At 43.1% G+C, this 144,179-nt stretch overlaps 1 protein-coding gene across 1 annotated transcript; it reads right to left on the reverse strand.

Annotated features, from left to right (window-relative positions):
- Positions 1-7,976: 7,976 nt before the first annotated feature.
- On the reverse strand, positions 7,977-84,100 carry LOC139416469 (multiple epidermal growth factor-like domains protein 6). The gene is made up of 34 exons (XM_071165096.1): positions 83,932-84,100; positions 62,820-62,942; positions 59,946-60,071; positions 56,856-56,978; positions 56,607-56,729; positions 56,081-56,218; positions 55,813-55,935; positions 55,225-55,347; positions 54,773-54,946; positions 48,786-48,917; positions 48,203-48,331; positions 47,882-48,010; positions 46,077-46,211; positions 45,554-45,688; positions 38,510-38,635; positions 37,045-37,176; positions 36,821-36,949; positions 36,148-36,279; positions 35,834-35,962; positions 35,512-35,640; positions 33,710-33,838; positions 31,984-32,112; positions 24,352-24,480; positions 15,633-15,761; positions 15,251-15,379; positions 13,065-13,196; positions 12,674-12,802; positions 12,328-12,456; positions 12,067-12,195; positions 11,584-11,712; positions 11,351-11,479; positions 11,032-11,160; positions 10,671-10,799; positions 7,977-8,053 (listed from the first exon to the last, which is right to left on the reverse strand). Exons 1-34 carry the CDS (start codon positions 84,098-84,100, stop codon positions 7,977-7,979), a joined length of 4,416 nt encoding a protein of 1,471 aa, XP_071021197.1.
- Positions 84,101-144,179: the final 60,079 nt, after the last annotated feature.

The raw sequence follows: 144,179 nt of genomic DNA on the forward strand, positions 1-144,179 counted from the left end.
GTCTCTCCAGTAAGCCACGTTTCCGTGAAGCAAAGAACGTTACAGTCTCTGATGTCCCTCTGGAATGCTACCCTTGCTCGGATTTCATCAACCTTGTTGTCAAGAGACTGGACATTGGCAAGAAGAATGCTAGGGAGTGGTGCGCGCTGTGCCCGTCTCCGGAGTCTGACCAGTAGACCGCCTCGTTTCCCTCTCTTTCGGAGTCGTTTTTTTGGGTCGCTGCATAGGATCCACTCCGTTGTCCTGTTTGTAAGGCAGAACACAGGATCCGCGTCGCGAAAAACATATTCTTGGTCGTACTGATGGTGAGTTGATGCTGATCTTATATTCAGTAGTTCTTCTCGACTGTATGTAATGAAACCTAAGATGACCTGGGGTACTAATGTAAGAAATAACACGTAAAAAAACAAAAAACTGCATAGTTTCCTAGGAACGCGAAGCGAGGCGGCCATCTCTGTCGGCGCCGGAAGTCACATCAAATAACCTGGCACACGTTAGCCCTATGGTCCCATCAAATAACCTGGCACACGTTAGCCCTATGGTCCCATCAACTAACCTGGCACACATTAGCCCTATGGTCCCATCAAATAACCTGGCACACGTTAGCCCTGTGGTCCCATCAGATAACCTGGCACACGTTTACCCTATGGTCCCATCAAATAACCTGGCACACGTTAGCCTTATGGTCCCATCAAATACGTTAGTAACCCTATGCTAACTTCACCAGCTGACAGTGACTAGTTCCTGTACCAAATTCTGTATCATCTTATTTACAAAGATCTTAGACTTTGTAGCCACCAATCAATGGTATTTCTTAAAACAGGTCAACTTTGCCACCAGAAGGATATTTTAAACCTCCAAATTCAAGGTTTACTTTTGTTCCACTAGATCTGTAAAGTGTAGTGTCCCACTCAATATTGCATGATGCATCCTTGACAAGGCAGGCTACTAGCTACTAAATTTAAAAAAGCACGTTTTCGCATATGACAAAATCCCATGTTTTAGCCTATCACACACGTTCATGTGTTTTCACAGCAATAAAGATGTAGGAGGATTATATAACATGTAAATGTTAAAGGGCAGAGCTACCGCTTTCCAGACATCCCGCTATGCCCTCCGACAAACCATCAAACAGGCAAAGCGTCAATACAGGACTAAGATTGCATCCTACTACACCGGGTCCGACGCTGGATAGAAGAGGCAGGGCTTGCAAACTACTACAGACTACAAAGGGAAGCACAGCCGCGAGCTGCCCAGTGACACGAGCCTACCTGACAAGCTAAATCACTTCTATGCTTGCATCGAAGCAAGCAACACAGAAGCATGCATGAAAGCATCAGATTTTCTGAACAACTGTGTGACCACTCCCTCCTTAGCCAATGTGAGTAAGGCCTTCAAACAGGTCAACATTTGCAAGGCTGCAGGGCCAGATGGATTACCAGGATGTGTACTCCAAGCATGCGCTGACCAACTGGCAAGTGTCTTCACTGACATTTTCAACCTGCCGTGACAGAGTCTGTAATACCAACATGTTTCAAGCAGACCACCATAGCCCCTGTGCCCAAGAACACCAAGGTAACCTGCTTAAATGACTACTGACCCGTAGCACTCACGTCTGTAGCAATGAAGTGCTTTGAAAGGCTGGTTATGGCTCACATCAAAACCATTATCCCAGAAACCCTAGACCCACTCCAATTTGCATACTGCCCTAACAGATCCACAGATGATGCAATCTCTATTGCACTCCACACTGCCCTTTCCCACCTGGACAAAAGAAACACCTACATGAGAATGCTATTCATTGACTACAGCCCCTTAAACCACACGAGTGGTGCTTTATTAGTATGCTTAGGGTCATTGTCCTGCTGGAAGGTGAATCTCCATCCTAGTATCAAATCTCTGGAAGGTTGAAACAGGTTTCCTTCAAGAATTTCCCTGTATTTATCGGCATTCATCATTCTTTCAATTCTGAGCAGTTTCCCAGTCCCTGCCGATGAAACACATTCCCACAGCATGATGCTGCCACCACATGGCTTCACTGTAGGGATGGTGTTCTCAGGGTGATGAGAGGTGTTGGGTTTAGGCCAGACATAGCGTTTTCCTTGATGGCCATAAAGCTCAATCTGACCAGAGTACCTTCTTCCATATGTTTGGGGAGTCTCCCACATGCCTTTTGGCGAACAACAAACATGTTTGCTTTTTTTTCTTTCAGTCACTCTTCCGTAAAGCCCAGCTCTGTTGGGTGTATGGCTTAAAGTGGTCCTATGGACAGAAACTTCAATCTCCGCTGTGGAGCTTTGCAGCTCCTTCAGGGTTATCTTTGGTCTATTTGTTGCCTCTTGGATTAAAGCCCTCCTTGCCTGGTGTGTGAGTTTAGGTGGGCGGCCCTTTCTTTGCAGGTTTGTTGTGGTGCCACATACTTCTCATTTTTTAATAATGGATTTAATGGTGCTCTGTAGGATGTTCAAAGTTTCGGATATTTTTTTTATAACCCAACACTGATCTGTACTTCCCCACAACTTTGTCCCTGACCTGTTTGGAGAGCTCCTTGGTCTTCATGGTGCAGCTTGCTTGGTGGTGCCCCTTGCTTAGTGGTGTTTCAGACTCTGGGGCCTTTCAGAACAAGTGTATATATAATGAGATCATGTGACAGATCATGTGACACTTAGATTGCACACAGGTGGACTTAGTTTAACTAATGATGTGACCTCTGAAGGTAATTGGTTGCACCAGATCTTATTTAGGGGCTTCATAGCAAAGGGGGTGAATACACATGCAAGCACCACTTTTCACAGTAATTTTTTTCCACTTCACTTCACCAATTTGGACTATTTTGTGTATGTCCATTACATGACATCCAAATAAAAATCTATTTAAATTATGGGTTGTCGTGCAACAAAATAGGAAAAACGCCAAGGGGGTTGAATACTTTAAGGCACTGTACACAGCGGTTGGAACTATACATCTCAAATTTGGACTCATCAGACCAAAGGACAGATTTCTACTGGTCTAATGTCCATTGCTCGTGGTTCTTGGCCCAAGCAAGTCTCTTATTTGTATTGGTGTCCTTTAGTAGTGGTGTCTTTGCAGCAATTAGATCATGAAGGCCTGATTAACGCAGTCACCTCTAAACAGTTGATGTTGAGATGTGTCTTTTACTTTTATTTGGGTTATTTGATTTTTTGAGGCTGATAAATCGAATGAACTTATCCTCTGCAGCAGAGGTAACTCTGGGTCTTCCTTTCCTGTGGCGGTCTTCATGAGAGCCGGTTTCATTATAGCTCTTGATGGTTTTTCGACTGCACTTGATTAAACTTTCAAAGTTCTTGAAATTTTCCGGTTGCCTGACCTTCATGTCTTAAAGTAATGACGGACTGTCTCTTTGCTTATTTGAGCTGTTCTTGCCATAATATGGACTTGGTCATTTACCAAATAGGGCTATCTTCTGTATACCAACCCTACCTTTTTACAACACAACTTATTGGTTCAAATGCATTAAGAAGGAAAGAAATTCCACAAATGACCTTTTAAGAAGGCACACCTGTTAATTAAAATTCATTCCAGGTGACTAACTTATGAAGCTGGTTGAGAGAATGTGCAAAGCTGTCATCAAGGCAATCGGTGGCTACTTTGAAGAATCTCACATTTAAAATACATTTTGATTTGTTTAACACTATTTTGGTTACTACATGATTCCATTTGTGTTATTTCATAGTTTTGATGTCTTCACTATTATTCTACAATGTAGAAAATAGTAAAAATGAAGAAAAACTCTTAAATGAGTAGGTGTTCTAAAGCTTTTGGTATGGATATGTTATTTTGTATATTTCAAGGGGTCTTAAAATTCTAAATTAAATAGATAAATGATTATTGGTAATACTTTCTTAAAACAATCCCATATAGCTTTGTAGAACCCCACCCCCTCCCCCATCTTAGACTATTAAGGATTAACACCCCCTCGCAGGATTGGACCTCTAAGTAGTGGACATGTTTAAACTATTATATTAATATATTAAGTATTCACAATAATCATTATTACGCGCATGTAAACCATTGACAGGTGACACCATTGTTTTATGGCATCAATCTGTCTTAAAATAGATATTATTTTTGAAATATCTTTCAAATAATTAGCATTCAAGGGAGAGATCAGGTAATCTGGTCACAATGCGGACACAGTAAAAGTATAAGAGACACATTTTAATACCATGTGTAGATGCAACAAACCATGTTCATGCAAGGTGTAAAATATGCTTAAATGGCTACCTGGGCTGCGTTTAGAAAGGCAGCCAAATCAGATATTTTTAAATGTGTATTTTATGTAGCTCTGAAAAAGATCTGATGTGAAAAGTTACATGTAAACGCAGCCCTGGTGAGTAAAAACATCTTTCTATTCTGGTTAGTGCCAGTTTGCTCTGTTCTGTGAAGGGAGTAGTAGTACACAGCATTGTACGAGATCTTCAGTTTCTTGGCAATTTCTCGCATGGAAAAGCCTTCATTTCTAAGAACAAAAATAGACTGCCGAGTTTCAGAAGAAAGCACTTTGTTTCTGGCCATTTTGAGCCTGCAATCGAACCCACAAATGCTGATGCTCCAAATACTCAACTTATCTAAAGAAGGCTAGTTTTATTGCTTCTTTAATCAGAACAACAGTTTTCAGCAATGCTAACATAATTGCAAAATGGTTTTCTAATGATCAATTAGCCTTTTAAAATGATAAACTTGGATTAGCTAACACAACGTGTCATTGGAACACAGGAGTGATGGTTGCTGATAATGGGCCTCTGTACGCCTATGTAGATATTCCATTTAAAATCTGCCGTTTCCAGTTACAATAGTCATTTACAACGTTAACAATGTCTACATTGTATTACTGAATACTTTGAAGTTATTTTAAAGGAGAAAAAAATGTTGAACGGTAGTGTGTGTGTGTGTGTGTGTGTGTGTGTGTGTGTGTGTGTGTGTGTGTGTGTGTGTGTGTATATATATATATATATATATATATATATATATATATATATATATATATATAACGCTAGGAATGTAGGCTAAAATATATTTAGCCCTTTCCAGTGTAGGCTGGCAGTCAATTCTAAGAATTCATGTTGACTTGTTGTCACAATATGTAATGTGGAGAGCCACCAGAAGATGGTGACAGAGGCTTCTGGGGGATGTAGAACACCTTGACTTCATATTGCACTCGATGATGCAGTTTGATCACACTGGCTGGCAATGACCAAGATTATCATTTTTATCCTTGTCCCATACCTGTATGTGCTTTAGCAAACTCTTGTGATTATTGCTCCCATACATACAGTCAGAGGGGTTTGCTAATGTACATACAGATCTGGGATCAGGCTAAGTAAATGTATAGCATCTGTAGAATAGTTGTACATGACTTCCCTCTGCTATCCCTGGCTCTATATAGGGCAGATGCAGCCTAAGGGTATTTGCTCTTAGACTGCATGAGATGATGAATATGAGCTTGAAAAGCAGTGGGATTCCAATTTAAATGCAGTCTAAAGCTTTACTTCTGGTTTGAGTTATATTTTAAAGTATACATAATACAATCCGAAAATTGCTTTATTGAAAACCGCAGCACTTTTCCCTCCATTTCGCTGAGGATGTCACGCCCTGACCTTAGTATTCTTTGTTTTCTTTATTGTTTTGGTTAGGTCAGGGTGTGACATGGGTGATGTATGTGTTTTTGTACTCTCTAGGGGTTTTGTAGGTTAATGGGGTCGTTTACTATCTAGGTGTTTATGTATGTCAATGGTTGCCTAGATTTGTTCTCAATTGGAGGCAGCTGTTTATCGTTGTCTCTAATTGGGAACCATATTTAGGCAGCAGTCTTCTTTGGGTATTTCGTGGGTTATTGTCTATGTCTAGTTGCATGTGTAGGCACAGTTATATTATAGTGTCACGGTCGGTTTGTTATTTTGTATAGTTTGTTAAGTGTTCTTTGTCTCCTCCGTACAACAAACGTGACAGAGGAGCTGTAGCTTACTTGGGGTGGCAGGTAGCCTAGTGGTTAGAGTGTTGGACTAGTAACCAAAAGGTTGCAAGATTGAATCCCCTAGCTGACAAAGTAAATCTGTCGTTCTAACCCTGAACAAGGCAGTTAACTCACTATATCTAGGCCGTCATTGAAAATAAGAATTTGTTCTTGAATGACTTGCCTGGTAAAATAGAGTATAAGGGGTATGGACTAAAGCCTATTGACCAGTGTGTATGACTGTGCACATCATCAATACTGGGTGCAGACTTTCTAAATACTGGAGAACATTTCATTCAGATTAACTTTATCCTGAATTGTTTCTTATCGTTAAATCAACTGTGTCATAGGAGTCTGTCAGCAAAGAGAACAAATGGATCATGTGTGTTAACTATTGTTTTTGGAGAAGCCAATGAGCAGGACTATAACTTCAATGATATTACTCCGAAGTACAACATATTTTATAAACAAAAAGCAAATCTCAATGTGAAAACCTCCTTCCAAAGAGGTACTATCATATCGTGAGAGTATAAGTACAACATTATTTTATTGTAGACGTGAACACATTTACATACATGCAATGTACAGACAAATACACACAACAGTTAAGCATGGTACGTGATTTTCAACAACTTAACTGAATTTTACAGTAAATAATGCCGCAAACCTCTGCATAACTTTGTCCTTTTTGGAATTTGACCCAGAAATGTCCTCTTATACAGGGCAAACTAGAAAATGTGTACCAGTGTCTGGTAACTCTTGAGTACCTTTTGAGAGTCGACCACATAACATGAAGTATAGCAGAGTCAACCCCATAACAAAAAGTATAGAAGAGTCAACCCAGTCACATAAAGTGTAGCAGCGTCAACCCCGTAGCGTGAAGTGTAGCAGAGTCAACCCCGTAGCGTGAAGTGTAGCAGTGTCAACCCCGTAGTGTGAAGTGCAGCAGAGTTAACCCCGTAGCGGGAAGTGTAGCAGCGGCAACCCCGTAGCGTGAAGTGTAGCAGTGTCAACCCTGTAGCGTGAAGTGTAGCAGCGTCAACCCCGTAGTGTGAAGTGTAGCAGAGTCAACCCGGTAGCGTGAAGTGTAGCAGAGTTAACCCCGTAGCGTGAAGTGCAGCAGCGTCAACCCCGTAGCGTGAAGTGTAGCAGAGTTAACCCCGTAGCGCGAAGTGTAGCAGCGTCGACCCGGTAGCGTGAAGTGTAGCAGAGTTAACCCCGTAGCGTGAAGTGTAGCAGAGTTAACCCCGTAGCGTGAAGTGCAGCAGCGTCAACCCCGTAGCATGAAGTGTAGCAGCGTCAACCACGTAGCGTGAAGTGTAGCAGAGTCAACCCGGTAGCGTGAAGTTTAGCAGAGTTAACCCCGTAGCGTGAAGTGCAGCAGAGTCAACCCTGTAATGTGAAGGGTAGCACATTCAACCCTGTAACGTGAAGAGTAGGATAGTCCACCCCGTTAAGCAAAATGTAGCAGATTCAACCCCGTAGCGTGAAATGTAGCAGAGTCAACCCTGTTAACGTGAAGAGTAGGATAGTCCACCCCATCAAGCAAAATGTAGCAGAGTCAACCCCGTAGCGTGAAGTGTAGCAGAGTCAACCCTGTTAACGTGAAGAGTAGGATAGTCAACCCCGTCAAGCAAAATGTAGCAGAGTCAACCCCGTAGCGTGAAGTGTAGAATAATCAATCCTATGACGTCAAGTGTAGTGTGTTATGTGAACTCCATTGTTTCATCAATGTCTGCGATTAGACAACTCCATAAATGGCATCTACCAGTTCATAGGTCCCGGCGCTGACATCAATAGAATGTCTCGGTACAAATGATCTGTTGACACCTACTGGTATTTAGTTCATCAAGTCCATGCCATTGCACTCCCATCTCTGTATGAACAGTCTATTGTTTTGAGTGTGTCAGTTCAATTTCGAACTCGGTGGCCTCTAGAGGTGACCAGTAAGCCCCAGCTGGGGGTCAGTCAGTAGGGGGTGCTATACTGGAACAGGAGTGTGTGAGTGCTTATTTTCATGGTTTCTGTTGGGACTGCTGTGGAGACGTGAGGACCCTCCTGCAGACGAGAAGACAAAAAGAGAAGAAAGAGCGTTCTTTTCTTTAGACTGAATTCTTATGAAACAGCTTTCACTATCATTTTAAAAATGTAATCTTTTATGTTCTTTTATTCATTTACAGTAGTGGAAAAAGTACCCAATTGTCATACTTGAGTAAAAGTAAAGATACCTAAGGATCGTACCTTTTTTTCCAATTTTTGCCTAAAATGACATACCCAAATCTAACTCCCTGTAGCTCAGGACTTGAAGCAAGGATATTCAAATTATTGATACCATTTGAAAGGAAACACTTTAAAGTTAGTTGAAATGTGAAATTAATGTAGGAGAATATAACACATTAGATCTGGTAAAAGATAATACAATGAAATAAACATGCATTTTTTTTCATAATCTTTGATATGCAAGAGAAAGGCCATAATGTATTATTGCAGTTTAGGCACAATTTAGATTTTGGCCAATAGATGGCAGCAGTGGGTGTTCAAAGTTTCAGATTGAGCCAGTGAAGCATGGCAATACTGGACAATATTTTGTATCAAGTCTGCCCAAATGTGCTGAATTGGTCAATTGATACATTTTCAAGTACATAACTATAGAGAACATACAAAAATGATATGGTAATACAAAATGTAAGTTTACACACTCTCAGAAATGTCATACAAATCAAATCAAATTTTATTGGTTACAAACACATGGTTGCAGATGTTATTGCGAGTGTAGCGAAATGCTTGTGCTTCTAGATCTGATAGTGCAGCAGAATCTAACAATAAATAATATATCAGAAAACTAAATACTGCATAGTTTCCTAAGGACTAGAAGCGAGGTGACCCTCTCTTGCTTAGACTCCATGATGGATCATTAGCTTATACACTAACTGTCACACATCTAGATGACCGGGCGGGGTGGGGTGGGTGTAGAGCCAGAGACAGCAGGGACTCAAACTGTAGAACCCAGTTCCTACATTTGAATACAAAAATGTATTTTATCAATCAAAGCTATGCTACATTTTATCTCTGGGACCTTCAGTGTCACGGTTGTCGTTGAAGGAAGACCAAAGTGCAGCGTGGTAAGCGTACATTTTCCTTTTATTTAAAATGTCGCCAACAAAACAACAAACAAAGAAACAACCATGAAGCTTACAGGGCTATAGTGCCACTAACAAAAGTCAATTACCCACACTGAAAGGAGGGAAACAAGGGCTACATAAGTATGATTCCCAATCAGAGACAACGATCGACAGCTGTCCCTGATTGAGAACCATACCCGGCCAAAACATAGAAATAAAGAAACATAGAAAACAAAACATAGAATGCCCACCCCACATCACATCACACCCTGACCTAACCAAATAGAGAAATAAAACGGCTCACTAAGGTCAGGGCGTGACACTCAGGATGACAAATCAGAGCAAGATTACTGAATGTAAGTACATTATTTACCTTCAGAGGTGAATGTATCAAACCAGTTGCCGTGATAAATGTTTTTTGTTGTTGTGCAGTCTCCTCAAACAATAGCATGATATTTTTTTCACAGTAATAGCTACTGTAAATTGGACAGTGCAGTTAGATTAACAATAATTAAAGTTTTCTGCCCATATAAGACATGTCTATGTCCTGGAAAGTTTGCTGTTTCTTACAACTGTCATGCTAATCACATTAGTACACGTTAGCTTAACCGTCCTGGTATAGGGACACCTATCCTGTCGAGGTTATTAATAGAAAATGACTCAAGTAATAGTGAAAGTCACCCAGTAAAATACTACTTGAGTAAAAGTCTAAAACTATTTTGTTTTAAATATACTTAAGTATCGAAAGTAAATGAATTTGCTAAAATATACTTAAGTATCAAAAGTAAAAGTATAAATTATTTAAAATGTCTTATATTGAGCAAACCACATTTTTTTTGCGGATGGCCAAGGGCTCAGACATAATCTACAAACGAAGCATGTGTTTAGTGAGTCTACCAGATCAGAGGCAATAGGGATGACCACAGATATTCTCTTGATAAGTGTGTGAATTAGACAATTTTCCTGTACTGCTAAGCATTTAAAATGTAATGAGTACTTTTGGGTGTCAGGGAAAATGTGTGGAGTAAAAAGTATATAATTTTCTTTAGGAATGTAGTGAAGTAAATGTTGTCAAAAATACAGATACCCCCAAGAAGTACTTTCAAATATTTTTACTTAAGTACTTTACACTATCAAAATAAAGAAAGTCACACACTCCATGTGTAATCTCCCAGCAATTTAGTGGGTATTTACCAATTAAATTGCTGGGAGATTACACATGGAGTGTGCGACTTTATTTTGATAGTTTATAGTTTATTTGCCGATAGTCAGCACCTCCACACAAACTATTATTCTGGGTGTTCGCCAGCTAATGTTTTTTATCTACTTAAAAGTCCTTTACACCACTGTTCATATATTGTATTGCCATCTGCTTGATTTTTATCTGAAATGTCTCTGTGTGTTTTTGTATAGCGTGTGTTTTTGTATAGCGCCTTAATCAGTGGGATATTTATCCTAGTCATGCAGTTCTTAGTGTAGCACGTACTACAGTACCCATAATGCTCTGTCACATCCGTGCCTGCTCTGTCCTGTCACCTTATTAATACACGTACCTTCCTGACAGGTAGGTCCTATCCAGCCCTGTAGACAGGTGCAGCGGCCGTTCCGTGGATCACACCGTGCCCCGTTCCTACACTCACAGCTCTCAGAACAGTCCGGGCCGTATTGGTTCACTGGACAATCTGGACACAACCCAGACAGGGAAACAAAAAGTGCGACAACACTTTTACATTGTAGTGTTGTTTGGCATGTTTGAATCCTTACATTGACTTTTAGTCAAACTGCATTGATGTTAAATGGGAGACTCAGTGAACATTTTACTTAAGTGGAAGTTAGGAGCCACCCCATAGTCATTTGAAAAATGTTGATAAATCACACTACTTCAATATTAGATAAAAAGAAACAAAGAACTACTTGTGTCACAGCGCGTTCCCATCTTTCCTGTGGGGCACAGACAGTGGCCGGTTATGGGGTCACATGGGGTGTCCCCCTCGCAGTCACATGACTGGTTGCAGCCCACCCCGAAACGACTCTGCTCACACTCTGTAACCGGGAATGAGAGGGAGGGGGAGCATTCATGGCACACATGGATATGAGAATGAAAAGTAATCCCCATCCTTCAGCATTGCAGGTAAAAGACTATGCCTGGGGCATGTAACAGTCATTTTATCAGCAATTGTATCTACTAAATCTCAGCCTAATCCTTATTTCTGACTGTTAAACTGCTTTTCACCTTTCTCACAGTGGTATCCATGGTAACCAGTAGGGCAGAGACAGTGCCCTGTGCTTGGGTCACAGGGGGCGAGGCCTCGGCACTTACACTGGCGTTGACAGCGGTGGCCATGGAAACCAGCAGGGCAGGCTAGACAGAACATTAGAACATCAGACAGAATATTAGAACTTCAGACCATCAAACAGGACATAGGAACAACAGAACATAAGACAGACTGAATGGCCCTGCCTCACCATGTTCACACAGGTGACCATAGTATCCCGGGTCACACTGGCACTCTCCCGTCACTCTGTCACATGTCCCGTTGTTATGACAATCACACTGCAGTTTGCAGTTGGCTCCGTAACTCCCTGATGGGCACTCTGAATGACCAAGCAACAGAAAACACATACAACACCTTGTCATGGGTAAACGATGGAATGGTGTCACGGGCTCATGATATCAGGGGCACTCAAATGGAGTCTTCACATCAAATTCACAAAACAACACAATGAGGAAAATGTGAAATGTGAGCTGTTGACATGGTTGTCACGACAGGGGTTTAAATACTATTTGAAATAAATGAAACACTGTGTATGTGCTTGATTGAGCTTGTCTGATGCAATTGAACCAATATAAGTGTCTCTGCAAACATCACCTACCTGGCTCTCCAGGTTGGATTAAGCAAATAAGCAAAGACATTGAAAGATTTAAAATAGTATGTATAGTGAGGTCACCTGTATCACAACTGGGTCCGGTCCAGCCTAGTCCGCAGGTACAGCCTCCAGAGACCAGTTCACACACACCACCGTTACTGCAGTTACAGTGCTGGCCACAGTCTTCCCCATACCAGCCCTGGGCACAATCTGACAGACACACACACACACACACACACACACACACACTATAGAATGTCAATAAAACTTGACGGGGTGGTTTATTACATTGATTACACTCATTGTGGAGCAAGAATAAACAGAAATATGTGTGCGTGTTACCCTGTCTGCAGTCTTCTCCCCGCTGGCCCGCCTTGCACACACACCTGCCCGTCTCTGGGTCACTTCGTGCCCCCTCGCCACACAGGGCCACCCTGGCACAGTCCTGCCCATAGCGCCCTGATGGGCATGCTGGTAGAACCATAGGAACAGATAGGGGAAAGAGAGGAGACCATACCAAATGTTATATGGTACTGCTTGTGTTATAGGATCAAAAATACATGCAATTACCATTTTACTTTCCAATGTTGAACTAAATACTATGTAAATATCATTGTATTATATGTGAATGTCCACTCCTCCCCACCCTATGGATATGCCCATTCCCCTGGCACACGTTGGCACTCACTGGTGTTGCAGTCTGCTCCGATGTACCCCGATGGGCACTGACAGGTGCCCGTGGTGGTCTGGCACACACCGGCATTCAGACACTGGCACGGGCGTTCACAGTTTGGGCCATACCGTCCCATGTCACACTCTGTCAAGGCAAACACACACAGGACCTCGTTGTGGTAGTTATTATGGTGAACACATTTCCTACTGGTAAGAGCAACGTTTTGTTCTGATCAGCTGATGTCATAACTAGGGCCAAGAGTTTTTCCTGATCAGGTCACATTGTGGAAAAACCCCTGAACCTAACTATGACTATTGTAAGCTAACAAACTTTCAACAGTGGAATTCCTTCGTGACATTGGTTAAGGAAGTGTGTGGCGGTCTGTGCATGTGTGTGGGGTGGTTGCCTTGATCACAGTTGTTGCCATGGTAACCCGGGGCGCAGAAGCAGAAGCCGGTGACAGGGTGGCACAGCTGGTTGGTGCCAGAGCACTGGCACACCTGGTTACAGTTCAGCCCATATGTGCCAGGTTGGCATGCTGGCAGAGAAACCCACAACACACACATCAAGTCCCATACAACACAGGCACAGTGCATTCAGAAAGTATTCAGATCCCTAGACGTTTTCCACATTTTGTTACGTCACAGCCTTATTCTAAATAGATTCAATTGTTTTTTCTTCTCATCAATCTACCCCACAAATGACAATACAAAATCATGATTTAAAAAATGTTAGTGATTGTATTAAAAATGAAGCACCTTCGGGAGTGATTACGACATCGAGTCTTCTTGGGTTTGACGCTACAAGTTTGTTTGGCACATCTGTATTTTGGGAGTTTCTGCAATTCTTCTCTGAAGATCCTCTCAAGCGCTGTCAGGTTGGACGGGGAGCGTTGTTCCACAGCTATTTTCAGGTCTCTCCAGAAATGTTCGATAGGGTTCAAGTCCGGGCTCTGGTGGGCCACTCAAGGACATTCAGAGACTTGTCCCCAAGCCACTCCTGCGTTGTCTTAGCTGTGTGCTTAGGGTCGTTGACCTGTTGGAAGGTGAACCTTCGCCGTAGTCTGAGGTCCTGAGCGCTCTGGAGCAGGTTATCAAGGATCTCTCTGTACTTTGCTCCATTCATCTTTGCCTCAATCCTGACTAGTCTCCCAGTCCCTGCTGCTGAAAAACATCCTCACAGCATGATGCTGCCAACACAGTGCTTTACCGTAGAGATGGTGCCAGGTTTCCTCCAGATGTGACTCTTGGCATTCAGTCCAAAGAGTTCCGTCTTGGTTTCATCAGACCAGAGAATCTTATTTCTCTTGGTCTGAGAGTCCTTTAGGTGCATTTTTGCAAATTCCAAGTGGGCTGTGCCTTTTACTGAGGAGTGGCTTCTGTATGGCCAGTCTACCATAAATAACTGATTGTTGGAGTACTGCAGAGATGGTTGTCCTTCTGGAAGGTTCTCCCATCTCCACAGAGGGACTCTGGAGCTCTGTCAGAGTGACCATCGGGTTCTTGGTCACCTCCCTGACCAAGGCCCTCTCCCCGATTGCTCAGTTTGTCCGGGCGGCCAGTACTAGGAAGAGTCTTCGTGGTTCTAAACTTCTTCCATTTAAGAATGGAGGCCACTGTGTTCTTGGGGACCTTCAATGCTTCAGAAATGTATTACCCTTCCCCAGATATTTGCCTCGACACAATCCTTTCTCGGATCTCTACGGACAAGTCCTTCGACCTCATGGCTAGGTTTTTGCTCTCACATGAACTGTCAACTGTGAGACCTTATATAGACAGGTGTGTGCCTTTCCAAATCATGTCAAGTCAATTGAATTTACCACAGGTAGACTCCAATCAAGTTGTAGAAACATCTCAAGGATGATCCATGGAAACAGGTTGCACCTGAGCTCAATTTCATGGCACAGGGTCTGAATATTTCTGTTTTTTTATTTTTAATAAATGTGCAAACGTTTCTAAAAACCTGTTTTTGCTTTGTCATTTTGGGGTATTGTGTGTAGACTGATGAAGAAAAATTTCAATTTAGTTAATTTTAGAATAATGCTGTAACGTGACAAAATGTGGAAAAGGTCAAGGGGTCTGAGTACTTTCCAAATGTTCTTTATGCCTGCTGTAGCGGTAATAAGAAAACATGTATATTTACCGTCATTTCATGCAGAACCACCATTACATACAATGCATATCTACCTCATGGGCCCTGTTTGAATACTTCAGAAATGCATCCTTCCTTCCTAATTTCCTTGAGGTTATCATGGATCTGCAATGGTTGGATTGTTGATGGTGAAAGCATACTAGATCTGTGCTTACCTCAAGGAACCAAGGATACATTTCTGAACTATTCAAACATGGCCATAGCATTCAGTTCTCGATTACTCTATTCTCCTATCCCTCTGGCTCTAGCTTCTAGGCTAGACCAGAGCTCTCTCTACAGGCACTTACAGTATGACACACCACAATCTATCACCAAACGAATGCTAACTTGTTAGGTTGCATGTGTCATTGCAGAGTCTGTTATTTTGCTCAATGCAACACAAAACAAAGGGAAACAGTACAATACATCTTCACTCTCCTTCAGCTTCCCCAAGTCACTCACTTTGCTCACAGCCATTGCCAGTGAATCCAGGGGGACAGCCACATTTGCCAGACACATGGTTACAGGAAGTACCGTGGGGACAGTTACAGTCGCTCAGACAGTCATTCCCATAGGAGCCAGGTAAACAGGCTGTGGTGAACGGGGAAATTACACATGTTCAATGAAGTCAATAAATACAGTCTGTTGTGATTTACAGTATATACAGGTCCTTGTAATAAATAGTTACTATACATTCATATTTGACTATATGTCAGGACCTGTATTCATAAAGCGCCTCTGAGTAGGTTTGCTGATGTATGATCAGGTGTCCCCTTGTCCATGTAATCTTATTCATTATGATCTAAAAGGCAAGACTGATCCCAGATCAGCACTCTGGCCTTACCTCTGTCACACTTGGGTCCCCTCCAGCCAGGAGGACACACACACACACCGCTGACTTGGTCACACATATCCCCATGGTTACATCGACACCGCTCCTCACACCCTGGGCCAAACAGGCCAGCCTCACACGCTGTTTAGGACACAAGTGCACATAAAACAAAAACACTTTGAACTGCTGTCAAAGTGCTTATGCTCCTCTGCACTGCTGCTTCTCATATTGAACTGCTGGGCGTAGCTCTTACCCTTGGCTTGGAGACAAAAGCTTTCTATAGGCTACTACCACCATCACCATTATCAAAGACGATCTATTACGCTGTTGTTGCTGTTGGGATTAAGCATACACAAACACATTCACTGTTTAAAAATGTGAATTGTATTGATTGAAAAAAAAAAGCACCAGAAAGCAATGTACAGATAGCACACATCGATCTGCACAACATAGGCACAATATATTTTTAAATCTCGGTGTCACAGCGCACTGTCAAGGGTGGCGGAGTTAAGCTTAGAGGGCCCATTTCCTTTTTAAGAAGATCCTCTAGATTCCTCATTTTAGCTGGGGGAGGTGCACAGCCATCCCCATCCGTCATGGCAGCGGCACTACTAGCACCGACTCTAAGTGCTGCCCCCAGTTCCAAGTAGGCCTAGGGTTTCTTTCGTGTCCCCCATGCAATCTCTCCTGCAGCTTTTGTACCGGGGATCGAGAAGGGAGGCCTTTGACGAAAGTCCCTGTAGTTCCAGTGCTCTGTACTTGTCCTGCAATTACACTGCCCATCTTAATTTTTATATTTCTTGTGAGCTTGGAGTCGTGGGGGTTTGGAGAGAGAATTTTTCCCATTTAAAGTTGTAGAATGGGCTTAACTGTCACATAAGTCTTCCCAGGGGGACTTGAGAAGCCAATCACTGGCAATGTAATGAGCAGTCAGGCTCATGTACGGGTTCGTGGTTGCACTAGACCACATATCTGTTGTGAGAGAGAAATTGGGTATGTCCTTGAGTGCTTGGAGAATTTCTTCCATCACTTTCTCATACACATTGGGAACAGCTGTTTGTAAAAAGTATCTTCTCGATGGTAACTGTTTGTCAAGTTCCTGCAGCATTTCTTTAAATGCTGGCTTTTCAACTGTACCAAAAAGCGCCATCTCCATGACCAGTGTCGATTGTAGCATGCCAATCTTGGTGGGGAAAGCTCAACATTATTTGTGGGGTTGCATGCCAGCAAAGGCCCTAGACAACACAACTCATTTACTGCCTTTTAAAAAAACATAACTGATATTCTTAAAACAAATGTGGTTTCTACTGCCAATTGAGACTTACAAACTATGGCACAAGGGAACGATGAGCGGATACGAGCCTATCTGTAATTTTGATTAAGACATTAATGAGCGAGCTACGACGAACGTAGTCAATTTAACTATTTGTTTGGCACTTTTTAAATGTACTGCGACATAATTCAGAACGTGGGCCGTTCTTACAGTATTTTCCCTGTTCACCAACTCAGAACCGTAGGATAAATAAAGGAGCAGACAATAAAAGCTCTAAAATATTAAATTATGACATTTTTCTAAAACAGGCTATAGGCTAGATTTGCACCACCAAGTCAGAACAGAAGGCTAAGTTCTGAGAAGGAAAGAGACCAAATTATTAGGGTGAGGCACATGGGCTACTAATATCTTACTACACAACATACACTTAGTATTACTTTCTTAGCTATAGTATACGTATCCCCCTGGCATCTTGCATCACTTATGCAGCAGCATACAATACATTTTTGGACTCACAGTTGTGGCTCGGCGGTCCTTCATGTGGGCATGTTTTATCATCAAAGTCTGTCACTCTTTAGATTGATGGTGCTTTCAAGACAACTGGGAAGTCAGAAAAAAACAAGGTTGAACTATGACTTCAGTGATCTTCAGGTTGGAGCTCTAGAAAGAGGCCAGAGTTCCCGACATGGACTTCCAAGTTGGAAGACCGTTCAAAATGTATTTTCCCAGTCGGAGCTTGTTTTTTTCCGAGTTCCCTGTTGTTTTGAACTCACGGAAGTCTGAGATTTCCCAGTTCCGAGTTTTCAGTTGTTTTGAACGTGACAGAAGTCATTCTGGCTTGACAGCATGGCCGATGTATTCAACCTTGTCTGACCCATGGTGTTGCATGTGAATGTTTATATTTTTAAGCTTGGAAAAGATACCATTAAACCCAGACTTGGACCACACACACTCTCCACCGAATAGCAGGCAGGGGAAACCAAATAGGGATTGCTTTGCAACGGAGGTTCCGAGGTTCCGGACCGTGGACCGTCGCTGGAGGTTCCTGACCGTGGACCGTCGCTGGAGGTTCCGGACCTTGGACCGGCGCAGGAGGTTCCGGACCGTGGACCGTCGCAGGAGGTTCCGGAACGTGGACCATCGCAGGAGGTTCCGTAGCGTGAACCGTCGCCGGAAGCTCTGGACTGGGGATCGTCGCTGGAAGCTCTGGACTGTGAATGCACACTGGAGGCTGAGTGGGTGGAGCCGGTACAGGTGGCACAGGACTGGTGACACGCACTTCAGGCCTGGTGCGGGGAGCAGGCACAGGACGCACCAGACTGGTGACACACACTTCAGGGTGAGTGCGAGGAGGAGACACAGGACGTACCAGGCTGGGAAGGCGCACTGGAGGCCTGATGCGTGGGGCCGGTACAGGTTGCACTGTACTGGTGACACGAATTTCAGGGCGAGTGCGAGGAGGCGGCACAGGACGTACCGGACTGGGAAGGCGCACTGGAGGCCTGATGCGTGGAGCCGGTACAGGTTGCACTGGACTGGTGACACACACTTCAGGGCGAGTGCGAGGAGGAGGCACAGGACGTACCGGACTGGGAAGGTGCACTGGAGGCCAGATGTGTGAAACCAGTGCAGATGGCACCGGACTGGTGTCACGCTCTTCAGCACGCCTGTATGGCAGCATTCTCATCGCTACCACCTCTCTCCGGAATCTTTCATCAAATTCCTCATCCGACTCCCAAACAGGCTCTGGCACTCTCCGCTGCTCGACCGCCAGCTCCATGTGTCCCCTCCCCCCCAAAAAATCTTGGGGTTTCTTTGGCCGTGGTCCCCGGTGTTGTCGCTGTCCTTCCATGCTTCTTGGCGACTCCCGCCAAGGAAGGCTATCCTGTCCAGGATCTCTTCCCATCCAAGATCTCCTCCTAAGTCCAGGATACCTTCTTCTCCTGGGCACGCTGCTTGGTCCTGTTGTGGTGAGATATTCTGTCACGATCTTGGAAATGAGCGGGCCAAGGTGCAGTGTGAGTATAGTTCCACATATTTATTTAACCAGTTGAGTGTATGGGGGCGCTATTTCATTATTGGATAAAAAAACGTGCCCGTTTTAAGCGCAATATTTTGTCACGAAAAGATGCTCGACTATGCATATAATTGACAGCTTTGGAAAGAAAACAGTCTAACGTTTCCAAAACTGCAAATATATTATCTGTGAGTGCCACAGAACTCATGCTACAGGCGAAACCAAGATGATACTTCAAACAGGAAATGAGCAGAATTTCTGAAGCTCTGTTTTCCAATGTCTCCTTATATGGCTGTGAATGCACCAGGAACGAGCCTGCGCTTTCTGTCGTTTCTTCAAGATGTCTGCAGCATTGTGACGTATTTGTAGGCATATCATTGGAAGATTGGCCATAAGAGACTACATTTTCCAGGGGTCCGCCCAGTGTCCTTTGTCTAAATTGGTGCGTAATCTTCAGTTGCGGGCATTTTCTCCTGGGATTCAGGACAGAAAGCACACTTCCACGAACGATATATCATCGAAGAGATATGTGAAAAACACCTTGAGGATTGGTTCTAAACAACGTTTGCCATGTTTCAGTCGATATTATGGAGTTAATTTGGAAAAAAGTTCGGCGTTTTGATAACTGAGTTTTTTTGGTAACCAAACGTGACGCACCAAACGGAGCGATTTCTCCTAAACAAATAATCTTTCAGGAAAAACTGAACATTTGCTATCTAACAGAGTCTCCTCATTGAAAACATCTGAAGTTCTTCAAAGGTAAATGATTTTATTTGAATGCTTTTCTGGTTTTTGTGAAAATGTTGCCTGCTGAATGCTAACGCTAATGCTAACGCTAAATGCTACGCTAGCTAGCTACTGTTACACAAATGATTGTTTTCCTATGGTTGAGAAGCACATTTTGAAAATCTGAGATGACAGTGTTGTTAACAAAAGGCTAAGCTTGAGAGCTAGCATATTTATTTCATTTCATTTGCGATTTTCATGAATAGTTAACGTTGCGTTATGGTAATAAGCTTGAGGCTGTATTCACGATCCCGGATCCGGGATGGCTAAGTGCTAGAGGTTAAGTGAAACTAACAAAACAACAAAACTTACAAGGACCGTGAGGACGTAGTGCCCAAACACACTAACCAACAATTAATATCCCACAAAACACAGGTGGGGAAATAGCTACCTAAATATGATCCCCAATCAGAGGCAAAGATAAACAGCTGCCTCTAATTGGGAACCATATTAGCACCAACATAGAAATATATATACTAGATCACCCCCTAGTCACGCCCTGACCTACTACACCATAGAGAACTAAGGGCTCTCTATGGTAAGGGCGTGATGTTGACATGTCCAATCAAAGCTATGATATAACTTAGGATATAACGTGATTTGACGTCACGTTATCTGTGCCCAATTAACTTGAGCCTTCGTGGATGGGCACTTCTAATGTAAATATATGGCAGCACCCAAGGGGGCTTGAACGTTCAATCAATCAATCAATCAATCAATCAATCAATCAATAACATTTAGTTATAAAGCCCTTTTTACTTCAGCCAATGTCACAAAGTGCTATACAGAAATCCAGCCTAAAACCCCAAACAGCAAGCAATGCAGGTGTAGAAGCATGGTGGCTAGGAAAAACTGCCTAGAAAGGCAGGAACAAGGAAGAAACCTAGAGAGGAACCAGGCTCTGAGGGGTAGCCAATCCTCTTCTGGCTGTGCCGGGTGGAGATTATAATAGTACATGGCCAAGATGTTCAAACGTTCATAGATGATCAGCAGGGTCAAGCTCGCCCTGTAGATTTTGAGGTGACGTAGTGTCTCCATGAGTGACAGAACACTGAGCAAATCACGGGGCAACTAGAGAAGATTGCCAACCCCTACGCTCTGTATTTTCCATTGGCTGCCCCTCCACCAAAGAAAGCACTGAGCTAGGCTGAAACACCTGCATTTTCTAGCTGCCTTTCTCAAGAAAGCAGAAAACAAAATGAGAGACCATGTTTGTTTTTACATTGTTTGCAAACTGATATGTGACATGTATTAATTCCCCCCAAAACTTGCGAAACAGGCAACCAGACAAACAGGCAACTCCCCAAAGGGCTCGGGAGAGGCGAAGGTCGGTTCATGTGTCCTCCGAAACATGACCCACCTGAACAAAACGCAGCGCAAATTAGCTCTAACCAGAGGCGACTCTGGGATGCTGGCCTTCTAGGCAGAGCTGCAAAGTTCTAGGCAGAGTTTCAAAGAAAAAGCCATATCTCAGACTGGCCAATAAAAATAAAAAATGAATATGGGGAAAAGAACACAGACACTATAAAGAGGACCTCTGCCTAGAAGGCCAGCATCCCGGAGTCGCCTCTTCACTGTTGACATTGAGACCGGTGATTTGCGGGTACTATTTCATCGTAAGAAGCATTTCAAGGTCCTGGAGTGGCCTAGCCAGTCTCCAGATCTCAACCCCATAGAAAATCTTTGGAGGGAGTTGAAAGTCCGTGTTGCCCAGCAACAGCCCCAAAACATCACTGCTCTAGAGGAGATCTGCATGGAGGAATGGGCCAAAATACCAGCAACAGTGTGTGAAAACATTGTGAAGACTAACAGAAAACGTTTGACCTCTGTCATTGCCAACAAAGTCTGGAAGGAGAGTTTCCAGTCTAGCCAGACACCTAGGTATTTGTAGTTGTCCAAATATAATAAGTTAGAACCGTCCAGAGTAGTGATGCTAGGCGGGCGGGTGCGGGCAGTGATCGGTTGAAGAGCATGCATTTAGTTTTTAAGATCAGTTGGAGGCCACGGAAGAAGTGTTGTATGGCATTGAAGCTCGTCTGGAGGTTTGTTAACACAGTGTCCAAAGAAGGGCCAGATGTATACAGAATGGTGTCGTCTGCGTAGAGGTGGATCAAAGAATCCCCCGCAGCAAGAGCGACATCATTGATATATACAGAGAAAAGAGTCGGCCCGAGAACTGAACCCTCTGAACACTGCTGCGAGGGGTGCAGAGCTGTTGGCTGGTGTTGGGATAGCCAGGTGGAAAACGTGGCCAGCCGTAGAGAAATGCTTATTGAAATTCTTGATTATCCTGGATTTTTTGGTGGCGACAGTGTTTCCTAGCCTCAGTGCAGTGGGCAGCTAAGAGGAGGTGTTATTATTCTCCATTGACTTGACAGTGTCCCAAAACGTTGCTTCAGGATGTACATTTCTGTTTGAAAAAGTTAGCATTTGCTTTCCTAACTGACTGTGTATATTGGTTCCTAACTTCCCTGCAAAGTTGCATATCGTGGGGAATATTCGAAGCTAGTGCAGTGTTCCCCAGGATGTTTTTGTGCTGGTCAAGGGCAGTCAAGTCTGGAGTTAACCAAGGGCCATATCTGTTCTTATTTTTTGAATGGGGCATGCTTATTTAAGATGATGAGGAAGGCACTTTTGAAGAACAACCGGGCATCCTCTACTGACGGGATGAGGTCAATATCCTCCCAGGATACCCGGGCCAGGTCGTTTAGAAAGGCCTGCTCGCAGAAGTGTTTTAGGGAGCATTTGACAGTGATGAGGGTTGGTCGTTTGACCGTGGACCCATAATGGATGCAGGCAATGAGGCAGTGATCACTGAGATCCTGGTTGAAAACAGCATAGGTATTTAGAGGGCACGTTGGTCTGGATGATATCTATGAGGGTGCCCATGTTTACGGATTTGGGGTTGTACCTGGTAGATTCGTTGATAATTTGTGTGAGATTGAGGGCACCTAGCTTAGATTGTAGGACGGCTGGGGTGTTAAGCATTTCCCAGTTTAGGTTACCTAACAGTACAAACTCTGACGATAGATGGGGGACAATCAATTCATATATGGTGTCCAGGGCACAGCTGGGAGCTGAGTGGGGTCTGTAACAAGCTGATTATTTCTGGAGAGATGGATTTTTAAAAGTAGTAGCTCAAACTATTTGGGCATAGACCTGGATAGTAGGACATAACTCTGCAGGTTATCTCTAAAGCAGATTGCAACTCCGCCCCCTTTAGCAGTTCTATCTTGACGGAAAATGTTGTAATTGGGGATGGAAATTTCAGAATTCTTGGTGGCCTTCCTAAGCCAGGATTTTGACACAGCTAGGCCATCAGGGTTGATGGAGTGTGCTAAAGCAGTGAATAAAGCAAATTTAGGGAGGAGGCTTCTAATGTTAACATGCATGAACCCAAGGCTTTTCCGGTTACAGAAGTCAACAAAAGAGAGCGCCTGGGGACACACAGGGCCTGGGTTAACCTCTACATCACCAGAGGAACAGAGGAGGAGTATGATAAGGGTACGGCTAGTGCGTTCGGAACAGAGAGTAAAAGGAGCAGACTTCTGGACGTAGTAGGATAAATTCAGGGCATGGTAGGATGCGAGTACAGTGGAGGTAAACCTAGGCATTGAGTGACGATGAGAGAGGCTGCATCTCTGGAGGCATCAGTTATGCTAGGTGCGGTCTCCGCATGTGTGGGGGGTGGGGCAAGGGAGCTGACCCGAGGCATGTAGAGGGGGACTAGGGGTTCTGCAGTAAAACAAAACAATGAGAGCTACCCTAAACAACAGTATACAAGGCATATTGACATTAGAGGGAGGCATAAAGCAATTACAGGTGTTCATTGGGAGGGCTAAGACAACAACGGGTAAATAGCGATGAATGGGCAGAGAAGGTCAGTTAACTATACACAGGGCCTGAGTTCGAGGCTGGGGCCGACAGATAAACAAAATGAACAGTCCAGTATGCATCAACTGTGTAGCTGAGTGATCACAGTGTCCAATAAGCAGCAATGGACAAAACAGCGGGAGACACGACGCTCAGAGAGTTAGCAGGCCAGGGCTAGTAGCTGGGTCCTCACTGACATCAACGACGCAGAGGCCGGTTGAGAGCACATCGGCCGAAATATGTCAGCAGACCAGTTGTGATGGATCGGTGGGGCTCCGTGTCGAAAAAGGGTCCAGGCCAATTGGAAAGAGAGGTATTGTAGTTGGTGTACTTCGTTTGCTAGCTGGGAGAATGGGCCTAGCTCCAGGCTAACTAGTGCCTGCTTCTGGACAAGGGTGTTAGCCACGATAGCCACTCGGTAGCAGCTGGCTAGCTGTGATGATCCGGTGTAATGGTCCAGAGCTTGCGGCAGGAATCCGGTGATGTAGTGGGGGGAAAAAAGCAGTCCGATATGCTCAGGGCAGATATTATCCGGGTTATCCGGGCTAAAGCGGCTGGTGTCTGTGCTAAAGGTAAAGACTGCTAGCAGTGGCTAACAATGACTAAATAGCTAGTAGCTAATTAGCTAGCTAGATTCTGAAGGCTAGCTTCTGATGGAGGTTCCAGTTAGGTCTAAAAAAAATAGCTGAATATTTACACGGGACAAAAACAAACATCTTGCTGCTACGCCATCTTGGAGAATGTCATTTTACAGTAACATGGTTAGGATTCTTATTCCTTACCTGTCTGACAGTGCTGTCCTACCCAGCCTGGGCCACAACTGCATTCTCCAATGCGATGGTCACACACACCACCATTCAAACACTCACAGGGCTGAGCACAGTCCGCCCCAAACCAGCCATGGGCACACTCTGGGGACAGAGAGAGAGAGAGAGACAGGAAGAGAGACAAGAATAATTCCTCATTAATAAAGTTTTGTCACGAGAATGTTAACTTAGTTACCATGGAAACTTATTGTGACATTGAATCACATGGCTGCAGGAGACAGTTGTTCCAGAAGTGAAGTCCAGAAGTTGAAGAAAAATCTAGGTAAATATTACTATTTTTATTGTCAGTCATTTCCAAACAGGCTATAAATGTATTTAATTTGTGGTAGAATTTTGATTTTTTAAAATATGTTTTATGTATTTAGTGTAACCTACCTGTATATGCTAGCTGTAATACTTGCCAAAGCATGCTAAGCAGTCTGTCATTTTTCTCCAAAAACAGTAGAAGCATAATTTCCATCACAAACTTAAAACCTCTTACTTCTACCCCCTCCTTTTTCGAACATTCTGTTAAAAATCGCGCAACTTTTCAGCGTCCTGCTACTCATGCCAGGAATATAGTATATGCATATTATTAGTATGTGTGGATAGAAAACACTCTGAAGTTTCTAAAACTGGTTAAATCACGGCTGTGACTATAACAGATCGTGTGTTTCATTGAAAAACGCAAGAAAAACTGCTCTCTGAAAGCTAAAAATAATTTCCATAAGTCTCTTCCATGGGTTGTTAAAAGAGGACAAAATTTAATATCGACCTGCATGCAATTCATACAAATTCCACACGATGTCGCCATTGTCGTCATTTTCAATTGAATTTATTGTTGGAAAATCCATCTATCTGGCTTCCGTTTCTTCCAGTCTCCACCCGGATGTTGTTAATGTGGACATTGGCAGCCATTGATTTGCAAACGAGGAGCTATTGAATATACATCGCCCTGTAATCATTTTGATAGATTATAAACGTTTACTAATACCTAAAGTTGGATTACAAAAGGATTTCGAAGTGTTTTGTGAAAGTTTATCGTCGACTTTTTTAATTTTAAAAAATTACGCAGCGTTTAAAAACGATGTTTTTTTCTGAATGACACAGCTTCCATAGAAAGCTATTTTGGGTATATATGGACCGATTTAAACGAAAAAAATACCCAATAGTGATGTTTATGGGGCATATAGGAGTGCCAAGAAAGAAGCTCGTCAAAGGTAATGAATGTTTTATATTTTATTTCTGCGTTTTGTGCTGCGTCGGATAGGCAGAGTCTTTGTTTACGTCGCATTCAGGCATTTTCAGGTGGTGCATGCTATCAGATAATACCTTCTCATGCTTTCGCCGAAAAGCATTTTAAAAATCTGACTTGTTGGCTAGGTTCACAACGAGTGTAGCTTTAATTCAATACCCTGCTTGTGAATTTTGATCAAGGTTTGAGTTTTAACGAGTACATTTAGCATTTAGCGTAGCGCATTTGCATTTCCAGGTGCCTACTTGAGACATATGCGTCTCAAGTAGAGTCAAGAAGTTAACTGTGGTGGAAATGACAAAAATCCATTATGTTATTACTTTTTAATTTTTATTTTTTTTTTACTTTAGGCTTATCTAATCATGTTTTAAATTCCTTTAATCTAGAAAATGCTCCAAGGTGTGGACAATTGGAAAACTTAAGTATTTTTCTTTGTTTTTAGAAGATTCCACATAAAACAGCACAGAGGTTACAGACATAGAAACAAAATAAAAACCGATCCTTTACGAACATCCTGAGAAAGTATGGCCTGGTCAAAGACGCAAACAGAGAATTTGGATTTTCAGCAAAACAAATGAGGGCAAATGGAAACAGGACAACAAGTCTTCAATACTACAGGAAAGAGCAGTGTAACATGATTAGCACAGCCACAGAAGAGAAAATCACTAGATTCTATGAAAGGGATGTCAACAGTAGAGCAACAACAGGGAAAAAGAACACACAAGAAAGAAAAGCAGAAGCGCTTCTTGAATGGCACAATTCAGAACCTTTTTCAGAATTTTAAGAGGGAATATTCAGATTAAAATGTCTTCTATGAATTCCGCAAAATACGTATTTTTTAGGTTGTCAATCCAACAGTCCGGGATAGGGATACATGCCTCTGCAAAACCCACGCCAACCTCCAGTTCATGGCGGACAAACTACAGCATCACAAAGTGATCAGCTGCGGAAACAATGAGAACCTAATTGAGACTTTGTGCTGTGAGAACCTGAAGAAAGAGTGAAGAGTGAAAGAGTGCCCTGCACATGGAGACAAATGTCAATCCTGTGAAAAAAACAATCACTTCTCTACAGTTTGCAAGAGAGATCAGAGATCAGAAATCAGAGATCAGCAAGAGAAACAGAGTCCTGGCAATGGAAAATGCATCAGCTGACTCAGAGAGCGGTGAGGATGTTCTCTGCGTCACACTAGGGCCAAAGTCAGAGAGCATCAACATGGTACAGAAGAAAACCACAGACCCCAATGCAGCTCTCTTTGCAACCATGCTGGTCAACAAAAAGTTGGTTAGATTTCAGCTAGATTGTGGTGCTAGTTGTAACGTCATCCCTGCAAACCTCACAAAAGCCAGTCACCTAGAGCTCTGCAGTCAGGTATTGGTGATGTTTAACAAGAGAACTCTGACGCCACTGGGGAAATGTACACTTAAAGTGATCAATCCACGCAATAAGAAATCCTACCGAGTTGAGTTCATCGTAGTCAACAAGAATGTGCACAGGCCCATTCTAGGCAGTAAGGCTATCCAGGCAATGGAGTTTATTACTGTGCAGCATCACAACATCCTGCCCATCAAGAAAACAACAGGATCCTGGACAAAAGAGCAAATGTAACAGGAGTACTCTGATGTATTCCAGGGAGATGGATGCTTACCCGGCAAACTGAAGCTGGAAGTGAAATATTTGTCTAAACTCTCATCTGGGCCCGTCCAGCTGCCAAAGAGAAGAGTGCCAGTAGCACTATATAAACCACTCAAAGAGGAGCTCGGTGGTCTAGAGAAGATGATAAAAGCAGCTGAAAAAAAGCACAGATTGGATTAGCAGCCTGATCGTAGTGAAGAAACCGTCTGGAAAACTAAAAGTGTATTGATCCAAAATCTCTCAACAAGGTGCTCAAGAGGAGCCATTACCCACTTCCCACTGCCAGATCTGAACAGAGCACACGTGTTCTCTGTTTGCGATGTAAAAACAGATTTTGGCATGTGGAACTGGAGGAGGAATCCAGCTCTCTCACCATGTTCTCTACTCCCATGGGACACTATAGGTGGCTGTGCATGCCAATGGGAATCAGTCCAGCCCCAGAGATCTTTCAGAGGAAGTTGAACCAGGCAATGGAAGTTCTTCCAGTAGTCAAAATCATTGCAGATGACATCCTGATTGTGGGAGAAGGAGACAACGATGAAGCGGAGACTCTGGACCATGACAAAAACCTGAGAATGCTCCTGGACAGATGCAAGAGGCTCAATATCAAGCTGAATCCAGAGAAGCTGCAGCTCAGGCTGAAGGACGTGCCTTACGTTGGCCACATGCTAACATCAGAGGAGTTGAAAGTGGACCCAGGAAAAGGGACAGCCATCAGACAGATGCCTAGGCCTACAGATGTGCAGGGGGTGCAGCGCTTCCTGGGCAGGGTAAACTACCTAGCCAAGTTCTGCAGCCACGCCACGGGGCTCTGCGAGCCACTGCGACAGCTAACACACAAGGACTCACTGTGGGAGTGGTCAGAGAGACATGAACAAGCTTTCAATAAAATCAGGGATACCAGTGCACAGACCCCTGTGCTGAAATACTACAACCCAACAGAGCAGTTTGTACTACAATGTGATGCTTCAGAGAGTGGGTTAGGAGCAGCCTTGATGCATGGAGGACAACCAATAGCATACGCCAGCAGAGCCCTGACAGAGACTGAAAAAGGGTATGCACAGATAGAGAAGGGGCTGCTAGCAGAACCCTGACAGAGATTGATAAAGGGTATGCACAGATAGAGAAGGGGCTGCTAGCAGAACCCTGACAGAGATTGATAAAGGGTATGCATAGATAGAGAAGGGGCTGCTAGCAGAACCCTAACAGAGATTGATAAAGGGTATGCACAGATAGAGAAGGGGCTGCTAGCAGAACCCTGACAGAGATTGATAAAGGGTATGCACAGATAGAGAAGGGGCTGCTAGCAGAACCCTGACAGAGATTGATAAAGGGTATGTACAGATAGAGAAGGAGCTGCTTGCAGTGGTGTTTGGCATGGAGAGGTTCCACCAATTCACACATGGATGAACTGTGGAAGTGCAGTCAGATCACAAGCCTCTAGAGAGCATCATGACAAAGCCTCTCCTCAGCGCACCAAAAAGACTACAATGCATGCTCATGAGACTCCAAAACTACGAGGTCAGTCTCCGATACGTTCTGGGAAAACATATGGTGCTGGCCGACTGCCTGAGCAGGCGTACCTCACAGAACAAGACAACAGAGGCCATGTGGAGGTCGAAGTGGAATCAATCAATATGATACACTACCTCCCTGTGTCAAGCGAGAGACTAAAGCACATCCAGAGAGCCACTGAGCTGGACCGGGAGATCCAGACACTGAAAAATGTGATCCTGCAGGGGTGGCCTGAAGTGAAAGAACATGTACCCTTGGAAGAAGCCATGTATTTTCACAACAGAGATGAGCTGAGTGTGCAAAGTGGAGTTATCTTCAGAGGTGAGCGAGTCGTTGTGCCTAATGCCCCCAGGTCAGTGATAATGCAGAGAATCCATTCCTCACACATAGGAATCGAGGGATGTCTGAGAAGGGCTCGCGAGCGTGTTTACTGGCTGGGCATGAAGACATGCTGAGCAGCTGAGAAGATATATATATATATGGCACGATGTAGCACCTGCACTGCATGGGGTGTGAAGCAGCAGAAAGAGACGCTGAGGTCACACAAAGCACCAAAGCATCCCTGGGAAAAAATAGGGACTGACCTGTTCCAGTTCAACGACAGAGACTACATGGTCACAGTTGATTATCTCTCCAACTTCTGGGAAGTAGACCATTTGGAGAACACATAGTCAAAAACAGTCATTTGAAAACTGAAGACACACTTTGCACCCTACGGGATACCTGACATCCTTTACTCAGACAATAGTCCCCAGTACTCTTCAGACGAGTTCCGAAGTTTCAGCAAGGCTTGGGAATTTACACGTAAAACATAATCTCCAGGATACCCACACAGAAATAGAAAAGTGGAATATGCAGTGAAAACCAGCCAAAAGACTGATGGCAAAAGCAAAGAGAGCAGGTGCTGACCCGTACCTGGCCCTGCTGGATCACAGAAATACCCTTCACAAGGAACAGACAGCAGCCTTGCAATGGCGCTCATGGGAAGACGTAAAAAGACACTACTTATAATGAGTGAAAATCTTCTGGGACCTGTGATGGCAAACTGTCAACTGGAGAAGTTGAAAGAAAAACAGCAGAGACAGGCAAAGTAGTACGACACCTCTGCTAAGGACCTCACAGAGCTGCAGCGAGGTGACAGGGTGAGAGTTCAGCTACTCACAGGACAGAAACAGTGGTGGCAGAGGGCCACAGTAGTCAGACCTGTTGAGCGAGAGTCCTACGAGGTGAAGACAGAACAGGGACAAGTCTTCAGGAGGAACGGGAGACACCTGAGGAAGAGCAGAGCAATGGAGGAGGATTTCCCTACTGTTGAGGAGCCTGGCACAGAGCCAGTAAACAGAGCAGTAGTTGACGCCCAACGCAACCTAGAGGTGAACGCTGCACCTCAACAAGAAGATTCAAACATCTCAGGTCAAGCACCTCCTGATGTAATCAACACTCCCCACACAAAGCTTGGTAGGGCCATCCGAAGACCTATACACCTGAAAGACTTTGTGTGAAGGTAAAAATAATAATAATGTAATGGACAGTCAGAGACATTAAACAAACATTCAAATGATACAGTTTCACTTTGCTCCTTGAGCTCTTCTATGCGGAAGACCCCTCTGCAATCTGGGCTCATGAAGAAGTGAACAAGTCCCCATGTAACAAAAGAACTCCAGGAGGACAAGGTTGTTGATTCAGCTGCCTTGAGGAGGAAGATGTTCGATGTATTACATTTTTTTATTCTGTATAACTGCATAATCTGATCTTTGTGACCAATCTGGCCATAATGTAGCTTCTCTCTCGAAAACAGTGAGTTTTGAAAGAAGACGTCACACACAAGAGGCCATGATGAGAGAGCTATACTGGTACACATCCAAGCAACAGACTGTAAGCAACGTCTATGGTCAAAGACTGGGGTTGAATGCCAACATTAAAGATGAAGAGGAGAATGAGAAGATTAGATCCTGGTAATAGCATGTTTAATCTGGAGCAGTTTGCTCCTCTCAAGTTATCACCCTTCAGTGTGTGAGGTGTTAGACTATTTCATGTCACAGATCTGCATGGTTTGGCATCAACATTCTCAATGCCAATACTTGTTTTATTCTGTTTAAGGCAGTCGGTAGTTGACGTTTTTTTCCCCACAGCCCGTTGGTAAGAAATGACCCAACAAATGATATGGTTTCTCTCTTTTGCTTCCTCCATAACCCACTTCCCTTGTCATGTAAAGCCTACTTACAGTAAATGTATTTGTATAACACACCAACTGACTTGCTATTCGGATGCCATTCAATACATCGTAAAAAAGGTTGACATGCTGAATGCACCGAGGTGTCTGTTGTATACTACTAGCACACAACTCGTACACCTATGCATACCATTTTTTAAATGTATTAAACATTTAAAAAAAGGAAATATCACGTAACAAATTGTGGAGAAAGGGAAGGAGTCTGAATACTTTCCGAATGCACTGTAAGTGCTCAGTTAAGAACTGTGAATTCACCTTTGATGGCTCACATCTACACCACCACAACCGTTTGTGAGTGGAAAAACCACTTATTGCAGCCATTGTTCGAAAATATGCTGAGATACAGTACAATGGGAGGGGGAGGGGCACATACAGGAGGTTGAAGTCAGACTTCTATGAAGGACTTATTATATGGTGTCTGTATGGCATACATAGCTGTAACTCGGTCTAGCCAGCACATATAGCGGACAGATCAGCGAATCACCAGGAAAATAAATGATGTAAATCTTAACGACAGTGATTTTGGAATATCACATGATCCGTTTGAAGTGAATTACTCATCCAAAAGGTTGTTAATAACGTAATTTACCACAGGATAACACACCAACTTACTACAGCGGAAAAAAGATCACATTATCTGTTCGACATGTCTATTAGCCTACATTACCTGACAACTTATTACATTACCCTGTTAAAAGGTTATTGCATTATGACAAGTTACAACGTTATCTGCTACTGTATTATAGGGATACTGCAAGATTCTGGCAAACCGCTAACTTCCTTCATACAGAAGGCTGAGACAATCAAATGGTATCCACGAGTTCATCTGACTTTAGGTAAGTAGAACAAAGGACTTAAATGCCAGAATCTCGCAATATCCCTTTAACTATTGTAGAGGGCCTAAGTACATTGGAACTCTCCCAACCCCCCTTCTTCCCTATTTGGTCTTGGAAGTTGATCCACCACTTACCCAGTTCGCAGGCTGCCCCAGTCCACCCGTTGGAGCACGAGCAGCGCCCAGAGAACTGATCACACACCCCTCCGTTGTGACACAGGCAGTGATGCTGGCAGTCTTGTCCATAAAAGCCTTCGACACATTCTGAAAGAAAGATACACATCGCTGTAAACACAAGCTAGATTCCCACCATATTTCAAACGTACACAAGTCCATTCCATTTTGATCCAGGAAGTGGAGTGAAAAAGTTGACTGCACACATTAGGGCGAAGGGTAGAGAATCAGGGTACAGCCACTGTATTCCATGTATAATCTGTTCTATTGAATGACTGCACACATTAGGGAGAAGGGTAGAGAACCAGGGTGCAGCCACTGTATTCCATGTATAGTCTGTTCTATTGAATGACTGCACACATTAGGGAGAAGGGTAGAGAACCAGGGTGCAGCCACTGTATTCCATGTATAGTCTGTTCTATTGAATGACTGCACACATTAGGGAGAAGGGTAGAGAACCAGGGTGCAGCCACTGTATTCCATGTATAGTCTGTTCTATTGAATGACTGCACACATTAGGGAGAAGGGTAGAGAATCAGGGTGCAGCCACTGTATTCCATGTATAGTCTGTTCTATTGAATGACTGCACACATTAGGGAGAAGGGTAGAGAATCAGGGTGCAGCCACTGTCCTGTATGTATAGTCTTTGGAAAGGGAGGGAATGCTACCATTACTTAGCATCAACGATGTTCATTACTTCTTCAAGGAAATGAACAGATGTGGAGGCTTGAATAGCAGCTAAATATAGTATGCTGTTCAAATGTACTTTGCAATTTTGTAGGCAAAATAATACATTCTCTGTTACGCAGGCACACATGCATTGATATTTTAAGTAGAAATTGTCCACCAAAATGGAATTTTAACAAACACCACATGGAAAATCCAATATATCAGATTTTGAATATGAATCAAGACTTGCCAAAGTGCCAAAATTCTGTATTTTCACAACTTCGAGGAAGACTAACTCACTTAACCCCAAACTTTTGCCAAGTTTTCCCCATCATTGTAAAGCCGTAGTTATTTTTGTTGCTTTGAAAAAGTCATTTCTGAAGAATATAATTTATTTTCATGTGACAAGTGATTAATTTCCATCTCATTTTAAGACCAACCCTTTTATAAAAACTGAACTCTCGTTTTAATATGGTGAAACTATTCCTATTTTTTTTTTTTTTTTTTTTTTTTTTTAAAGAAACATTGAAAACATAACAGTAAAATCATAGTGTAAAAGCAGGTGAGCTAGTTCTGCTTTTTTGGCAATTTTCTGGGATTTTCTGGTGGAAAACAGCGCATCAAGCATAACACGTCAAGCATAACACATCAACCCTGTTGCCCATAGATAGACACAGGATAGAACATACAAAATAATACAAATGTTAAGCTTGCATGTCCCTTCCTGTAGCACACAACATGTTTCCATCCCCTTTGTCACAGGGGGATTTATGGCTGATTTAAGATGCAAGGTCAATCCTATTACGGTCAACTCTGTTACTTGAAATGGGACTTAACTGGCATTCAATATTATTTTATTTTTATACCACACACACACACGCACGCACGCACGCACGCACGCACGCACGCACGCACGCACACACACACACACACACACACACACACACACACACACACACACACACACACACACACACACACACACACACACACACACACACGCACACACTGACAGTACCTTTCTCACAGCTGGGGCCGATCCACCCTGGCGTACACTGGCACTGCCCACTCACAGGGTCACAGGTGGCATTATTACGGCATTCACAGGTGTGTTCACACCCACGGCCAAACCACCCTGCCTGGCATGCTACCACAGGAACAGGGCACAGAAAGTTAGGAGGAAAGAAAACAGCCATAACATACTGTAACTGTATACAGATACAAAGGGTGTTGTGACAGTTGTGTGCCATGCTCGGCTCTCCACACAACACAACACAGGCACATGCACAAACACAGGCACACGCACACACAGGAACACAAACAGGCGCACACACAGGCGCACACACACAGGCACAGGCCCTCCTCTTACCATTAGACAACCAAATCTTACTAAGGTCCTCCAAAAGGCTAGAGGAGGCTCTAGGCAGGGGCCTCAGACTGGCCTATACCTGGGGCCTCCAATTCACTAAGTATGGCCCTCCTGGTGGCACCCTATTACCAGTCAGAACTGAAAAATGACTATGTTGATCCAGGGGATTATGCAATGCCACATGTATGTATTTTTATTCAACCTTTATTTAACTAGGCAAGTCAGTTAAGAACAAATTATTATTTTACAACGATAGCCTACCCCGGCAAAACTCTTCCCTAACCCAGATGACGCTGGGTCAATTGTGTGCCACCCTATGGGACTCCGGTTGTGATAAGGCCTGGGATCAAACCAGCGTTTGTAGTGTCACCTCTATCACTGAGATGCAGTGCCTTAGACCGCTGTGCCACTCGGGAGCCCACACACATGCAAGCGGGGAACATGAGGGGTATTCACCAGACACGTCATTACCACTTTCTTAAATCTACTGCCACCAGTTTTTCTGTTTCTCTTTTCTTTCATCTAGTGGCTAAAGAAATCCCACGGATATTGGTTTGATGCATGTTTGGTTCTATTCAAACTGTTAAAGACCTGCTCCGGAACTTTGTCGACTACTAAGTATTTTTTAAACCTCCCACTTGGGGCTGAATGTGTCAATGTGTGGTTCATACATGCATAATCTATGAAATTATTGTCTTACCTCAATTAGCCACAACATCCCTAGTCTGAAAGCGACTGTTTTTCTATAAGCTGTGATGCGTCATTCACCCCCACGTGGGCCAGCCCCCTAGAGATTTGAGTTCTAGCCAATGAGCTTCAGCCACTTGCCATTTGAGTGACAGATAGCAAGATCCACACACAGCAGAGCGAAATAAGAGCAATTACAGTGAACATATCTGCACATATGTGACGTAGTAATACATTGTTGGGGACCACTTTTGTCTCGCGAGCATTACTTTCAGAACTACTGGCTAAAAAGTATACAAAAGTACCAGAGAATCTCTTTTAAAGGGGTGTTCCATAACATTTTCTCACACAAACAACTCTTAATGTGATGTTAGTGGAACATTTCATTATTGGAGAAATTAAAACAATCTGATTACGGTGCTGAGTCGAACTATTGAAAGTAGCTTAAATAAACTATAATGCAATAGAACAGATCTCATATGGTTCCTAACATAATTCATTTGTGTGCTTTTGTCTAGTGTGTTAAACATTTACATTTGAGTCATTTAGCAGAGCTCTCCTCCAGAGCAACTTACAGGAGCAATTCGGGTGAAGTGCCTTGCTCAAGGGCACCTAGTCGGCTCAGGGATTTGAACCAGTGACCTTTTGGTTACAGGCCCAAAGCTCTTAACTGCTAGGCTACCTGCCGTGTGTTCTGTATGTGTATGGATGGATGGTTGGGCAGGATGGAATTTGCATAGAGGACCAAGGCCAATGGGACTCACTGATGTTGCATTGTGGTCCGACCCAGCCGTCTGGACAGTGGCAGGCACCCGTCAGGTGGTCACATCGGCCCCCGTTAGAACACTGACACTGCTGCTGACACTCTAGCCCATGGAAGCCGTCAGGACATGCTTCACACACACACACACACACACACACACACACACACACACACACACACACACACATACACATTTTTTAAAATGTCACCTTTATTTATATAGGTAAGTCAATTAATTACGACCTTACACAGCTCAACATATCATGTGAGCATGCTCAGATACTCAAATTAGTTATCCAACACACACGCAAACACACACTTACATTTTTCACAGTATGTGCCGGTCCAACCAGTGAGGCAGGTGCAGGCTCCACTAACATGCTCACAGGCCGCCTCATTGGCACATTGGCACATGTGTCTGCAGCCTATGCCAAACGAGCCTTCTGGGCACTCTGTGGCAGTGCCAGGGCAGAGAGAGAGAGAGCTCAGAGAGAAACTAAAACACTTTCCCCTGCTAATGACTTTGTTAAGGCATTGTCTCCAATCCAGCTAGTGTATGTACAGTTACACACAAATTGACACACACACACATGAACGTGCACAAGCATACACAAGGATATATACTGTAAGTGTTTACTCTGTTGGCAGCGGGGTCCCGTGTAGCCCGCCTCACAGCGACATTGCCCCGTGATGAGGTCACAGCTGCCATCGCTGCCCGGGCACTCACACATGTTAGCACAGTCCGCCCCCCAGCGCCCAGCATCACATGCTGCCATGGAGACAAAGGTCAGAGGTCAACACAAGGCAGCATAGCCTAGTGGTTAGAGCGTTGGACTAGTAACCGGAAGGTTGCAAGTTCAAACTCCGAGCTGACAAGGTACAAATATGTCGTTCTGCTCCCGAACTGGCAGTTAACCCACTGTTCCTAGGCCGTCATTGAAAATAAGATTTTTTTCTTAACTGACTTGCCTAGTTAAATAAAAGTAAAATAAGTCATACATCTCATATTTTTTCCACACCTTTTCACCTAAACAGTCATGATCAAAGAAGGAACCAACTAATGAACTACAATGTTATTATAACTATTATTACAAGCTGTGGTGGGAGCAGACCTGGGTTCAACTACTTCAGCCTGCCTGGAGCGCAAGATGGGCAAGGTTTTGCAATTTTGCGACTCTTCTATTGGTTCCGTTGAGCCAAGGAATTAAGCCAAGATTTCAAATAGTATTGTATTTGAACCCAGGTCTAGTACGGACCATAAGGTACTCCAGTGAGGATTGTGGGTCACACAATCAATCATCCTTACTTACCTCTGCTGCAGCTGGGTCCAGTCCATCCTACAGGACAGGCACAGTTGCCCGTACTCGGGTGGCAGAGCCCACCGTTATCACACAAACAACGTAGCCGACAACCCAGGCCAAATCTACCCACCGGGCAGGCTACGAAAGAGAGAATGTGTGGTCAATTATACTTAGTCTGAGGAGTGGTGACTAGTGTGTGTGTGTGTGTGTGTGTGCGCGGGTGTCTCTCTCACCGCTCTGACACAAGGTGCCCATGTATCCAGGTTGACAGAAACACACTCCATTGTGTTTGTCACACACGCCCCTGTTCTGACAGTGGGGACATGAGCCTGAGCAGCCCACACCCCAACGACCCTCCTCACACTCTAACAGACATGAGGGGAGAGAGAGGGACAGAGAGAAAGAAAGTTAGAGAAAAAAAGCCTCCAAAGCTGTCCTTGTGAATGAAATGTTCTATTCTTCAAATGGGGCTAGTACTACTCAGCATTATTATTCTAACCAGTGTTCCATGAATAAAGAATGAACAGAGTACTGATTCTCATATGGCTTATTTGAAAATCTAAATCAAATCATAAAGTGCTGTGTCCCAAATAGGAAAAAACAATTTTTCAATCAAGAATTTTGCTAGGACTGTCTAGGAGTGGTTTGAGTGGGGAGAGAAAAACAGTAAATTAGCTGTAATTGGCAGAGGTTTGGAACTCTTTCTTATTGGCCTATCAACACATTTACCGCAGGGTGATGTTACCATGGAAAGCCAAAACTCCCTCCCACCAAAACGAATTGAAATTGAAGGCAGTCTTTTCAAACAGCTCTTACACTAAAACGGTATTATCATTTTCAAGATGTCACAGTGTTATTCCAACTTCATAGCGTGGAAATATATATAAAACACAGGAAAATCACGTTTCTGACTACACTGGGCCTTTAAGTACTCTCTCTTCTCTAAAACTGCCAGGCTCAATTCCATCACCTCTTCCAAGGAGCTCGTATTCCCAACAATGTCCAGGAGAATTTCAAACGGACCAGAATGGAAAAACATTAAAGATGCAATCACAGCATGTTTTCTTGGTTGTTTTACTATGGTTAGCAGTTGGAGAGAGATATGTGCCATCACAATGTTGAATAGAACACACGTCCTGCTCTTTCGTGCCCAGCCCATGTTGAATTGAAGAGAGCTTTTAAAGAGGACAGACCGTGGCCGATACTGCGGCACAGGGATTTTTCCATGCCAGTATGCCAGGAGGATATTCCTATGGGATTTGTCATTATGCCCGGCCAGCCAGAAGAGGATGGGAGGACTGGTTCTAGGAGGACTGGTTCCTCTACCTACAGTTTTCCTTGTTTTTCAAACGCCTTGGGAGGTTGAGTTTTTTTATTCAGTGACAGATTTATTTTTTGTACAGCTAATATTCTACCTACCTAGTGCCAGACAAATGTCTTTGGATAGCGTCTGCTGAAGGCCACGGCATTGACTGACGAAACGTCATGATTTGAATTTGAAGTAGATAATACAATCTCATGTTTTTATGATAGAGCACTCGCCTTTTCCTTCCTGATGTTCGTGCAGTACACGTAAAGAAAAAAGAGAAAATACTTTTTGATTCGTTGATTGGAACCCCTTGCACCCTCCGCCCAAGTTCCTCTTCCCCCATGGCCCTACACGACACGCCCAATTAGCATGTCGCCTCCCATCCTTACCAGTTTCACAGTGCTGTCCCTTCATCCCGGCAAGACAGTGACACTGTCCTGTCATGTTGTCACATGGGGAGCCAGAACAGTGGCACGATTGGTTACATCCAGCCCCGTAGTAACCCTCTGGACAGTCTTTGAAAGAAGACACACACATTTATGATTTACTGACAGATAGTAGGATGATATACAGACGGAAAACACACTATACTATTTTATGTTTACACAACTGTTTGGCTACCCTCAATTGAACTGAATTTGGATGAATATGTTTGATTAGATTAAAATGTAGGAAATATATGTGGATGGGTGTTGGATAGCATATGCGTTTCCTTTGTCAAGTTTGTCTGATATCCCCCTTTGCTTGTGAATGGTGGATCTTGAGTGGCTTGCGAAAGTATTCACCCTAGTTGGCATTTTTCCTATTTTGTTGCCTTACAACCTGAAATTAAAATAGATTTTGGGGGGGTTTGTATCATTTGATTTACACAACATGCCTACCACTTTATTTTGTATTGTGAAACAAACAAGAAATATGACAAAAAAACAGAGAACTTGAGCATGCATAACTATTCACCCCCCAAAGTCAATACTTTGTAGAGCCACCTTTTGCAGCAATTACAGCTGCAAGTCACTTGGGGTATGTCTCTATAAACTTGGCACATCTAGCCACTGGGATTTTTGCCCATTCTTCAAGGCAAAACTGCTCCAGCTCCTTCAAGAAGGATGGGTTCCACTGGTGTACAGCAATCTTTAAGTCATACCACAGATTCTCAATTGGATTGAGGTCTGGGCTTTGACTAGGCCATTCCAAGACATTTAAAAGTTTCCCCTTAAACCATTTGAGCGTTGCTTTAGCAGTATGCTTAGGGTCATTGCCCTGCTGGAAGACGAATCTCCGTCCCACTCTCAAATCTCTGGAAGACTGAAACAGGTTTCCCTCCAGAATTTCCCTGTATTTAGCACCATCCATCATTTCTTCAATTCTGACCAGTTTCCCAGTCCCTGCTGATGAAAAACATCCCCACAGCATGATGCTGCCACCACCATGCTTCACTGTGGGGATGTTGTTCTCGGGGAGATGAGAGGTGTTGCGTTTGCGCCAGACATAACGTTTTCCTTGATGGCCAAAAAGCTCAATTTGCGTCTCATCTGACCAGAGTGCCTTTTTCCATATGTTTGGGGAGTCTCCCACATGCCTTTTGGCAAACACCAAACATGTTTGCTTATTTTTTTCTGGCCACTCTTCCGTAAAGCTCAGCTCTGTGGAGTGTACAGCTTAAAGTGGTCCTATGGACAGAAACTCCAATCTCCGCTGTGGAGCTTTGCAGCTCCTTTAGGGTTATCTTTGGTCTCTTTGTTGCCTCTCTGATTAATGCCCTCCTTGTCTGGTCTGTGAGTTTTGGTGGGGGCCCTCTCTTGGTATGTTTGTTGTGGTGCCATTCTTTCAATTTTTTAATAATGGATTTAAGGGTGCTCCGTGCGATGTTCAAAGATTCAGATATTTTTTTATAACCTTAAATATAACCTAAAACCTTAAATATAACCTATAACCTAAAACTTTGTCCCTGACCTGATTGGAGAGCTCCTTTGTCTTCGTAGTGTCGCTTGCTTGGTGGTGCCCCTTGCTTTGTGGGTTTGCAGATTCTGGGGCCTTTCAGAACAGGTATATACTGAGATCATGTGACAGATCATGTGACACTTAGATTCCACATGTGGACTTTATTCAACTAATTATGTGACTTCTAAAGGTAATTGGTTGCACCAGATCTTATTTAGTGGCTTCATAGCAAAGGGGGTGAATACACATTCAAGCACCACTTTTCCGTTTTAATATAAAAATGCTGCAAAACATGTTTTGATACCCTTCCCCAGATCTGTCCCTCGACACAATCCTGTCTTGGAGCTCTACAGACAATTTCTTTGTTTTTGCTCTGATATGCACCAGCAACTGTGGGACCTTATATTGACAGGTGTGTACCTTTCCAAATCATGTTTAATCATTTGAATTTAACACAGGTGGACTCCATTGAAGTTGTAGAAACATCTCAAGGCTGATCAATGGGAAAAGGATGCACCTGAACACAATTTTGAGTCTCATAGCAAAGGGTATGAATAGTTATGTAGATAACGTATTTCTGTTTTTTAGTTTTAATACATTTGCAAAAAATATAAATATAAATAATGTACAATACATGGAGTATTGTGTGTGTAGATTTCTGAGAAAATGTTTAATTTAATCCATTGTAGAATAAGGCTGTAACATAACAAAAAGGAAGGGAAGGGGTCTGAATACATTCCAAAGGCACTGTACACAGTGGCTTCATAAAGTATCCACACTCATTACAGCAGAGAGAGAGAGAGAGAGAGACAAAGAGACAAAGAGACTGAAAGAGAGACATTTTATTTCTCACAGGCTCAGAATACAACCTTACCATGAAATGTTTACTTACAAGCCCTTAAAACCAACAATGCAGAGGTTTTTTTTTAAGAAAAAAAAAAAATATATAAAATTTACAAAATGATATATAACAAATAATAACAACAAGGCTATTTACAGGGGATACCGGTACCGAGTCACTGTGCGGAGGTACAGGTTAGTCGAGGTAATTTAGGTAATATGTACATGTAGGTAGGGTTACATCTGCATTGCTTGCTGTTTGGGGTTTTAGGCTGGGTTTCTGTAAAGCACTTTGTGACATCGGCTGGTGTTAAAAATACATTTGATTGAAATACATTTGATTGATTAAAGTGACTATTCATAGATAATAAAAAGGGAGTAACGGCACTGTAAAAAAGGTGGTGAATGCATATGGTCGGGTAGCCATTTGGCTTGGGGGTAGACGCTGTTAGGGAGCCTTTTGGACCTAGACTTGGCGCTCCGGTACCACTTCTCGTGCGATAGCAGAGAGAACAGTCTATGACTTGGTTAGCTGGAGTCTTTAATTTTAGGGCCTTCCTCTGACATCGCCTGGTATAGAGGTACTGGATGGCAGCAAGCTTGGCCCCAGTGATGTACTGGGCTGTACACATTACCCTTTGTAGTGCCTTATGGTTGGATGCCGAGCAGTTGCCATACCAAGTGGTGATACAACCAGCTCCTTTGTCTTGCTCACGTTGAGGAATATGTTGTTGTCCTGGCACCACACTGCCAGGTCTCTGACCTCCTCCCTATAGGCTGTCTCATCGTTGTCGGTGATCAGGCCTACCGCCATTGTGTCGCCTTCAAACTTAATGATGGTGTTGGTGTTGTGCATGGCCACGCAGTCGTGGGTGAACAGGGAGTACAGGAGGGGACAAAGCACGTACCCCTGAAAGGCCCCCATGTTGAGAATCAGCATGGCAGATGTGCTGTTACCTACCCTTACCACCTGGGGGCAGCCCATCAGGAAGACCAGGATCAAGTTGCAGAGGGAGGTGTATAGTCTCAGGTTCCTTAGCTTAGTGATGAGCTTTAGGACACTATGGTGTTGAACGCTGAGCTGTAGTCAACGAACAGTATTCTCAAGTTGGTGTTCCTTTTGTCTAGGTGTGAAAATGCAGTGTGGAGTGCAATAAAGATTGCGTCATCTGTGGCTCTTTTGGGGCGGTATGTAATTTGATGTGGATCTAGGGTTTCTGGGATGATGGTGTTGATGTGAGCCATGACCAGCCTTTTAAAGCACTTCATGGCTACAGACATGAATTCTACAGGTCGGTAGTCATTTTGGGAGGTTACCGTGGTGTTCTTGGGCACAGGGACTATAGTGGTCTGCTTTACACATGTAGGTATTACAGACTCAGTCAGGCAGAGGTTGAAAAGGTCAGTGAAGACAGTTGTATGCTCTGAGTACGCATCCTGATCATTTGTCTGGCCTTGTGAATGTTGACCTGTTTAAAGGTCTTACATCGGCTACGGAGAGACGTGATCACAAAGTCGTACAGAACAGCTGGTGATCGCATGCATGGTTCAGTGTTGCTCGAAGCGAGCATAGAAGTCATTTAGCTCGTCTGGTAGGCTTGCGTCACTGGGCAGCTCGAGGCTGGGTTTACCTTTATAATCCGTAATAGTTTGCAAGCCCTGCCATTTCCGACAATCGTAGACACATTCAATCTTAGTCCTGTATTGACACTTTGCCTGTTTGATGGTTTGACGAAGGGCATAGCGGGATTTCTTATAACAGTGTCCCGCTCTTTGAAAGCGGCAGCTGTAGACTTTAGCTCATTGCGGATGTTGCCTGTAATCTACAGCATCTGGTTGGGATATGTACGTTGGGTCACTGTGGGGATGACGTCATCAATGCACTTATTGATTAAGCCGGTGACTGAAGTGGTTTACAGTACTCCTTAATGCCATCGGATGAATCCCGGAAGATATTACTGTTTTTAATGTCCCTTTGGTAGGATAGTCTCGAACGGAGCTCATCCAGTTTATTCTCCAGTGATTGCATGTTTGCCAGTAGGACGGATGGTAAAGGCAGATTATCCACTCGCCGACAAATTCTCATTAAGCTCCCGGATCTGCGAATCCTGTATCGGTGTCTCCTCTTCATGGGAATGACGGGGAATTGGACCTGGTCCGAGAGGAGCCGTAAATCTTTTGCCTCCGAGTCAAAAATATTTGTCCAGCCTGAGGTGAGTAATCGCTGTTCTGATGTCCAGAAGCTCTTTTTGGTTATAAGAGACAATGGACAAAAAAATACACAGAATAGCACAATTGGTTAGGAGCCCGTAAAACAGTGGCCATCCCCTCTGGCAACTTTCTCTGAGACCCTGTACTAATTTACAGATTGAGGGTATCCTTCCCCTCCAGAGTGCCCAGAGTATCCAAATTAAATTAGAGGGGAAAGGTTGAAAAACATACCATTAAGAGAGATGCAGAAAAACAGAGCGAAATTAGAGGAGGTAGGCCAGCACGATTACCCTCGCTCCCCGATATTTCTAATTGACTGGAGATGCAAGGGTCTGATCGCTTAATGGCTTCCAGATGACAAGAAACTCACCGCCAGCTTGGTGTTTCAATTCAACTATTCTGGTTGTTTCTGTCTGTTATTGACCTACACACATAAACGGACACACATAGACACACACCCGCATGCATAGCTACATACACACACAGACACAAAACACCAATATAGGAACTCACTTATGCAGTAAGTGCATCTCCTCAAACACACACATTTTCATGGATGCAAGCATGCATGTATGTAAACACACACACACACACACGTCACCTTATTCTCCCACAGAGTTTGAGTACATTCATTACACAATGACCATCCTATTAGCCAGACACCATTGTGGGAAAGACAGAGGGATAAGTTAAAAGATGGAAGGATGGATGGAGGAAGCAGACTCAACGGACAGCCCCGGTTCCCAGACCATCCCCCTTGGAGGTATCCAAGGTCAAGTACCATAGCCCCACACATTCACATAGCTGCTTGCAAGTGTAGCCACCCACCCACAACCCAGTAGGGGAGACCGGGGTTGAGGCTCACAGGTTGGATCATAACTAGGGTGCTGTACGTCAGTTGGTGTGGGGGTGCTGTGAGCTCTGCTTTTTTCCATTGTCAAAATGTCACCCCATAATGAGCACATCTGCTCAGACCTAATGACTCCAATACAGGGGTCTCCAACTCCTGTCCTTGGGGAGCTACAGGGTGTATAGGCTTTTGTTCCACTCCAGCACTAACACATGTTTCAAATAATCAAGGTTCTGACGTGCAGCTAGTACTGCTAGTACTGGTAATTCTTCAGTCTGGACCTTGATTAGGTGAATAGTACCCTATACATTTAAAACAATTGTTTGCCTGATTCCGTTTTGTGTTTATTCCAATTCTTTCAGGTATTCACTCTCAAAATCACACTTTAATTTATAGAAAAACTAAAAAATGATGTCCACAAAAGTCCACAAAAATGTTTAACGGCCGAGTGCAGTCAAAAATGTGATATACCTGCGTTTTATATTTTATTTTATAGAGCTGTTTGAAAAGACTGCCTGAAATTTCAACTTGTTTTGGTGGGATGGAGTTTTGGCTTTCCATGGTGACATCACCATGCAGTAAATTAGTTAAATAGACCAATAAGAAAGAGTTCCAAACCTCTACTAATAACAGCACATTTTCAGATGACTCCCAGGCAGTCTTAGCAAAAGTCTTACTTGAGAAATTGCCCTTCGCTATGAAGCTTTTTGTGTTTCTTTTTGACAATGTTAATTGAAAACAATTCACAACAAGGTACTTAACTGTTACCCAAAAATGATTTGATATGGAGATAAAAACGACTGCATTGGAGCTTTAAACCACATCAGGAGACCACTTTTGAGGTCTTAGAAAAATAGAATATATGCAAGTAAGCACCAGCAAGATACCTTTGTTTGGTTAGCAATGTCTCTGTAGAGCTCATATGATCGCAAAATCCATGCATTTTCGAATAAGTTCAATACATTTAGTTGATTTTCTACTAGTTGTTTTGAATACATTTTTTTATATTGTTGAATTTAGTTTTATTTTCTGGATTCCGTGATTCTGTCCGGAACACAGATTTTATAGGGCCCTAGGTGAAGCAGGTCTGTTGGAATTGGGTTAGAACCAAACCCTGCACACCCAGGCCAGTAGCTCTCCAGGACCAGAGTTGGAGACACCCCATCCGTCTCTTGTTGATTATTGTGTAACTGCTCAGCACAAACCTCAAGAGAGGGGAAAACAGAAGACCAGTGTTGAGTACCACATCTAAAAGAAGACAAACTCATAAACAGCTGCAACTACTGTGTGTATGAAAGACTGAGTCCATGAGAAACACCATGAGAAAACTAGCAAAAACAAACATGAAACCAGTCGCTTTGGAATCTAGCCATGACAGAGAATGAGTGCAATAGACTTAGATGCCATACTGTGTATGTGTGCAAGTGTGAGTGAGTGTGTGTGTGTCTGTGTGCATGTCTGCAAGCTTTTTATGTTGTCTCGCCTGAGGGAGTTAGAAGAAACAAGAAATACACATTTCTGTTCCCAATACATGGACAAGAAAGTACTATTCTGCATTGGTCTGCGTTGGCATGCCATGCACTATACCCACCTAGGTCACAGTTGTCCCCATGGAAGCCAGGTGGGCACTGGCTCAGACACTCCCCTGTCACATGATCACAGGGTACCCCAGATGGACACTGACATGTCCTCTTGCAGGCCAGGCCATAGTATCCTCTATTACACTCTAGAGGAGAGGAGCAAAAGTGGGTTAAAGGTACTGGTTACACATTTAGGGCCCGTTTCCTGGACCGAGATCAAGCCAGATAGAACCATTCCATTGATGTATGCGTGTTGTGTTTGTTTGTGTGTCTGTGTGTGTGTGCGTGCATGTACATAGGTATATGTATATGTGAATGCGTGTGTGTGTTTATGTGTGCATGTGTGTGTATGCTTGTGTCTGGGTACGCTCATGTGTGTGTATGCTTGTGTCTGGGTACGCTCATGTGTGTGTATGCTTGTGTCTGGGTACGCTCATGCGTGTGTATGCTTGTGTCTGGGTACGCTCATGTGTGTGTATGCTTGTGTCTGGGTACGCTCATGCGTGTGTGCAGAACATCTTCTGGACCACTGACCCTCCTGGCAGTTCTTTCCCTGGTAGCCTGGTTTGCAGACACAGAGGCCATGGTTGCGGTGGCACTCTAGGGTGTTCTGTTGGACACACTGGCACTCCTCCGAGCAGCCAGGGCCGAACGCCCACTTAGGACACGCTGGGGAGAGACGGCACACCGAGCGTTAAACAGGACTGCAGGCCTGATAGGGTACACACTGCCCAACTGTTTACATGGTAGTGCAGGGGAAGAGAGGTCCGAGGCCCTTATTCATAAATATGGGTTTCATCTTATCTTGATTATTGTCCAGTCATATGGACAATATGAGCATGTCTTGCTCTTCATTGTAATCAGAAGGCTAATAGTAATACTATGCATGCCAGTCTCTCTTGGCTAAGAGTTGAGGAAAGACTGACAATCACTTCTTGTATTCATAAGAAACATTAATGTTTGTCCAAATTGCTTGCATAGTCAACTTACACACATTATTAACACACACACTTACCCCACCAGACATGCCACCAAGGGGTCTTTTTACCGTCCCCAGGTCCAGAACAAATTCGAGGAAACTAACAGTATTATACAGGTTCATGAGTGCACGGAACTCCATCTAATACAGCGCAAGTGGACAGCAAACCTGGTTTAAAAAAACAGATAAAGCAACACCTCACGGCACAACGCCTCTCCCCCATGTGACCTACTTGTTGTGTGTATGTACTGACATGTATGTGTAACTGATAGATGCGCACGCACACACACACACACACACACACACACACACACGTTAATGTTTTTAAACGTATGTAAATTGTAAAGTCTTTTGTCTGTAATGTATTTTCCGTTGTGTGTTGGACCCCAGTAAGATGAGCTCTCACCATTGACGTCGGATGACAGGGATCCTAATAACTCAAATCAAATAAAGCATCTTAGAGTTGGTGTTCTGATTTAGGATCAGTTTAGCCTTTTAGATCACATTGATCACAACAGAGGGGACCTGATCCTAGATCAGCAATCCTAGTGGCCGAACAGCCCCAGTTCACAGTAAGATCCAGATGTACCAGGAATGAGTCCTTCCTTGAGGTAATCACTGGTCCTGGCAATCAGAGAAATAGCTACAGGGAGTGAAAGGATTACATAAAGCAGTGGTTCCCAAACTGTGGAGCATGCTGGGTTTTTAAGGAACTCAGTCTGACTTTCAACTTACTCTTGAAAGTTGTAATAGTAGAATGCACAAGGTGCAATTTCTAAACTGGGTAGCGCATCATCAGTTGTCCTTTTGTCACGACAGTCATTGCAGACCTTAGAGAGCTATTTATAACTTGTCAGAAATGTCCAGATCAACTAGCCGAGGTCAGATAACGTTTTATAGCTAGGTGTTTTTGCCCATTGGTTTTGACATTCAGGGAGAAAATGTTCTAATGTTTGAGCCACTCAGATACAGTGTCACATGAACACATATAAGACATGGCAAAATGCAGAGAAATGTAGGAAATTAGCTTTAAAACCACAAAATGTTCTCTCCACCCCATATCAAAATGCATATAATTGCAGGACATTTTCTTTAAAATGGCAACAAACAAAAGCTATCCACACCATGGCAAAACATATAGAATTGCAGGAAATAAGATATAAACCTGCAAAATGTTCTCTCCTCCAACAAGAGGGGTGAGAACAGTCATGGACAGTGCTTATGCCCATAGATATAGTGTGGGATGTTCCCCTATGACAGAAGGGGGTGAATCGTTTTGGGGAACCACTGACATAAAGGAAATAGAGCGAAAGAAACTACAGGTAGAGTTAGAGAGGCAACGAGACATCATTCCACTCACTTAGATGACAGAAGCGCCCGTAGAGCCCGGGATCACACAGGCAAGCTCCATAGGTACGATGGCAGCGCCCGTTATTGGCACAGTTACACTTCTTATTGCAAAGTCTCCCATACAGGCCCTTAGGACAGCCTACAGAGCACAGAGACACAGAGGCAAGAGTAGAAAGTACAACATATTATAATGTGCACCAATATTAAGAGTTGCACTTTTAGGACAATTCCATTGGTTCAATTGTGAGCTAAATAAATTGTACATTTTTGAGAGAAAGCAATGCCATTTTGATCCAGTGCTGCATGATAACATGAATCTGTGCCAACTCACCATCCTGGCACATGTCCCCGCTGATGCCAGGCGGGCAGCGGCAGTGCCCGTTTACAGGGTCACAGGTGGCACCATTCTTACACTTACAGCTGAAGGAGCAGTTCCTGCCAAAGGTGCCCTCTGGACAAGCTGGGCAAACGGAAGGAGAGAGAGCGAGAGAGGGTGAGAGAAGCAGAGACAGAGGTAGGGCGTTATTTCTCTCAACAAAGCTATACACAGTAGATACATCATCAAAATACGAAATTTTCTGTAGGATGATTATGTCTGACAGAATGTGAACTCCATTTAAACATAAGGTAGGCCACTTTTATAGCTTCACCCAGCAATAGATAGAGAAACATTTGGTTCGACATTAGATGACTAGTAACACAACAGGGGTGTATTCATGAGTGTACACCATAGCAAACTGTTGCAAAACTTTTTGCAAAGGAAATGTTTTGCAGTCCCCTCCATGTTTACATTGGTTTCCTTTGTTTAGTTCCTAGTAAATACATTCTCAGGTGATCAGCATCACCTGTGACTTTGAGGGTTTAAACCCTGTTGATGTTTTGATGTTTTGTTTTCTCTGCATGGCTTCACTCACTCTGGTTGCAGACAACGCCTGTCCACCCATCAGGACAGTCACAGTGGCCCTCCTCCATGTCACACACGCCACCGTTGGAACAGTCGTCACACGTCAGGCTGCAGTCGTAACCAAACGTGTTGTTTAGGCACACTGGGGAGGTGGAAGAAGAGGAGTAGAAGGAAGAGGAAGAAGAAGTAAAAGAATATACAGTAGCAGTCAAAAGTGTGGACACACCTACTCATTCCATTACTTTTCTTTAGATTTACTATGTTCTACATTGTGGAATAATAGTGAAGACATCAAAACTATGAAATAATACATATGGAATCAAGTAGTAACCAAAAAAGTGTAAAACAGATCAAAATATATTTTAAATTGGAGATTCTTCAAAGTAGCCACCCTTTGCCTTGATGACACCCTTCCCCACTCTTGGCATTCTCTCAATCAACTTCATGAGGTAGTCACCTAGAATGCGTTTCAGTTAACAGGTGTGCCTTGTTATAAGTGAATTTGTGGAATATCGTTCCTTCTTAATGTGTTTGAGCCAATCAGTTGTGTTAGGGGTGGAATACAGAAGATAGCCCTATTTGGTAAAATACCAAGTCCATATTATGGCAAGAATAGCTGAAATAAGCAAAGAGAAGCCACAGTCCATCATTACTTTACAACATGAAGGTCAGTCAATCAAGGAAAACATCAATAATTTTTAATGCGCGATAGCCCCCCTTTTTTCAATTTTCGCCTAAATGTCATACCCAAATCTAACTGGATGTAGCTCAGGCCCTGAAGCAATGATATGTATATTCTTGTTACAATTTGAAAGGAAACACTTTGACGTTTGTGGAAATGTGAATTGAATGTAGGAGAATATAACACAATAGATCTGGTTGAAGAAAATACTCATGAAGCTGGCTGAGAGAATGCCTGAGTTGGTGCCTCTCCTTGTTCGGGCGGCGTTCGGCGGTCGGCGTCGCCGGTCTTCTATCCATCATTGATCCATTTTTCATTTGTTTTGTCTTGTCTTCCCCCACACCTGGTTTCAATTCCATCATTACATGTTGTGTATTTAACCCTCTGTTCCCCCCATGTCCTAGTCCGGAATTGTTTATTGTAAGTGCTAGTGCACGTTATTTCTGGTGTGCGACAGGTTTTGTACACATTGTATTGATTGTTCTAATTACGGTGATTTGTATTATTAACCTCTTGAACCTCTGGGGGCAGTATTTCATTTTTGGATGAAAAACGTTCCTGTTTTAAACAAGATATTTTGTCACGAAAAGATGCTCGACTATGCATATAATTGACAGCTTTGGAAAGAAAACACTCTGACGTTTCCAAAACTGCAAATATATTGTCTGTGAGTGCCACAGAACTAATGCTACAGGCGAAACCAAGATGACATTTCATACAGGAAGTGAGCCAGATTTTGAATGCGCTGTGTTCCAATGTCTCCTTATATGGCTGTGAATGCGCAAGGAATGAGCCTACACTTTCTGTCGTTTCCCCAAGGTGTTTGCAGCATTGTGACGTATTTGTAGGCATATCATTGGAAATTGAACATAAGAGACTACATTTACCAGGTGTCTGCTCGGTGTCCTCCGTCGAAACTATTGCGTAATCTCCAGGTGCGTGCATTTTTCCATTTTGAACAGAGGAGAAACCAAACTGCCACGAGTGATTTATCATCGAATAGATATGTGAAAACACCTTGAGGATTGATTCTAAACAACGTTTGCCATGTTTCTGTCGATATTATGGAGTTAATTTGGAAAAAAGTTTGCCGTTGTAATGACTGAATTTTCGTTTTTTTTTTCTTAGCCAAACGTGATGAACAAAACGGAGCGATTTCTCCTACACAAATAATATTTTTGGAAAAACTGAACATTTGCTATCTAACTGAGAGTCTCCTCATTGAAAACATCCGAAGTTCTTCAAAGGTAAATGATTTTATTTGAATGCTTTTCTTGTTTTTGTGAAAATGTTGCCTGCTGAATGCTAGGCTTAATGCTATGCTAGCTATCAATACTCTTACACAAATGCTTGTGTAGCTATGGTTGAAAAGCATTTTTTGAAAATCTGAGATGACAGTGTTGTTAACAAAAGGCTAAGCTTGTGAGCCAATATATTTATTTCATTTCATTTGCGATTTTCATGAATAGTTAACGTTGCGTTATGCTAATGAGCTTGAGGCTATAATTACGCTCCCGGCTACGGGATTGCTTGTCGCAACAGGTTAAACTGCGCCGTTGAAACAGAGTTTTTGCTCTCCTGCGCCTGACTTCTCTGCCGCCAGTACACACCTCTTACAGAATTACGGACCAAACTTATGGAGTCAGCAGTAGCAGGTACCCCGGGTATATGGGTGGAGGAGCGCGTCCGGGAGCACGCAGAAATCCTCCACCATCTTGGCACCGCCATGGATCGGGTTGTCTAGACAATGGACCGCTGGGAGAGACAGGGAGTTCTACCAGCGCCTCCACCAGCACAACCGGGGTCTCCACTACACGCCCTCCCTTCTCCTGGTCCCAGTGGGATTCGTCTCTCCCTTCCCCAGGAATACGATGGGACGGCTGCGAACTGTTGCAGCTAGACTTATACCTGGCAACCGTCCACCCTGCTCCTTCGGGCCGTGAGAGGGTGTCCGCCCTCGTTTCGTGCCTCACCGGGAAAGCGATGGAGTGGGCCACCGCCCTGTGGAGAGAGGGCGATGCGGCATTGGACCAGTTTGAGGAGTTCAGTCTTCGACCACCCGCCCGAGGTTAGAGCGGCGGGTGAACGCCTCTTCCATCTGAGGGAGGTCTGCGCCCATGTATTGACTATCGAGGACTGAACCAGATCATTGTGAGGTTTAGTTACCCACTACCGCTCATAGCCACAGCGAATGAGTCAATGCACGGGGCGCGCTTCTTCACCAAACTAGATCTCAGGAGAGCTTACAACCTGGTGCGTATCCGGGAGGGAGATGAGTGGAAGATGGCTTTCAGTACCACCTCAGGGCACTATGAGTACCTCGTCATGCCATACTGGTTGATAAAAGCGCCATCAGTCTTCTAAGTCTTTGTACACAAGATTTTCAGGGACCTGCATGGGCAGGGTGTAGTGGTGTATATTGATGACATTCTGATATACTCCACTACACGCACCGAGCATGTGTCCCTGGTGCCTTGGTCGCCTGTTGGAGCATGACCTGTACGTCAAGGCTGAGAAATGCCTGTCCTTCCAACAGTCCATCTCCTTCCTAGGGTACCGCATTTCCACCTCAGGGGTGGAGATGGAGAGTGACCGCATTTCAGCTGTGCGTAATTTGCCGACTCCCACCACGGTAAAGGAGGTGCAGTGGTTCTTAGGGTTTTCCAACTACTACCGGAGGTTTATCCAGGGTTTTGGCCAGATGGCTGCTCCCATTACCTCACTGCTGAAGGGGGGCCCCTTAAGTTTGCAGTGGTCGGCTGAGGCGGACAGGGCTTTTGGTCACCCGAGGGCTCTGTTTACCTCGACTCCCGTGCTGGCCCATCCAGATCCCTCTTTAGCGGTCATAGTGGAGGTGGATGTGTCCGAGGCTGGAATGGGAGCTGTGCTCTATCAGTGCTCCGGTACGCAACCGAAGCTCGGGCCCTGTGTCTTCTTCTCAAAGAAGCTCAGCCCGGTGGAGCGAAACTATGACGTGGGGAACCGGGAGCTGTTGGCTGTCATCAAGGTCTTGAAGGCTTGGAGACATTGGCTTGAGGGGGCTAAACACCCTTTTCTCATCTGGACCACCGCAATCCGGAGTACATCCGGGCAGCGAGGAGACTGAACCCTCGCCAGGCAAGGTGGGCCATGTTTTTCACCCATTTTGTGTTCACCCTTTCCTACATACCAGGCTCCCAGAATGTGAAGGCAGACGCATTGTCCTGGCTGTATGACACAGAGGAGCGGCCCATGGATCCCACTCCCATACTCCCCGCCTCCTGGTGGCCTACCTTGGCTAAGGACGTGAGGGTATATGTTTCCTCCTGCTCGGTGTGCACCCAGTGCAAGGCTCCTAGGCACCTGCCCAGAGGGACGCTACACCCCTTACCCTTTCCACAACGGCCTTGGTCGCACCTGTCTGTGGATTTTCTTACCAATCTCCCCCATGATCCTGGTCGTTGTGGATTGGTTCTCTAAGTCCTGTCGTCTCCTCCCTCTGCCCGGTCTCCGGGTCTCCGGGCAGATGGAGGAGACGACAGGACTTAGAGAACCGATCCACAATGACCAGGATCATGGGGGGGCCCTACAGACTGCAGATGCCTTGTTTACGCACGTCTTCCGGCACTACGGGGTGCCTGAGGATATAGTGTCTGATCGAGATCCCCAGTTCACGTCTAGGGTCTGGAAGGCGTTCATGGAACGTCTGGGTTCTCGATCAACCTAACTTTGGGGTTTCACCCCGAGAGTAATGGGCAGGTGGAGAGAGTAAACCAGGATGTGGGCAGGTTTCTGCGGTCTTGAACCGCAGAAAAAAAACGCAGAGTAAACCAGGATTCAACCGCAGAGTAAACCAGGATGTGGGCGGCGTTCGTGCCCTGGAACGAGATGGCACAGAACTCGCTTCGCCACTCCTCCACTAACCTCTCTCCCTTCCAGTGCGTACTGGGGTACCAACCGGTTCTGGCGCCTTGGCATCAGAGTCAGACCGAGGCTCCTGCGGTAGACGACTGGTTCAGGCGTGTGGAGGAGACATGGGAAGCTGCCCGTGTTCACCTTCAGCGGGACGTGCTGCGCCAAAAAGAGAACACAGACCGTCACCACAGTGAGGCCCCGGTTTTCGCACCGGGGGACCGGGTCTGGCTCTCAACCCGAAACCTGCCCCTCCGCCTGCCCTGCCGGAAGCTGGGTCCACGGTTTGTCGGGCCATTCAAAGTCCTGAGGAGAGTGAACGAGGTTTGTTATAGGTTACAGCTTCCCCCCGATTACCGTATTAACCCCTCGTTCCATGTGTCTCTCCTCAGGCCGGTGGTGGCTGGCCCGCTCCAGGAGCATGAGGTGCTGGAGGTTCCTCCACCCCCTCTGGACTTCGAGGGGGCCCCGGGGTACTCCGTTCGTTCCATACTGGATTCGAGGAGTCGGGCGAGGGGCCTTCAGTATCTCGTGAAGTGGGAGGGGTACGGTCCGGAGGAAAGGAGCTGGGTTCCGGTTGAGGACGTGTTGGACCCTTCAATGCTGCACGAGTTCCACCGTCTTCGTCCGGATCGCCCTGCGCCTCTTCCTCCGGGTCGTCCCTGAGGCCGGTGTCGGCGCGCGGCTCGGGGGGGTACTGTCACGACTTCCACCGAAGTTGGTTCCTCTCCTTGTTCGGGCGGCGTTCGGCGGTTGGCGTCGCCGGTCTTCTAGCCATCATTAATCCACTTTTCCTTTTCAATTTGTTTTGTCTTGTCTTCCCACACACCTGGTTTCAATTCCATCATTACATGTTGTGTATTTAACCCTCTGTTCCCCCATTTCCTTACCCGGAATTGTTTATTGTAAGTGCTTGTGCACGTTATTTCTGGTGTGCGATGGGTTTTGTACCCATTGTATTGATTGTTTTGTTTACGGTGATTTTTATTATTAAACTGCGCCGTAAACAGTTTTTGCTCTCCTGCACCTGACTTCTCTGCCACCAGTACGCACCCCTTACAGCAAACGGTGGCTACTTTGAAGAATCTATAATCGAAAATATATTTTGATTTGTTTAACACTTTATTGGTTACTACATGATTCCATATGTGTCATTTCATAGTTTTGATGTCTTCACTATTATTCTACAATGTAGGAAATTGTAAAAATAAAGAAAAACCCTTGAATGAGTAGGTGTGTCCAAACCTTTGACTGGTACAGTATACGTAAATATACTGTACATATTGGGAAAAGGACTTGGAGTAATCTTAAAAAATAACCAAATTCTACATTGGTGCAAACAAGCTGTGAAGGAACTGCTTATAAGCTGCTTGTATAGGTGTTACGACAGCCTTATGTAGATGTTACTACAGGTGTATGTATACCAAAGGTCTGGGTGAGGGTGCTCTGGGCCCGCAGCTCTCCCAGGTTGTCCTCCTCGTAGTCGTCATAACGCTCTAGCGGCTGGAAGTAATCCCCCAGCAGGGTTATCTGGGGCAGAGGGCGCTCTACTGCAATGCGACTGCTCCACTCCAATGCCTCTACTGCCCCCTCCAGGGCTGGAGGGAGAAAGTACAACAGTCATTGTCATTCTCCTTGCACACTTTCTCTCCAAACTAAAATCCAGTTGAGCATGCCACTTATTAACATAAAGCAATTTGTTGCTTGTAAACTCTGGGCCCTAGCTATAGCCTTTAACTTACTGCCAGTTATAGCCTACCACTAAGGCCCAGATTTTTTCCTAGTCAGGTTACAATCAGGTCAGGAAAACTCCTGGCCCAATGTATTATTTCTACCTGACTACCACCAAGACAGGATTCATATTTATTCCACTTACGAATACAAGAGACACGGTTCTCATCTAGCCGGTGTCCTAGGTGACAGTAGCACTGAAAGGAGCCGGCTGTGTTCTGGCAGGTATGGTCACAGCCTCCGTTGTCTACCAGACACTCATCCACATCTGCAACATCAACAACCAGAAAATGCAGATTTCCGGAAGAAAATGTATGTGCTTGCTTCAGCAGTCTAAAATATATTTCATGGTAGTGTCAGAGGTTTAAATTGTTAGAGGCAAATGTACAGTTTAAGTTGAAGCAAGCACCCTTATTAAAACAGCACAGAAAATGGCATTAAAGAGCACCATAGGTTCAGCATCATCATGACATGACATCATCGTAAAACAGCGGGGTGTCTTCCTGCTTAGAAACATCAACAACGGAACTAAAATTGGCACCATCCAATTTGCCCCCTTGTGGTGTGCAGTACACTGGGAAGAGCAAACTATTACAATCTTGACAGATTTAGATTCTGTTGATGTCTTTAAGTAAGCAGTAAGTCATAACACTGTGTAGATATATAAAAAAAATAAAAAAACATATTTGATCCAATTTTGATCAAGGAAGTTATGTTGCTTAATAGAACGTACCATCACAGCCACACCCATCCGAATTGAGATGGTAGCCAGCCCTGCAGTAGCATTCGTAACCCCCGGGATAGTTGGTACAGTCCTGCTCGCAGCACGAGCTTCCCACCTCACACTCGTCCAAGTCTGAAACATACACAGTCGTTGTTGACAAGTCTGTCTATGGAGAGATTTTAGTGCCAATTTTTTCAATAACTTTGAATTCATGTAAAATTCTAAATTATTTGCAGATAAAAATCACTCCATATCGATCAAACTGCTCTTTGCTCACCCACACATGTCCTGAGGTCGTCGTCCAGGTGGTAACCGTGGTGACAGCTGCAGACAGGTCCAAGGGTGGAGTGTTGGCACTTTTGGGAACAGCCTCCGTTGGTAGTCTCACAACCATTCACGATCTCCATCTCGATTCCTTAAGAGAAAGAAATATGGCCGCATGCCCAGAATATAGGATTATCATTGCATTGTGAAGTTCTGCTGATCTGCGCAGACATTCGAACTAGCATTAGAGTTGAATGAGAAAAATTGGGAGTTGACAAAGTGAATAACAGGACTGAGAATGAATGGGAATTGACTGAGTGAATGAGAGTTGACAAAATGAATGTGAGTTGACTGAAAGAGAATGGGAGTTGACTGATAGTGAATAACAGTTGAATGAGAGTGAACGTGAGAAGACTGAGAAAGAATGTGAGTTGACTGAGGGTGATTGGGAGTTGACTGAGTGAATGAGAGTTGAAAGAGAGAATGGAAGTTGACTGAGTGAAAATGATAGTTGACAGAGTGAATGGGAGTTGACTTACGATAGCATTTCCTGCCATCGGCACCCAACTCGTATGCTGGGTTACAGACACAGGTGAAGGAGCCCCGGGTGTTATGGCAACCGTGGGCACAAGCAGTTTTGTCGGTCTCACACTCATCAATGTCTGGGACAAACACACACACACACAACTTTGAACTACTTGCTTTTTAGCATTATCATCATAATCCTCATCACCACCATAACCAATAAAATCATCACCAGACTCATTTAGCAAATGATGGATATTTACCTTCACAGTTTTTGCCATCCTGTGCCAGTATGTATCCAGGAAGACAGTTGCACTGAGCTCTTCCTCCGTCATTCTTGCAGGTGTGCATACAGCCCCCTTTTCTGTCTGCACAGGGGTTTCTTACTGAAATACAGTTACATGGGATGAGTACACACACAAACATTGAAAGAAACATTCACACACACACACACACACACACACACACACACACACACACACACACACACACACACACACACACACACACATTTCATAATATTCACTTGTCAGCCCTTCTCTCTCTCTGACTAATAGAGACGGCCCTGAATGTCTCAGTGCTTCTCCTTCCAATAGGGCGCTTCCCTTTTAATTCCCAATTAAATAGCCAGCATCAGCTGCTCAAAGTGGGGTGGTGATGGAGAAGCGAATGAGGATGTGTTCAACCCTCAGTTCCGAAGCTTCTTTACTCCGTTTGTTTTGTTGTATTTAAAAGTGTGCTTTGTAGCCTAGTCGCAAGTTTAACCAGGATCGGATCCACTCATTGCTTCTTTTGGACTACACATCTGTTGTTCTCTGTTGGTTCTTCATGGCCTTTCACCTCTGGAGATCTGTTGGCGGATTGGATTGGATTGTCTGACTGGCCGACTGACTAGAACTATTTTGCATACAGTATTTCGTTTGTTTTAGAGTGATGTATACCGTGATGATTTAAGACGTATTGAGATGTGATATTCTTCATGGTTGTGTGGTAAAATAGTTTATATTTTGATTGTATGATTGCGACTGGGTTTACGCTACACTTTATGAACGGACAAACATTGCGTGACTAAGGTATTTTCTGGAGGAATCAGAGCTCATTATTTGTTATATTATTATGTGTGTGATCATTTATGTTGGAAATACAACCCACGCGAAAGAACACAGTTGTTTTGAAGTTATTTCCAATGTTTTAAGGGTTTATGAAAAGTGTATGACCATCCTAACTTTTACATGAGTTCTTTGTATTGGTGTTGACTTGACAGACCAGACGGGACTCATTCCCTCCCAAACCAAAAGGGAAAATCAATATTTTCTCTGGTGGGCACAACCTACCTGGCACCCCTACAAACAATAACCTCAAGTCAAAACCGTTACAACATACACAGACTGACAGATACACACACGCACTTAATTTCCTCTTGCTAGCCCTTCTCCCCTGTGGATTTAAGAGAGTAAATGGGTAATGTGGTTAAATGGGGGTGTGGTTACTTTCTCTGTGCAGAACAGGCCATAATTACTTTCATGTCTGCACCCCTGAGGAGTGAATTTACAAGGAGCTCCACTTACTAGAAATTATGCACTTTAAAACTTTTTTGATTTTTTTCTTGGTAGTTAGTTGTTGATGTATGGAAGACGATGTTAGACAGTGCACATCTAGCTAAGCAAGAAATGGAGATGGCTTCATATATTGTAAAGGGACAGAAAATCAGAAAAGGTAGAAGATGTCCACATCTGCCCATAGATAGAATTGATACAGCAGTAACAATGTTACTTTTTCACAATGCAGGTTTGTTTGAAATCCACCCTAGGTGGATAACTATTTAATGCGTTTCTATATGTCGCTTTAGGATCAGGTTCGGTAACCATAACAACAGCGGAACTCTGGTAAGCCTCCTGATGATTGCATTAACCAGTCATTCTGCTGGCACGACAGACCATTGGTCAGAGGTCGCCAAGGCGATGACGGCCTAGTCGGACTGGTCTCTCTCTCAGACCTTGGAGTCTGATACAAGACAGGAGGAATTTCAAAGCCTGCCAAAGTGCACAGTAATTTAACATATAGGGTTATTACAGTGTTCACTCCCAAATAGCTGCATTCTCTATATTACATCCTAATATATTTATATAAAAGTATCCCCCGCTTTAGTGCTAAAATTGGGCTAATGCATGTCTGGTATCAAAACCATTTAATATAACTTCAATCCTATTGGATCTACAATAACATTGACATCTCTCAAAGTGCTTTTTTTTGTTGAAAATGTGAAATTCCAAGAATATTAAATACGTCCATATGTCTTTATATTTAAAATACGACATGATATATCTGAGATCTACTTGTCGACCACAATAAGAACCGTCTGAAGTTAAAGGATCTGAGCTGCCAATGGGCTTTGGGTAAGGACTGAGGACTGCCAGGCACGATGTCTGAAGCCAACCACTACAGCACAGCTGTATCCTCTATCTACTGTATCTTTAGCAGGAGGAAATCTGGGTGCTATAGTTTGGCCTAGTAGTCATTAACACAAGCTAGTAAGTACAGTATCGATGAACATAATCAGTGCCGTCTCCAGCCTTTAAGTACGTTTGAAATTCATTGCAAGCCATGAAACGCCTTTATGCGGTCAAACGCCTTTATGCGGTCATACCAAATTGGCATGGGAAAAAACGATGGCCACATGTACATTTGAGTTTGTTTTAAAGTGCTACTTTTATGAGGATGCAGTGTTTGTCCACGGTTTTCATGAGCCTTGTTTGAGAAAATAATGTGGAGTTGGTACAGAAAACACCAGGCTGGAGTTAAAGTCACGGAATTGCATCAGGTTTATTCGGCCCCACGACAGGACAGACAGACAGACAGACAGACAGACAGACAGACAGACAGGAAGTGAGCTGTTGAAGCACAGACCACAAAGCCAACACAGTCAACACAGTCCGCACAGTCAACACAGCCAACGAAGTCAACACAGCTAGCATAGCCAGCACAGTCAGCATTTTGTAATTTCACCTCATCCCTGACATGGCAAACAAAGACAAAAAAGTTTGTGCTGCATGGAGATTCAAGGCCAAGATGGACTGAGAAATTGCGTGCATAACCACATCCACTATAAAGTTTCGGCACAACAGTGCAGTAACATTGATTTCATTGTTTTTGAAAAAACTAGCCTAATGCGACACCGCATGGTGGATCATTGCTATCAGTCAACCACAGAACACACGTGTGAGCCATGCAACACATCTAGATAAACAACCATCAACCTGATCTGTGTCTGGACATGACTTTATGATTCATATTGAACATATGGAATATTACACGGACAGAATTTTTTTTTATGGCAGTCTAGCGGCACTTACGTATGCAGTGTTTGCCGTCCTCTGCGAGCTGATAGTTGGGTCTGCAGCGACACTGGTAGTGAGCCGGGGACAGTTGCACACAGTTCTGCTCACAGCTTCCATTGCTGACGGCACAGGATCGGACGGCTGGAGACAAACACGCAGAGAGAGCGACAACAGATCAACAATTAAAGGTGATGTATAGTACACAAATAAAGTTGATTTATTATCATACGAAGAAAGAATACCTGTTTTGATGCTCTCAAAGTCTAATGCAGACAGACACAATTTGACCACTATTGTTTTTTGTTTCCGATGACCTACATTGACACAGGCCCAGAGTTTTTCATGAGAGCAGGATAAACTCCTGGCCCTAACAATGACTAGTAATTGTTATGAACATTACAAGTACAGTAGGTCTGCTTTCTCTGACAGCAGGAGCAAGTGTTCGTCTATGTTTTCTCACAAAGAGCGAGACACCACAAGTTATTTTCAAACATTGGATGTATCATAACCCAAGGTGAACTGTATCTCTTTATGAGAAGTAGATCCTCCATTTTCATTTGGATGAACTTTCAAAACAAAAACAAAAATGTACCCCATCTCCACTCCACCCTTGGAATGTGATGGTCGCAGACACAGTCCCCTCTGCTCCAATCTGTTTCCCCTTCAATTGCTATCTCGGAAGAAAAGCCCAATAACAACATGGAGAGAAATGCCGGAGATAATTCATTTTTTGCCGCTCCATCAGCGAGCCATCGTGTTGGGCCGATAAGCGTACGGACAGCAGGGGGTACTTACGTGGCTCATTGCAGTGGACCTTGTACAGAAACAACCCCTGCCGCTAACCTCTAGGCCATTGGAACCTTATGTACAGTATATCTGACAGGAATGGATAGATATAAGCAATATGGTAGTGGCTTAACCAATATTGCTTACACCTAGTCCTGTCAGATCTACTAAAGTACCTAAAGTGGTATAGGGGAAATGGGTTGTTTCTGGACAGGGCCTATGTTTATGGAGGAAAGCCATGAGATTATCAGTGGAAAGTATCAGGTCTTCCCCTGACTGGCAAAGTGCCCAGGGGAAGCCAACATGAGTCAGTGAACAATGTTGCTTGGGAAGATAGATTGCCCATTTGCTCCCCATTGTTTGTAAATCAATCAACACTCCACATAGCCAATATGTGAGTCAGGTGCGATATAGCGTTGGTCCAAGTTTCACTGATTCTCAAAGAACAATGATCATTTTCCTAATGATGGATGAGTTGGCTCTTTTGACTGTGCTAAAATCCAATGAGACTGACTGTCTGCAGTTAGCTTCTATAGTACTTGCTCCTGGTTTCAGGAGGAATCACAGGAACAGAGCTCTTAGTGGAGGGAGGCTCCAGAGCACTCTAGTGTGAAGAGGGAGAGAGACATGCTTTCCTGGCCGGTTTGGTTCATCTGGGAATGCTAGGGGAATGCTAGGGGAATGCTAGGGGACAGTTGAGACTACTTAGGGCTCATAATCTAAAAGGCCAGACGTACATGGGTCGACACTTTGTTCAGGGAAAGGGAGGACTTCATTGAAAGGAAATGAAGCATTATCAAGAGTGAGTCTTTAATTTAAACTTTTGCGAAGTAGGATCACACTACTCATGCTTTTTTCAGTAAGCCATATCACACACAGTTTGTTAGGGATATCTTATGTTTTCTACTGTTTGGAGCATCCTTGAGTTCATCAGCTGCCTTTCATTTAAAGGAGGAAAATGAGGCCTGGTGAAAAACAATGTGAGAATGACGAGGCGGTTTGTTTGACACATCACACCATCAGAGGTTTCTGTGCCTTCAAAGCAGCCTGATTAAAATCTAAATAAATAACTCTATTGATTCTGCGCTTCTGGACTGCACACAGATGATGTGCATAAGACTACAGGGGATCTAAAATGAGCGCGTGTGTCAAAGCCTCTTCAATGGTGAAAAGGGAAAGCAATGTGATTGAAAGTCTTTGTAGTTGAGCTGAGAGGACAGCATTTGGGGTGGCCAACCCTGGAAAGCTCTATGTGGTGCACATTTTGTTCCAGCTCAGCTTTAACAGTAACACAATTGTTTCTACTAAATAGCTGTAAGACCTTGATTAGCTGAACCAGGTATGTTAGTGCCAGGCTGGAACAAAAGCCTGCACACCCAGTAGCTCTCCAGGAAAAGGGGTTGGCCACCTGCACTCTAAGTCATCACTCTGCAGAATTCTATTCACAAACTGAGGTAGTGTAATGTAGGGCCCATTTGGAGTATCTCTGTGGTAATTACTCATTGAAAAATAACAGGCACACTAACATTTCATCCAGACCAGCTCTGGTCAAAGCCAACTGTGTTTCAACAGGCCTCGGGGCTTCCCACCCACTGGGCACATACTTGTTGAATAAACGTTGTTTCCACATCATTTCAATGAAATTACGTTAAACCAATGTGGAAAAGACGTTGAATTGACGTCTGGCCCGCTGTGCGGTAATGCTCCCTAATCAATCAGAGAGAGAGAGAGTTATCCTGACACGCTGTTGTTGTGTGAATTAAAATAAGCTTTCTGATGCATCACTGGAACTTGCAGAGGAAAACAGATGAGATATAAGCGAGAGAGTGACAGGGCTGCTGGGGAACAGTGGGAAAGCTTGTCTTCTGCCAGCACAACAGACTCTTTGATTCCCCCTTTTGACACAAGCAGAAGGTGGAGACCCCTCTTTCACTGCTTTGATGTGAGTCCCAGCTTCTCCCGTGGCCTAGCTTCCAGATGGTGAGGGCAACAACAGAATACATCCACGTTGGACCACATCCACCTGATTCATCCCAAACCTCCCTCACACCCTTCACCCCTTTGACCTCAGGTAACCCCTCCACACCCTCCCCTGGATCTTACCGATGCAAGTCCGGCCATCTGTGTGCAGACGGGTGCCCGGGTTGCACTCGCAGTAGTACGAGCCCCTGGTGTTGACACATCGGTGCTGGCAGCCCCCATTATAGACCTGACACTCATCAATATCTGTGGGAGAGAAATGACAAATCAGTGTAATCACTCGTTAATAGTAAAGAACAGTACATTGTGGTGGAACAGCTCTGCCTAAGCCCAAGGCCGGCATTATGAGCGGGGCTTAGGGGGCCTGGCCTGCCCTATCGTACCTTGGAATATTGATAATTTATTTGACCGAGATGCGCACCGATAGAAAGACCTATCAATCTCAGATAAATCATCCAAGCGAGCAAAACAGCGCCCCTCTGTCTCAGTATGTGTAGCCCATGTACAGTCGTGGCCAAAAGTTTTGAGAATGACACAAATATTAATTTCCACGAAGTTTGCTGCTTCAGTGTCTTTAGATATTTTTGTCAGATGTTACTATGGAATTCTGAAGTATAATTACAAGCATTTCATAAGTGTCAAAGGCTTTTATTGACAATTACATGAAGTTGATGCAAAGAGTCTTTGCAGTGTTGACCCTTCTTTTTCAAGACCTCTGCAACTTCTGGGCCACATCCTGACTGATGGCAGCCCATTCTTGCACAATCAATGCTTGGAGTTTGTCAGAATTTGTGGGGTTTTGTTTGTCCACGCGCTTCTTGAGAATTGACCACAAGTTCTCAATGGGATTAATGTCTGGGGAGTTTCCTGGTCATGGACCCAAATTATCGATGTTTTGTTCCCCGAGCCACTTAGTTTTCACTTTTGCCTTATGGCAAGATACTCTATCATGCTGGAAAATGCATTGTTCGTCACCAAACTGTTGCTGGATTGTTGGGAGAATTTGCTCTCTAAGGATGTGTTGGTACCATTCTTTATTCATGGCTGTGTTCTTAGGCAAAATTGTCAGTGAGCCCACTCCCTTGGCTGAGAAGCAACCCCACACATAAATGGTCTCAGGATGCTTTACTGTTGGCATGACACAGGACTGATGGTAGCACTCACCTTGTCTTCTCCGAACAAGCTTTTTCCGGATGCCCCAAACAATCGGAAAGGGGATTAATCAGAGAAAATGACTTTACCCCAGTCCTCAGCAGTCCAATCCCTGTACCTTTTGCAGAATATCAGTCGGTCCCTGATGTTTTTCCTGGAGAGAAGTGGCTTTTTTGGGGCCCTTCTTAACTCCATGCCATCCTCCAAAAGTCTTTGCCTCACTGTGCTTGCAGATGCACTCACACCTGCCTGCTGCCATTCCTGAGCAAGCTCTGTACTGGTGGTGCCCCGATCCCGCAGCTGAATCAACTTTAGGAGACAGTCCTGGCACTTGCTGGACTTTCTTGGGCGCCCTGAAGCCTTCTTCACAACAATTGAACCGCTCTCCTTGAAGTTCTTGATGATCCGATAAATGGTTGATTTATGTGCAATCTTACTGGCAGCAATGTCCTTGCCTGTGAAGTCCTTTTTGTGCAAAGCAATGATGACGGCACGTGTTTCTTTGCAGTTAACCATTGTTGACAGAGGAAGAACAATGATTCCAAGCACCGCCCTCCTTTTGAAGCCACCAGTCTGTTATTCGAACTCAATCAGCATGACAGAGTGATCTCCAGCCTTGTCCTCGTCAACACTCACACCTGTGTTAACAAGAGAATCACTGACATGATGTCAGCTGGTCCTTTTGTGGCAGGGCTGAAATTCAGTGGAAATGTTTTTTGGGGATTCAGATAATTTGCATGGCAAAGAGGGACTTGCAATTAATTACAATTCATCTGATCACTCGTCATAACATTCTGGAGTATATGCAAATTGCCAACATACAAACTGAGGCAGCAGACTTTGAAATTAGTATTTGTGTCATTCTCAAAACGACTGTACTGTATCTGATGCTGTCTGGACAAAATGAGTATGGCATTAGCTTGAAGGGGGGGCCCTTGAGACCCAGCAGTTCTATTTGGAAAAAAAAATGTGTGCAGCACTTGCAGACATCGGAGGTCCCATGAAAGAAAAAGTGCACCCTATTTAAATCAAATATCCTTCCAACTGATTTGTTCTGGCACCAGTCCTGCCTAAGCACCAGAAGCCCTGCAGGCCACTTACAGAGAAGCCATTGGACACACACAGAGCAATCAGCAATAAATACAGGCGCATGCCAATCTCACAGGGCCAGGAGGTAACTGGAGACAGATGGACGAAGGCCAGGACAGTTAGCAAAGAAAGTACTGGAGGGCTGGTAAACACACACACACACACACACACACACACACACACACACACAACCAGCCCTCTAACCACAGAAGTCCTACGGCATTTTGACAACGCTTGTACTTCAAGCGACCTGTCTTGTAGGACGTAGAACTCATATTAAAATTGTAATATTCCAGACCATCAGCCATTTAACAATGAAAACATACTTCCTATTTTTTATATGACTCTCCATGAATAAGGCAGAATAATTAGCTAGCTACACTGAACAAAAATATAAACGCAACATGTAAAGTGGTGGTCCCATGTTTCATGAGCTGAAATAACAGATCATAGAAATGTTCCATATACACAAAAAGCGTATTTCTCTCAAATGTTGTGCACGAATTTGTTAACTTCTTATGGCTGGGGAGAAGTATTGAGTAGCTTGCATGAATAAGGTGCCCAAAGTAAATGGCCTGCTCCTCAGTCTCAGTTGCTAATATATGCATATTAGTATTATATAGAAAACACTCTGAAGTTTCTAAAACTGTTTGAATGATGTCTGTGAGTATAACAGAACTCATATGGCAGGCAAAAACCTGAGGAGAAATCAAAACAGGAAGTGAGAAATCTGAGGCTGGTCCGTACTCAACACAGTTCCCATTGAAACCTGCTTGAGATATTAATGATGTTGCACTTCCTAGGGCTTCCACTAGATGTCAACCGTCTATAGAAATGTGAATGAGGCTTCTACTGTGTTGTGGGACTGAATGACAACAGAATGAATCAGGTGTCTGGCAGTCAGCCATTATCTGGCTGCGTGCATTGCACATGATAGCGACCTGCGTTCCATGGCTCCTGAAAACACAAAGGAATACTCCGGTTGGAACTTTATTGAAGATTAATATTAAAAACATCCTAATGATTGATTCTGTACTTAGTTTGAAATGTTTCTTTGACCTGTAATATAACTTTTTTAAGATTTTGTCTGACCAGAACGAGCGTTTGGATATGTATACCAAACGCGCTAACAAAAGTAGCTAATTGGACATAAATAACGGACATTATCGAACAAATCAAGCATTTATTGTGGACCTGGGATTCCTTGGAGTGCATTCTGATGAAGATCCTCAAAGGTAAGGGAATATTTAGCATGTCATTTATGGTTTATGTTGACTACAACATGGCAGCTATTTTGACTTGATTGTTCTGAGCGCTGTCTCAGATTATTGCATGGTTTGCTTTTTCAGTAAAGTTTTTTTGAAATCTGAGAGAGCGGTTACATTAAGGAGAGGTATATCTATAATTCCATGTGTATAACTTGTATTATCATCTACATTTATGATGAGTATTTCTGTTGAATTGATGTGGCTATGCAAAATCACTGGCTGTTTTTGGAAATAGTGAAAATAACGTGCCAATGTGAACTCAGATTTTGTTTTATAAATATGAACTTTATCAAACAAAACATACATGTATTGTGTAACATGAAGTCCCATGAGTGTCATCTGATGAAGTGGTTTTTGTGACTCCTCTCTCTGGATGGAAAAATGGCTGTGTTTTATTGTGACTCGGTGCTGACCTAACATAATCGTTTGTGGTGCTTTCGCCGTAAATCCTATTTGAAATCGGACACTGTGGTGAGATTAACAACAAGAATACCTTTAACAGGTGCAGGTGCACCTTGTGTTGGGGACAATAGAAGGCCACTTTAAAATGTGCAGTTTTGTCACACGACACAATGCCACAGATGTATCAAGTTTTGAGGGAGCAATTGACATGCTGACGGCAGGAATTCTCACCAGCAGTTGTTGCCAGAGAATTTAATGTTAATTTCTCTACCATAAGCTGCTTCCAACATAATTTTAAAGAATTTTGTATTATGTCCAACCGGCCTCAGAACCGTAGACCATGTGTATGGCGTCATGTGGGCGAGTGGTATGCTGATGTCAACGTTGTAAACAGAGTGCCCCATGGTGGCGCTGGGATTATTGTATAGGCAGGCATAAACTACAGACAACAAACACAATTGCATTTTATCAATGGCAATTTGAATGCACAGAGATACCGTGACGAGATCCTGAGGCCCATTGTCATGCCATTCCTACACACCGCCATCACCTCATGTTTCTGCATGATAATACACAGCCCCATGTCGCATGGATCTGTACACAATTCCTGGAAGCTGAAAATATCCCAGTTCTTCCATGGCCTGCATACTCACCAGACATGTCACCGATTGAGTTTGGGATGCTCTGGCTCGATGTGTAAAACAGCTTGTTCCCGCCAATATCAAGCAACTTCACACAGTCATTGAAGAGGAGTGGGACAACATTCCACAGACCACAATCAACAGCCTAATCAACTCTATGCGAAGAAGATGTGTAGCACTGCATGAGGCAAATTGGTGGTCACGCCCCTACTTTTTTTTAAAGGTATCTGTGACCAACAGATGCATAACTGTATCCCCAGTCATGTGAAAACCATAGATTAGGGCCTAGTGAATTGATTTAAATTGGCTGATTTCCTTATATGACCTGTAACTCAGTAAAATCTTTGAAATTGTTGCATGTTGCGCTTATACTGAATGATTAAACACGTTGTGACAGCGATTTAATAGTTTGCAAATTTGAGAAAAAAATGATCAAAGTGGTGGCTATCTCCTGCACAAATTCTGTGCAAGGAAGTCGGTCTCCAGTGCTGTGACTTAATCATCCAGTTCCTCTCCATAACAACCAGTTTTATCTGTCCTTCACAGGCCAGAGGTCAATGATTCCCTTACAAAAATATATTGCGGTTTTGAAACTACAGTTAAAGTGCAGTAACTGCTGTCGATTGTGGTATTTTGGACGCAGTAATTGCAGAATATCTGCAGTGTACTGCAGTTGAACTGCAGTTATACTGCACTTACTGCACTACTAACTACTAACTACAGTTACACTGCTAAATTACTGCAGTAAGAACATTTTTATTTTGGATGCAGTATTTGTAGCATACTGTGGTTATAATTCACTCACTAACTGCAGTTGTATTCCAGTGTACTGCAGTTATACTGCACTCTGACTGCAATCTTTTTTCATAAGGGTTCTCTGTGCCTCTATTAAAACTTTATCCAGAGGATCCTATGACATTAAGTGTCCTTCAGGGGCCCGTTTGAAGACATTCTCTTCTGGATATCACCGCTTCAAAGAGCACTACCATAGGGAAAATACATACTCAGCACAAACCTGCAGCTATCAAAAACGTAATAGTTTCCTGCAGAGTAGATTTAGCTCTATAAGCTACACATTTGTTCTTCTAAGGAGCCACATCCATACAATGCACAAGATACATATTGCAGAAAAAAGCAGTCATAACAAATACAGTATGTCACTATGAAGAGAGTTGCTGACTCCATCAAAGCAATGAAGTGACATTTTCTTAATAAGACGAGAGCTTCTTCCCCATTCAAGATTTATGGAGAACAAACATGGTTTCCTTAGTTTCTTTGAAATACAGCCATCGTTCCACAATGTCAAGTCCAGTAGCATTCCACGACACGCTTTACTGTTATCATTTCAAGGCACTGTGGTCACACGGCTCGCCTTTCAAGCCTATGAGAAACCATCTGTGACGCAGACATCCCCTACTTCCAACTTCAACAAAACCAGAGACCACCAAAACAAGACGAATGTCAGAATGAGAGATAGGCTATGAGGAGGTATTTGGCTTTTGAAACAAAGACCGTTGGATGTCCTCTGATGTCCTCTGTCTTCTGGTCTGGAGCTATATTAGGGTCCACTTGGGGGCAAGGCCTGAAAGAGCCTTCAGAGGACGTTACTAAAGCCGGAAGGAAAGGTCTGGCTTCGGGCCTCAAGAGGCCCAGGAGTGAAGAGTGGCCCAGTTGCCATTAAAACTGGACATTGTGATAAGCAGTAAATGCCTGAAGTGATCAGCCAAATTATGTTTACTCGATTTATCTTGGTACCATAAGGGATTTGGAGTTACAGCAAAGTTCAATCTATGTATCAATCTGTACGGAACAAAAATTTAAACGCAACATGGAACAATTTCAATGGTTTTACTGAGTTACAGTTCATATAAGGAAATCAATCAATTGAAATACATTCATTAAGCCCTAATCTCTGGATTTCAGATAACTGGGCAGGGATGCAGCCATGGGTGGGCCTGTTAGGGCGTAAGTCTACCCACTTGGGAGCCAGGTCCACCCACTGGGGAGCCAGGCCCAGCCAATCAGAATGACTTTATTACAGAAATAAATATTCCCCAGTTTCATCAGCTGTCCGGGTGGCTGGTCTCAGACGATCCCACAGGTGAAGAATCAGGATGTGAAGGTCCTGGGCTGGTGTGGTTACACGTGGTCTGCGGATGTGATGACGGTTGGAAGTACTGCTAAATTCTCTAAAACATCGTTGGAGGTGGCTTATGGTAGAGAAATTAACATTCAATTCTTTGCAGTCAGCATGCCAATTGCACGCTCTCTCAAAACGTGAGACATCTGATGCATTGTGTTGTGTGACGAAACTGCACATTTTAGAGGTGGCATTTTATTGTCACCAGCACATGGTGCACTTGTGTAAGGATCATGCTGTTTTATCAGCTTCTTGATATGCCACACCTGTCAGGTGGATGGATTATCTTGGCAAAGGAGAAATGCTAACAGGGAAGTAAACTCATTTGTGCACAAAATTTGAGAGAAATGTGCATTTTGTGCATATGGAACATTTCAGCTCATGAAACATGGTACCAACACTTTACATGTTGCGTTTATATTTTTGCTCAGTATATATTTGAACATTTGGACAAATATCAAATCCAACAAAAACCTTGCTGCCAGCCAATGCAAACAAATGTACACATGAGAGAATATTTGCATTACATGTAGAATTTGGCCAAGTAATCCACGTGGGGGGGGTCATTGCTACGGCATTTAATCACTTTCCTCCAAGAAAGCCTTGCAGCCAAGAGACTCTTAGTGCCAGACGTTATCTGTTTCACATGGCCAGGAGCGTGTAATAGTTCTGCCCAAAATGTGGAGCTCAGAGACCCATTTACAGCATGTTAATGTATAAGGATTTGAACATCTTGCTACTTTTCACAGCCAAGGGACAATTTACTGCTGAAGGGCCTTGAGACCAATTGGATAGAGAGAGAATCCAAATAAAAACAAAGATATGTCTGGATTAATTAGTGGAACGGCAAGAGATGAAAGCAGAAAAATAACACAAAGAGGGTGAGAAATTAATGGTCAGGGACCTTAGTTTCATTGCTTTAACCATCAGGAGCCAAACAAGGAGTTACTCAAAGTGAAACACTCATATTTCAAGTTGACTGACACATATCACCAACTGTTATACATATAGAATCCAATTATGGATAATAAGAAAAAACACAACGTCATGATTCTTCCATGCTCTACCATATGGCCATTTTCATACAGTATATGTAGACACTGGTATGGTGCTGGAGATAATGAATATAAGGTTGACAAACTGTGGAATATTGCCGTTTGACAGTGATGGCACGAGTGGCCTGTCTTGAAAAACACAAAGCAGTGCCAGACAACCCCATTCGGGCGATGTAAGGTAGAGGAGGGTAATGTAGGGTATAAGAGTACAGTCAATAGGGGTACTAGACTGCAGCTTTGATTAAACGTCAGTCTCCCTCTGACAGACAAAGACAAGCGTGTCCAGACAGCTCAACAGACAGTCTGGCACACTCTCTGAGGCAGCCCATGATGATAAAAGGGCTCATCAGAAGCCTTACTTGCATTCAGGACTATTGTGATGATGATTAAAGTCCTGCAAATTCTACTCCAGGAGATAAATAACTATGTCTGACCCCTGAGGTCCACCGTACTCTGATGGCGAGCAGCCTTGTGCTGATGGGGCGTCTGAGCTGATATACAGTAGGCACTACTAATTTATCTCACATTGCGCTGGAAACCCCATTTACATTCTGCCGGCAAGATATCTGGGTTGTCAATCATTGTCTTAAGGAGGTAGGCACTTTGACATGCTATATGTTTTTCTCCCCCAATCGACAAAGGCACGAGTTCCTTTTTACCAAACAAAACAATTGAGAGACTAAAAAATAAGGGAGGGGAGGGTAACCGCATGAACTTTTCTTCACATTACAACTGAACTAAATCTGCTCTAAGCGCCAGTTCCATAACCTTATATCCTCTAGATAATTACAGGGTGAAACATGAAGATGAATCTCAAACGAAACGTTGGCAGACAAAATGGCTGTTCACGGGTCATGAATGTTAAGCCTCCACAACAAAGTGGTCAGTACACATTTCAATTTGAGAGATGATAGCTGTTTCCACATGTTATCAATCATATGGCTTAGAGTAATTCTATTAAGCTGCTAGCATATGCAAGACGTGACAGGTTTTTATAAGACGCAGCCAACAGGAAGATCAAATCCAAAGCCACATCAACACTGATGGAAAATGGGGATTCATGAAACATGCCACGCAGACTTTACACACTGGCGTACACTGGCGTACCCGCTCAACACAAGTTCACTCGCAGGCACACACGCTCAGACATCACAATTTTTAATAATAAATCCCTTTTAACTTCCGGCGCCGACAGAGATGGCCGCCTCGCTTCGCGTTCCTAGGAAACTGTGCAGTATTTTTTTTTTTTTTACGTGTTATTTCTTACATTGGTACCCCAGGTAATGTTAGGTTTCATTACATACAGTCGGGAGGAACTACTGAATATAAGAGCAACGTCAAATCACCATCAATACGACCAGGAATATGACTGTCCCGAAGCGGATCCTGTGTTTTGCCTTCCACCCAGGACAATGGATCGGATCACAGCCGGCGACCCAAAACAACGACGCCGAAAAAGGGGCAAACGAAGCGGTCTTCTGGTCAGGCTCCGGAGACGGGCACATCGCGCACCACTCCCTAGCATACTACTCGCCAATGTCCAGTCTCTTGACAACAAGGTTGATGAAATCCGAGCAAGGGTAGCATTCCAGAGAGACATCAGAGACTGTAACGTTCTTTGCTTAACGGAAACATGGCTCACTCGAGAGACGCTAACGGAGTCGGTGCAGCCAGCTGGTTTCTTCACCCATCGCGCTGACAGAAAGAGATGTGGTGTGATCATAACAACATACAGAAACTCAAGTCCTTCTGTTCACCTGACTTAGAATTCCTCACAATCAAATGTCGACCGCATTATCTACCAAGGGAATTCTCTTTGATTATAATCACAGCCATATATATTCCCCAACACCACCCGATGTCACAGGAAGGGCATAAAGATCATCAAGGACAACAACCACCCAAGCCACGGCCTGTTCACCCCTCTATCATCCAGAAGGCGAAGTCAGTACAGGTGCATCAAAGCAGGGACCGAGAGACTGAAAAACAGCTTCTATCTCAAGGCCATCAGACTGTTAAACAGCCATCACTAACCTTGAGTGGCTGCTGCCAACATACTGACTCAACTCCAGCCACTTTAGTATCGGAAATTGATGTAAAAAATGTATCACTAGCCACTTTAAACAATGCCACTTAATATAATTTTTACATACCCTACATTACTCATCTCATATGTATATACTGTACTCTATATCATCTACTGCATCTTGCCATCTTATGTAATACATGTATCACTAGCCACTTTAAACTATGCCACTTTATGTTTATATACCCTACATTACTCATCTCATATGTATATACTGTACTCTATACCATCTACTGCATCTTGCCTATGCCGTTCTGTACCATCACTCATTCATATATCTTTATGTACATATTCTTTATCCCTTTACACTTGTGTGTATAAGGTAGTAGTTGTGGAATTGTTAGGTTAGATTGCTCGTTGGTTATTACTGCATTATCGGAACTAGAAGCACAAGCATTTCGCTACACTCGCATTAACATCTGCAAAAGGGGGTGCGAATCAATATTAGGAAGGTATTCCTGAAGTGTTCTACATTCAGTGTATACTAGCCTATTTCAGTGAATTAAAGGACATACTACACTGCATACAGTACAAACTGTTCATTCGGAAAGTATTCAGACCCCTTGACTTTTTCCACATTTTGTTACATTACAGCCTTATTCTAAAGTGGATTAAATAGTTTTTTCCCCTTATCAATCTACACACAATACCCCATATTGACAGAGAAATAAATGTGTTTTTTTTAAAGATTTTATTTTATAAACAAAAATATCACATTTACAAAAGTATTCAGACCCTTTACTCAGTAATTTGTGGAAGCACCTTTGGCAGCGATTACAGACTCGAGTCTTCTTGGGTATGATGCTACAAGCTTGGCACCCCTGTATTTGGGGAGTTTCTCCAATTCTTCTCTGCAGATCCTCTCAAGCTCTGTTGGTTGGATGGGGAGAGTCGCTGCACAGCTATTTTCAGGTCTCTCCAGAGATGTTCGATTGGGTTCAAGTCCGGGCTCTGGCTGGGCCACTCAAGGACATTCAGAGACTTGCCCCGAAGCCAAACCTGCATTGTCTTGGCTGTCTGCTTAGGGTTGTTGTCCTGTTGGAAGGTGAACCTTCGCCCAAGTCTGAGGTTCTGAGTGCTCTGGAGCAGGTTTTCATCAAGGATATCTCTGTACTTTACTCCGTTCATCTTTCCCTCAGTCCTGACTAGTCTCCCAGTCCCTGCCGCTGAAAAACATCCTCATAGCATGATGCTGCCACCACCATGCTTCACTGTAGGGATGGCGCCAGGTTTCCTCTAGACGTGACACTTGGCATTCAGGCTAAAGAGTTCAATCATGGTTTCATCAGACCAGAGAATCTTGTTTCTCATGGTCTGAGAGTCTTTAGGTGTCTTTTGGCAAACTCCAAGTGGACTGTCATGTGCATTTTACTGAGGAGTGTCTTCCATCTGGCCACTGTAACATAAAGGTCAGATTGGTGTAGTGCTGCAGAGATGGTTGTTCTTCTGGAAGGTTCTCCCATCTCCACAGAGGAACTCTGGAGCTCTGTCAGAGTGACCATCGGTTCTCGGTCACCTCCCTGACCAAGGCCCTTCTCACTCGATTGCTCAGTTTGGCCGGGCGGTCAGCTCTAGGAAGCGTCTTGGTGATTCCAAACTTCTTCATTTAAGAATGAAGGAGGCCACTGTGTTCTTGGTGACCTTCAACGCTGCATAAATGTTTGGGTACCCTTCCCCAGATCTGTGCCTCGACACAATCCTGTCTATGAACTTTACGGACAATTCCTTTGACCTCATGGCTTTGTTTTTGCTCTGACATGCACTGTCAACTGTGAGACCTTCTATAGACAGGTGTGTGCCTTTCCAAATAATGTCCAATCAATTGAATTTACCACAGGTGGACTCTATTCAAGTTGTAAAAACATCTCAAGGATGATCAATGGAAACAGGATGCACCTGAGCTCAATTTCGAGTCTCATGGCAAAGGGTCTGAATACTTATGTAAAGTTATTTCTGTTTTTTATTTTTAATACATTTGCAAACATTTTTAAAACCTGTTTTTGCTTTTTCATTATGAGGTGTTGTGTGTAGATTGATGAGGAAAAGTTTTTTTTAATCCATTTTAGAATAAGGCTGTAACGTAACAAAATATGGAAAAAGTCAAGGGGTCTGAATACTTTCCGAATTGACTGTAGTCTAGGGGAGACTGGGGTTAGTTGTCACAGCGGTAAATACTCCCAATCTAAATTGTGTAATATTTTTAAGGTTCAAATGTTTGAATTCTTTGAAAAAACATCCACCTGGTCAATTTGTGTTAGCATGACTAAACACTAAGGTGAGGGGAATTTATGTGTTTATCATAGAAAGAAAATAAATGCATGATTGGTATTTTCTTTGTAAATGTTTGAATTATGGGAGTATCTATGAACAATTATGTTTCTTGAAAAGAGGGAATAAAGAGCTACCTTTCCGGTCAAAAGTTTAAAATGTAGAAAATAGTCAAAATAAAGAAAAACCCTTGAATGAGTAGGGGTTCTAAAACTTTTGACCGGTAGTATATATTTGGTAGTATATATTTTGTGTGTGTGCTATAAAGAGCCCCCTTCATTTCTGTCACACACACCCACAAGTGTGCAAACACACGTATACACCCTACAAATGTTATTCTCACAGCATAAAATTCTGACTTTTGTTAGGAATATCAACAGACCAAATAAAGGAGTGGCTATTTCTAAGACTGTATGCTATAAGCTACTAGCAAACATTGTGACAGCCAACCCCATACTGTGTGACAACCAACCACGCGAGGGCACTGGTTGTTACAAGTGGACAGAGTGTGTTTGATGGCTTATAACTTCACGTTGGAATAAGATACGAGGATAAAAATCATCCCCATTTCAACCCAAGACCTTGTTCTTTATCCTAATATTGAAAAGTCAGATAGACTGGTGCTGTGAAATACACACGAGAGCAAAATGTGTGACAACCAACCTCTGTCTCCCCTAAATATTTACAGTGTATACAAAAGTGTGCCTCCCAAACAGTGTACCAATCGAGCACATGCAAACTCTACAGGCTAACGAAGACCACCTCCCCGAGAGATCGGCAAAGAATTTTAATAGCTGTGGCCCGTAGCGCTGACGGGAGGCTAAATTAATGCCCCTTGTGTGTGTGTGTGTGTGTGTGTGTGTGTGTGTGTGTGTGTGTGTGTGTGTGTGTGTGTGTGTGTGTGTGTGTGCGTGCATGCATTTGTGTCACTCACACACACGGTCAGCGAGGACATAAACAGCAGCACTGTTTCACACAGAATCATTAGAGCATGATTACACCACTGTGAGTAAAAGTGGGACATGATCTGGTATGATTGAAAAGCCAAATGTATGCAACAGCTTAGCATGGAGTAGGGGTTAAAGCATTTGCTCTGGTGCTGGAGCATTCTGGATATAGCCGAGTTAGGAAATGTATCTGGTGCACATACCTGGGGGTCAGTTGTGCATAGAGAGGTAGAGAGAGAGGTATAGAGGTCGACCGATTAATCGGAATGGCGGATTAATTAGGGCTGATTTCAAGTTTTCATAACAATCGGAAATCGGTAGTTTTGGACACCGATTTGGCAGATTTTTTTTTTTACGCCTTTATTTAATCTTTATTTAACTAGGCAAGTCAGTTAATTAAGAACACATTCTTATTTTCAATGACGGCCTAGGAACGGTGGGTTAACTGCCTCGTTCAGGGGCAGAACGACAGATTTTCCCCTTGTCAGCTCGGGGGATCCAATCTTGCAACCTTACAGTTAAGTAGTTCAACACCATAACCACCTGCCTCTCGTTGCACTCCACAAGGAGACTGACTGCCTGTTACGCGAATGCAGTAAGCCAAGGTAAGTTGCTAGCTAGAATTAAACTTATCTTATAAAAAACAATCAATCAATCATAATCACTAGTTAACTACACATGGTTGAAGATATTACTAGTTTATCTAGCGTGTCCTGGGTTGCATATAATCTGACTGAGCATACAGGCATACAAGTATCTGACTGAGCGGTGGTAGGCAGCAGCAGGCTCGTAAGCATTCATTCAAACAGCACTTTCGTGCGTTTTGCCAGCAGCTCTTCGTTGTGCATCAAGCATTGCGCTGTTTATGACTTCAAGACTATCAACTCCCGAGATGAGGCTGGTGTAACCAATGTGAAATGGCTAGCTAGTTAGCGGGGTGCAAGCTAATAGCGTTTCAAACGCCACTCGCTCTGAGACTTGGAGTGGTTGTTCCCCTTGCTCTGCATGGGTAACGCTGCTTCGAGGGTGGCTGTTGTCGTTGTGTTCCTGGTTCGAGCCCAGGGAGGAGCGAGGAGAGGGATGGAAGCTATACTGTTACACTGGCAATACTAAAGTGCCTATAAGAACATCCAATAGTTAAAGGTTATGAAATACAAATGGTATAGAGGGAAATAGTCCTATAATTCTATAATAACTACAACCTAAAACTTATTACCTGGGAATATTGAAGACTCATGTTGAAAGGAACCACCAGCTTTCATATGTTCTCATGTTCTGAGCAAGGAACTTAAACGTTAGCTTTCTTACATTGCACATATTGCACTTTTACTTTCTTCTCCAACACTTTGTTTTTGCATTATTTAAACCAAATTGAACATGTTTCATTATTTATTTGAGGGTAAATTGATTTTATTGATTTATTATATTAAGTTAAAATAAGTGTTCATTTAGTATTGTTGTAATTGTCATTATTTCAAATACATTTTTTAAAATCGTCCAATTAATCAGTATCGGCTTTTTTGGTCCTCCAATAATCGGTATCTCTATCGGCGTTGAAAAATCATAATCGGTCGACCTCTAGTAGAGAGAGAGAGGTATAGAGATTAATAATTAACAGTTTCAACATTGCTACATACCATGTTGCATTATTCAAGTGTGTTAACTTCTGTGCAGCATAAGTGGTGATACAGCCCAGACTCCCAATGAGTGCAGTGGTTCCTCATGTCAGGCTATAGCTAGCAATGAGTAAGTGGAGCAGTCAGACAAGAGGCATGAACAGTTCGCTCATGCTACAGGGGGCATCGACTGCACTGATAGACTTGATCCTCTCTCAATCAGTAGATGACGTGAGGCACATTTGACAGAAGAAAAGACAGAGAGAAAGAACAACTGCTGCAAGAGCATCAAACCACCCACTTGTGCTAGCCTAGCTGTTTACCATACAACAATCTCTGAATGTTGTATGGTGGCCATTAGTCTCTGCTGCTGTGGCCAACATCCCTCACAGTCATTCAGTGTTTATCTGGCCTCAAGTCACTGACCTCTCACCAACAGCCATGAAATTCGACTGACTAGCACAACACAACTCAGTTGTAATGTCCTAAACAGCTGCCCTGGGGTCTATCCCACACTCACAGCCAGCATCAACATGTTTGGAACTGGAACCACGACCAGAGATGGAACACACATGGCTCAGATCAAGTACGCAGTTTGGCAACCTACAAGACTGTGGTCCCCGGCATCCAATATCACAACATTTTTCAGGATTAGAGGTATGGAGTGCAGCCGAACCTTCGTTTTGGGAAGTAGCATTGGCGTGTGCGTGATTGCGGGCGTGTGTGTGCACACACGAATGTGTGTGCATGTGTGAGTGAGTTCTTGTGTGTGTCCATGCATGGGTGTGTGTGGTGCCAGGATCTCTTTGTGCTTGCCATACTCTTACTGGACAATGATAAGAGGCATTCAAAAAGCAACTGAACTCCTCCATCTGTCATAAATCAGGAGGATCACAGGAATTCACCAAGTCAAAGAAACTGCTGCATCTGCAGATTGAATATGCCAGGTAGTCTATAACTCTAATATCTAGTTGAAGGGTGTTTTCACACTTAGTCCCTTTCAGCCAATTTGTGTGGTTTGCTTAATTTTGGGGGCAGTGTGAACACTCCAAAGGAACTCAGACCCCTCAAAGAGCCCCTAAAGAGAACCGAACTGAACTGAGATCATATCGAGAGGTGGTCAAGTTCCCTTTTTTAGGGCAATGTGAAAACAAAGCCCCCCAGGTTCGCTTGTCATTAATCCTACACAACACACCTGACTACTGCAACACCTGTTCCCCTGCCATAAACCCTCACATTGATGCCACAAAAGAGAGAAGATGATGTGCATCAAGGATGCACAGGTTTTTAGTTCAAGATTACTTGTTTGCGATAATGTGATCTATAGGCTAAGAGAGCTTCATAAGCTGTGAGAAAAAAGATCACGAAGGACAACAACCACCGAGCCACTGCCTGTTCACCCCGTTATCATCCAGAAGGCGAGGTCAGTACAGGTGTATCAAAGCTGGGACCGAGAGACTGAAAAACAGCTTCTATCCCAAGGCCATCAGACTGTTAAACAGCCATCACTAACATTGAGTGGCTGCTGCCAACATACTGACTCAAATCTCTAGCCACTTTAATAATAAAAAATTGGATGAAATAAATGTATCACTTTAAACTATGCCACTTTATATAATGTTTACATACCCTACACTACTCATCTCATATGTATATATTGTACTCTATACCATCTACTGCATCTTTCCTATGCCGTTCGGCCATCGCTCATTCATATATATTTTTATGTACATGTTCTTATTCATTCCTTTACACTTGTGTGTATAAGGTAGTTGTTGTGAAATTGTTAGATGACTTGTTAGATATTACTGCATGGTCGGAACTACAAGCACAAGCATTTCGCTAAACTCACATTAACATCTGCCAACCATGTGTATGTGACAAATAAAATTGGATTTGATTTGAATAAGTAATTTTTTTAAAGCCATTTTGCCACAACTTTGGAAGTATGCTTGGGGTCAATGTCCATTTGGAAGACCCATTTGCGACCAAGCTTTAACTTCCTGACTGATGTGTTGAGATTTTGCTTCAATATATCCACATAATTTTCCTACTCATGGTGCCATCTATTTTGTGAAGTGCACCAGTCCTTCCTGCAGCAAAGCACCCCACAACATGATGGGATGGTGTTCTTCGGCTTGCAAGCCTCCCCCCTTTTCCTCCGAACATAACGATGGTCATTACGGCCAAACAGTTCTATTTTTGTTTCATCAGTCCAGAGAACATTTCTCCAAAAAGTATGATCTTTGTCCCCATGTGCAGTTACAAACCGTAGTTTGGCTTTTTATGGTGGTTTTGGAGCAGTGGCTTCTTCCTTGCTGAGTGGCCTTTCAGGTTATGTCGATATAGGACTCGTTTTACTGTGGATATAGATACTTTTGTACCCGTTTCCTCCAGCATCTTCACAAGGTCCTTTGCTGTTGTTCTGGGATTGATTTGCACTTTTCGCACCAAAGTACGTTCATCTCAAGGAGAAAGAACACGTCTCCTTCCTGAGCGGTATGACGGCTGCGTGGTCCCATGGTGTTTATACTTGTGTACTATTGTTTGTACAGATGAACGTGGTACCTTCAGGCATTTGGAAATTGCTCCCAAGGATGAATCAGACTTGAGGTCTACAAGAATTCTGAGGTCTTGGCTGATTTCTTTTGATTTTCCCATGGTGTCAAGCAAAGAGGCACTGAGTTTGACGGTAGGCCTTGAAATACATCTACAGGTACACCTCCAATTGACTCAAATGATGTCAATTAGCCTATCAGAAACTCTAAAGCCATGACATCATTTTCTGGAATTTTCCAGGCTGATTAAAAGGCACAGTCAACTTAATGTAACTTCTGACCCACTGGAATTGTGATACAGTGAATTATAAGTGAAATAATCTGTCTGTAAACAATTGTTGGAAAAATTACTTGTGTCATACACAAAGTAGGTGTGCTAAATGACTTGCCAAAACTATAGTTTGTTAACAAGACATTTTTGGAGAGGTAGAAAAATGTGTTTTAATGACTCCAACCTAAGTGTATGTAAACTTCTGTCTTCAACTGTATCTAGCTGTCCGATAACATATTCTGATGGAATGGCTTGTCCTGCACTTTGTTAAAACCCAGAATGCATTGAGTGAATGTTGAAAAAAGATATTGGTTTCTTTATAAGCATAGCAATGTGAATACGAAGATGATTCAGACCACAAAATAGCTGAAGTGAACTGGCAAAAGAGTTCAAATGCAAATGCAAGGGCAGAGTGAATACAAAGAGAACTGAGTTTGTTTGCCTTTTTTATCCCAGAGTTCACTTTAACTTCTCTAGGGCAGGGGGCAGCATTTGGAATTGTGGATGAAAAGCATGCCCAAATTAAACTGCCTTCTACTCAGGCCCAGAAGATAGGATATGCATATAATTAGTAGATCTGGATAGAAAACACTCTAAAGTTTCCAAAACTGTTAAAATAATGTCTGTGAGTATAATAGAACTGATTTGGCAGGCGAAAACCTGAGAAAAATCCATTCAGGAAGTAGGAATTTTGTTGGTGTTGTAGTTTTCTATTCAATGCCATTACAGTATCCATTGACATAGGACTCAAATTGCAGTTCCTATGCCTTCCACTAGATGTCAACAGTCTTTAGAAATTGTTTCAGGCTTGTATTCTGAAAAATGAGGGAGTAAGAGCAGTGTGAATGAGTGGACCCTGTCGTGTCACAGAGCTTTTTCATGCGCGCGACCGAGAGAGTGCCCTTCTTGTTTACCTTTTATATTGACAACGTTATTGTCTGGTTGAAATATTAGCGATTATTTAGGCTAAAAACAACCTGAGGATTGAATATAAACATCCTTTGACATGTTGCTATGAACTTTACTGATCCAATTTTGATTTTTTTTGTATGCCTGTTGTGACTGCGTTTGAGCCTGTGGATTACTGAAGAAAATGCGCAAGCAAAACGGAGGTTTTCGGATATAAAGAGAGACTTTATTGAACAAAACTAACATTTATTGAATAAATGAATGTCTTCTGAGTGCAGCCATATGAAGATCCTCAAAAGCAAGTGATTCATTTTATCTCTATTTCTGACTTGTGTAACTTTTCTACTTGGCTGGTTACTGTTTGTAATGATTTGTCTGCTGGGCTATGTTCTCAAATAATTGTAAGGAATGCTTTCGCCGTAAAGCATTTTTGAAATCTGACACCGTGGTTGGATTAACAAGAAGTGAATCTTTAAACCCATGTAAAATAGTTCTATCTTTTCTGAATTTTTATAATGAGTATTTCTGTATTTGAATTTGGCGCTCTGCAATCTCCCTGGATGTTGGCCAGGTGGGACGCCCTAGAGAGGTTAAAGAGGACTGAGATGGGTTCTTTTAAAGAGGACTAGATGTGAAAACACCCTTGACATACAGAGTGTACAAAACATTGCACCCCCTTTTGCCCTCAGAACAGCCTGAATTCGTCTGGGCATGGACTACAATGTGTCAAAAGCGTTCCACAGGGATGCTGGCCCATGTTGACTCCAATGCTTCCCTCAGTTGTGTCAAGTTGGCTGGATGTCATTTGGGTGGTGGACCATTCTTGATACACACGGAAAACTGTTGAGCGTGAAAAACCCAGCAGCGTTGCAGTTCTTGACACACTCAAACCGGTGTGCCTGCTACCATTCCCCGTTCAAAGGCACTTCAATCTTTTGTCTTGCCCATTCACCCTCTGAATGACACACACACAATCCATTTCTCAAGGCTTAAAAATCCTTCTTTGACCTGTCTCCTCCCCTTCATCTAAACTGATGTGGATTTAACATATTAGATCAATAAGGAGTCATAGCTTCAATCTGGATACCCTTGGTCAGTCTACGTCATTGAAAGAGCAGGTGTTCCTAATGTTTTGTATACTCAGTGTACATCTCACCCTCTCACCGTCCCCTGATGCTGACACAGGATACACCATCTACAGTTGGGTTAGGGCACCGACACACCGGAATTTGGAAAATGTTTCTAAAAAAATAAATAAAAAAAATACAAAAATCACCAGGATTCACCAAAACATGTATTTACTTTAGGAAATCTGTTCACCAACTATTCCCCCAAAATAAAAAAAGAGACGTGATCATGTCTCAATGTTATCAAGGTAGGAAAACTATTGTTATTTTCAAATACAATCTCTTTTTTTGGGCTCAGTTATGGTCAATTTGCAGTGTACATGTAACGTTCGTCTGAAGAAGTAGACCAAGGTGCAGCATAGAAGTGCGTAGAAGTGTTCATGATCACTCAGAACACCAAACAAAAAGAACAAAAGGAATAACGAACGTCACGTTCTGACGGCTTCACAGAGCTACACATTTTGCCATTGCTTATGACGTGTTCAAATGCTCTCTCTCTCCACATATAGATCCTCCCTGTATCTCTGACAAGTGAGAGGCTATTAAACATCTTCCAGGGTATACCCCTTAACTGCAGGAGCAGTATTGTCTCCTGATCCTTACCTGCTTTCAATGAATTTTACACACAAGTTCACTCACACCATTACAATTTTACCATTAAAGGTAATGTAGGTTAAGCCACTAATGTAGGTTCATAGCCTCACGTGGGACAATAAAGTTGCATTGTATTTCTAAGTATTTCTAAGTGTAACCGATGTGAAATGGCTAGCTAGTTAGCGGGGTGCGCTCTGACAGTGTTTCAATCGGTAACGTCACTCGCTCGGAGACCTTAAAGTAGTTGTTCCCCTTGCTCTGCAAGGGCCGTGGCTTTTGTTGGGTGATGGGTAACGATGCTTCGAGGGTGGCTGTTGTCGATGTGTGCAGAGGGTCCCTGGTTCGGGGCGAGGAGAGGGACGGAAGCTATACTGTTACATTGATGCTGTCGACCCGGATCACCTTTAGCTGCGGAAAAGGAGGAGGTCAAAAGGGGGGTGAGTGTAACCGATGTGAAATGGCAAGCTAGTTAGCAGGGTGCGCGCTAACAGCATTTCAATCGGTGACATCACTCACTCTGAGACCTTGAAGTAGCTGTTCACCTTGGGCCGCGATGGGTAACGATGCTTCGAGGGTGGCTGTTGTTGATGTGTGCAGAGGGTCCCTGGTTCGAGCCCCGTTAGTGGCGTGGAGATGGATGGAAGCTAAAGCCCACACTGATAATTTAGTGACATGTCAGATGTCAACACACACAGACGCCATGATTCAGAATTATAATCTCTCAGACTAGGGGTTCTCTTGCATTCCAGAAGATGCAAGTGACATTGTCTATCATCATACAGTACTGCCAGACTGATATACTATATCAGGGAAGGGCAACTTTGTAGGCTTAAGCCACAATTATTCTATATATTTTTTCCAGTCTCACAGTTGAGAGTTCAAATAGCAGTTTTTTCCCCTCCCCATGGCAAAATGAGTAGAATGTATTTGCTTAGGGTTCCCAAAAGGCTAGGACCGGCTCTGACTGCATCTGTGGGTATGTATGTGGGTACGCAGACCCTCAAGCCACTGCTGCCTCTCATGATGACTTCAAATTGTTTATGGCCCCCAACCCCCATCAAAGTCACTACTATGGTAGAGCACTGTGCACACAGCACATACTTCTCACTCACCTGCACCATGTGTGTGTCCCGTGTTGTAGCCACTGTATCCATAAAAACAGGTGAAGCAGTTCCTGCGCTGGTAGCGGTATCTGCCAAACCTGTTATTAGCTCCCCAACTAGGGCTTAACTGACTCCAAAAGCCCACTAGAACCACCATAAACCATCCTATGGAAGCCATGGTCTAAACAGCACTGAAAGTAAGAGATAAGTGTCTACAAAGAACTAAGAGAACTACGATGTGTAGAGAGATAGAGCCTGGACCATGCTGTCGATAGCATCGTTTCCGAAGGAGGTATGATCACCGCACCAGTTGAGTCATTTTCTTTGGTATTTCAGGCAGCATTCCCCCTTTTCTCTTTCCTCTTTCTCTCTCCCTCTAACTCTCTCAGCTTTGACAAACATGTTGTATGTGATTCTCTTTTGCTTGGGAGCTCCTCCCTCTCTCCCTCTCTCCCCCTCTCCCTCTCTCCCTCTCCCCAAAGGCAGGTCCACTCTCCTTGCTCCTTTGTTCCTCCCTCCTTCTTCCCACCTCCCTGCCCCCTCAGGTACAGTGACAGAGACACAGTTGTACAGAGGAACTCTAACAACTGGACCGCACAGGAACATTCACCGAGGTGACATCACACCAGAGAAGCCAAGCACTGTCACACCTTTCCCTCTATCCTGTAACTCCTAATTCCATAGAGAAACGTATTGTAAATCACACTGATTTCATGGCAATGGGAGAGCTTGAGTAGGCCTGTACATGTAACTGGGATTTTGACAGCTAGCTGGCTCGTCACAGGTAAGATGAAAATGCAATAAAAGGAAAATATGGAAGTATTACAGCAGAGGTCAACATATTATCTTCATGAAAAGGGATCACCGTGGAGGTATTAACCTGCCAATAAAGGATAGAGGGGGGGGGGGGGGAAGAGTAGGAGGGAGATAGAAAGAGACTGCTATTTTGGTTTTACAGCTTGTCCAGCAAGCAGAAATGAGGACATGTGAATGGAAGTGATTACTGAAGAGAACGCAGAAAGGAAGTCAACAGTAACAGCATGCCCACCTCATCTCACTACCCAATGGGGATGAGACAGAAAACCATTATCACACTGTTACTTTTAGATTCTCACACATTGGGCCTGGGGCTCTGTTTATCCCCGTTCACAACCATCCCCACACAAATAACAAAGTAAGGTAATAATCTTCCCAGGGTGATGAACGACACAGTCCAAAAGAGTTCCCAGATGTTGAATTAAACCACAATAAAAGTCTCTCTCCCTATCCTTGGCCACCTGCCGCCTTATATGTCACAACTTTATTCAACGTATTACACAGAGCTCACCAGACAGAGGTCAACCCCCCCTAGAGTGAATTGAAGTGACACAACAAAAAAATCCCCATAAATATCCTCAGTTTAAGCTAGAGATATCAGGTTTGCATTGGATTTGTCTCAATCCACCACATCTGCCAGTGTTATGGAAAGGGGAGACTCTCACGGACACCATGGTGTTCTCTGTTTAGCTCTACGACCATGTGAAGTCGGTACCGTCGACGTGCTAACTTCTGTCTGTAGCGTCTGAACCGTTTGGGTTAAAGCTAATGTCACCCCACTGTGGAAAGGGGAAATTCAATCAAACTGGGAACTTCTCAAAACCTCCAGGCGACCATTTCGTGACGTCCCAGGATGTCCGAACGACTCATTATTGTTTGCAGGTAACGATTGCATATTATATGTTTAAAAGGATGGCCTACAGACTCATTCAGGTATTTTTTAATGTGCGAGTGTGTGTGTGTGTGTGTGTGTGTGTGTGTGTGTGTGTGTGTGTGTGTGTGTGTGTGTGTGTGTGTGTGTGTGCGTGTGCGTGTGCGTGTGTGTGTGTGCGTGTGTGTGTGTGTGTGTGTACATTTCAATGTGTGCTTGTGAGTGTCTCTATGAATGAGTATTCCTGTGTGATGTGCATGAGTTTGTTTGTGTCATAATTGGCAGTGGGTGGTGGTATGTGCATCAAATTGAGGGAAGTAGTACATAAAAAACATTGATTATTAAGCTTACAGTTCAACATTTACTGGCAAGTTATTACATATACCAGGTTTATTACATAAAAACATGGAAATGTTATTACAAATAGAAAGATTTGTACATTTTCCGGTGTTATTACATTTACCGTTGTTATAGGCCTTGAAAGGAGAACGAGAGAAAGAGAGCAGAACAGAGGATCTGGAGGGAGTAATATGCGAAGAGGCAGAGATAAGAGAATCAACTCCTCGCTTCTGTCACCAGGACTGTCAGGAATACAAGGAGAGAAAGGTGACCTGTTGGATATAGTCTAGCGTCCATCCATGCTACTAGCGTACTGATGGACTGTGCATCAATGGTACTGATACAAGGGCTCCAGGCTAGAAAAGGCATGATTACTTACTGCTAATGGACCTGTAATGCCTTCCCAGTGTATTAAAGTCTCCAGAGTAACCCTTACATTGCACTCTGTGAGAGAGCACCAACTCTGTTCATTAATGGGCCATCTGAAGAGCCCATATTGCGACTGTCGGTCGCTTAGTTTCAGTCTCCCATGTAGAAAACGTAGCAACAGGGGGAACCAAGAGCCACAGAAGGGAGCTTCCAAAGCACTAACCACTGGAACATTCTCATAAGAACACACACAAAGAACACATCTATTACAAGACACTCATCTGACCAAAAAACTATAGTAGCTACCCCTGAAGGACATTACGTTTGTTGAGGACAAGACACTACACTACCTACACTGCACTAACTCAACACGGACACTTCCTGACATAAATCAAGACGTCAATGCCATTTTGGACATGAAAGGAATTGTGGGAATTGCGATTGCTATTTTTTTATGTAATCAATCATCGACTGCTGTGCTTGGATGGGAGCAGCGAGAGAAGGGCCAACTTCAGCTGAGTGAGGGAAATTATAGGTAATAGCGTGCTCAAGTGATGTGCCAGGCAAGCCATATGTGAGCTCATCTATAGAATAACAAATCCTTAAGTACACGGCTGCATGTACAGTAGGAGACTTATAGAAGAACATTGGAACTAAAATACTATTTTACAGGCTGTTCATTACCTGGAAATCACTAGCTTACTATGTCCCAGATAGCAGTCAAATCTGGGCCAGTTAAGGAAATTAACAGAAAGTTCATTGTGGTCCGAGTGCGGCCAAGTGGGATTGAAAAGTTCATACATTTGTTGAAGATGGCAGTTTTCAGGAGTGTGTTTGGTTTGAAAAGCAGTGTGTCCTGGATGAAGGAAGTTGACATCTTCAACCTCATAAGGATCTGCCCTTTACTTTAAATGTTCACCTAAAATGACATACCCAAATCTAACTGCCTGTAGCTCAGGCATTGAAGCAAAGATGTGCAAATTGTCGATACCATTTGAAAGGAAACACTTTGAAGTTTGTGGAAATGTGAAATGAATGTAGGAGAATATAACACATTCGATCTGGTAAAAGAAAATACAAAGAAAAAAACAAACAACAAATTGTATTTTTTTGTACCATCGTCTTTGAAATGCAAGAGAAAGGCCATAATATATTATGCAGCCCGTTGCAATTTAGATTTTGGCCACTAGATGGCAGCAGTGGATGTGCAAAGTTTTAGACTGATCCAATGAACTATTGCATTTCTGTTCAAAATGTTGTGTCAAGACTGCCCGAATATGCCTAATTGGTTTATTAATAACTTTTCAAGTTCATAACTGTGCACTCTCATCAAACAATAACATGGTATTATTTCACTGTAATAGCTACTGTAAATTGGACAGTGCAGTTAGATTAACAACAATTTAAGCTTTCTGCCAATATCAGATATGTATATGTCCTGGGAAATGTTCTTCTTACTTACAACCTCATCGCATTAGCCTACATTAGCTCAACTGTCCCGTGGGGGACCCACCTATCCCGAAGAAGAAAATCAACAGTCCATGAACCACTTCCCTGAATGCATACGCTTCCTTTGACGCACGTCTCTTAATAGGACATACACTCGAACACATGCCTCAAGCCTCAAGCGTTGCTGTGCTGATGATGCTGCGGATATAGCAGGCAGGCAGTATTCCCCACAATGGTGTCACACATCCTGAGGCTGTTCTTATATGGATACCGTAATGCAAATGCTTGGCTGGTGTACCATAAGTCTATGATACACACCAGGTACTCTGCGACATTTTAGACAGAGATCAGCAGCCAGTCGGACCTGATTATTAAGAGATTTGGGCTGTTCACTTCATACTGGTTCGTACCTTCCTTAATGCACCGCCATTGATTAGGCTAAAGGCCTGATTTGAAGAGAGAGCATTGAGATTTTGATAATGGCTTTGACTCAAGGATCCTCTGTCATTTCAATGGTATTGTCCTATCTTTTATAGGTGCTGTCCTCAAGCCAACAGGTCTGGACTTAACCCGTGTGTAGTCTTAACATTCTGTATACTCCCCTTGTCCTAAGGGTAAGAAATGACCCGCCTTCACTAAACCCTTAAAATAAAGCATCTTCACTGAATTTTAAACTCCAAATCTATTTTGCATGAAGATACAACCTGTCATTCACACATTTTGTGAATATCTGGGTTTTCCCTCTTCACAATGCAGAAAGACTGCATTTAATCAGTGGACACCACTCGTTTTTATTACAACACACCTGTCATAATTGTTTTCTTTAGTAAAGTAGAGGTTTATTTTTATTATTATTATTGCTAAAGGTACTGCATAGGTGTAAACATAATTTTTATTTTAGCAAGAGAGCACTTGTATAGCCTTAGAAAGTAGCAGAAATGTGCAGAAAGTAGTTTTGAATGCATTGTATTGAAGGGAAACAATAACAGTCTTGAACTTTTTTGGCAACATAGAGATATACACTTATATACCGTACAATGAGGAATTCAACTACAAAATACTAGTCCCATTTTTTAACCATTGCCCCCACCCACAAGGTGTATAAACAACATCAATAAATACGAATGAAATAAGATAATAGATCCAAAACAAAAAACGTGAAGAACATACATCAATCAACTCTAATTGGCTCGTGTGATGAACATGTAGAATGTTGAGGCGATGTCCTGGGCAACTGCATGTCTTGTGGGCCCTGGGGTCATCCTTATGACATGTTGTGCTGCCATCCTGCCCTGGTCGTCATATGGTGACAAGGACCATGTTATTCTGCTGTTCTTTGACAAAAATGTCTCTTTTTCAGCTTGGGGGATTTCTTCTTCATCTGAAGATGATGCATCGTGCTCTGGGTTGTATTCTTCCCCATCTCCTCCTCAGATACCTCCTCCGCTCCTGAATCATTGTTCTCTTGTTCCTCCTGGACATCTGAAAAAATCAGATCTACGACCTGTTGGGCACTGAAAAGTGCACTCATGGCTTCAGCAAAGAGAGAACTCAGGGGACTGTCATCTGCATCACCTTTATTGCCCCTGACTGCATTTCCCATTAGGTAACAATGCTTTCAAGACGTTTTTATTTTGTAGGAAATGTTGTTTATCTTGTCTGAAATGTTGTTTATTTCGTCTGTGAACTTGAGTCATGTGTGTGGTTGTGGAGGGGAGATGCTGCACATGCACAAGAAAGTTTCAGTTTTGTCTGAGTTCAATCAATTTCTCATTGTGTGTGTGTGTGTGTGTGTGTGTGTGTGTGTGTGTGTGTGTGTGTGTGTGTGTGTGTGTGTGTGTGTGTGTGTGTGTGTGTGTGTGTGTGTGTCTTTGTGGTTTAAATTATTTTATAACTGCCGGGTCAAAAATGACCCTAAGATAATCCTTGTACCCTGCTGGTGTACAGCTTTAATGGAAATATTAACAAATGTGATGTTTCACATCTTCTAATGTTGGGGTCACTTTGAAAAGTCATCCAATTTCAAGTTGAAAAAATAACATATAGGAGTTTTTCTCTGCTGTTAAACATAGTGGTGAGTCATCTTTGACCCTTTTTTTTTACTAGGCAAGTCAGTTAAGAACAAATTCTTATTTTCAATGACAGCCTAGGAACAGTGGGTTGTTCAAGGGCTGTTCAAGGGCAGAACGACAGATTTTGTACCTTGTCAGCTCAGGGATTTGAACTTGCAACCTTTTGGTTACTAGTCCAATGCTCTAACCACTAGGCTACACTGCTACACTTTGACCCTTAAGACAACACAAGGGTTAAATAGGACACACAAACACACACACGTGCAAACACACACACACACACGATCATTGTAGCACCAGTACATCTCTACTATGGCTATAGGCTCAGTATAGATTGTTCCCCACAGTGATCCCCCACAAATGATAAATTCCTTGCCGTGTGTGTGCCTGCTTGCGCATGTGTGTGTGTGTGTATACATGACTACATGTGTGCATTACTCTCTCACACACACCTACATACAAACCCAAACCCACACACAAACACTCCTGCTTCCTGTAATAGAGTACGGCACATGGACACAGCTCCTGAAGGCTTCTTTTGATTAATGAGGCCAAGGAAAGAAAACTTTGCAGTTCTTTCAACCCCAAAAAGCCAAGAGTTAATGTAAACCAGACAGGACATTCTTAATTTTAATGGCTTACAGCTTTTCAAACCTTTGCCTTTTTTAGATGGATGTTGGGATTCCTACTGTTGGGATTCCTATTTTTCCTACTGTAATAGAGCAATATTTTTGGTGTCACAGATTGTTCTGACAATTCCCACCATTTTTGAGAAAATCTTGATGAAAGTGGCTATTTTAGGCCCTTTTTAAACCTATATGGACTATAGCAGTGGTTCCCAACCTTTTTTTGGTTGTACCACCAACTGAATTTTGCTCTGCCTGGAGTTTGCCTGAAGTACCCACTCATGTGCATTTTACCAGTAACCCCATGGACTCATGAGTCTTTTCAAGTACTCCCATGGGGTCCTAGTACCCTTGGTTAGGAACCGCTGGTCTATATGTTTATATTCTACATGTACATAACTCCTGCAAGACCCTATAATCCGTGAGCCGTACATGGTACATAGAACATCTTGTTTTCATTATACCCCTTATAGTGCACTCTAAAATATGGAGTATGTCTACATTCATTTATTAAACATGAACCGCATCTTGATTTAGCTTACTTTTAGACATTGTTTGGAACAATTTACTCTTAATTTAAAACACATAACATTTCAAGAGTGTGCTCTCTAGTACTTTTAAAGAAATTATCCATTTGATATCAGGGAAATTACATTATAGGTAATTAACCGATCACATCCCTATTGTAGGATTGCATATTCAGCAAAACACCAGCAGAGGGAGTTCCCTTTGAATCCATTTTCACATTCACAGTATTGGTTGTGCTTATAAAATGTATCATAACTTTAAAAGCAGCAGAGAGCCCACTCTGGAAAGTGGATTTACTTGTAGAGTGTAATGCTTAAAATAATATGTCACAAAATTAACTAAATCAAAAATTAGTACTTTTTAGACATTAACATTAATAGTTTTAATGTTTAATAAATTTGCATATAAAATTGTATTACGGAATCTATAAATACTTGTCGCGTTCGTCGTATAGAGGAGACCAAGGTGCAGAGTGATTAGAATACATTCTTCTTTTATTAACGAAGAACACTTAAACTAACCAAAAACAACAAAACAAACGTGACACTATAAACAACGAGTGCTGAAACAGGCAACTACACATAGACATAACAACACACAAAATAAACAAGGAATATGGCTACCTAAATATGGTTCCCAATCAGAGACAACGATAAACAGCTGCCTCTGATTGAGAACCAATCTAGGCAACCATAGACATGTAAACACCTAGACTAGAAAAACCCCTAGACATACAAAACCCCCTAGACGATACAAAACTAAACAAACCACCCTTGTCACACCCTGACCTAACCAAATAATAAAGAAAACAAAGATAACTAAGGTCAGGGCGTGACAATACTCCATATTTTAGAGCACACTATTGGGATTATAATGACACCAAGGTGTTGTCTGTATCATGTACGGTTCACAGATCATAGGGTCTTAAAGTAGGCATGTACAGTACCAGTCAAAAGTTTGGACAAACCCACTCATTCAAGGATTTTTCTTTCTTTTTACTATTTTCTACATTGTGGAATAATAGTGAAGACAACAAAACTATGAAATAACACATACGGAATCATTGTCATTCCCTGACCATAGAGAGCCTTTTAATTCTCAATTTTGGTTAGGTCGGGGTGTGACTAGGGTGGGTGATCTAGTTAATTTATTTCTATGTTGGCCTGGTATGGTTCCCAATCAGAGGCAGCTGTTTATCGTTGTCTCTGTTTGGGGATCATATTTAGGCAGCCCTTTCCCCACTGTGTTTTGTGGGATCTTGTTTTCGTGTTGATGCCTGTGAGCTCTACAGAACGTCACGTTGCGCTGTATTGTTTTTGTGAGTTTCGTTTAATAAACATATGGAAATCTACATACGCTGCACCTTGTTCCGAGTATGATTACCACGACGATCGTGACAGAAGATCCCACCACACCAGGACCAAGCAGAGTGCACAGGAGGAGAGGGTGTCCTGGGCCTGGGAGGATATCCAGGAGGTAAGGACATTCTGGACTTGAGAAGAGATAATGGCAGGAGACGAAAGCCTTCCATGGAAGTAGACGCAAGCGGTGAAGGAAGGACACCATCTGTGCCAGCTCTACGCACCAGGTCTCCAGTACGCCTCCAGTACGCCTCCACAGCCCAGTACGTCCAATGCCTCCTCCTCGCACTCTCAGGTGTGCTTTGCTTAAAATCCATTTGTGGAATTTCTTTCCTTCTTAATTCATGTGTTTGAGCCAATCAGTTGTGTTGTGACAAGGTAGGGGTGGTATACAGAAGATAGCACTATTTTGTAAAACACCAAGTCCATTAATGAGGGGATCGTATCGCTGGAGCCAGGAGAAACCCAATAGCACGGGAAGCTGAGGGGACATGATGAGCAGGAACTGGATAGCCTCGCTGTGGTTCCCTGACACACGTAGGTTGATGGGAGTAGTGTTGTGGGTGACTCGGCCTATAAAGCGCCCGTCCAGCCCTCTAACGTCCATGGGAATGGAGAGGGGCTGAGTGGGGATGTTAAGCTCGAACCCCAGGGTAGCGTCCAAAAAGCTCTCGTTGGCCATGGAGTCATTGAGAACCGCGAAAGATTTGGACTGGTCTCCCCACAGCAGAATGGCTGAAAAGGGGTGTGAGCAGGGGAAGCAGGAATGTTCTCCATATGGCCCACCAGAGTACTCGCTCCTACCGGTGAGCCTGTTTTTTTAAAGGACAATAGGACACAAAATAACCAAGAGTCCCGCAATACAGATAACTCTTCGTGTCGATCCTGTATTGCCTTTCTGCTGGCGATAACCCAGCTCTGCCTAGTGGCATTGGCTCAGGAAGCGGTGACTCTGCCGTCTTCATCAGCCCTCGGGGCAAGTTGGGAAGCATCGGGTTCTCTGGGCATCGAGACTGTCGGGAGATTCCGGGATGACTCGAAGGCAAGGTGGGATCCCTGGGCGTGCGAGCAAAATCCAATTTCCTCTCCCTCCTTCATTCCCATAATCGGCCATCGATACGGATGGTCAAAGCAATGAGGGAATCGAGCTCTGTAGGTAACTCCCAGGGTGCAAGCTGTCCTTGACCTCATCCGAGACATGGTGCAGGAACATATCGAACAGTGCATTTTGATTCCAAGCACTCTCCGCTGAAAACATGAGGAAATCCACCGCATTATCAGTTACACTGCGGGATTCTTGCCAAACCTGGATTAGCGTGTGGGCAGCCTCTCACCCAGAGAACGGGGCATCAAAAACCTTTCTCACTTCACCCACGAAACCCCTCCAAACTAGCGCAAATGGCCGGCTGTTGTTCCCACACGGCAGTAGCCCAGGTGAGAGCCCTCCCAGACATCAGCGTGATGAGGTAGGCTATATTGGAGCGATCCGAGGGGAAGGAGGAGGGCTGAAGCTCGAAGACAGGAGCTCACTGAGCTACGAACGCCCAACAGGTGCTCGGCTCTCCATTGAAGCGTTCCGGAGGAGGTAAGTGGGGCTCCTGAGAAGGTGGAGTGACCGATGAGACCGTGCTGCTAGCAGCTGAGTCGCTGAGGAGCTGTGGGGGTTACCACCATGGTAGCCGGCCTCCCAGCCAACCCGTGGAATTGCTCCAGCAAACTGTCCAACGCCCGTCATGGCGTTCAGCCAACGTTTGGACCCCCTCCATAAGACCACAAAGCAATTCCTCGTGCCTACCGATGGTGGTTCCCTGGGTGGAGATGGCGTTGTGCTGCTGGCCCGAGTCTGTTGGATCAGTCATGGCCAGTTCGTACTATCAGGAATCAAGGTAAGACCCAGATGCAGACACGTCAAATTGACAATGGTTTAATATTCCAACAGGGGCAGGCAATATACAGGTCAAGGCAAGCAGGAGTCAGTAACCAGAGGTGGGGCAATGGTACCGGACGGCAGGCAGGCTCAGGGTCAGGGTAGGCAGAGTGGTCAGGCCGGTGGGCTCAGAGTCTGGACAGGCAAGGGTCAAAACCAGGAGGGCGAGGAAAAGAGAGCATGGGAAAAGCAGAAGCTGAGAACAAAAACGCTGGTTGACTTGACAAACAAGACGAACTGGCAACGGACAAACAGAGAACACGTATATAAATACACAGGGGATATTGGGGAAGATGGGTGACACCTGGGGGGGGGGGGGGTTGGAGACAATCACAATAACAGGTGAAACAGATCAGCGTGTGACAGTGGGGATGTTTTTCAGTGCCAGAGACAGGTAGACTAGTCAGGATTGAGGGAAAGATTAACGGGGCAAAGTATAGAGAGATCCTTGATGAAAACCTGCTCCAGAGCACTCAGGACCTCAGACTGGGGCAAAGGTTCACCTTCCAACAGGACAACAAACCTAAGCACACTACCAAGACAACACAGGAGTGGCTTTGGGACAAGTCTCTGAATATCCTTAAGAACCCAATTGAACATCTCTGGAGAGACCTGGAAATAGGTGTCCAACAACGCTCCGCATCCAACCTGACAGAGCTTGAGAGGATCTGCAGAGAAGAATGGGAGAAACCCCCCAAATACAGATGTGCCAAGCTTGTAGGGTCATACTCAAGAAAACTCGAGGCTGTAATCACTGCCATAGCTGTTTCAACAAAATACTGAGTAAAATAGTCTGAATACTTATGTAAAGGTGAATATAAAAACATATATATTGTACATTTGCAAACACTTCTAAAAACTTGTTTTTGCTTTGTATCAATAGTGTATTGTATGTAGATTGATGAGGAGAAAAAACTATTTGATAAATTTTCGAATAAGGCTGTAACGTAACAAAATGTGTAAAAAGTCAAGGGATCTGAATACTTTCCGAATGCACTGTATACAGGGGGTACCGGTACCATAACCACCAATACCTTTCTGATGCATTTTAGTCACTTCAAACTACACTGTCTTCAAATTGAAATACTGTCAAAATGCTGTCAGACTGATAGCTTGTCATGGCCCAAATAAAAAAAGTAAACATTACCTAACTTTTTTTACATGATGGGTTCACAAGAAAATGTTGATATGAAACTGGGGTCGCGGACCATAAAGGTTTGGGAATCCCTGGTTTTGGGAGTTTGTGAGTAGGGCCCAGAGCTTTGCTGACCATGTGACCTGACCAGGAAAAACTCTGGGCCTTCAATATAGGTCATAAGACTTCTGAATAAAAGTAATTTTTTTTATGCTGAGTCGTGGTCAAAGTCAACTCCTCGGTCCTCAGCCTTGATCACACAGATTATTACAATACTGCTTTTCCTACCGTATATTTCACAGGGAAATTTGCTATTGTACATCCTTGGAGGTCATTTTGAAAATGGATTAGTTCAAACAGAAACATCTTGTACAGTAACGAGGACTATCCAATGCCAGATAATAATAGACAAAACTCAATGGCAAATAGCTTCCATAAACAACTTTGAATCCTGGCAAATGACTTAAACCGTTTCATTCTATTTCAAGAATCCCACCACTGGCGATGGAAACGACAGACAGCGATCTGAAAAACCACAACCTCCAGTTAGCTGGCGCCAATTCCTGACCTTTTCAAAGTAGATGACAGAGAAATGGCTGCACGGTGCACATTCCATTTTCCAACATTAGGAGCAAATATTTTCCAGCTCGTTTTATCGAACCATTAGGAAAAAAACATATCTGTTTAATATGTGCATGACTGTAGAATAAATGAGCACAACTGTTTGCTTAAATCTGTGCATTCTGCCACTTGTCTAAGCTGCATAATCAGAAGGGAACACATCCATAGCTCTGTTATTGAATATTGATGTCTGTAGGATTCAATGGTCAGGGAAGTTTGGTAATTCAACAGAGAAAATCCATTGAGAATGCAATACTGTATAATTTACTTTATTTCAACTTTATTTAACCAGGTAGGCCAGTTGAGAAAAAGTTCTCATTTACAACTGCGACCTGACCAAGATAAAGCAAAGCAGTGTGACAAAAACAACAACACAGAACTACACATGGGATAAACAAACACACAGTCAATAACACAAGAGAAAAAGTCTATGTACAGTGTGTTCAAATGTAGTAAGATTAGGGAGGTAAGGCAATACATAGGCCATAGAGGCGAAATAATTACAATTTAGCATTGTGCAGATGAGGATTTGCAAGCATCGATACTAGGGTGCAAAAGAGCAAAATAAATAAATAACAATATGGGGATGAGGTAGTTGGGTGTGCTATTTACAGATGGGCTGTGCACAGGTACACTGATTGGTAAGCTGCTCTGACAGCTGATGCTTAAAGTTAGAGAGGGAGATATTCAATTTGTTCCAGTCATTGGCAGCAGAGAACTGTAAGGAAAGGCTGCCAAAGTAGGTGTTGGCTTTGGAGATGACCAGTGAGATATACCTGCTGGAGTGTGTGCTACGGGTGGGTGTTGTTATCGTGACCAGTGAGCTGAGATAAGGCGAGACTTTACCTAGCAAAGACTGTGACCTGGAGCCAGTGGGTTTGGCGACGAATATGTAGCGAGGGCCAGCCAACGAGAGCATACAGGTCGCAGTGGTGGGTGGTATATGGGGCGTTGGTGAAAAAACGGATGGCACTGTGATAGACTACATCCAATTTGCTGAGTAGAGTGTTGGAGGCTATTTTGTAAATGACATCGCCGAAGTTAAGGATCAGTAGGATAGTCGGTTTTACGAGGGTATGTTTGGCAGCATGAGTGAAGGAGGCATTGTTGAGAAATAGGAAGCCGATTCTATATTTAATTTTGGATTGGAGATGCTTAATGTGAGTCTGGAAGGAGAGTTTACAATCTAAACAGACACCTAGGTATTTGTAGTTGTCCACATATTCTAAGTCAGAACCGTCCAGAGTAGTGATGCTGGACGGGCGGGCGGGTGCAGGCAGCAATAGGTTGAAGAGCATGCATTTAGTTTTACTAGCATTTAAATGCAGTTGGAGGCCACAGAAGGAGTGTTGTATGGCATTGAAGCTCGTTTGGAGGTTTGTTAACACAGTGTCCAAAGAAGGGCCGGATGTATACAGAATGGTGTCGTCTGCGTAGAGGTGGATCAGAGAATCACCAGCAGCAAGAGCGACATCATTGATATATACAGAGAAAAGTGTAGGCCCAAAATTGAACCCTGTGGCATCCCCATAGAGACTGCCAGAGGTCCAGACAACGGGCCCCCCAATTTGACACACTGAACTTTATCTGAGAAGTGGTTGGTGAACCAGAACCATTCATTTGAGAAAGCCTTGGCCAGGTCGATGAAGAAGCTTGAGGGAGCAAAAGTGTATTTTAGTTTCATATAGTCCAACAAACTCTGATGTACAATATCATAGTTTTCCAGGTGGCTCAATTGACTGAAATATGGTGCTGGCAACATCAAGGTCAAGGGTTCAATCCGAACATTTGCGACATATCACTGTTCAGCGTGTTAGCTAACGAGGACAAGTGTATACAGGAACTGTACGTTGTTAATGAATGTAAAGCTTTCTAAGCATAAGGATTGAAGCATGTGTATCTCTGCTACTGCTCCTAGCTAAGGTCCCTCTGGTATCACTAATGATAGATTCTGTAAGCAACCAGATCCATCAACATTCACTTGATTAAAGCGTAAATTGTTCACTGACGACTCAGGCCAAAGAACTTGAATGGTCAAAATGAAATTGCTGTTGTTCAAGAACGTCCCAGCCATAAAAGATTCCACAATGCCATAGTAGAAGGGAACAAGGGAATCTTACAGCCAGTTCTCCAGGACCCAAACCTATACTGGTGGACACATGTAATAAGACAGGTCTGTGTTCCTGGCATGCACACACAAGTACACGCCATAAGAGGTTGGTGGCACATTCATTGGGGAGGACGGGCTCGTGGTAATGTCTGGAGCGGAGTTCCTGGATGTCATACTCATTTAGGCTTTTCATCTAGTAGAATTCGATGCACAGAGAATTGTCTTTTCACACTCAAGTGTGTTCGACAACAGCTGCTAATCAGAATAGCACTCTACAAAAATGAATGAATGGCGGGGAACAAGCGCAATTGCTCATTCGATGACGCCTTCTATGTGACCAATACAATTTGATTTGATGATGCCTTCTCAGTGTGGATGAGTAGCCTGTTGATATTTGTTGTACTAAACTGTCCCTTCTAAATAGCATGTAGTACGATTAGTACACAGTATACATTTTAAGTGATGTAAGCAGTAGACAAGCCAGATTTGGGACACGGCCACAAACACAGAAATCAAATGGAACAGAATGTACCTCACATGCCGGCCCAAAATATATTCCTCCAGTCTAGTTTGGATAGCAGTATGTTCTTTATCTCCCAAACAGGTCACACTATCAGGTCAGTGCAAGGTAATGCAGAGACATGCCAAAGCACACACCAAAATGATCTATGTCTCACTGAAATGCATACACACACACACACACACACACACACACACACACAGAGAGACAGAGACAGTGCGCAGACAAGTGAACCCAGCTTCAAACCCAGTCGGTCACATTTATCAAGATTGATGTATCGCTATAAAATCCTTTTAAAGGGGTTCTCACAGTGGCTGATATTACAACAAAAGTTGATACTACCCGGTTTAACAAAGAATATAACATAAAAAGAATACATGTACATCACAGGAGGTTGGTGGCACCTTAATTGGGGAGGACGGGCTCGAGGTAATGACTGGAGCAGAATACGTGGAATGGTATCAAATACATCAAACACATGGTTTCCAGGTGTTAGATGGCATTCTATTAGCTTCGTCCCGGCTATTATTATGAGCCGGCCGCCCATCAGCAGCCTCCACTGATATACAGCACTAAAGTCAATGACACCTAGACGGAGGGAGGAAAATATGGACTCTTTATCAATGCAACCGTTTATTTTGGTCTCTCTATGCAATAACTCTTACTTTGTGCCATGACTCTTTACTCTTTGAAATAACTTCCACCTCGGCATAACATTTCTCTACAACATTCAGTTAGCACTGCGGGGAACAGAAAGCAATCAATTCACATTTTAAGTAAACACAGTCCGAGCAGGTCTGCATTCATCACAGCAAAGATGTCCTGGCACTGGTTCGGGCCTGGCGTCATAAAAATACAGTAGGGCTTTGTCTAGGAAACATAATATAGCTGCATTGCTTTCCTGGCACCCAAAAGCTCAACAAATCCACTAGTTACTTTGATTTATCGGGGGAAACATGCATGAGCTGCATAGACCTCCTGGGCTATGTACATGTGATATCGCTTTCATAAGCTACGCTAGGAGGAGAGTGTGGAGAGTGAGTTATGGATGTGTATGGATATGTAGAAGTAAATTCCAGTGCACAGGTTTGATGTTATCCTCTGCTCAATAAAGGACTTGTGTGAAGGGCCCAAATTAAGTGTGAGGCCCATATAAATCATAAAACGTTTTACATGGTAAAACACTTCCACACTGAATCGTCTTATGGGGTTAGAGTATAGAAGCCAGTTTATAAGAGTGTTTCATTCAGTTCCATGGGATGTGGTGATCAATGTTCTGTACCGTCTTACGTTTAAAGGCCCAGTGCAGTCAAAATTCAGTTTTCCTGAATTTTGTATCATATTGTACAACGGCTGATGAAACTAACACTGTAAAAATTTGAAAAAGCAATCAGTGTTATTTCCTGATAGCATAGCTAAGATGCGTAGCATCTTTATGTCATGGCCAGACATGCATTAACACAAAATAACAACTCATCCTTCTACTTTTCGGACGAGTTGCATACGTAACACACACTTACTCCATCTGTAATTCTCGCACACAAAATACCAATGTGGCCACGGACTTATTACAAAACCATCAAACTTGTCAAGGGGTGGGCATGATTTCACTCATTAGCCACCACTAAAAAAAAGTGGAAGAAATCAACATAAGTCCACTGGGGAAATAAGATCAAACTACTGAAGATTAGGGTAATTTAGAGTGTTCTACTAAAACCTTAACATTTATGAACAAAACTTTATAAGTTTGTGCCAGAATCTACCCAAGGCTGATTAGTCTGGAATTTGCAGAGCACTGATGTGAGCTTGATCACACGGAGTGTGACTTTCAGTTCACTAATACTGTATCACAATACTGTTCTTGCAACTGGAATAGTTTCCAACAAGTATTTGAAGAAGTTTGTATTTGTGACTGAGAAGTATGTGACTATTCCTTTTGTTGTTTGTATATGGTATGGCATTTGTTAATAAAGTTCATTTGAAAACTGGACTGAGCCATCTCCACGTTGTCCTGTCCCAGGCCAAGCCAAAACCAGTCTTTCCTCTCTCCCTGTGCCTAAAATCAACCCTGATGCACACTTCCTGTTGGAATAAATGTCCCATTAATGGGACTGTGGGCACTGCCAGTGGGCTTAGTCAGTGGAAGCCCTATAATAGAACCAAATGGGATCTGCCTTTTTTCATTTGTGAGTCAGAGTCTGTCTGGCCTAGAGGAGTTGCTCTAGCTCAGAGTCATTCATAGTGTCAAAAGGATTGGATTGCTGAGAGAGAGAGAGGACAGTTGGTTTGAATTTCAACGGCCATTACATGAGTCAATTTAGAATGTATACTTTCTAGATGAGCATGCGACCTATAAGAACATATTCTCTGTTCTGTTCAGTATATTTAAAATCTTTAACTGTTTGAACCTACATTCATTTGGAATGTACTGAAAGGGTGCCTTGTCGTGCGGTGCAGGAACAATTTAATCTTTCTGCAAATTGAGGGAAAAATTTGTATTAGCACTACTTTAAATGATTGGTATGTACAATCCTGTTATTCTGTTTGTGTAAGTTGCTGTTTTCACCTAACTCTGTACCTAATCCACCACGGCTGTGCACATCTCGTGTTCTTACCCCCACCCTCTGTATTCTGAAACTTGCATGTTCGGAGCGAGGTATCTCTGTTCCGAATGAAGTCTACTTATGTCTATTCTAAGAACAAACCGTTTTTAGTACTCACAGGAGAACACAGAGGACTCCGAATATGGCCAGCTGATCCAGTAGATATCGGTTGGTTCGACACATTGAGACGGTTGTGGTGGATTAAGGAAATGTATCAGGGTTGGGCTATACAAGACAAGCCCAGACTCTGAATCGCTGAGCTCTCAGTCTATTCACTTGTGTGGGTGGTGTGACCTGCTCCCTTAACACTTTTTGAATGAAGAAATAACTTAATTGCTGACTGCCCCTTGTCTCGCCTCATTAATGAATTTGAATTTCCACGACAAAAGCGGCTTTAACAATTGAACCGGTCCCTATGGCTCTGTCACAGTAGTGTGAGTGAAGTGGAGTAACATGAGTCAAGTTTAAACTAAACCTCAAAGGGTGCTTTTCCTATTAATGAGTTATAGTAATAACCAAATCCCCTTTTTTTGCCAACTAATGTAGTTAATTTGGAAACTGTTGTAACTCTGGAATATAAAACCAATGGAAGGTATGGGTACATTTGCAGAACACTCATTTCAAGTATAAATATAATAAATCACATGCTGCCCAAAACAAACTACCCACAAATGCTGGGTAGCCAAAATTACAGCCAGTAACAAGGGCATGACAGGAACTTGACAAATGCAACAATCATATTTAGTTCTGTGGTTGTCTGTTTTCCAAATTACTGTAAGCTGTCAGCCATATTGCCTCATAACCTACTTTACGATCAATTGGTGAGATTACAAAGTTTCAACATGATCACTAAAGAGAGCTTTTTTACAGCAATGTACTGCAAAATATTGTGTCACCTACAGTGTATGACCTACAGTGTATGACTTGCCTTCAGAAAGTATTCACACCCCTTGACTTATTCCACATTTTGTTGTTACAGTCTGAATTCAAAATGCATTCAATATTTTTTTTCTCACCCATCTACACACAATACCCCATATTGAAAATGTAAAAACATGTTTTTAGAAATTTGGGAAAATGCATTGTAAATAAATAGAGAAATATCTCATTGACATAAGTATTCATACCCCTGAGTCATTACTTTGTAGAAGCAACTTTGGCTGTGATTACAGCTATCGATCTTTCTGGGTAAGTCTGTAAGAGCTTTAAACACCTGGATTGTAAAATATTTGCATAATGTTTTAAACATTCTTCACGCTCTGTCAAGGTGGTTGTTGATTATTCCTAGACCGCCATTGTCAAGTCTTCCCATAGATTTTTAAGCCGATTTACAGTACCAGTCAAAAGTTTGAAGACACCTACTCATTCAAGGTTTTTTCTTTGTTTTTGCTATTTTCTACATTGTAGAATAATAGTGAAGACATCAAACGTATGAAATAACACATGAAATAATATAGTAACCAAAAAAGTGTTAAACAAATCCAAATAGATATTAGATTTTAAATTCTTCAAAGTAGCCACCCTTTGCCTTGATGACCGCTTTGCATACTCTTGGCATTCTCTCAACCAGCTTCATGAGGTAGTCACCTGGAATGCATTTCAACTAACATGTGTGCCCTGTTAAAAGTTAATTTGTGGAATTTATTTTCTTCTTAATGTGATTGAGCCAATCAGTTGTGTTGTCCAAACCTTTGACTGTACTGTATATTTTGACTTGTTTATTATGTTATTATCCTGCTGATGACAAGCGTACCCATAACATGATGCAGACACCACCATGCTTGAAAATATGAAGAGTGGTACTCAGCAATATATTGTCTTGGATTTGCCTCAAACATAACGCTTTGTATTCAGGACATAAAGTTAATTTCCTTTCCATTTTTTTTTGCAGTTTTACTTTAATGTCTTATTGCAAACAGGATGCATGTTTTGGAATATTTATATTCTCTGTAATTTAGGTTAATATTGTGGATTAACTACAATGGTAATATTGTTGATTATCTACAGTACATCCTCAGTTATCTCCTATCACAGCCATTAAACTTTGTAACTCTTTCAAAGAGCCTCATGGTGAAACACCTGAGCAACACCTCTCCGGCAACTGAGTTAGGAAGGACGTCTGTATCTTTGTAGTGACTGGGTGTATTGATACACCATCCAAAGTGTAATTAATAAATTCACCATGCTCAAAGAGATATTCAATGTCTGTTTGTTTTTTTTACCCATCTATCAAAAGGTGTCCTTATTTGTGAGGCATTAGACAACCTCCCTGGTGTTTGAAACTCACTGCATGACTGAGATCTTATCACTCCCCTATCTTAGACACATAGGCTGTGAGAACTGGTTAGAACCTGTTTTAATGTTTTAATGCTTTAAGGGTGTAGAGCTAAGTACCCCTGATATCTCATGTACTGTAACCTTTCCACCCTCTTTGAGGGGTAAGCAGCTATTTGTGCAGATTAAGTATAAAAAGATCCTCTCCAGTATGTCCTGAGAGTTCCTATCCGGTATATCCTGAGAATTCCTTTCCGATATGTCCTGAAAGTGAATATCCTGGTTCAGGATATTTCCTTAGTATCTCCAAGGAAAGCATCCACAAACACTCTGACTGTGTTGGCAAAATGACCTACATTTGTGTCTTTCTTCCATCACCATGGCCACCGACAAAAATGTTATCACTAGAACTGCTGATGAGGTCATTTGGACTGCTCATATCATTATTTATTTTTATAAGTCATGCCCCCCCTCCATCCTTGACTTGTCCTAAATAAGTCTATATAAACACACTGTCGTTGTTAGAATCTTAATATCACAAACAAAACTGGAGTTGTAACCAGTTTCCCCCCCATTGCCCCTCCTTCTCCCGACAGAAAGGCCTTCTGAAGGTGCCATGCCACGTTGATAATAACCCCGATAAATGCCTGGAAACTGAACATAAACTACACTGAAACTCATTTCACACATATAAACAACATATGAAATAAATGAAGCAAACTATGATGGGGAGAAAGGGGGAGAATGGGTGAGTTGATGAGCGAGGGGATGTAATCACCAATTGCGAATGAAGAACAGGGCAGCAAGTCTATTCTAGTGATTTATTCTAATTATAATCTAAAAATGGTATGTACCCTATATCAGTCCACCAAATTCAAGCGTTCATGTCAGTCTACGCTGGCCTACGTGGAGTACACAGTGAGAGAGTGGGTAATTTACAATGGCAAGAAGACCAAAATGAATGGATGCACATGCTGTGTTAGTGACGCTACAAAATCTGAATGAAAACGACTCAGATGTTGTGGAAGAAATGACTCATCACATCGCTGATGATTATTGATATTAAGATTCCCTCGAGGCCCAGCGGTTCTTGTTTTAATGACAAAAGACAGCAATTTCCATTGCAAAAGTAATGCTTAGTTCGTTGATCATATTTTCATCCATTAGACGGCACAAAATAACACGCTACACAATCAGCCATACTAGTGAGAGCATGTGAGTGGATAATAGCTGGGATACAGGTGCAGTTGGATTGAAGTAAGGGGTGGAGTGTGCATAATTTGTCTGGAGCGTGAAGCAGATTTTTAAAAAATGTTAGATTATCGGCCTTCTCTCTCATTCCAATTTCGCTCCAGTACCGGTCAGTCATAAGGTATGGGCATGTTTTGCCCAGCATTTTTTGTTCCCTTAATCACTATAACATTAATAAGGCCTATTTCTGTTGTATTGATTTAGCCTACCCCACACCACTAGCAATGCGCAGAGATATGAGTCGACCAAAGAAATATGTTACTGACAGCCTGTGTAATTGATGATGGCAGGACAATGAATGAGTGAATGCTGCAACACCGGCAACGTTTTAAATTCTACAGAGGATATTGTTAATAATGTGGATAGTCTAAAGTTGTCTGTAAAAATGTTGCACAGCAGAGCCAGTTACAACTGAAGTGTTTGATCATCAATGGATTAGAGACAAGGGGATTTGTTTTTTAACACAGTGGTCGCATATCATCATGTATGCTCTTGCAGCATTTTCATATAGGAAAATGTCATTTTTAAATGTATTATATTTTAATCCATTATATTGTTAATCAAGAATATTTATGTTGATTGTAATTAGGGTATGGGAATATAAGAACGTCTACTAGGCTAAATTAACTAAAACACTAGGCTATGCTGGATGACATTGCGCAGTTATGGTGTTTCTAAAAGTGAACTCAAAGGCACTGTAGACTGTAATAATAAGGCATTTTTCTTTATAAATTGTTCTTAAATTCAAAGTATATTTTTGCATTTCATTTTATACAGCCTAAAGGCCCGGTTTAAAAGCTTTGTAGTTTAAATAAATTCTGAGTGATTGTGCTGCATATAGCGTGTCGCAAATGCTTGAAAATGTATTTATTTATTTATTAAAATGGTAGACTATAAAAGATGAATGGAGCGAATTTGGAGCGGCAGTTTTTTGTTCCTGTGAGCGAAGAGGGATTTTTAGTGGAAAGGATGCTCGGTGAGCGATGAGTGGGATTTCCAATCAAGCGGAAATGGAGTGAATGCAGGATAGTGGAAAGAGAGTGTTGAATGCGTGGGTCCATCACTGCATCTACTACATATGCTATGCTCAATGTCATGACAAATCGCTGGAGTATTTCCTATAGGCGTCATCTCTCTCAGTTCTTCAAATGAAAAAACATCTCCAAAACTTCCTCAAGACGGCCGAGCCAACGGCCAAGTGCTGCAGGACCCGAGAGTCCACAAGGGAGTCTGGTATTGATTCGCTGTACTATACATATATAAGTATCATAGCTAGCGTTTCCAGACAAGATGAGTCAAGCCAACATTAGACAGACTCACTGTAGCTGTAAGTGAATAAGAGTCCTCCACAGATTGGTCTATTTTGTGTAAGTCTATGATCATATGATATGGATAATGTGGAAGCTGGATAACGCAATAAAGCCTTGCCAATCTTACAGTAATTTCAACATCATAAAGCAAATGTTAAATGACATAAAGAACATTCTTCAACACTGATACATTGTCACCCATTCCTATACCTTTGGCATAGATTCTACAAGTGTCTGGAACTCTTGGAGAGATGTGACTATTGGAGAGATGTGACAACATTCTTTCATGATAAATTCAATAATTTGGTGTTTTGTTGATGGTGGTGGAAAATGCTGTCTCAGCTACGGCTCCAGAGTCTCCCATAAGTTTTTAATTGGGTTGAGATTTGGTGACTGAGACACACACAAACACCCTTGAAACCCCCTATGCTCCTTTGAGACCCATTTTTATGGGCATTTTCACACATTTTTCTAAACTATAGTTCGAATCAGAGTTAGATTATTTGTCACATTGTATTTTTTTCTCATTTGTTCCGGTTGGTTTCACAATGCCACAAACTAAACTGACTAACTAAAATGACTTAACAAAACCAAGTGTCCATGCAAGTCACTTGTTTATCACATTAAATCCATCTACGATTATTAACCTGTATCCAAAACGTAATATTACAATTTTCAATAACATAAGGGAGCAAACAATAGCTGCTTGAACTGCAATGTTAATAGCCTATATTCAGTTGCCTACAGCACATTCGGAGAGTATTCTGACCCCTTGACGTATTCCACATTTTGCTACATTACAGCTTTATTCTAAAATGGATTCAATTACTTATTTTCCTGATCAATCTATAAACAATGTCCCATAATGACAAAGTGAAAAAAGTTTTTTAGAAATGTTTACTTACATAAATATTCAGACCCTTTGCTTTGGGACTCAAAATGGAGCTCATGTGCATCCTGTTTCCATTGACCATCCTTGAGATGTTTCTACAACTTGATTGGAGTCCACCTGTGGTACAGTACATTCAATTGATTGTACATGATTTGGAAAGGCACACACACCTGTCTATATAAGGTCTCACGGTTGACAGTAAATGTCAGAGCAAAAACCAAGCCATGGAGTCAAAGGAATTATCCTTAGAGCTCCAAGACAGGATTGTGTCGAGGCACAGATCTTGGGAAGAGTACCAAAACAATGCTGCAGCATTGAAGGTCCCCAAGAACACAGTGGGCTCCAACATTCTTAAATGGAAGAAGTTTGGAACCATCCAGACTCTTCCTAGAGCTGACCGCTCAGCCAAACTGAGCAATTGGGGTAGAAGGGCCTTGGTCAGGGAGGTGAGTAAGAACCCGATGGTCACTCTGACAGAGCTCCAGAGTTCCTCTGTGGAGGTAGGATAACCTTCCAGAAGGACAACCATCCCTGCAGCACTCTAGGCCTTTATGGTAAGATTCCCTAGTCTGTTGAAACCAAGCGTCACATCTGGAAGAAACCTGGCACCATCCCTACGGTGAAGCATGTTGGTGGCAGCATCATGCTGTGGGGATGTTTTTCAGCGGTAGGGACTAGTCAGGCTCCGACTTGGGGGCGCGGCACTGCTGCCAGACCCTGAGCTCACCTGCGTGAATTATTTGTTTGTTTATAGTTATATCGCTCAATTTAGTTTTGTTTTGTCTAAATCCAAGTGTGTCGCAAGTTTGAACTTACTCATAAAGCTGTGACGTAACAAAATGTGGAAAAAGTCAAGGGTTCTGAATACTTTCCGAATGCACTGTGTATCCCCGTCTCCCCTAATCTGCATTGGATGCACTCATAACATAAATGTGCTGCTACGCTACTCACATAATGTTTCAGAGATATCAAGTTATGGTAGCCTAACTGTGTGCATTTCATTAAATGCTTAGTCATGGTTCTTTTTCTGTGTTTGGTCCGGACTGCGTTCTCACCTGCAGCAAATCGCACCACAGTACAAATGTAATCGGACCTAGACCACCTTTTGTGAGCGAACCACGGTGCGTTGTTTAGTAAGCTTCCAAGTGCGGTTCGAGTGTTCACACCAGTCCAAACAAACCGAAACCGAACAAGGGGGTCATTTGAAAAACCACTCCAAACCAATTTGGTGTGAAAGCCCTCAACATCACAGAGATCTTTTTTTCTAGCCATGGTAGCCAAAATAATAGGCAACTGGGCATTTTTATACATGACCCTAAGCATGATGGGATGTTAATTGCTTAATTACCTCAGGAACCACACCTGTGTGGAAGGACCTGCTTTCAATATACTTTGTAATCCTAATTTCTCACGTTTCCTTCATTTTACCTGAACAACCAAACATTGTCTTTAAGCTCAGTGGACCAATGGCAAACAGTCCTGTATGTGTGAAAAAAACGTGATGCTTGTTTGATCTCTCCTATGAGAACTGCATCAACATGGACTTCCCTTTGAGCACTGTGATTGTGTACACACACTGTGTGTGTGTGCGTACAAGTGTGCGTTGTTTTGGGCATAGAAACCCAGGATGCACCATGTTCCTGCAGGATCCAACCAATAGGCATCTAATCAGATACAGATGTGCATTATAGCCCAAGTCAACAGTAATTTTGACTAGTATGATGTTGTGCTGCACTAAATTATATTACAGAAGCATAGATGTTCCTGAGACAGTTGGCTTTAACCTTCTGGGCAGTGTTTGTATGTTCTGAGTCTACCTCTGGCATTTGGAAGGTTTCACAGAGCCCTGAGGCAAGGTTAGGAGACAGACAGGAATGTCAGAATTCCCAAATTACTGCTATGGCTTCTTTCTACAGGACCTGCTCCAAAACAACTTAAATTTAACAGCTACTTTTGTGTACATTGAAAAGCATGTTTCCACATACACACTGGTTTGTGCCTAACGTGATAGTAGACGGCTTGTGGAAGTATGTGACAAGTTTGTGTGTGTGGGCATGTGTTCTACAGGGATTTGAGGACCTGCTGTACCCACCCCCCCACCCAATTTCCAAGAACAAATCAACTGTAAAATCTCCTCCAAAAAAAAGCACACAAGCTTAACCTTCCTTCCTGACCCCCATAGTGATCAACAAGTTCAAGAAGAACACATCCAAACAGAGTGCCTGACGGGTGGCATTGTGTGGTTAGTAGGAGTAGGTCACCATTTAATCCCCATCCTACAGTACATACAGACAGGATAGTCTCCTTGGACCAGGTGCGGCAAGCCAGGGTTGTGTTCAGTGCGATCTATATCACCCAGATGTCCTCTAATCCCATCCAGCACATAACATTTTGGGAACCATACAGTGAGTTCAGAAAGTTGACTTAATCCACATTTTGTTGTGCTACAGTTTGAATTCAAAATGTATTACATTTATATTCCCCCCCTCACCCATCTACACACAATACCCTATAATGACAACGTGGAAAACACATTTTTACAAATGTATTGAAAATGAAATACAGAAATCTCATTTATATAAGTATTCACACTAGAGGTCTTCACGGGTCCAAAAAGTTGTTTTGGGTATGTCTGTATCAGCTTTGCACAGCTGGATTTGGGGATCTTCAAGTTTTTACAAAGATTTTCAATGAGATTCACGTCTGGGCTTTGGCTGGGCCACTGAAGGACTTTCACATTCTTGTTCTGAAGCCATTCCAGAATTTCTTTGGATGCACGCTTTGGGTCATTGTCCTGTTGGAATGTAAATCTTCACCCCGAGTCTAGAGTTGTTTGCACTCTGAAGCAGATTCTCATCAAGGATTTGCCTGTATTTGGCTCCATTCGTTGTTCCCTCTATCCTTACCCGTCTCCCAGTCCCCACCGCTGAAAAGCTTCCCCATAGCATGATGCTGCCACCACCATACTTCATGGTAGGGATGGTGTTAGACAGGTGATGAGCTGTGACTGGTTTTATTCAAAGATAGCGCTTTGCATTCAGGACAAAGAGTTAGATTTTTTGTCTCAGAATATTTTGCCACATAATACACTGCTCAAAAAAATAAAGGGAACACATCCTAGATCTGAATGAATGAAATATTCTTATTAAATACTTTTTTCTTTACAAAGTTGAATGTGCTGACAACAAAATCACACAAAAATGATCAATGGAAATCAAACGTATCAACCCATGGAGGTCTGGATTTGTAGTCAAACTCAAAATTAAAGTGGAAAACCACACTACAGGCTGATCCAACTTTTATGTAATGTCCTTAAAACAAGTCAAAATGAGGCTCAGTAGTGTGTGTGGCCTCCACGTGCCTGTATGACCTCCCTACAATGCCTGGGCATGCTCCTGATGAGGTGGTGGATGGTCTCCTGAGGGATCTCCTCCCAGACCTGGACTAAAGCATCCGCCAACTCCTGGACAGTCTGTGGTGCAATGTTTGGTGGATGGAGCGAGACATGATGTCCCAGATGTGCTCAATTGGATTCAGGTCTGGGGAACGGGCGGGCCAGTCCATAGCATCAATGCCTTCCTCTTGCAGGAACTGCTGACACACTCCAGCCACATGAGGTCTAGCATTGTCTTGCATTAGGAGGAACCCAGGGCCAACCACACCAGCATATGGTCTCACAAGGGGTCTGAGGATCTCATCTCGGTACCTAATGGCAGTCAGGCTACCTCTGGCGAGCACATGGAGGGCTGTGCGGCCCCCCAAAGAAATGCCACCCCACACCATGACTGACCCACCGCCAAACCGGTCATGCTGGAGGATGTTGCAGGCAGCAGAACGTTCTCCACGGCGTCTCCAGACTGTCACGTCTGTCACATGTGTTCAGTGTGAGCCTGCTTTCATCTGTGAAGAGCACAGGGCGCCAGTGGCGAATTTGCCAATCTTGGTGTTCTCTGGCAAATGAAAAACATCCTGCACGGTGTTGGGCTGTAAGTACAACCCCCACCTGTGGACATTGGGCCCTCCTACCACCCTCATGGAGTCTGTTTCTGACCGTTTGAGCAGACATATGCACATTTGTGGCCTGCTGGAGGTGATTTTGCATGGCTCTGGCAGTGCTCCTCCTGCTCCTCCTTGCACAAAAGCGCAGGTAGCGGTCCTGCTGCTGGGTTGTTGCCCTCCTACGGCCTCCTCCATGTCTCCTGATGTACTGGCCTGTCTCCTGGTAGGGCCTCCATGCTCTGGACACTACGCTGACAGACACAGCAAACCTTCTTGCCACAGCTCGCATTGATGTGCCATCCTGGATGAGCTGCACTACCTGAGCCACTTGTGTGGGTTGTAGACTCCGTCTCATGCTACCACTAGAGTGAAAGCACCACCAGCATTCAAAAGTGACCATAACATCAGCCAGGAAGCATAGGAACTGAGAAGTGGTCTGTGGTCCCCACCTGCAGAACCACTCCTTTATTGGGGGTGTCTTGCTAATTGCCTATAATTTCCACCTGTTGTCTTTTCCATTTGCACAACAGCATGTGAAATGTATTGTCAATCAGTGTTGCTTCCTAAGTGGACAGTTTGATTTCACAGAAGTGTGATTGATTTGGAGTTACATTGTGTTGTTTAAGTGTTCCCTTTATTTTTTTGAGCAGTGTATTTTGCCTTATGCTTTGAGTCTTTCACATGCCAGATGTGCTGTCATTTGCATTTTTCACAGGATTGTCTGCCATCTGGCCACTCTCCCATAAAGCCCAGATTGGTGAAGTGCTGTAGAGACTGTTGTCCTTCTGGCAGGTTCTCCCCTCTCAGCCAAGGAACTCTGTAGTTCTGTCAGAGTGGTCATTGGGTTCTTGGTCACATCCCTGACCAAGGTCCCTCTTGCTCGGTTGCTGAGTTTGGTCAGACAGCCAGCTCTAGGCAGAGTCTGGGTAATTTCATATTTGTTCAAATTCCCAATGATGGAGATCACTGTGCTCTTGGAAACTCTCAACACTAGAAATGGTTTTATACCCTTCTCTGAGATCTACGGACAGTTTCTTGGACTTCAAGGTATAGTTTCTGCTCTGACACACACTGTCAACTGTGGGAGCTTATACAGAAAGGTGTGTTTCTTTCTAAATCATGTCCAAACAATTGAATTGGGTACAGGTGGACGCCAATCAAGTTGCAGCAACATCTCAAGGACGATCAAAGGAAATTGGATGCACCTGAGCTCAATTTGGAGTGTCATAGCAAAGTGTTGTGAATACTTATGTCAATGAGATTTTTCTGTATTGTTTTATCTTTGTCATCATGAGGTATTGTGTGTAGATGGGTGTGAAAATCTATTTAATCCATTTTGAATTCAGGCTGTAACCCCAAAACATTTGGAATAAGTCAAGGGGTATGAATACTTTCTGAATGCAGTGTATGTTTCTTAGAGCTTGGTGAGAGTGTGGTTGTCCTGTGATTATTTTACACACAACCTTCATATAACAGGTTAGCTCATGGTTCTAAAGTAATGTTCTCAATTTGTTCCTGAAAATGTTAAGAAACAACGTTTTTCTGTGGGAATTTCAGTTATTCAGCATAACATTTTCTGCAGGTTCTGCATGGTTCTATTTAAAGGCATGTTCCCAAAATAAAACTTTGCATAAAAAGCATTCATCCTCCCTCCTCTCCTCTATAACTATTCCCCAGTTCGTTGCTGTAAATGAGAACATGTTTTCAGTCAATTTACCTGGTAAAATAAGGATTAAAATAAAATAAAACATTAGTAACGTTCAACAAACGTTATTTAAAAACATATACATTCCGTTCTCAACGTCAACAAAACTCTCTAGCCACTATCTACTTCTTTTGGCCGGGGGCAGTATTGAGTAGCTTGGATGAATAAGGTGCCCAGAGGTGCCCAAAGTAAACTGCTTGCTACTCAGTCCCAGTTGCTAATATATGCATATTATATTATATATATGCATATAGTATATTTGGATAGACAACACTCTGACGTTTCTAAAACTGTTTGAATGGTGTCTGTGAGTATAACAGAACTCATATGGCAGGCAAAAACCTGAGAAAAAATCCAACCAGGAAGTGGGAAATCTGATTGGTCGATTTTCAACTCATTCCCTATTGAAGATACAGTGGGATATTGGTCATGTTGCACTTCCTAAGGCTTCCACTAGATGTCTACCGTCTTTAAAAACGTGTTTGAAGCTTCTACTGTAAAGGAGGGGCTCATAAGGGCTCTTTGAGTCAGTGGTCTGGCAGAGTGCCACAAACTCGTGACGCTCGTTCACGTGAGAGGTAGCTCCCGTTCCATTGCATATCTGAAGACAAAGGAATTATCCGGTTGGAACATTATTGAAGATTTATGTTAAAAACATCCTAAAGATTGATTCTATACATCGTTTGACATGTTTCTACGGACTGTAACGAAACTTTTTGACATTTCGTCTGCTCCTAGTGAACAGGCTTTGTGACTTTGGATTTGTTTACAAAACACGCTAACAAAAGTAACTATTTGGACATAAATTATGGACATTATCGAACAAAACAAACATTTATTGTGGAACTGGGATTCCTGGGAGTGCATTCTGATGAAGATCATCAAAGGTAAGTGAATATTTATGTTATTTCTGACTTCTGTTGACTGCACAATATGGCGGATATCTTTTTGGCTTGTTGGGTCTCTGAGCGCCGTACTCAGATTATTGCATGATTTGCTTTTTCCGTAAAGCTTTTTTGACATCTGACACAGCGGTTGCATTAAGGAGAAGTTTATATAAAGCTCCATGTATAACACTTGTATTTTCATCAACATTTGTAATAAATATTTCTGTAATATCTCTGCAAAATCACTGGATGTTTTTGTAACTACTGAACATAACGCGCCAATGTATACTGAGATTTTTTGATATAAATATGAACTTTATCGAACAAAACATACATGTATTGTGTAACATGAAGTCCTATGAGTGTCATCTGATGAAGATCATCAAAGGTTAGTGATTAATTCTATATATATTTCTGATTTTTGTGACTCCACTCTTTGGCTGGAAAAATGGCTGTGTTTTTCTGTGACTTGGCTCTGACCTAACAAAATCGTTTGTGGTGCTTTCGCTGTAAAGCCTATTTGAAATCAGGCACTGTGATGGGATTAACAACAAGATTACCTTTAAAATGGTATAAGATACTTGTATGTGTGAGGAATTTTAATTATGAGATTTCTGTTGTTTTAATTTGGAGCCCTGCACTTTCACTGGCTGTTGTCATATCAATCCCGTTAACGGGATCTCAGCCCTAAGAAAGTGTGTTCAGGTGTGTTGGCCACCCCCACTAATTGGCCACAGCTGATCTTAATGAGTGCTTGTTTCCTTTGAAACAGGGTCTGTTTGAATAGACTAAAATGAACAGCTTTGTGTGAGTTAAAAAATACATGTCATGCTAGCTGCATCCTGTTGGCGCAGTGCACTAATTCCATGGATAAAGAGCAGAAGATCATAGGTTTGCATCTCACTGGTGCAATGCCACAACAATAAAGAAATGTGTTTGAATGATTAATGCCTAAGGAAATTAAGTTCCATCTGTGCTTGGTGTTCAAAACAGTTAACCTAAGCTAAATAGTTAACATTCCCAAAACCTAAGCTAAATAATTAATATTCCCAGAAAAGGTGACATTTTCACTTCCATTCTTAGAATGTTTAGAAAACTGTTAGGAAACGTATGGCTTTGTTCCCAGAACCAATTGGAAACAACAACAAAAACATACATTCCCACAACTTCCAAGGAACCAAATGTGCTACCTGGGATGTTATTTTGTAATTTTGGTCAAAGTGCTGGATGAGTTACTTTGTTGGCTAGGTTGAGGAACTTGGAAATGCTAATGAATATAAAGGCTTTATTGGAAGGCATCGGACCATGAGGGAACTCTGACACATAGTTTGGTCCTCGATTACATTTTTTACTTTAGAAGTATTGAGACAGTCTTCAAAGGCATCTTTGAATTATATATTTGGGAATTACTGTGGTAACTCTTCACAATGAATACTTTGACCTGGTAACTAGGGTTATCATTATCCAGATTTTCAAATCGTCATACCGTCCTTCCCTCATTGTGGGCATTTATGGTTTTACCAGCTTAGTACACAAGGGGACGCTGAAAACACCAAGGCCATTGGGAGTATATTACCAGAATGTTAACAAATTTAGCACAAGTAATGGCACATTTCCATAGAGGCTGCTAGCTAAATATGCCAATGAGCGCAAATGAAAAATTAACTAAATTGCAAAGACAGGTAATCCAGCTTATAAAGTTATACATATACTTAACAAAAATATAAACGCAACTTGCAAGAATTTCAACGATTTTACTGACTTTAAATAAAGTCCATTTAAATAATCTATGGATTTCACATGACTGGGAAGGGGCGCAGTCTGGGAGGGCATGGGCCCACCCACTTGGGAGGTCCGGCCAACAGAAAGAGTTTTTCCCTACAAAAGCGCTTCATTACAGACAGAAATACTCCTCAGCTTCATCAGTCGTCCGGGTGGCTGGTCTCAGATGATCCCACAGGTGAAGAGGCCAGATGTGGAGGTCCTGCGCTTGCATGGTTACATGTGGTCTGCGGTTGAGAGGCTGGTTGGATGTACTGCCAAATTCTCAAAAAATTACTTGGAGGCAGCTTATTGTAGAGAACAGTGGACATTCCTGCAGTCAGCATACCAATTGCACGCTCCCTCAACTTGAGACATTGTGTGACAAAACTACATTTTGGAGTGGCCTTTTATTGTCTGCAGGTGCACCTGTGTAATGATCATGCAGTTTAATCAGCTTCTTAATGTGCCACACCTGTCAAGTGAAATAGATTAGAAATAGAAATAGATTGTCTTGGCAAAGGAGGAATGCTTACTAAAAGGGAAGTAAACAAATATGTGCACAACATTTTAGAGAAATAAGCTTTTGTACATATGGGACATTTCTGGGATATTTTATTTCAGCTCATGAAACATGGGACCAACACTTTACATGTTGCATGTATATTTGTATGTTTTACTTTTTACCTCTTTTTCTCCCCAATTGGTAGTTACAGTCTTGTCCCATTGCTGCAACTCCCGTATGGACTTGGGAGAGAGGCGAAGGTCGAGAGCCATGCATCCTCTGAAACACAACCCTGCCAAGCCGCACTGGTTCTTGACACACTGCTCGTTTAACCCGGAAGCCAGGTGAGTACTCTTAACCAAGAGTACTCACTGGAATTTGAGATAGTGATCAGCATGAAGTTTGTGTATTGTTTCCATAAAATATCATTTTCAAGCATAAACTAAGCAGTTACAAGACAGAATGGGGTGAGTTGCATGCTTAACATGTTTTGAGCAGACAAGACTTTCAAGTCTAAACCTGAAGTGTGAAACTGTGTGATTCCTATAGTATGCACACTGGTTCAACCACATATTAGGAGAGATTCAAATTCCAGATGAGATTACAGGACTAATCACTGTCCACAATACCTCATCCCTGTGCAGTACCTGCCCTAAGCAGGGAAGTCCTGGCGCAAGGAGGGATATTATTTCCATAATATGTGGGCTAAAACATGGGTGGTTATTTTTTCTTAACCACCTATATTGTACATCTGCTGTACACTGCATGTATCTCTGAAATCATCAATATACTGTATCACAATCTACAGTGTATTTGATGTATGACATAGCCTGATGTGGTTAGAGAGAGGTATGTGGCAGGGTCTACAGTCAATCACGGACTACAAGAAGAAAACCAGCCCAGTCACGGACCAGGATGTCTTGCTCCCAGGCAGACTAAATCACTTTTTTGCCCGCTTTGAGGACAATACAGTGCCACTGACACGGCCTGCAACGAAAACATGCGGACTCTCCTTCACTGCAGCCGAGGTGAGTAAAACATTTAAACGTGTTAACCCTCGCAAGGCTGCAGGCCCAGACGGCATCCCCAGCCGCGCCTTCAGAGCATGCGCAGACCAGCTGGCCGGTGTGTTTACGGACATATTCAATCAATCCCTATACCAGTCTGCTGTTCCCACATGCTTCAAGAGGGCCACCATGGTTCCTGTTCCCAAGAAAGCTAAGGTAACTGAGCTAAACGACTACCGCCCCGTAGCACTCACTTCCGTCATCATGAAGTGCTTTGAGAGACTAGTCAAGGACCATATCACCTCCACCCTACCTGACACCCTAGACCCACTCCAATTTGCTTACCGCCCAAATAGGTCCACAGACGATGCAATCTCAACCACACTGCACACTGCCCTAACCCATCTGGACAAGAGGAATACCTATGTGAGAATGCTGTTCATCGACTACAGCTCGGCATTCAACACCATAGTACCCTCCAAGCTCGTCATCAAGCTCGAGACCCTGGGTCTCGACCCCGCCCTGTGCAACTGGGTACTGGACTTCCTGACGGGCCACCCCCAGGTGGTGAGGGTAGGCAACAACATCTCCACCCCGCTGATCCTCAACACTGGGGCCCCACAAGGGTGCGTTCTGAGCCCTCTCCTGTACTCCCTGTTCACCCACGACTGCGTGGCCACGCACGCCTCCAACTCAATCATCAAGTTTGCGGACGACACAACAGTGGTGGGCTTGATTACCAACAACGACAAGACGGCCTACAGGGAGGAGGTGAGGGCCCTCGGAGTGTGGTGTCAGGAAAATAACCTCACACTCAACGTCAACAAAACTAAGGAGATGATTGTGGACTTCAGGAAACAGCAGAGGGAACACCCCCCTATCCACATCGATGGAACAGTAGTGGAGAGGGTAGTAAGTTTTAAGTTCCTCGGCATACACATCACAGACAAACTGAATTGGTCCACTCACACAGACAGCACCGTGAAGAAGGCGCAGCAGCGCCTCTTCAACCTCAGGAGGCTGAAGAAATTCGGCTTGTCACCAAAAGCACTCACAAACTTCTATAGATGCACAATCGAGAGCATCCTGGCGGGCTGTATCACCGCCTGGTACGGCAACTGCTCCGCCCACAACCGTAAGGCTCTCCAGAGGGTAGTGAGGTCTGCACAACGCATCACCGGGGGCAAACTACCTGCCCTCCAGGACACCTACACCACCCGATGTTACAGGAAGGCCATAAAGATCATCAAGGACAACAACCACCCGAGCCACTGCCTGTTCACCCCGCTATCATCCAGAAGACGAGGTCAGTACAGGTGCATCAAAGCTGGGACCGAGACACTGAAAAACAGCTTCTATCTCAAGGCCATCAGACTGTTAATCAGCCACCACTAACATTGAGTGGCTGCTGCCAACACACTGACTCAACTCCAGCCACTTTAATAATGGGAATTGAGGGCCTCCCGGGTGGCGCAGTGGTTAAGGGCTAACCACCCGCCGCAACCGGGAGGTCCGTGGGGCGACGCACAATTGGCCTAGAGTCGCGCGCCAGCGACTCCTGTGGCGGGCTGGGCGCAGTGTGCGCTAACCAAGGTGGCCAGGTGCACGGTGTTTCCTCCGGCGCATTGGTGCGGCTGGCTTCCGGGTTGGATGCGTGCTGTGTTAAGAAGCAGTGCGGCTTGGTTGGGTTGTGTATCGGAGGACGCATGACTTTCAACCTCGTCTCTCCCGAGCCCGTACGGGAGTTGTAGCGATGAGACAAGATAGTAGCTACTACAACAATTGGATACCACGAAATTGGGGAGAAAAAGGGGTAAAATTCAAAAAGAATAAAATAAAATAAAATAATGGGAATTGATGGGAAATGATGTAAAATATATCACTAGCCACTTTAAACAATGCTACCTAATATAATGTTTACATACCCTACATTATTCATCGCATATGTATACGTACGTATATACTGTACTCTATATCATCTACTGCATCCTTATGTAATACATGTATCACTAGCCACTTTAACTATGCCACTTTGTTTACATACTCATCTCATATGTATATACTGTACTCGATACCATCTACTGTATCTTGCCTATGCTGCTCTGTACCATCACTCATCCATATATCTTTATGTACATATTCTTTATCCCCTTACACTGTGTATAAGACAGTAGTTTTGGAACTGTTAGTTAGATTACTTGTTGGTTATTACTGCATTGTCGGAACAAGAAGCACAAGCATTTCGCTACATTCGCATTAACATCTGCTAACCATGTGTATGTGACAAATAAAATTTGATTTGATGATTTGATTTGATTTATGGTTATGACATGAAGGTTATGACATCCTCCTTTCAGGGGTTTATAATGGAAGCAGATTAGATGCTAGCAGAACCAACCCACAATGAAGTGCATGCTAACCACCAGATGTTGTACAAAAACAATAATTGAGTAAAATGATGCCTTCTCCAGTGTGGCCAAGGAGTTTGTAACTGTGAGATCTTGTGTTCTTTGGCTCTCCCAAACCATCCATTAGCAAAAGCATGGAAGATACGTGGGAGATGCCTCCAAGGTCAAGAACATGAATCAATATAAAACAGTCAAGAAGGAGATTTGTTATTTCCATGGTGCTTCTGGTTCTAATTCAGTTTGGGCAGACTTTGCGCCTTTCCTACACACTTCTGAGTAGTTAGTATTGAGACTATTTATTCCTTGTGTTATTATTTTTCATTTTTTCACAATTTCATTTCTTTCTCTCTGCATTGTTGGGAAGGGCTCGTAAGCAAGCATTTCACTGTTAGTCTACACCTGTTGTTTACGAAGCATGTGACAAATATAATTATATTTGATTTACCTTGTGCAGGCGCGTAACGGGCTTTGAAGGAGTGGTTCCCTTGCGCTCGCTGAATAAATGTAATTCAACAGCTGAAAAGTGTCCCACTTCCTGGCCAATAGATTTTCTTGTGGAGTTTTCATTCAATAGGTTTTTCAGTACATGTATCTAAAGCCATCCTTTTAAAATTTGGTGTACCTTTAATTCCAATTTTCTCGACAGACTCACTAGAATATATTGAGAGAACAGTTCAGAATATTAATTGATCAATGAAAGAAAGCCATGTAAATACAGACATATTCATCTTCTTTTCAGCACCAATTGGTGAATAAAAAAAATACTCTGATCTTGTATATTATTTAGGGTTAAAGTATTTATGAATAATAATGAATGAATAATAAAAAAAACTGGTTTGGAGAGCCATTAGGCACTAAATACAGTGGGGCAAAAAAGTATTTAGTCAGCCACCAATTGTTCAAGTTCTCCCACTTAAAAAGATGAGAGAGGCCTGTAATTTTCATCATAGGTACACTTCAACTATGACAGACAAAATGAGAAAAAAAATCCAGAAAATCTCATTGTAGCATTTGTAATGAATTTATTTGCAAATTATGGTGGAAAATAAGTATTTGGTCACCTACAAACAAGCAAGATTCCTGGCTCTCACAGACCTGTAACTTCTTCTTTAAGAGGCTCCTCTGTCCTCCACTTGTTACCTGTATTAATGGCACCTGTTTGAACTTGTTATCAGTATAAAAGACACCTGTCCACAACCTCAAACAGTCACACTCCAAACTCCACTATGGCCAAGACCAAAGAGCTGTCAAAGGACACCAGAAACAAAATTGTAGACCAGCACCAGGCTGGGAAGACTGAATCTGCAATAGGTAAGCAGCTTGGTTTGAAGAAATCAACTGTGGAAGCAATTATTAGGAAATGGAAGACATTCAAGACCACTGATAATCTCCCTCGATCTGGGGCTCCACGCAAGATCTCACCCCGTGGGGTCAAAATTATCACAAGAACGGTGAGCAAAAATCCCAGAACCACACGGGGGGACCTAGTGAATGACCTGCAGAGAGCTGGGACCAAAGTAACAAAGCCTACCATCAGTAACACACTACGCCGCCAGGGACTCTAATCCTGCAGTGCCAGACGTGTCCCCCTGCTTAAGCCAGTACATGTCCAGGCCCATCTGAAGTTTGCTAGAGAGTATTTGGATGATCCAGAAGAAGATTGGGAGAATGTCATATGGTCAGATGAAACCAAAATATAACTTTTTGGTAAAAACTCAACTCGTCGTGTTTGGAGGACAAAGAATGCTGAGTTGCATCCAAAGAACACCATACCTACTGTGAAGCATGGGGGTGGAAACATCATGCTTTGGGGCTGTTTTTCTGCAAAGGGACCAGGACGACTGATCCGTGTAAAGGAAAGAATGAATGGGGCCATGTATCGTGAGATTTTGAGTGAAAACCTCCTTCCATCAGCAAGGGCATTGAAGATTAAACATGGCTGGGTCTTTCAGCCTGACAATGATCCCAAACACACCGCCCGGGCAACGAAGGAGTGGCTTCGTTAGAAGCATTTCAAGGTTCTGGAGTGGCCTAGCCAGTCTCCAGATCTCAACCCCATAGAAAATCTTTGGAGGGAGTTGAAAGTCCGTGTTGCCCAGCAACAGCCCCAAAACATCACTGCTCTAGAGGAGATCTGCATGGAGGAATGGGCAAAAATACCAGCAACAGTGTGTGAAAACCTTGTGAAGTATTACAGAAAACATTTGACCTCTGTCATTGCCAACAAAGGGTATATAACAAAGTATTGAGATAAACTTTTGTTATTGACCAAATACTTATTTTCCACCATAATTTGCAAATAAATAAATAAAAAATCCTAAAATGTGATTTTCTGGATTTCTTTTTCTCATTTTGTCTGTCATAGTTGAAGTGTACCTATGATGAATATTACAGGCCTCTCTCATCTTTTTAAGTGGGAGAACTTGCACAATTGGTGGCTGACTAAATACTTTTTTCCCCCACTGTATCTCTCTGATTTGGTCCTGCCGTACATACCTACGCGTACGCTAAGGTCAAAAGACGCAGGCCTCCTATTTGTCCCTAGATTTTCTAAGCAAACAGCTGGAGGCAGGGCTTTCTCCTATAGAGCTCCATTTTCACCCATGTGAGAGACGCAGACTCGCTCTCAATCTTTAAGTCTTTACTGAAGACTCATCTGTTCCGTGGGTCATATGGTTGAGTGTAGTCTGGGCCCAGGAGTGTGAAGGTGAATGGAAAGGCTCTGGAGCAACGAACCGCCCTTGCTGTCTCTGCCTGGCCGGTTCCCCTCTTTCCACTGGGATTCTCTGCCTCTAACCCTATTACAGGGGCTGAGTCACTGGCTTACTGGTGCTCTTTCATGCCGTCCCTAGGAGGGGTGCATCACTTGAGTGGGTTGAGTCACTGATGTGATCATCCTGTCTGGGTTGCCCCCCCCCCCAGACAGGATTACTCTGAAGGAACCTTCCCAGCTCCTGGTTGGTCCTCTCCACCTGCCCTTTGGGCTGAGGCTGGCATCCAGATGTGAGGCTGGCCATGGCCCCCAGCTTCTCCAAGAAGGCTCTCCATACTCGAGACGTGAATTGGGGGTCACGGTCGAGACGATGCCTTTCGGAAGGCCATAGTGCCAGAAGTCCTGCTGGAACAGTGCCTCAGAAACCTGGAGAGCAGTAGGGAGACCAGAGAGAGGGATAAAATGGCAGGATTTGTAGAATCTGTCCACAACAACCATAACAGTGGTGAAACCATCAGACGGGAGAAGATCAGTGATGAAATCTATAGACAGATGGGACCAAGGCCGCTGAGGCATGGAAAGGGGAAGGTTTCCCTGCTGGAGTGTGGCGGGCAGATTTGGTTTGGGGCACATACGGAACAGGAGTTGATGCAGCGAACAAAGTCCTGCGCAAAGGTGCCCACCAGTACTTTGCGGAGATGGAATGGAAGGTCAACAGTCGATCCCTTGCCTCCGTGGGGACGTAGGTGCGCGCCGGAGGGCAGGTAGCAGACTCCAGTTCCCTCTCTAGAGCCTGGAAGATGTCCACGTCTACATCCCAAAGCACAGGGCAATGATTCGGGCGGAGTGATGGGCGCACTCAGGACAGGAACCTTTCCTGAATCGTGGAGACGGGACAAGGCATTGGCTTTGATGTACTTTGAACCTGGGTGATATGACAGGGTGAAGTTGAATCGAGTGAAGAAAAGGGCCCACCTTGCTTGGGGCGGGTTCAGCCGTCTCACGGTCCATATGTACTCCAGGTTCCGATGGTCCGTAAGGATGAGAAATGGGTCCTTGGCGCCCTCCAGCCAGTGTCTCCACTCCTCTAATGCCAACTTCACCGCCAGGAGCACCAGGTCGCCGACATCATAGTTCCTCTCTGCAGGAGAGAGTTTCTTAGAGTAGTATGCACATGGATACAATTTCTGTTGGTTACCTTGGTGTTGGGTCAGGACGGAACCCATGCCCCCTTTTGAGGCATCCACCTCCACCACAAAGGGCAGCGTAGGATCTGGGTGTTTCAGCAACGGGGCTGATGTAAAATACCCCTTCAGTAGGCGGAAGGTCTCATCTGGTGCAGGACTCCACACCAATTTATGGCACAGGACTTGAATAGAGAGGTAAGAGAAAGGGAATGGAGCTGAAGTTTTTAATAAAGTGGCAGTAGAGGTTGGCAAACCCCTAAAACCATTGTAGTCCATTTATGGTGGTTAGGACTGGCCATGACCTGACTGCCCTGACTTTCCTCTCATCCATCACCTCCCTGATTACTTGTTCTGCTCTCTCTTAGTATTGCGGTTGATTTCCGCCTACAGTCCCGTTAGGAGTGCTCTCATTGGTCATGGTCTTACTGGCCTAGAGGTGATGGCAGATAACTGACACAACTGACTGTCTGTCTGCTAGCTTGCCTGCTGTTGTTGAGATGCATGTTAGATTAGTCCCGGTATTCCTGGGAGAAGGTTCTTGGAATTCTAAAGAAAAACATCCTGTCCTCCCTATAGCAGGCCCAGAGGAAGTCAAAGACGAACCTCAAAGTGGATCACAAACCCCCAGACTTTCCACATATTTGAAGTACTCCAGCCAGCACTAGCACACCTTTTCAGGAGACTGAAAATATTTGCATGGGTCCTGAGATCCTCAAAAGGTTCTACAGCTGCACCATCGAGAACATCCTGACTGGTTGCATCACTGCCTGGTATTGCAACTCCTCCGCCCCCAACCACAAGGCACTATAGAGGGTAGTGCATACGGCCCAGTGCATCACTGGGACCAAGCTTCCTGCCATCCAGGTCCTCTATACCAGGCGGTGTCAGAGGAAGGCCCTAAAAATTGTCAAAGACTCCAGCCACCTTAGTCATAGACTGTTCTCTCTGCTCCATCACGGCAAGCAGTACCGGAGTGCCAAGTCTAGGTCCAAGAGGCTTCTACCCCCAAGCCATAAGACTCCTGAACACCTAATCAAATGGCTACCCAAACTATTTGCATTGCCCCCCCCCCCCCCCCTTTACACTGCTGCTACTCTCTGTTGTTATCATCTATGCATAGTCACTTCAATTGCTCTACCTACATGTACATATTACCTCAACTAACCGGTACCCCCGCACATTGACTCCGGTACCCCCCTGTATATAGTCTCGTTATTGTTATTTTACTGCCGCTCTTCAATTACTTGTTACTTTTATTTCTTATTCATATATTTTTTTAACTGCATTGTTGGTTAGGGGCTCGTAAGTAAGCATTTCACTGTAAGGTCACACCTGTTGTATTCGGCGCACGTGACTAATTCAATTTGATTTGATTTGATTCAAATAATCAACATATCAAGACCTTGATTAGTTGAATACATTTTGCTATTGTTTGGGATTAACAAATATGTGGACTGCTGAGGGTCGGTCGTGTTGGTCTCCAAGGACCAGTTTAGGAAACACTGGAGTAACTTGATCAAAGCTGTAATCTAAGGTCAGTGACCACTGCTGAACAGAGTGATGGAACACATTCCCCAAATACACACACATACACGCACCCCCCATTCTGCTGAGGACTTGCAGCTGTGGAAGAAGTGGACGTCTCACGGCCCCCGTGACACCTCATATAAAAGTGTGGCACTTAAAAAGGCAGAGCGCTAGCTAGGCTAGCTGCCTCCTCAGACCCTGGCTTCATACCAGGACCTCTTTCTCACACACTTTCATAGAGAGAGAGACCATCAGGGAAAACACGGACCAGCATCTTCTGAGGAAAAGGACCATTATCATCCTGTTAAAACCCATCCAGAGTACTAACAAAGACTGTTACAGGGGAACACTACAGAACATCTCTGGTACACATTTGTTCACTTTGCTTTTACACTGAGTGTTTCAATATGGAGCTGCAATCCATATTTTCTAGAGTTATATATACGGTATTTGTGACCGACCATCTCTTTTCAGTCTTATGTTCCAACATTTGAAATGGCGTTTTTTACATTGGATTTTAGCACAGACTCAGAGCTTCAAAATGGTATATCATACATACACTGTAGTTGGAGGAAACATGGGGAAGTAATGTTGGTTTAAATGTTGATAAATGTATAATCACATTTTGGGTAAAAAAGACATTCAAACATTTTGCTGTGATTTTCTCACTTGCTCTACTTTAATCTTTAGGAAGCATATATTTCGAAAAGGAATACTTTCACCAAATTGCTAAAAATGGATTCTCTGAAAAGGATCTCACCAAGTTACCCATGTAGGCAAACCATTTACAGTATTACATTTGCCTATTACTGTATAATAAAGATAACCTTTCACATATAACAGCTACAGTGCTGCTCTTTGTTTACGCCCATTTAGCATAGTTCACACCCTCTAAAGCCTTAGACCCGCCCATCTCTTAAAATAATTCACATTGGAACACATGCGACTGTGGCCATGTACTAAAGCAGTGAGGTAGTGCTTAAAAAACAATTAACTATTTGAACTTCAAGTATTTAAGGTAGTAGCCTACAATGAGGAAAACATTTAAACATACAAACACATGAAGGCTTAGGTAAAAACACTATCTACACGTAGGCCTAAATCATAAGATCCTTTGAGTAACTTTGGTTCAGGTCATGTTATGAACAAAGGAATCTAGCCTGAGAGCATATTTCTGTCCTGCTCTTTGGCTTTTTCATTGCAAAAGTCCTGATCTTCTAAAAAAATACACATGTTTACCGGGGTTGTATCCAGTCCAGGGGATGCTTTTACATCTCTGGGAGGAAGGATGTCAGCATTGCACAGCAGCAGAAAATGGCTCTGAGTGAAAGCTCCTTGCCACAACAAACATTTTCACGCGTGAGTTCCAAATATCTCTGACGGTCACCCCAGCGTGAGTTGTTTTATGCACCTGATATCAGAATGCACTCACTGTTCCAAAATGTGATTGTTACGCAACAGGATAGTTAACCCACGCTGCCTGCTAGTTATCTATAGGCTATGTTTATTTTCTAACCAGTTTTATTTTCTAACAACAGTTTGAATTGAGGTGTGTTCCGCCTCATTAATTCACATAGAAGTAGCCCATTTCACTATTGCGAGATCAAGTATGCAGACATTTGCGTGGTCTTTCACAAACCTTCTCCCCCTGGCACATTTTCTGGCTGGCACTCACATTGCCTTCATTGTTGTTTGTGAGTTCCTACCATAGTAAGTGCCTTATTTTCTGTATATTGTGTTATCGTTTTTACTGTAGCATATAGTATGTATGTATGTAGCATAATGTAGTTACAGTTTTATTCAAATGTTTTGAAATACTGGTGACAAATCATACATTATGATTATTGCATAGATTTTAATGGACATTTACGTGTGTAAAATACTTTTTGAAGGTTGCACTGATTATGAGCTAATGATAAGCTATTTGCCAGATATGCGTGGTGCCATGTTTGTTGACATTATACAATGCATTCTGGGTGCCACGTAAATGTCTGTCAGACCAAAGATATTATAACAAAATGAGGCAAAGGAATGGCTCATAAACCTCCGGAGGTGAATGAAGGGAAGTGAATGATCATAGACTACACACCCCCTTCAACATGCATACTGCAAACAGACCAAATTCATCTTGTCTCCTCTTCTTATCTTTGGTTTATGTGAAAAAAACAAACATGGTGGCGCGCACACTCAATCAATCAAATGTATTTACATAGCCCTTCTTACATCAGCTGATATCTCAAAGTGCTGTACAGAAACCCGGCCTAAAACCCCAAACAGCAAGCAATGCAGGTGTAGAAGCATGGTGGCTAGGAAAAACTCCATAGAAAGACCAAAACCTAGGAAGAAACCTAGAGAGGAACCAGGCTATGAGGGGTGGCCAGTCGTCTTCTGGCTGTGCTGGCTGGAGAGTATAACAGAACATGACCAAGATGTTAAAATGTTCATAAATGACCAGCATGGCACAAACTATCCATCATCGGATTACTTTCAATTCTTAGAAAGTGTTTTACTCAATTGTTTTGATCAATGGTGAGCTCACCCGTGATGTGATGAAATGTAAATAGTAGTTGCTATTAGCTAATTCATACTGTCGTTTCTGTCATTCAAGAGTTAGCTAAATATGACCGCTTGTGTTACTTCAATCTTTCCTCAGTTAGCACTAGGACTAATGTAGCCTACATTTTCTGGTTTGTATGATTGTGTAATGTTGTCGCTACTTCTGTGAATGTTTGAACATTGCATTCATAAATAAACGGGTCACATTTAGGACATAACTTTGTAAGGACTGTGTTTGTGCAAAATGTTTCTGTGAAAAAACAGTGTGGCCATCTCAAACACTGACTGTTGCGTCAGTCGGAAATGGACGTTCTAAATAAGCATTCCAATCACACCGGCTTGAGCTTACGCTGCAGGAACCCCTGTAGAATGATCTCACTCATTTGTTGGTCTGTGTCAAAGGGTTAAAGCTGTAAAAGAGGAAAGCAGACAAAAATAGACAAGACATAAAAAATGTGCATACCAGCAATAACATTCATTGACCCCCAAGTTAAAGCAATAGCTAACTAGCTATATAGCGAGCAATGAAAACAACTTTTTTATACAGTTGAGACAATAACGTAGGTATCTTGGCATTTTAACTGTAGATTATGTGGGATTATGATGATTCATGGCAGACCGAAGCACTTTACTTTCAAATGATCCTTCCCACTCGGCTTCAACCAGTCCAGACTGCTTTAGTCACAGAAGACAGAGCTGTGTCGATGCCAGCAGCTTTATTCAGGACAACACTGGTACTGAAAGCTGTAGCTACACAGAACATCCAATGGATCTTTCAAATATCCGCGGTAGCAGAGAGCAGGATGTGACATTTGACACAGAAGCCTTGAGTGACAGAATGGACTCGCATTCTCTTGAATGTCCCAGCCCTGTCTAAACAGCTTCGTAATTTCAAATTGTATTTATATTTACAGATTACACACAAGTGTGTTATTAAGGCACATGAAAGTTCACAAGAAGGCATTTATTTAAAAAAATAAACATTTTTTTACGAAAACACTTAATTTTTTATTTTATTCAAATGCCTCTCCTGTGAAATAGTGACATGCGTTATACACCTTGTTTTCTGTAACGGGTCACATGTATTATGTCTTCGACTCCTGACTGTGCAACGAATTTCCCTGTGGGGACAATAATATTTTAATTGAATTGCTTCCAGATTCCATGAAATGCTAGCCTTCTAACATCTCTCACTAATCCTGATTGGTTGAGAGGCCAGAGTACCCAGTTAGCACATAACGTTCTGAGAAACATATGTTTCTTAGAGCTTAGTTGTCCTAAGGTTATTTTGCATACAACAAAAAGTTTTCTGCAGATTTCCTCATGGTTCTATTTAAAGTTATGTTCTTAGAACATTTAGAAAATGTTCCATAAAAAACACAAGAAAACATTAGTAACATTCAAAGAACATTCCTTTCCATCTTCCCCCTGCCCATGCCTACAAGGCAGGTTGAGCTGTGCAGCATTGGTCAGATAAAGCAAACTCTGATCAGACTGAGCCCATGTAAAGCGTGTAGGCCTGATGGCATTCCAACCTGGCTACTAAAACGCATGCAGAAGATCTAGCCCCTGTCATCACACACACAACTTCTACTGGCAAGGGACTGTTTCTGCTGCCTAGAAGATTGCTAGTGTGTGCCCCCTACCTAAAGTGTCAAAACCTTGTACGAGTGACTGGAGGCTGTCTAATTTCATGTTTAGGAAAAAACCAGGAAAGCTTCATAAAAAAAAACTAATGCAAACAGTTATATCTGAGTGCACAAATCCGTATGCCTAACTACCAAAGTACAGCACTACTACCGCCCTTGTGAAAGCCACACACTCCTGGTTGACAGCTACAGACTCCAAAAAAACCTCAATGGTGCGGGTGTTACTTGCTGATATGTCCAAAGCCTTTGATCGAGTAGATTATGCAAAGCTCCTGCAACATCTATCTAACATTGATCTGTGTCCAAGGTTACTAGCCTGGCTCCACAGCTACACCACCGGAAGAAGGCAGAGGGTGATGGCAAATGGCACTTTTAGCCCTTGGTCAGAGGTCACCTCTGGTGTGCCACAAGGGGGAGTGGTTTCACCATATCTGTTTCTCTTTCACATGTCCACCCGAAAAGTTGTCTTCGGTGACACTCTGGACACTGGGTATGCAGACGATGTAGGGCTGTCGCGAGCCATACCATTAACCAGCATCAAAGAGGACACTTCCATGGGCTTGGAGGCTAAGTAGCTGGAAGAGTGGGCCACATCCAACAACATGCTTCTGAATGGGAACAAGCCTCTGGAAATTCAGATATGTTTTTCTAGAGACCGTCGACAACCTGCACCACTAGGAGCAGGAAGTACCAGTGGTAACAACAACTAAGTATATTGGTTTTCATCTAGACTCTAACCTCAGCGGTGACACATGTCTGTAATACCAACATTTTTTCAAGCAGACCACCATAATCCCTTGGCCAAGAACATTAAGATACAGTGCCTTGCGAAAGTATTCGGCCCCCTTGAACTTTGCGACCTTTTGCCACATTTCAGGCTTCAAACATAAAGATATAAAACTGTATTTTTTTGTGAAGAATCAACAACAAGTGGGACAATATCATGAAGTGGAACGACATTTATTGGATATTTCAAACTTTTTTAACAAATCAAAAACTGAAACATTGGGCGTGCAAAATTATTCAGCCTCCTTAAGTTAATACTTTGTAGCGCCACCTTTTGCTGCGATTACAGCTGTAAGTCGCTTGGGGTATGTCTCTATCAGTTTTGCACATCGAGAGACTGGAATTTTTTCCCATTCCTCCTTGCAAAACAGCTCAAGCTCAGTGAGGTTGGATGGAGAGCATTTGTGAACAGCAGTTTTCAGTTCTTTCCACAGATTCTCGATTGGATTCAGGTCTGGACTTTGACTTGACCATTATAACACCTGGATATGTTTATTTTTGAACCATTCCATTGTAGATTTTGCTTTATGTTTTGGATCATTGTCTTGTTAGAAGACAAATCTCTGTCCCAGTCTCAGGTCTTTTGCAGACTCCATCAGGTTTTCTTCCAGAATGGTCCTGTATTTGGCTCCATCCATCTTCCCATCAATTTTAACCATCTTCCCTGTCCCTGCTGAAGAAAAGCAGGCCCAAACCATGATGCTGCCACCATCATGTTTGACAGTGGGGATGGTGTGTTCAGCTGTGTTGCTTTTACGCCAAACATAACGTTTTGCATTGTTGCCAAAAAGTTCAATTTTGGTTTCATCTGACCAGAGCACCTTCTTCCACATGTTTGGTGTATCTCCCAGGTGGCTTGTGGCAAACTTTAAACAACACTTTTTATGGATATCTTTAAGAAATGGCTTTCTTCTTGCCACTCTTCCATAAAGGCCAGATTTGTGCAATATACGACTGATTGTTGTCCTATGGACAGAGTCTCCCACCTCAGCTGTAGATCTCTGCAGTTCATCCAGAGTGATCATGGGCCTCTTGGCTGCATCTCTGATCAGTCTTCTCCTTGTATGAGCTGAACGTTTAGAGGGACGGCCAGGTCTTGGTAGATTTGCAGTGCTCTGATACTCCTTCCATTTCAATATTATCGCTTGCACAGTGCTCCTTGGGATGTTTAAAGCTTGGGAAATATTTTTTGTATCCAAATCCGGCTTTAAACTTCTTCACAACAGTATCTCGGACCTGCCTGGTGTGTTCCTTGTTCTTCATGATGCTCTCTGCGCTTTTAACGGACCTCTGAGACTATCACAGTGCAGGTGCATTTATACGGAGACTTGATTACACACAGGTGGATTGTATTTATCATCATTAGTCATTTAGGTCAACATTGGATCATTTAGAGATCCTCACTGAACTTCTGGAGAGAATTTGCTGCACTGAAAGTAAAGGGGCTGAATAATTTTGCACGCCCAATTTTTCAGTTTTTGATTTGTTAATAAAGTTTGATATATCCAATAAATGTCGTTCCACTTCATGATGGTGTCCCACTTGTTGTTGATTCTTCACAAAAAAATACAGTTTTATATCTTTATGTTTGAAGCCTGAAATGTGGCAAAAGGTCGCAAAGTTCAAGGGGGCCGAATACTTTCGCAAGGCACTGTAACCTGACTAAATGACTACTGACCCGTAGCACTCATGTCTATAGCCATACAATGATTTGAAAGGCTGGTCATGGCTCACATCAACACCATTATCCCAGAAACCCTAGACCCACTCCAATTTGTGTACCGCACCAACAGATCCACAGATGATGCAATCCCTATTGCACTCCACACCTGGACAAAAGGAACGCCTATGTGAGAATGCTGTTCAACACATTCGCCACGCTGATCCTAAACACGGGGGCCCCTCAGGGGTGCATTCTCAGTCCCCTCCTGTAATCCCTGTTCACTCATGACTGCACTGTGAGGCACGCTTCCAACAACATCATTAAGTTCCTTGGTGTCCACATCACCAACAAACTAACATGGTCCAAACACAGCAAGACAGTCTGGAAGAGGGCACAACAAAACATATTCCCCTTCAGGAGACTGAAAAGATTTGGCATGGGTTCTTAGATCCTCAAAAGGTTTTATAGCTGCACCATCGAGAGCATCCCGACAGGTTGCCTGGTATGGCAACTCGGCAGTTGCAGTTACTTTTTTAAAAACTTTTATTTTTTAGGTATTTTCTTAACTGCATTGTTGGTTAAGTGCTTATAAGTAAGCATTTCACTGTAAGGTCTACACCTTTTGTATTCGGTGCATGTGACATCAAATTTGATTTGATTTGATGTGATGTGGAGCAGTCAGTGAGAAAGGCCTCAAAACGACTGCACTTTTTGACTGTTCTTGCCAGAAATGGCCCACCCACTGAAGATCTGGTCATAGTCTATACTGCACTGGTCAGGCCTTGTCTGGAATACGGTGGAATGCTGTTAGTTAGATACAGTAAAAAGCAGCAGGCCCCACTAGACAGGGTGCAGAGGAGGGCCTTGAGGATCATCTCCAGAGGTGGAGCAGTCCAGCCAGAAGCTAGCCAGAAGCTAGCCAGTTTACTGGCTAACGTTAGTATTCAGCTAACCACGGTTGGTGGTCATCAGCTATCCTTTAGCTCGAAAAGCTATCACCAGTTTTGTACAACGCGACTCAGACCAGAACATACCGGACCTATTTTTCTCTCCATATCCCCGGATTTCTACCGCAAGCTCTGGACATTTACACCTGGATCTTGCAGCTAGCTAGCTGCTATCCGAGTGACTATTGGCTTACATCGGTCCCGGAGCAAACATAAATTATTCCGGAGCTAGCCAACTGAAGAGTTCCATCAGCCACTCCTGGGCTACATTCACCTATCCGGACCCGTTTTACTGCCGATGCGGAGCACCACCGGACCTTCATAACTGGACTACCGACGTTATCTGCCCGAGGGAGTTATCCAACTGGCCCCTCCGTCGCGACGTTACCTGAACGCCCATCTTCGGCCCACTAATCGTTAGCTGTCTTACCGGCTGCTATCTGAATAGGTCTATCGGACAATTTTCTTGGGTCACTATAACTATATCTATTTTGCCAATTGGATTGGTCCCCGCTACCACATGGAACCCCACTAATCTACCGACGGAAACGCACGAGGTGGCTAAAAACAGACCTCCATCTTCTACTAGCTTGCTACCCATGGCTCGGCTAGCTGTCTGAATCGCCATGACCTCAACCACTCACTGGACTCTTATGATCACTCGACTAAGCATGCCTCTCCTTAATGTCAATATGCCTTGTCCATTGCTGTTCTGGTCAGTGTTTATTGGCTTATTTCACCGTAGAGCCTCTAGCCCTGCTCATTATACCTTATTATACCTACCTTTCAGTTCCACCACCCACACATGCGATGACATCACCTGGTTTCAATGATGTTTCTAGAGACAATATCTCTCTCATCATCACTCAATGCCTAGGTTTACCTCCACTGTATTCACATCGCCCCCGGAAACCTCCTTTTACTCTCTGTTCCGGACGTTCTAGACGACCAATTCTCATAGCTTTTAGCCGTACCCTTAGCCCTGCAGTGCCTAGCTACACTCCTATTCCCCAGGTGCTCTCTTTTGATGACTTCTGTAACCGTAATAGCCTTGGTTTCATGCATGTTAATATTAGAAGCCTCCTCCCTAAGTTTGTTTTATTCACTGCTTTAGCACACTCTGCCAATCCGGATGTTCTAGCCATGTCTGAGTCCTGGCTTAGGAAGACCATCAAAAACTCTGAAATCTCCATCCCTAACTACAACATTCATTTTCAGACAAGATAGAATGGCCAAAGGGGGCGGTGTTGCAATCTACTGCAGAGTTCTGTCCTACTATCCAGGTCTGTACCCAAACAATTTGAGCTTCTACTTTTAAAAATCCACCTCACTAAAAACAAGTCTCTCACTGTTGCCGCCTGCTATACACCACCCTCTGCCCCCAGCTGTGCTCTGGACACCATATGTGGACTGATTGACCCCCATCTATCTTCAGAGCTCGTGCTGCTAGGTGGCCTAAACTGGAACATGCTTAACACCCCAGCCATCCTACAATCTAAGATTGATGCCCTCAATTTCACACAAAATATAAATGAACCTACCAGGTACCACCCCGTAGCCATAAACATGGGCACCCTCATATATATCATCCTAACCAACTTGCCCTCCAAATACACCTCTGCTGATTTCAACCAAGTTCTCAGCGATCACTGCCTCCACTCATCACTGTCAAATGCTCCCTGAAACACTTCAGCGAGCAGGCCTTTCTAATCGACCTGGCCCGGGTATCCTGGAAGGATATTGACCTCATCCCGTCAGTAGAGGATGCCTGTTTTTTTTTAAATGCCTTACTCACCATCTTAAATAAGCATGCCCCATTCAAGAAATGTAGAACCAGGAGAACTTGGTTCTCTCCAGACCTGACTGCCCTTAACCAACACAAAAACATCCTATGGCGTTCTGCATTAGCATCGAACAGCCCCCGTGATATGCAACTTTTCAGGGAAGAAACCAATATACACAGGCAGTTAGAAAAACCAAGGCTAGCTTTTTCAAGCAGACATTTGCTTCCTGCAACACAAACTCAAAAACGTTCTGGGACACTATAAAGTCCATGGAGAATAAGAACACCTCCTCCCAGCTGCCCACTGCACTGAGGATAGGAGACACTGTCACTACCGATAAATCCACTATAATTGAGAATTTCAACAAGCATTTTTCTACGGATGGCCATGCTTTCCACCTGGCTACCCCTACCCCGGTCAACAGCACTGCACCCCCCACAGCAACTCGCCCAAGCCTTCCCCATTTCTCCTTCTCCCAAATCCAGTCAGCTGATGTTCTGAAAGACATCTGAGATTCCCAAAGATTGGAAAGCAGCTACGGTCATCCCCCTTTGACACTCTTGACTCAAACTGCTACAGACATATATCTATCCTACCCTGTCTTTCTAAGGTCTTCGAAAGCCAAGTCAACAAACAGATTACCGACCATTTTGAATCCCACCGCACCTTCTCCGCTATGCAATCTGGATTCAGAGCTGGTCATGGGTGCACCTCAGCCACGCTCAAGGTCCAAATGATATCTTAACCGCCATCGATAAGAAACAATACTGTGCAGCCATATTCATCGACCTGGCCAAGGCTTTTGACTCTGTCAATCACCACATCCTCATCGGCAGACTCGATAGACTTGGTTTCTCAAATGATTGCTTCGCCTGGTTCACCAACTACTTCTCTGATAGAGTTCAGTGTGTCAAATCGAAGGGCCTGTTGTCCGGGCCTCTGACAGTCTCTATGGGGGTGCCACAGGGTTCAATTCTTGGGCCGACTCTCTTCTCTGTATACATCAATGATGTCGCTCTTGCTGCTGGTCAATCTCTGATCCACCTCTACGCAGACGACACCATTCTGTATACATCTGGCCCTTCTTTGGACACTGTGTTAACAACCCTCTAGACGAGCTTCAATGGCATACAACTCTCCTTCCGTGGCCTCCAACTGCTCTTAAATGCAAGTAAAACTAAATGCATGCTCTTCAACCGATCGCTGCCTGCACCTGCCCGCCCGTCCAACATCACTACTCTGGACGGTTCTGACTTAGAATATGTGGACAACTACAAATACCTAGGTGTCTGGTTAGACTGTAAACTCTCCTTCCAGACTCGCATCAAACATCTCCAATCCAAAGTTAAATTTAGAATTGGCTTCCTATTTCGCAAACAAAGCATCCTTCACTCATGCTGCCAAACATACCCTCGTAAAACTGACCATCCTACCGATCCTCAACTTCCGCGATGTCATTTACAAAATAGCCTCCACTACCCTACTCAATAAATTGGATGCAGTCTATCACAGTGCCATCCGTTTTGTCACCAAAGCCCCATATACTACCCACCACTGCGACCTGTACGCTCTCGTTGGCTGGCGCTCGCTTCATACTCGTCGCCAAACCCACTGGCTCCAGGTCATCTACAAGAACCTGCTCGGTAAAGTCCCCCCTTATCTCAGCTCGCCGGTCACCATAGCAGCACCCACCTGTAGCACGTACTCCAGCAGGTATATCTCTCTGGTCACCCCCAAAATCAATTCTTCCTTTGGCCGCCTCTCCTTCCAATTCTTCTGCCAATGACTGGAACGAACCACAAAAATCTCTGAAACTTGAAACACTTATCTCCCTCACTAGCTTTAAGCACCAGCTGTCAGAGCAGCTCACAGATTACTGCACCTGTGCATAGCCCATTTATAATTTAGCCCAAACAACTACCTCTTCCCCTACTGTATTTATTTATTTTTCTCCTTTGCACCCCATGATTTCTATCTCTACTTTGCACATTCTTCCACTGCAAATCTACCACTCCAGTGTTTTACTTGCTATATTGTATTTATTTTGCCACCATGGCCTTTTTTTTGCCTTTACCTCCCTTATCTCACCTCATTTGCTCACATTGTATATAGACTTATTTTTCTACTGTATTATTGACTTTGTGTTTGTTATACTCCATGTGTAACTCTGTGTTGTTGTATGTGTCGAACTGCTTTGCTTTATCTTGGCCAGGTTGCAATTGTAAATGAGAACTTGTTCTCAAATTGCCTACCTGGTTAAATAAAGGTGAAATAACTAAAAATAATAATAAAAAACCACAGCTCCCCACACTGCAGAACAGGCGAGAGCAGGTTGCAGTACATCTGGTGAAGGACATGCACACTCTTGACCATCCACTGAATGACCTGCTCCCTCCAAAAAGAGGTAACTGCACCACCTCCTGAGAAACAGCCATGAACTGTCCTGTATAACTGTCCGTACGAACTGCCACTCTACCCACTGCCATCAGACTGTATAATACCTCTAGCAGTTAAATGGTTCTCCCAAAAATTATATTTTTAAAAATCACTTTTAATAGTTAAATTACCATCATGAAAAATGTCCTGTAGTTTTTTCAATTGTTCAATATTCTATTTATGTCACGTATTATGTGTTATGTATTTTAAATGAGTGTTTTGAAATTATTAGTAATGTAAATTCTGTGAGCAAGAATAAATCAACTCAAACTCAAACTCATGTTCAGGTATGTTGGCCACGCCCACTAATTGGCCAAACCTGATCTTAATGAGTGCTTGTTTCCTTTGAAATGGGCTCTGTTTGAATAGACAAACATTAACAGCTTTGTACGAGTTGAAAAAATACACGGCATGCTAACTCCATCCTGGTGATGCAGTAGACTAATCCCATGGATGGAGAGCAGAAGATCATAGGTTCAACGCCATGCCACAATACAAAATACATATTTTTATGATTAATGCCTAAACAAATTAATTTCCATGTGTCCTATCGGTGCTTGAGTTTGAAAACAAACTAAGATAGCAGTGTTATTAAAAGTATTTTTGAAACATGTTCTCGGAACATTATTTAAATACATTCAACTAACTTATAATTTCAGTTCTCAGAAAGTTCATAAAACCGTTTGCATTAAAAATATCTTATGGCTTGAATCCCGCTAACGGGATCGATATGACAACAGTCAGTGAAAGTTTAGGGCGCCAAATTCAAAACAACAGAAATCTCATAATTAAAATTCCTCAAACATAGAAGTATTTTACACCATTTTAAAGATAAACTTGTTGTTAATCCCACCACAGTGTCCGATTTCAAAAAGGCTTTGCGACGAAAGCACAGCAAACGATTATGTTAGGTCTGCACCTTTTACAGAAAAACACAGCCATTTTTTCAGCCAAAGAGGAGTCACAAAAAGCAGAAATAGGGAGAAAATGTATCACTAACCTTTGATGATCTTCATCAGATGACACTCATAGTACTTCATGTTACACAATACATGTATGTTTTGTTCGATAAAGTTCATATTTATATCCAAAAATCTGAGTTTACATTGGCGCGTTATGTTCAGTAGTTCCAAAACATCCGTTGATTTTGCAGAGAGCCACATAAATTTACAGAAATACTCAATAAAACATTGATAAAAGATACAACTATTATGCATGAAATTATAGATACACTTCTCCTTAATGCCATGGCTGTGACAGATTTAAAAAAAGCTTTACCGAAAAAGCACAACATGCAATAATCTGAGTACAGTGCTCAGACAACAAAAACAAGCCATACAGATATCCGCACTCCTCACATGCCGTTTGGTGTACGTTTTTTTTATTGGTGAGATGAAACTGCCAAAACTCTGAAAGGGAAAGGGGGATACTTAGTCAGTTGTACAACTGAAAGCATTCAACTGAAATGTGTCTTCCGCATTTAACCCAACCCCTCCGTATCAGAGCGATGCGGTGGGCTGTCTTAATTGACATCCACGTCATTGGACAGTGGGTTAACTACCTTGCTCAGGGGCAGAATGACAGATGTTTACCTTGTCAGCTCGGGGATTTGATCTAGCGACCTTCCGGTTACTGGCCCAACGCTCCGACATATTATTGTATGTCAGAATTGCAACACAAAATGTGTTCAAGTCTAAAATGTTAGTCCGTAATCGTATCATGGTGTTTGTATGGTCACAGAAGAAATTTTGCATTTATGAATCAAGTTTCACACGCATGGAATTTTTTTACAATCCTAATGATATGTACGTTCAACCTTTTGGCAGCTATCTGGCTCCATAAAAAAGTTCTGTGACTTTCAATGTGTTGAGTGGATGAAGAAGCAACTATTTTGACGAGTCAGAAAATTGCTAAAGACTTGGTTCAAAACTAATTGGACAATATGGAAAAATGCACTTACTGTACTGTGAGTCCCATTATGTACTGTATATTTAGGATAAGTGGTATGGCTTGAAATTTGAGTGAATACACAGGCATACACGTGACGAAGTGATAGAAACCAATGTTAATTATTGCAATCGTATTAAAGACTACTGTAACGGATGTCGTCTGGAGATAGAGAGGAGGACCAAGGTGCAGCGTGGGAAGTGTTCATGTCTTTTTTAATGAAACAAACTGAACACTGAAATACAAAACAATAAAGTGAACGAAGGAAAACCGAAACAGTACCGTGTGGACCAAACACTCACACAGGAAAACAAACACCCACAAATCAAAAGTGAAACCCAGGCTACCTAAGTATATTCTCAATCAGGGACAACAATTGACAGCTGCCTGTGATTTAGAACCATACTAGGCCGAACTCAAAAACCAACATAGGAAAAACAAACAGACTGCCCACCCCAACTCACGCCCTGACCATGCTAAAACGAAGACAAAAACAAAGGAACTAAAGTCAGAACGTGACAACTACGCTTTTGCATGTTTTATTAGGGTATTATAGTACTCCTACAATGTAATAGAATCTATAAAGTATTATTCTAGGAGGTTTCACCTTTAACACTATTATTTGACTAGCCAATGCTGCGTCAACAAATAGAATGGCACACAACACGCTCCGTTGTCTGTGAGTCACAAGGTTATTCAGGGGTGAAACACATTTATCATTCTAGTATTCATCGACTTTCCATAGACTTAGAGCATTGGCCTAGCATGCTAAATACATTGCAAGAAAGGTGTTGCTTTGGCCATGTAGATTTACACACTTCTTAAGGAAGCCTTCATCCACTGAGGGACATCACTCTACTAGGAAAGGTGTCACTTGAAGCCCACTGTTAGTAAACCTAACTGTGATTGGCCTAGGGGGGTGAAGAGTGAAAGGATGTTAGGATGAGGATTAAAGCCACATGAAACAGCATGGTGGAGAGTTTCAATCAGCTACAAGCATTTGTAGGGAGAGGAAATGTCCATGGCCGTTGTATTTAAAAGTGCTAGAACCAAACACCTTGTCTTTCACCACAGATTTCCACTCATGGGCCCCGTCCAGGCAAAGACATCTAGGGAGTTGTTTGTCTGACAGAGTAAGTCTAGGCAAACATCACACCTGAGGGAAGTTACTGAGTGATAGCAACAGCTTCAGGCAGAGCTTGGAAAGCTGTCTCAAGGTGTGTTCCAGAAGTCAGGTCAATTATTCTCAAGAGTCAAGAGGTGAGCTATTGGGATCGGGGCATGTTGTTTTCTCCAAGTGTCCTCAGCTGTACAAATCCCCGGTGTGGAAATGATGAACAACATGGAATGTGTGATATGGCTTAATCAATGGTTTGAGTGATGCTCCATTTAAACGGGATAGTGTGTGTGCACGCGTGCGTGTGTGTCTGACAAATAATGAATCTGTTTCAACTTTATTAATCCAGCATGTTAGGAAGTTGTCTGAATAAGAAAAAAAATTCTGGATTTTCTTTACAGCTGTGAGATCACACTTATATTAAACAGCCTGTCCCTCGTTCACTGGCTCTAAGTCTCATATTTGAAATTATTCTCCCATGGACATCAATGCATGACTAAGTGACAAAGTGAAAAAGTCAAACATTTGGAAATGATCAACTATGACCATCCCAACAGGGATCAATGGCCCAGCTAACAGTGATAAGCGTTCAAATCTACAAAAAAAGACCCACAGTTTGAGCTAGAAAAGCAAGGACATGGAAATGTGGCTGTTAAAGGTTAGAATGATTTATTTTGGCACCCAAATAAATGGAACTAGAACAACCGGAGCCATCACCATCAGAACCTCTCCCATTGTTCTAACAATCCCAGTATTCCGGTATCCATTCTCTGAACTCGGTTTAGGGACAGAAAAACTGGAGCAGCACTTTGTTGTTCCGTCAGCAGTCCAAACTTCCTTATCGCCACCATTCCCATTGATAACATTGTTGGCTGTCTGCAGAATTGATGACGGCCCCCGTCAACTGACAAGGGAGTTTACTCATCAAACCTTGATAATTCAAGTTCCAGGGAGTGTCACAATTACAAGAAACTTTGATGACGTGGCAGCAAGGTCTTAAGCACTGAGATTTCTGTCATCAAACTACACACACAGTACAGACATGTTGAGTACAGTGGCAGAATTTAACCACTGTTTTAAATGGAGGTGTTTGACTCAGAGAAACCCTGTGGACACCACTATCTAGTGACGTGTGTACTCAGCATACTGGCATCTGGGTCCGTTGAATCCTGCAGGGCAATCACAGAGCTACGACGAGTCCTCTTGACACTGGCCATCGTTAAAGGACTCTCCGGAACTGCAGACAGATGGGGGAGAGAGAAAATTATTATATAAAAAAACGTTTAAAACTTTTGCCCTCAGAAAAGCCTCAATTCGTTAGGGAATGGACTCCCCAAGGTGTGGAAAGCGTTCCACAGGGATGCTGGCCCATGTTGACAACAATGCTTCCCAAAGTTGTGTCAAGTCGGCTGGATGTCCTTTGGGTTGTGGACCATCCTTGATACACACGGGAAACTGTTGAGCATGAAAAACCCAGCAGCGTTTCAGTTCTTGACACAAACCAGTGTGCCTGGCACCTACAGTACTACCATTCCACTTTCAAAGGCACTTAAATCTTTTGTCTTGCCCATTCATCCTCTGACATGTCTCGATTGTTTCATGGCTTATATTTACTCAAATGTATGTCATACCAATAGAGCAATTTGAATTTGTGAGAGAGAGATTCAGTTTCAACGTCTTTTACAGGGTTGCAGGTGTGATTGCAGGGAACAGTGAAAATCTTAGGCTCATGCAGGATTAAGTGAAATAAAATAATGAAAATGGTAATAAAAAACAATAGAAATTGAAATTACATCATAACTGTAGCAGTGCTGAATAAATAAATGTCCATTGGGTTGGAGGCAGAGTGAAGACTGTTGAGGGGGTGGTCTGGAAAACCCAAACACATACCTATAAATAGTAAAACCAGTGGTTTCCCAGAGCTGTATATATTTTTTTGCTCTGAGAAAGCTGGACTGCAGTATGTAGACCTTGCCAAGTTGCTCTGTAATGATTATTTAAATGACTTTTCTCTCGTCTCCTGTCTTTGTATTGGATTTTTTTTTGGGGGGGGGGGGGTTGGGGGCAATAAAAATTATTGCTTGATGGAAACGCAGACTCAGTTCTTTGTGTGCACTGTGAACCAAAGTACTTTGTACTAAAATGTAGAGTTTTAATCTTGTTAATAAAATAAAACCTGATTCTGGTATGTATCAGTGTGTAATAAATTTGATTAGATTGAACTACACCACAAGTAGAAGAAAGGCTGTAAAGTCTGTGGCACACAGCTCTTCTGTACGTTGTCAGCACTTGATCAAAATGTTACAGGCTTTGGTTTTTCCATTTGTTTTAATTCAATTTGAGTTATTAGGATCCCCATTATCCAACGCCAATGGCGACAGCTCGTCTAACTGGGGTCCGATGTATAACAAAAAAGACATTACAGACAAAATACTTTACAATTTACATACATTTAAAAACATGTAGTGTGTGTGCACATCTCAGTTACACATACATGTCAGTACATACACACAACAAGTAGGTCACATGGGGGAGAGGTGTTGTGCCGTGAGGTGTTGCATTATTTATTTTTTTAAATCAGGTTTGCTGTTCACTTGCGCTATATTAGATGGAAGGGAGTCCCATGCAGTCATAGCTCTGTATAATACTTTACATTTCCTTGAATTTGTTCTGGACCTGGGGACTGTGAAAAGACCCCTGGTGGCATGTGTGTGTGTGTGTGTGTGTGTGTGTGTGTGTGTGTGTGTGTGTGTGTGTGTGTGTGTGTGTGTGTGTGTGTGTGTGTGTGTGTGTGTGTGTGTGTGTGTGTGTGTGTGTGTGTGTGTGTGTGTGTGTGTGTCTGTGTGTGTGTGTTGACTAGGCAAACAATTTGGAATTGCCAACACGATTTTCTTATGAAAACAAGAAGTGGCACAGTCAGTCTTTCCTCAACTCAAGAGAGTGGCATGCATAGTATTAATGTTAACTCCCTTATACTTTGCTTGAAAAAATGAAAAACAAATACCCTACTATCTAACACCACGCTCACTAAAATAAAACATTTAATAAAAACCACCCTACTCCACTATTGAAATCTATTTAGTCCTACCTCAGGCCAGCACTTAACACACCCTGTAACTCTTCTGACATCAAGTCCCGCACAGCCATACTTAGCCAAATACTTATTTTCCACCATCATTTGCAAATAAATTCATTAAAAATCCTACAATGTGATTTTCTGGATTTGTTTCTCTCATTTTGTCTGTCATAGTTGAAGTGTACCTATGATGAAAATTACAGGCCTCCCTCATCTTTTTAAGTGGGAGAACTTGCACAATTGGTGGCTGACTAAATACTTTTTTGCCCCACTGTACCTCTCTGCAGCTGCCAACACAACCTCAATTTTCGGCGACTTGCGTTCCTTCCCTGCAGTGCAGTTGATAACCATTGCAATGTTGGTTTATCCCTCTGTACTAGCACAGATCTACTACTCATTCTACTCCTCTCAGGATCCCTCCCCCTTGACCCATCTTCCTTTACTTTCTTCACTGTCTCAGCATACCACAACTTCTGCACTACTTTAACCCTGGTAACCTCAACCTGCCTCTCTCACACGGGACATGTCTGACCCCAGCTCCATGGGCACTGCTACAATTAACACATACCACTACTTCCCCAATGTTACACATTCCTTTTTCTCACACCCTTCTACACACTTCTCACACGTAGGAACCTCCCACCTACACACTGCTGCCACATGCCTATAAGCTTGACACCTGTAACAACGTAATGTATTCGGCACAAAATCTCGTACAGGATAACTTATATATCCTAACATCACTTTGTCGGGCAAAGACAACATCAAAACTCAAAAGAACAGATGACTCATGTTTCACCACTCACGCCACTCTGTCTGAGTCTCACCAAACGACGAGCATCACAAACACTGGAAATCTTCCCCAGTTGGTCAAATTTCACATTTACCGCTACCCCAGTAATCACTGCTTTCAATTGTGCCATTATCTTGAGAGCAAAACAATTCACATCTCTTGCCCCCATTCGTTTAACATGGAGTGCCTGCTCCCTCTGACCAGCAGAAACAAGAACAATTATCACAAGACCACTTCTGGTTACCCTCACCGATTCCACAGCACCCAACTCTGTTTTCACCCACCCTGAAACCACAAATGGATCAGCCAAAAGGCAAGGGACCACTTTTTCCAACCACCTCCGATTGTTCGCCCTCATTCACTTCAATTTCTCCTCCTGTCTTCAGTTCACTCTGCTTACACTTTGTAGCATTCTTCTTTAACAAACCATCTACCTTTTTTCCGCCATTTTTAACCAACTCAAGCTGACCCTCCCTCTCTCTATCTCTCTCTCTAAGACCTCTTCTGCCTTTCTTTTCCCCTCCATTCCTTCTCCGTATTCCAAGTATACGTCTCCTTATAATAATACTGCATTTCCCGTGACATCTTGTTCTTGCCTTCTCAATGGACACCATTTTACCGGCTCTCACAATTTCCGTACAATCAGCACGTAGCGCTCAACATTGCATCCCAATTGTAAAGTAGCTGCTTCGTCTTGATGGTCTTCTTTATCAATAGCTGCCGCGACGCT

Source organism: Oncorhynchus clarkii, chromosome 9 (assembly GCF_045791955.1).
Source record: "Oncorhynchus clarkii lewisi isolate Uvic-CL-2024 chromosome 9, UVic_Ocla_1.0, whole genome shotgun sequence".
NCBI lineage: Eukaryota > Metazoa > Chordata > Actinopteri > Salmoniformes > Salmonidae > Oncorhynchus > Oncorhynchus clarkii.

What these genes read in the sequence shown, in the direction of transcription:
- LOC139416469 (XM_071165096.1), bottom strand. Translation starts at nt 84,100, where the DNA reads ATGGCTTCCATAGGATGGTTTATGGTGGTTCTAGTGGGCTTTTGGAGT. An exon ending in AGGCGTTGTCTGCAACCAGA is followed by an intron (nt 48,332 to 48,785) that starts GTGAGTGAAGCC and finishes CCGTTTGCCCAG; the next exon opens with CTTGTCCAGAGGGCACCTTT. An exon ending in GGGCACCTTGTGTCAGAGCG is followed by an intron (nt 36,950 to 37,044) that starts GTGAGAGAGACA and finishes TCTCTTTCGTAG; the next exon opens with CCTGCCCGGTGGGTAGATTT.